This window comes from Pseudorca crassidens, chromosome 7, assembly GCF_039906515.1.
Source record: "Pseudorca crassidens isolate mPseCra1 chromosome 7, mPseCra1.hap1, whole genome shotgun sequence".
Lineage (NCBI taxonomy): Eukaryota > Metazoa > Chordata > Mammalia > Artiodactyla > Delphinidae > Pseudorca > Pseudorca crassidens.
This window is the reverse complement of record NC_090302.1, coordinates 110,074,434-110,218,612: the sequence shown is the minus strand read 5'-3', so window position 1 is coordinate 110,218,612 and position 144,179 is coordinate 110,074,434. Positions and strand designations below refer to the sequence as shown.

The 144,179-nt window shown below is 44.7% G+C and overlaps 1 protein-coding gene across 7 annotated transcripts; it reads left to right on the top strand.

The window, feature by feature from the left end:
* Nucleotides 1–25,135: 25,135 nt before the first annotated feature.
* Nucleotides 25,136–142,385, top strand: GALNT7 (polypeptide N-acetylgalactosaminyltransferase 7). Of its 7 annotated transcripts, none has more exons than XR_010945208.1 (14): nucleotides 25,509–25,714; nucleotides 82,102–82,562; nucleotides 115,947–116,113; nucleotides 120,212–120,342; nucleotides 120,589–120,668; nucleotides 122,882–123,064; nucleotides 126,094–126,211; nucleotides 127,565–127,687; nucleotides 131,198–131,416; nucleotides 135,020–135,118; nucleotides 135,780–135,908; nucleotides 136,102–136,264; nucleotides 136,361–139,530; nucleotides 139,969–140,106. XR_010945208.1 is itself a non-coding variant. In XM_067745363.1 (13 exons), the coding sequence occupies exons 2-13, from the start codon at nucleotides 25,709–25,711 to the stop codon at nucleotides 140,104–140,106; spliced, it is 1,854 nt and encodes a 617-aa protein (XP_067601464.1). In that variant the 5' UTR covers nucleotides 25,136–25,285; nucleotides 25,621–25,708; the 3' UTR covers nucleotides 140,107–142,385. The 7 variants fall into 7 exon arrangements, 4 of the variants coding, with proteins under 4 accessions (XP_067601464.1, XP_067601461.1, XP_067601462.1 ...); XR_010945207.1 differs by having other exon boundaries at nucleotides 136,358–139,530; XM_067745363.1 differs by lacking the exons at nucleotides 136,102–136,264; nucleotides 136,361–139,530 and adding an exon at nucleotides 25,136–25,285 and having other exon boundaries at nucleotides 25,621–25,714; nucleotides 139,969–142,385.
* The last annotated feature ends 1,794 nt before the right edge of the window (nucleotides 142,386–144,179 follow it).

Below are 144,179 nucleotides of genomic sequence, written 5' to 3'. Positions count from 1 at the left end.
CTGAGAAAACTGTAATTCAAAAATGAGTCACGTACCACAGTGTTCATTGCAGCTCTATTTACAATAGCTCGGAGAAGGAAACAACCTAAGTGCCCATCAACGGATGAATGGATAAAGAAGATGTGGCACATATATACAATGGAATATTACTCATCCATAAAAAGAAACGAAATTGAGCTATTTGTAATGAGGTGGATAGACCTAGAGTCTGTCATACAGAGTGAAGTAAGTCAGAAAGAGAAAGACAAATACTGTATGCTAACACATATATATGGAATTTAAGAAAAAAAATGTCATGAAGAACCTAGAGGTGAGACAGGAATAAAGACACAGACCTTCTAGAGAATGGACTTGAGGATATGCGGGGGGAAGGGTAAGCTGTGACAAAGCGAGAGAGAGGCATGGACATATATACACTACCAAACGTAAGGTAGATAGCTAGTGGGAAGCAGCCGCATAGCACAGGGAGATCAGCTCGGTGCTTTGTGACCGCCTGGAGGGGTGGGATAGGGAGGGTGGGAGGGAGGGAGCCGCAAGAGGGAAGAGATATGGGAACATATGTGTATGTATAACTGATTCACTTTGTTATAAAGCAGAAACTAACACACCATTGTAAAGCAATTATACTCCAATAAAGATGTAAAAAAATAAATAAAAATAAATTAAAAAATAAACAAATGGGACCTAATTAAACTTAAAAGCTTTTGCACAGCAAAGGAGACCATAAACAAACAAAGCAAACAAAGCAACTGAAGAAGGATTATCTCCAAAATATACAAGCAGCTCATACAGCTCAATATCAAAAACACAAACAACCCAATCAAAAAATGGGCAGAAGACCTAGATAGACATTTCTCCAAAGAAGACATACAGATAGCCAACAAACACATGAAAATATGCTCAGCATCACTAATCAGAGAAATATAAATCAAAACTGCAATGAGGTAACACCTCACAAGGGTTAGAATGGCCATCATCAAAAAATCTACAAACAATAAATGCTGGAGAGGGTGTGGAGAAAAGCGAACCCTCCTGCACTGTTGGTGGGAATGTAAATTGATGCAGCTACTATGGAAAACAGTATGGAGGTTCCTTAAAAAACTAAAGATAGAACTACCATATGACACAGCAATCCCACTACTGGGCATATACCCAGAGAAAACCATAGTTCAGAAAAACACATGAACCCCAATGTTTATAGCAGCACTGTTTACAATAGCCAGGACATGGAAGCAACCTAAATGGCCATTGACAGAGGAATGGATAAAGAAGATGTGGTATACATATACAATGGAATATTACTCAGCCATAAAAAGGAATGAAATTGGGTCATTTGTAGAGACATGGATGGATCTAGAGAGTGTCATACAGAGTGAAGTCAGAAAGAGAAAAGCAAATATATATTATTGCATACATGTGGAATCTAGAAAAATGGCACAGATGATCTTAGTTGCAAAGAAGAAATAGAGACACAGACGCAGAGAAGAAATGTATGGATACCAAGGGGGAAAGGGGTGGGGTGGAAGCAATTGGGAGACTGGGATTGACACAGATACATTATTGATACAATGTGTAAAATGGACAACTGATGGGAACATGCTGTATAGCACAGGGAACTCACCTAGTGCACTGTGGTAACCTAAATGGGAGGGAAGTCCAAAAGCGAGCGGATATCTGTATATGTATGATATCTGATACATTTTGTTGTGCAGTGGAGGCTAACACAGTATTATAAAGCAACCATACTCCAATAAAAATTAATTAAAAAAGAGTAGTCAGTAATTGCTGATGAAAGCTTTGTAACTTCTGCATCGCATAACAGGATTGAATTGGGAGGAACAAAAGTGGGGCCCCATGCTCCTTTGTATTCTGAGAGAGCTTACAGGAACTGCAGGTAGAATCTGAGTCTGTTATTCTCCCAATTTAGCAAACGCAATGCAAGACCCAACCTGATAAAAATTAACGAGATGATTTGACAAACTGAATCTTTAGACAACTAGAAAGTATTATCTATTACTGATAGGTATGGTGTTGTGTCTCTGAGATTATAGGATGTTTAGACGTTCCAAAACTGAGTTAGTTGGAGAAGATTTACCTGTATTTACATTCAGTATTGCCAGAAAGTCTCCATAAATTATCCATTTTCTAAATATTTGTTTATTTATTTGTTTTTTTATTTCTGGCTGCACTGGGTCTCCGTTGCTGTGCACGGGCTTTCTCTAGTTGTGGCGAGTGGGGCTACTCTTCGTTGCGGTGCACAGGCTTCTCACTGCGGTGGCTTCTCTTGTTGCGGAGCAGGGATGCTAGGTGTGCAGGCTTCAGTAGTTGTGGCACAGAGGTTCAGTAGTTGTGGCACAGAGGTCCTAGAGCACAGGCTCAGTAGTTGTGGCGTGCGGGCTCAGTTGCTCCGTGGCATGTGGGATCTTCCTGGACCAGGGCTCGAACCCATGTCCCCTGCATTGGCAGGCGGATTCTTACCCACTGCACCACCAGGGAAGCCCCTACATTGTTTACTATAAAATTTTTATAATGTTTTGAAGGCTCGGGTTAGAAATACTTATCTGTTGGCAGCATAAACCGAATCTAATGTTTTGTTCAACTTATTTATTACCTACCCCCTTAGTTTTGATGTAATTTACAAAGATACTAAAGTACAAAAAGAAAACAATAATTGAGAAAATTCAGGATATAAGAAAAATATGAATGAGAAAATTAAGGCTATGACAGGCCATCAAAACCAAGAATCACACATACAAAAAAAGTGATCTTGGAGCCAGATCTCTGACTCTGTATTACTACGATTTGCACCAGAATTGTCAAAATAATGAAGCTTATTAAGTCACATTATTCTCCCTAAAAATTCTTCTTCATAATATAATACTTAAGAGAAAGAGAGAGAGAGAGAGAGAGAAGTTCACAGTGTACTCAAATTTTCTAATCTTTTCCTTCGCGATTTGCGGTTTTTGTATTTTAATGAAGAAATTCTTCCAAGGTCCTAAGGATAATCTCTCCATCTGCTTCCAAAATGCTTAAGGTTCTGCCTTTCACACATAAGCCCTTGATTCACTCGGATTTCTGTTTTTGTTTTTAACATTGTGAAACAGAGATTCACTTTCATTCTTTTTCTACATGGAAAAATCAATTATCCCCAGTCATTCTCATTGAGGGAAAATGAGTGGGAAAGTAAAACGAACACTGTGACCAGATTGAGACAATTCAGTACCAATATCTGGATTCCAACCTCAGTGAAGCACGGAGAACGCTGGTGCTGTAACCCTGGCAGAGACACAGGCTGCTCAGAATGATCGCCTTGACTCAAAACTTGGGGTTTTAGTCTTTCCAGCACCCTCACACATAATAAAGCTTCTTTATTTGGAGCTTCGCTAGTTCAGAACTGTTAGCATTCAGTTACTCTGTTGAAGTATAACTCTACCAAGAATAATGACAGAGATTGCAAACAATCTTAGGAGTATAAAGGGGGATGTTCACAAGAAAGAAAACTATCTTCAAGGACTTCAAAAGAACTTGTTTATTTAGAATGTTATGCTTAAATATATGTTTAAGTCAGTCCACCTCATAGGAACTTCTACTAAGCAATCATCATGTTTTTACACATTGATAGAAAGAAATAATAGTTTTTAGGCTAATTTGAAGTAGCTTTTTTCCCAGAGTCATATCATGTTTTTAAATAGAAGCAAATAAACTGCAATACTGTTTAATGAGTTTAATAAAATGGAAAATAATCCTTTAGTTACACTGGTAATCACATGTTTTACTCAAAGGAATTAATTTTGAGGAAGACAAGATGAAACAGAAGTGTCAAAACTGTCAAATCGTGTCCTTTACTAATCATGGACCCATATTAGTTTTATTGATTTTATTTTATGTGCTTTGTGGTTGAATTATCTAATGTGTAACAAATTACCCCAAAACTTGTCAGAGTAGCACAAAGCAACAAACATTCGTTGTCTCGCACGGTTCCTGAGATTTAGGACTCTGGATGGTACGCTTGGGTACTGGCTCAACTGCCACTTGAACTGCCTTCCAAGCTCACTTACCTGTTCATTGTTAGGCCTGGGTTCTTGCTGGCTTTGGGTCTCAGTTCCTCGTCACAGGGGCCCCTCCAGAGCTGCCTGAGTGTCCTCTCGCGAGACGACCTACTTCCCCATAACGAGGGAGCCAAAAGAGGAGTGTGAGCTAAATCCCGAGGACCTGCCATCCCTCCTGCTGTTCTAGGGCCACACAGACCAACCCTGCTACAAAGTAAGAGGGGATTACATGGTGGGGGGTGAACTAGGAGGCGGGAAAGATTGGAAGCCATTCTGGTGGCTTTGCTGTTACACTGTGTTATTTTAAAAAAGAATATAGAGGGCTTCCCTGGTAGCGCAGTGGTTGAGAGTCCGTCTGCCGATGCAGGGGACACGGGTTCGTGCCCCGGTCCGGGAAGATCCCACATGCCGCAGAGCGGCTGGGCCCGCGAGCCACGGCCGCTGAGCCTGTGCTCCGCAACGGGAGAGGCCACAACAGTGAGAGGCCCGTGTACCGGAAAAAAAAAAAAAAAGTACACACAAGAGTGGCATTTATAGGGACTTCCCTGGGCTACTGGTTAGGATTCTGGGCTTTCACTGCAGTGGCCCAGGTTCAACCCCTAGTCGGGAAAGATGCTGCAAGGCACGTGGTATGGCAAAAAAAAAAAAAAAAAAAAAATCTCTGAGGAAAAGAGTGTCATTTATATATACTTCTGGGTATTCTATTATGCTTCTTACATGCTTTGGGGTCTTCTATTTCAATCCATTGGTCTATTGTGCCAACAATTTATGAAAAACAGAAAATAATTTTAACAACTTGGGAAAGGAATGCAGGATAATGAAGCTACATAATCATAGGGGAAATGTGGAGGGGACATGTGAACAATTGGTTCCCAAGGGGAAGGCAGCAGCTACATGTCTGGGGAAGGTGACACAGACATGTAGACCTTAGAAGAAAAAAACGGATGATCGCCAAGGTATTCAACTGTAGCTGAACCTTAATATATTGGCTTAGTAACTTTTTGTTTATGTTGTGTGGGTTTTTTTTTTTTTTTTTTTTAGTATTTATATATTTGGCTGTGCCGGGTCTTAGTTGCGGCACGCGGGATCTAGTTCCCTGACCGGGGATCCAACCTGGACCCCCGAGCAGTGAAAGCGTGGAGTCCTAACCGCAGAACCACCAGGGAAGTCCCCTGTCTGTGGTTCTGATTTTGCTATTTTCATGTCCACACAGAGCAATGTGGCATGAGCGGCCAACTGTAACTCAAGGATACTTGCTTTCTTATTCTCCTGGCCACCATCTCGCTTTACACCTGTGTTATTTATCGTGTAATAACTTCTATGACAACCCCAAGCTTCGGGGGTGTAATGCAGTGGAGGCTAAGTTCTTCCTTGGTCACAGTCCAGTACGAGGGCAGTAGGAAGAAGCGGGGGACTCTTCCACACATGCCCTCAGAGGGACTCTTCCAGCCCGTTGACCTTGTCTTCCCCTGAATTCTGTTCATCTGACGACGGGCAGAGGAAAAGACAGAACTTGGAGGACTGTGTACGCTGATGATCAGGGGCCAGGCCTGCAAGTGGTGTACGTAATTTCCACTGGCCAGAACGCAGTCACGTGACCCCTGTACGAGGGTCTGGGAAATGCACTAAGGCTGTGCTTCCGGAAGAACCGGGAGGAGTTTGGGGAACACACAGTGGTCCTTGCGTAGCATCCCTACTGCCCTCCTGGGGGATGAGGCTGTGCGCTCTGCTGAAACCCCGCCTGCAAAACTCTAGCATTCAGTCCTTCAATCTTTCATTTTCTTGTACTTTATGCTTTGAAACAGTTATTCTTCGAATTTGTAGAAATGAGAAGGAACTTTACTACCCAATGAGTTTTTTTGTTTTTTTTAAATTTAATTTATTTATTTTTGCTGTGTTGGGTCTTCGTTTCTGTGCGAGGGCTTTCTCTACTTGTGGCAAGAGGGGGCCACTCTTCATCTCGGTGCGCAGACCTCTCACTATCGCGGCCTCTCCTGTTGCGGAGCACAGGCTCCAAACGCGCAGGCTCAGTAGTTGTGGCTCACGGGCCTAGTTGCTCTGCGGCATGTGGGATCCTCCCAGACCAGGGCTCGAACCCGTGTCCCCTGCATTAGCAGGCAGACTCCCAACCACTGCGCCACCAGGGAAGCCCCCCAATGAGTTTTTTAAAATTCGTATTGGAGTATAGTTGCTATACAATGTTGTGTTAGTTTCTGCTGTACAGTAAAGTGAATCAGCTAAATGTATACATCTATCCCCTCTTTTTTGGATTTCCTTCCCATTGAGGTCACCACAGAGCACTGAGTAGAGCTCCCTGTGCTATACAGTAGGTTCTCATTAGTTATCTATTTTATACATAGTAGTGTATATGTCAATCCCAATCTCCCAATTCCTCCCACCCCCTCTCCCCCCTTGGTTTGAGCTGGGTGGTAGACGGTAGGTCTAAATGAAGACGGGGGACTAGTCTGGAGCTGCTGCACATGGTTGGGTGAGGTTGTGCTGCTCTGAAACCACAGGGTTCATACTGCAGGGGATCAGTAAATGCAGGTTGATGGAAACTCTAAGTGGTAAAGTTCCTCTTTTAACTCACTGATGCTAAAGCATGAGAATGCAGATTTTAAATGATGGACAGTTGTTTTAAATGCCTGCTTGTATGCAGGTGTGAATTCTTATTCCCAGCACCTTCTCTCTGTGCAATCAACATTTTTAAAAACCTTTGAAGTAAAACAATCTGCATTTTAAAATTTCCATATATAATACAATGAATTCAATAAACGGTCACTTGAGACAAGAAAAGAGAAAGGTAATGAAAAATTCTGATTTCTAATGCTGAGATTTCAAAATTAAAGAAGAAAAATAAAATTTAAAACCTCAGATGCAACAGATTTAAACTATTGATATTTTCTCCCTTGATTGATTTGCTTTTCTTATTAAGCATTAAATGACTCATGAAATCAGACATCATCATATACTCCTTTGCAATCATTTTTTTAACTGACCTATTTCTAGGCAAGAGACACAGTTCAAGTCGCTTGGTAGACTTCACAAGAGGAACTGGTGATTGAAATTTTATTTAATGTTGAATTAAAGCATTGTAATAATTTATTTGCTCTTGCTAACACATCTGATTTAAGATTTTCTCAATCCTTAGCTTAAGCAATTGAGGATTTTCCTTAGATTGCATTCACGGATTATTAACCTCCTGTTTTCTCAAGTTTGGTTAAAAATAATTCTAGGGCTTCTCTGGTGGCACAGTGGTTGAGAGTCCGCCTGCCGATGCAGAGGACATGGGTTCGTGCCCCGGTCCGGGAAGATCCCACATGCCATGGAGCGGCTGGGCCCGTGAGCCATGGCCGCTGAGCCTGCGCGTCCAGAGCCTGTGCTCCGCAACGGGAGAGGCCACAGCAGTGAGAGGCCCCCATACCGCAAAATAAAATAAAATAAAATAAAAAATAATAATTCTAATTTGTTGCACAATTCTAGTTCTAGTTTACTTTTTTCTGTGCTCCCAGATTTCTGCTCCCCAAATTTTTTGTTTCAATTTTTTTCTTTTCTTATCATACATTATCCGTAAAGAGCTTCACGGGTAGCAATGCTCATTAGCATCCCCTTCCTTCCTTCCTTCTTCCTTCCTTCCTTCCTCCCTCCCTCCCTCCTTCCCTCTCTCTCTTTCCTTTCCTTTCCTTTCCTTTCCTTTCTTTCCTTTTGAACATAAGGCATCAACTAGAGTGAATCATGGCAGTGAAACTCTTGATAAGTTCATGATGTCAGCCATTATGGCATAACACTGAATGACAGGTACCCAGAAAAAGAGTGTTTTCACACAATTCTAATAGTAAAAAGGGATATTTGGAAATCGTTATAAAATAGAACGTTAAATTTTTAATTAGAGGTAGTAGTGAGAAGAACGGCCAAGCAAAAGAAACACTTTCTAAAACCATTAATCATTCCATTTGGATTTCCCAGGCTGTGAGCTCCATAAGAGCAGGACATTGTGTCCTCAGTCTGGCACAGTCACTCAACATGTGTTGCATGAATGTATCAGTGAAATCATATGTGAACGGTGAGGCTTGTTACATACCCTCAAACCTTTCAAATACAACCAGAATCCTTTCCATGTTGAGATATGAAAATTTGTGCATAGTGTGTTAGAAGAAAGTTATACAAATGCTTTTAATACTGTGAATAGTTTGTCTTTTTTAAAAAAGAAAGCAAACTGGACAGTCATAAATATTTCCAGGGCCTAGTCCACTGGTTGATGTTCTTTGATCCGTGCTGATGGAAAACTGTCAAATCACATTGAAAATGTCTCCTTGTGATGAAAACAGTTTCATTTCTTGAGTCAATTTGCTACCTGCTCCTTTTTTTTTTTTTTTTTTTTTTTGCGGTACGCGGGCCTCTCACTGTTGTGGCCTCTCCCGTTGCGGAGCACAGGCTCCGGACGTGCAGGCTCAGCGGCCATGGCTCATGGGCCCAGCCGCTCCGCGGCACGTGGGATCCTCCCGGACCGGGGCACGAACCCACGTCCCCTGCATCGGCAGGCGGACTCTCAACCACTGCGCCACCAGGGAAGCCCTGCACTCATATTTTTAAGCAAAAAGTAATTTGGTGGCATAAAATTGAAATTTGTTCTTAATATTTAAAAAAAAATAAAACTCCCAAATTCTCTTACTCTCGGAGGTAATCCCGAGATCAACTTGGTTCTTTGTTAAAATGTTAAGCAGTCTGCCTAATAGCTGTTTGCAGACGGGCCCAGCTGTTGCATTTTGTTTTGTCCTGTCTTTCCATCAGATTGCTGTCAGTGAGGTGCTCATAAGCACTGCTCTGAATGTAATGGGTAAGCAGACACCAGGACATAGTTACTTGCTCCTTGAGTCTGAATGGCGCCTAGTACAGGTATCACATGCCCTAGAATGCAGCAGCTATTTAGCAGACAGAAATTGTCTGAACTGAAGAAGAGCGCTGGTTTCTCTTCCTTCAATCTTTTAGGAAATTAAATATTTGTGCATTCTTAACATTATCTGGTAATGGGAGGCGAGGGACTCTAAGCTGAACCATGTGGACTCCAGGCTCTCTGTTGCTCTCAATCCACACCCACTGTGGTCTGGTTTCCTCCCTTTCCTGTTGTCCTTAAGATTATTTCTAAAATCCTTGGTTTAGCCATCGCGCTCCGTGGATCACTCACACCAGCCGTAAGACCGCTTTCTGTTCTCTTATCTCCCTCAGCCACCTCCTTGGCTGGGTAACACCTACTCCTGCATCAGTCTGCTCTTCAAGGAGCCCCTCTGTGATCCACCAGATTTAGGTAGCATGAGGCGCCCCCGTTGCATCGTGTACTGAATCTGAAGTGGGTCTCATCATAACACACCTTACATAACTTACTGTCCACCTTCCTTCTGGGCCTCTAAGCTCTGTGAAAGCAGGGGATTTTCCCGGCTCATCCAGCACTGTGTCTCCAGTGCCCATGCTCAGTTTACGAACACTTAATTAAATTGAGCAAATGATTCATGTCTTCAACTTGATATAGGAGTTTCCACCGAGTAAAGGAAACCTTAGACTGGGAGTTTGTAGAAATGGGTTCAAATCTTATTCGCAGCACGGTGTGTTCTAAGGCCAGTTTCTTTGACCTTGGTCCCCCCTTCCAACAAAGCAAGTAAAAGAGCTTAGGGGCTTCCCTGGTGGCACAGTGGTTGAGAGTCCGCCTGCCGATGCAGGGGACGCGGGTTCGTGCCCCGGTCCGGGAAGATCCCACATGCCGCGGAGCGGCTGGGCCCGTGAGCCATGGCCGCTGAGCCTGCGCGTCTGGAGCCTGTGCTCCGCAACGGGAGAGGCCACAACAGTGAGAGGCCCGCGTACCGCAAAAAAAAAAAAAAAAGAAAGCTTAATTTAGGTTGCCCCATCACAGTTTGTGAAGCTGAGACACTCTTGCACTATGATAAACTCAGCAGAGGTACTTTGGTCCCCTGAAGATGACGGTTACGCATGCAACGTGGCTGTAAAGGCCAGCAATTAAACAACAGTCCTCCCATCGGGGCAGGGTAAGGGCTGTCCTCGAGGCACAGCAGGGACTGTCCTGTAGCTCTGCCTCTGGGGCCGCACAGCCCGGACTCCTCCAGCTACTGACCAGAGGGGGTATCTGTCTGCTGTTTCCCCAGAGTCCACGCAAGACAGAATCGTTTCTATTATTTTATTTGTGAACTCTACCCATTAGTGCTCGGTGCCAGGACAACCGCAATGTACCTTTGTGGGTCTCTGTGATTCCCATTTAAAGCCTAATGAGGTCAGTCAAAAGTGAGGCCAAATTCACCACTGATTATCATTTGTATCCAACTTCCAAAAAGAGGAGAACAGGCTGTTTAAATCATACCCTAAGAACAGGAAAGATCAGGGTAACTGGAGTGGTGGATAGTAGGGGTTAGGGCTCAAGCAGGTGACACATGGCGTAAATGGGACATTGACTACAGGCCCTCGATCAGGCGTGTTTCATCCCTCTGTTTTCTTGCTCTTTCTCTTGGAGATGTAAGAATATTTCTTTTCAGACGTCAAAAGAAAAGACAAAAGACCTCCTAGTTCCTGACCTGTATAGGTCAATGCAGAAGAACTGGTGTTTCTTCTTAGGTTTCCTCCTTTCCAATTACTCACGTCTTGGTTCAATAATTAAAATACACCCGCTGGATGAATCACGTGGTGGGACCATATATGTAATGGAATCTCAGCCACACTCCACTGGTAAGAATAACAAACAGTTCAGCCAACGTGTCTGGTCCTCGGGACTCAGGAAAAGGCTTGTTCTCAAAGTCTGTGCCCCAAAATGAGCGTGAGTGTTCATCAGTCAGCTCCTGTCCTCCGAGACCCTCCAGTCTCTGTAGATGGGATCTGTGCTGAAGATTTTTGTTTTCTTTTTAAAATGCAGGAAAAGAAAATCTTGTCGGTTTTTTACCATAACCCACCTAATGTGACCTATTAAGTCATCCCCTTGGCTGTGGGTCTCCGTTTTCTTTCACTGACTTCACCCTGTTTTCCTGGTTCCCACCTCTTTCTTAACACTTGGTTTTTAAAAAGTGAAAAACTTAATCACCACAAAGCCAGGAACAACCGAGAAACCACAGCCTTAATTTTTAGACAACACATAAATCATCCCGGAAAAGGTCTCTATCCTAAGGATTTCCCCAGATGTACATTCTACAATTCCCTCTGTATTTTTAGTTCAAGAGTCACAAAACCCAACGTTTGTATTCTTTGTCATTCAAAAAAGAAATTTGCACCCAAAGTGTGAAATTAATGGCCAGCTTTTGCTGTTGCTGTCATTTATCATCTCTGGGAGCAGGATTACGATCTTGAGAAACAGTAGCTACCTCTCTATTTTACTCATGTGAGCTACGTGCAAACCAAAGAATTCTGGTCTTTAAAAAATGTTCCAGGGCTTCCCTGGTGGCGCAGTGGTTGAGAGTCCGCCTGCCGATGCAGGGAACACAGGTTTGTGCCCTGGTCTGGGAAGATCCCACATGCTGTGGAGCGGCTGGGTCCGTGAGCCACAACTACTGAGCCTGTGCCTCTGGAGCCTGTGCTCCGCAACGGGAGAGGCCACAACAGTGAGAGGCCCGCGTACCGCAAAAAAAAAAAAAAAAAAGTTCCATATATTAACTGACTTATTTTGTTTTGCCTTAGAAACATTCTGCATCGTATCAGTGGGATTCCATTAATGGGATGGGTGTGGGGAAGATGGAGTATTCATCGTTTAAAAAAAAATTGTTAAAAAAGTAAGTTAACTTATTTATAGTACCTATTAAACGTTCACTTTATGTTCACCTATACATGAACATAAATCACAAAATTAGAGCATAATTCATAAAACTAGATATTCTGTCAGGTGGGCAAAACCTGTATTGTTCATGGAAGCTTGAACCTAAACATTATAGAAGCTTGAACCTAAAACATTAAGTAGATAAATATGACATATAATAGGTCAGTTATTTCTAAAGTGTAGTAAAGTTGGGGTTAAAAGGGATGATTAAGTAGAATGTGAATTTTTAAAATTTTGATAATTATGCATTAATTTTAATAAGTGTTGAAAAATTAATAACACAGTCCTGTGATTTTACTAGTATCATTGTTTAGTACAAAGCTAAACTTAACTTTATAAAAGTATGTAATTTGAATGGAAAATATTAAGCAATAATATGTATACTACTCTAGGTATGACTAAAAATGGCATAAACAGTACCAAGATGAATAAAGTTCAGGTAACACAGGTAACTCGCTAGTATTGGTACCACATCTACTATATGACTTAAGTGTTACAAAACTGAAATCAGATTATCATAGAAAGTGTGGTGATTTGGCTCACCTGTTACCACATTTACATGGCATCATTAGGGAAATAACAGTTCCTTAACATTTAGTTCTTAGGCTTTTTCCATTTAATTACTCTATTCAGTCAATGAATATGGTGAATCTTTGAAAACGTATTAAGCATCTACTATGTACAAGGCCTCTGATGGGTAATTTCCAGGAATATAGAAATCTTTTAAAGACACACCACTTTCTTTCTTTAAAAATTTTTTGATAAGGTTTATTTTGAAAAGTAACACTTTCATAATCAATAATTTAGATAAGAAAGAGGAATATTGAGAAGATTCCCAACAATCCCACTATTTAGACAGAGATCAAAATGTTAGTGGGTTATTTACTTATAGGCTTTTTTAAATGAAAATATTTATTTTATTAACGAGTTAGAACCAGAATGCACTTACTTTTTTTTTTTTTTTTTGCGGTACGCGGGCCTCTCACTGTTGCGGCCTCTCCCATTGCGGAGCACAGGCTCCAGACACGCAGGCTCAGCAGCCAAGGCTCATGGGCCCAGCCGCTCCACGGCATGTGGGATCTTCCCGGACCGGGGCACGAACCTGTGTCCCCTGCATCGGCAGGCGGACTCTCAACCACTGCGCCACCAGGGAAGCCCTGCACTTACTTTTGTATCATATTTTCCCCCACTCACTGTTTCCATTTTCCCATGCTACTAAATATTTCCTAAAACATGATTTGAAGGACCAAATACAACATTTAACTATTCACCTACCAGTACATGTGGCTGAGTTCTAGCCAATAAAAGTTATCAGAAGGAATGTTCACCGCTCCAGGCCTGGCTCTTAAAACACATCACAGGGGATCCTGTACCTGCTCTTTTTTTCCCTAAACTGCCAGCTAGATGCAAAGAATCCAGTGGAGGGCTTGGGTTCCTCAGGGGATGGGAGATCCACTGAATGGGAAAAGCCTGGATCCCTAACGGGCTGGGAGGGGCGGAGTCCCTTCCCTCCCCCCAACCTGCAAAGAGGATGGGACTGTGATGTGATACATTTTCATTGTATGAAGCCCCTGAAGTTGTGGGGTTTGTCATAGCAGTAAGTCTACCCTCATTCATTGATGTTCTTCCTCAAAGTCTTAAAATCTTCCAAACTCCTGTTCACTGGTTTGGAAGCACCTTTTCTATGGGCCTTATTTTGACTTTTTCAGTTTGCTTAATCTCAGCTGAAGTCATTTATCTCGTCGTCAACTGGATGCGCGAATGTACTTTATTTCACTTACTGCCACTTCTCCAACCTAAGCAGAACAGGTCGCTGCGCATGATTTTGCCCTAGAAGACAAATGTTCTACCAAGAACTTATTTAAGAAGGTCCTGCAGGATCTTCTCCTTCTCCACCATCCATCTCGTTTTCTAACACTCTGTACCAAAAAGTTCACGGAACCTACAATCTTTAGGATGTACTTAGCATAAGTATGCTTCAGTATCTCATTTGAGGCCATTATACTTCCAGGACACAATGTAAGGTGAACCACTAGAGGTTTTTGCTCCAGGGGTGATATCGTTGAACTTATATTTTAGAAAAATAATAGTAGTGGTAGGTCGAATGGTTTTAAGAAATAGGAGATTAAACGATGGGAACATGGTAAAGAAACTGCAAAGAAATGTGAATCATAGCAGTGGGAAGAGATGCAAAAGGAAACATCAGTGATGGGGTGGTCCTGACTTGTTAATGATGAAATCTGGAAGGAAAAGTGGAAGAAACTATGAAAGATGTCTTAGAAATTTCTTTTCTAAGTGTCAATGGCTAAATCAGGAGCCTAGGAAGAATAGACGATTTGGTGGGAAAATAAATGAATTCCACTTAACGGAAATGAAACCTTGTGAATGGGTCAATCCTCACAAAGATTCGAAACTGAGGAAAAGAAAAAGAACTAGAACTGAATTCTAAACAATGCTGTCTTTTTACATAGCAGAATTTGTGATGAGACTGACAGTGAGTGGCCCGAGAGACAGGAAAACAACCAAGGGCCCAGAAGCCAAGGGATGAAACATTTCAGTAACAGTTCTACTGTACTGTTTAACCCGTCCATTAACTTAGTATTTTTTTATTTCTTGAAATTAGGTCTTTTCTCAATTTTACTCATATTTTCAGAGCTCTCTTTTCACTTCTTGAAGTGTATTAAATGTGATTATATTCTGTGTCTGGTAATTCTAACTGCTAAGTTTTGCAGGCAGCCTATTTTGTAGAATATTATTTCCCGCCCAGGGCTTTAGGAGTTCAGTGATTTTCAACTGTGAGTGACTCATCTTCTTAGGGACACAGGAACAGGACATTTTTCAAAGCCTGAGGTGAAGAGAGTTCTTTCAAAAAGGATTCACATTTGCAGTTCAGATGCCTTGTGACACCATTAGTCTGGGATCACTTTAAGTTCTTGGTCTGAGGTTTTCCTAGGCATCCAGGTTGTGTGAATTCTGACTGCAAACCAGGGTCAGGGCCGCATTATGATGACTAGTTTCCTAGTTGGATGGTGTAGGGTATGTGTAGAGGGACGTTTCTCTTCAGGGTGAGGGGAATGTGTTCACTCAGTTCTCTCTCACCTTGGGGATGGAACCCTTCAGGGATCCTAGTTTTTGAGGTCCTATTAGGCTTTCCACTTTGGGATGGACCCTGAATTTGTTTTCTGTTCCTAAATCCTTGAACTCAGGATGTAAAAGATACTCAGGCACCCTAGGTTTGGCCAAAGCTCCAAGGCAAAAGCCAGCTTCCATACTCAGCTTACCTGTCTGTTCAGTCTTTTACCCTAGGATTTATTTTCTTGTTACCCATGCATGGACGCATTTAGAAAGATTGCAGAGGTATTTCACCTGGCACTTCCAGTTGTTTTCATCAGCTCAGTTGGCCCCGCACCTAAACTGCCACTGTTACTTGGGAGATTCTATCTCCAAGTACAGGTAGTTCCACTTGAGAATACACTGTACACATGAAAATCTAAACCAAATTGCCGAGTAATCACTTACACAGTTTCTTTAAATAACGTGTGCTGCCAGAGCCTTTAAAGAGTTTGTTTTACAGGTTATTAATTTAACTACTTACAAAGAGCCTGGAAGCAGCACAACTTCAGTGATTTGGAACCATAATAGTTGAAGAGTAATCAAAATATACCCATATTCTGACCTATTCTAACCACCTCCACGGTCAGAACCCTCGTCCAGGCTACCATGAGCCCCTGTCTGGATTATGAAAATAGCCTCCTAACTGGTCCTTGCTTTTATCGTTGTTCCTTTCCTTAACAAACCCAGAAGCCAGAGGCTGTGGTCCTACTTGGATGTGAGTTACATCGGGCCACCCCACCCACACTTTCTCAGCCAAAGCTCTCCTCCCGTCCTTGCTTTTCCTAAAACAAGCAGGAATGTTCTTGCCTCAGGGCCTTTGTATCTGCTGCCCTTTCAGCCTGAAGCCACCTCCGTTCAGGTAGCCATTCGCCCTGTTCCCTCAGCCCTTCAGGTCTTGTCCAGATATTATCCCCTCAATGCGACTGTCTCAGACTCTTTAAAATTGAAACCTTCCCTCACTCCCATCCGCATTCCAAATCCCACTTCCCTCCTTGATTTCTTTCCACAGTGTTTGTCTTCTACTACACCACCTAAGTAAATGAGTTATTCTTGTAAGCTCTTAGGATAATTCTTGGCACATAAGTGATATACCAGCATCGATAACGATACATGATCATTTACGTACCTTGTTTATTGTCTGACTCCATGACCACAAGGATTTCTGCTCCTCTAGTTTCCTGCTGTTTCCCATGATTTAAAACAATGGCTAGCACACGATACGTGCTCCAAACACTGCTGAATAAATAGAAATATCTATAAATATACAATAAAAGATCATAACAAGGGATTGTTAAAAATCTTTTTACATAGTTTGAGAAATAGAAGCCATCCCATAAGACCAAGACCTCAAAGACCATTCTCCAAAAAAAAAAAAAGGAATTAAATTTCAAAACTCTTTGCAATATGCCAAAAGGTACATTTATCTAAACGACAGTATTTTTTTATGCAAAAAAGATCTATTTCGCATTGCCTTGACCAATAGCTCTAAGAATACCATACTTCACTAAGTCTCGATTTGCATACAGGTACCACAATAACACCCATGCATATCATATGCCCTCACAAGTGAAAAGTCACAAACCAAAGTTTTAAATGACAGTGTTTTGAGCTCCCGTGAAGATCACCACTCTGGGCCCACGTCTCCCAGGTGTGGCCCTCCAAGTCGTCATTAACATAGAGCCACGTGTTCAAATAAAGAGAAAATGTACTGTTCATCCTTCAGTCTAAAAAGATGAAATTTCTGGGCATCAGCCAGGTGGAGAATGACGTCGTTGGAAAACATAAGGCTTAGAATGACCAGATATCTACTCCCAGGCCAGCCTCTAATTCCTGGATCATTTAGGATAATCTCCCTGCGTATACCCAGCATACACCTCAGTTTCATTAGTATGCAACTTTGCTTATCTCCTTTGAAGCATCAGAAAAGGCTTCTAGGCATAGTCAATTACTAAAAATAACCCAATCTTATTATAACTAGTCAAAACCATTCAGAAGATGGTGCAAAGCGCTTCTTTGTCGTTCCCATCATGTGCCTTTTGGGCTGCAGGCTGCCTTGGCCAAGCAGGACAATGTTCCTTCGTCCTTGGCCCCTTTCTTCCGCTCCACACCGCTTCACCTCCCTGCAGAGAGCCTGCTCATCCAGCTACACCTATTGTGGTCCGGCCAGAGAGATTTGGCAAAATGCGTCACCTAGAATCTCACATTCTTTAATATGGGAACCTGATACCTTCAAGAGAAACCAGCCTCTGTTTTGCTAATACAGTTGGCAGTCTGCTGACAGTGGGTTCTAGGTCCTGAAAATATGTGGAAAAAAGAAAATTCCAGAAAATTTCAAAAATCGAAACTTGAGGGGCTTCCCTGGTGGCGCAGTGGTTGAGAGTCCGCCTGCCGATGCAGGGGACACGGGTTCGTGCCCCGGTCCGGGAAGATCCCACATGCCGCGGAGCGGCTGGGCCCGTGAGCCATGGCCGCTGAGCCTGCGCGTCCGGAGCCTGTGCTCCGCAACGGGAGAGGCCACAGCAGTGAGGGGCCCGCGTACTGCAAAAACAAAACACACACAAAAAAAGCAAAACTTGAATTTGTCACACTAATGGGAACTATTTAAATAGCATTTACATTGTACTTAACAACTATTTACATAGTATTTACATTGTATTAGGTATTATAAGCAACCTAGAGATGATTTAAAGTATAAAGAAAGATACGCATAGGTTATATGTGAATATATATCATTTTACACAAGGGACTTGAGCATCCTCGGATTTTGGTCCGAGGGGTCCTGGAACCAATCCCCCTCAGATAACGAGGGACAACTGTACTGATAATCTCTCGGAGCATAACTTTGATGCAACAGAGGTGGAACAGAAAGAAGCTCTTTCAGTAAGAGGCACCAAGAACCCACCTATCTTACATAAAATGAGAGTTGGCTAGACTCTCATTTCTAATTTCCCTTCAAGTATTAAAATTTCATGAAATTAGAGTATGAAATTCACTAAAGAAAGACTCAAGTTCTCAGCAGAGTGTGGTTAAATGACATAAAAAAGTCTTCAAAACTGAAATTTGTCAAGGTATTACTCTAAGTCCTATGACAGTTTGTGCATATAAACTTCCACATCAGTGGGCAGATAGGTAGTTTCAGTTTATTATCTAGGAATTACAGCACTCATTTTGGTCAGATAAAAATGTAGAACGGTGCACCCTCCTTCCCCAGGGCAAAGCCACCTACTTCTAAAATACTTTTGCAAAACATTTAGATATTATCGCCTTTTAAGATCTATTGATTCAAAATGATTAAAGCATGGGGAAGAAAAGTACCTGAACCTCTATACACATTATCAAGTCGTACAAAGACACTGAAACGCTTAAAGATTAGGGAAAACTGAGATAAAGAATTTTATAGCTGAGGTGAAGTGGGGAGAGTGACTAGCTTCGGTTTCTAAGATTTTTATTTTTTAGTGACAGAAGTACCTGATATAATTTTTATTAGCTATAAAAAAGATTGGGTTATTTTTAGTAATGGACTATGCCTAGAAGCCTTTTCAGACAACTCAAAAGACAAACAACAGAATTGCATACAAAGCAACTGAGGTATAGACTGCAGAGAGCTTATGCGGAGAGATTACCCTAAATGATCTGAGAATCAGAGGCTGAACAGGAAGTAGATACCTGGTAATTCCAAATCTTTTATTTTCCAACTATGCCATACTGCATTTTGCTAATGCCTGGAAAGTTCACCATTTTTTTAATTTGCATTTTTTAAATTAATTTTTATCGGAGTGTCGTTGCTTTACAATGTTGTATTAGTTTCTGCTGTACAACAAAGTGAATCAGCCATATGTATACATCTATCCCCTCTTATTTGGATTTCCTTCCCATTTAGGTCACCACAGAGCACTGAGTAGCGTTCCCTGTGCTATATAGTAGGTTCTCATTAGTTATGTATTTTATACATAGTAGTGTGATTATGTCAGTGCCAATCTCCCAATTCATGACCCACGCCCCGGCATTGTCTGTTCTTTACGTCCGTGTCTCTATTTCTGCTTTGCAAATAAGTTCATCTGTATAATTTTTCTAGATTCCACACTGGAAAGTTCATCTTTTCTTCAGTTATCTTCTAACAAGTGAGCAAAGAACAAGAACATTTTCTCTTCCTGTACATGTATGCAGTATATCTTCTATCACACAATGTTTCCAAACTTGCTTAAAACATAAGAGTGAGCATGTGAAACACAGCACATGTCAACTATGCTTTCACTCCTTCTCCCCCAACACAGCAGGTCCTGTGTGCTAGGCACTGTGAACGTCTGGGAAGATGACACCAAATGAGGACATGGCCTGATGGGGCTGACAGACCGCTGAGTAAGCAATGACAAAGCTGAGCCCTACATGCCATGACCAAGCATGAACAGGGGGCTCGGACAGCATAGGGTAGGGCTGGGGTCTGAAGAGACGGAGGAATCTGGAGGAACTGATGTATAAACTGATTCTGAAGGATGATGGGAGTTTGGTGGGAGGTAGTTGGTGCTGAAACTAAGAGAGTGTTCGGGTAAGGGAATAACCTGTGTGAAGGCCTAGAAGGGAGAGAGAACTTGGCCCATTCCAGAAACGGAGAGAAGGTCAACATAGCTGCAGTTTAGCTTGGAAAAGAGGACTCATGGCCCAGCTGAGCCTGTGGAGGTAGTAGAGGCTGGCTCGCAAAGGTCTTTGGAATAAATTGAGAGGTTGGGGCTTAATTCTGAGACCAATGGGAAGTTGCTGAAGGGGTTCCAAATAAGACTGTTAGGAGACAGAATGTGGTTCAGTCGCCGCTTAAATAAATGGTCAAGTCAGAAGAGCACTTCTGAAATATGGGAGTCTGAAAACACTACAGACTCCTGGAGAGGTAGTGTTCTACAGCGTTCAATCTAAAAGAGCTTTTTTTTTTTTAAAATAAATTTATTTATTTATATTTGGCTGCGTTGGGTCTTCGTTGCTGCTTGTGGGCTTTCTCTAGTTGCGGCGCGCGGGCTTTCTCTAGTTGCGGCGTGCGGGGCTTTCTCTAGTTGCAGCGAGCAGGGGCTACTCTTCATTGTGGTGTGCGGGCTACTCACTGCAGTGGCTTCTCTTGTTGCAGAGCACAGGCTCTAGGCGTGCGGGCTTCAGTAGTTGTGGCGCGAGGGCTTCAGTAGTGTGGCACGCAGGCTTCAGTAGTTGTGGTGCACGGGCTCAGTAGTTGTGGCTCGTGGGCTCTAGAGCACAGACTCAGTAGTTGTTAAAAGGGTTTTAAAATAAGCATTTCTGCCTTCACAACAGTGTAGGAGACCATTAACCTCATCAAATGGAAGCCCTAGTGACAACAGTCTTTATTCTAGATGAGCACAACTCAGGAATTATCTCTTTAAGTTTATTACAGAAATAGTAATACATGCCAGAAAAAAAAAAAAGTAGAGAGGCAGAATTTGACTTGGTTGTATTCTACACAAGAGTGTAAATTTAAAAGTTTCAACCATCTATTAATATCACAGGACAATCAGAATTTCAGAATTGGAAGGGGTGTTCAAGATTCTTTGGCCCAACACCTTCGTTTTAGAGTTGAAGACACAGAGTATTTCTTTGCAAGATAATCAGAAATGAGCAATTATTTAAGATCTGAATTCTTTTTGAAAGACTTCAGCATATCATAATGGTAAGCGAAATACTACAAATAATAAATGGAATAACGAGTATTCTGATTTCCAGTGTTGTTCTTAAGCCTCCAAAGACCCTGACCTCCTAGGATTCAAAGGCTTGTGTGGCTCCCTTCCACACGGCACCAGACCACAGCTTCTGGACCCCTGTCTCTCTCTCTTTCTCTCCCTCCCTCCCTCTCCCAGATCTTTCCCTGCAGGAAGCCAGCTGCCTTGTCCTGAGCAGCTCTGTGACAAGGAACTGAAGTGTCCCTCAGTAGCCCGTGAGGCCTGCCTGTTGGCCTTGGGAGTGAACTTGGAAGCAGGTTCCTCCAGGCCCACCTGAGAGCCTGGCAACAACCTCAGGAGAGACCCTGGGCCAGAGCCACCTAGCTGGGCCACTCCTGGATTCCCGACCCTCAGAACTACATGAAACAGTAAAAATTTGTTGCTTTAAAATGCTACATTTGGGGGTAATTTGTTATGCAGTAAGAGATAACTAATAAACACTGTCCAAAATTAATATATTCTTAACAAACTTAAGAATATATTCTTAAGTAAAAAAAAATATTTTTTAAAGTATATTTTTTATACTTAAAAAATTTTAAATAACAATTATTTTCTAAACAATGTAATACTTTTTTTTTTTTTTTTTTGTCCGCGTGGCTTTCAGAATCTTAGTTCCCTGACCAGGGATCGAACCTGGGCCCCAGGCAGTGAAAGCACCGAGTCCTAACCACTGGACCACCAGGGAATTCCCTATAATACATTCTTAACTTAAAAATACTATCACGGATGTTCTTCTTTGAAAAGAGGTGATCAAACGGTTTACAGAATAGGCACTAGGATATTTAACCAGTAATTTATAGGTCACTGAGACTAATTTAACCTGAGCTCTTAACAATCACACATAGTTAAAATTGAACTTTGGTTGCTAATAGTACTTGCCCATGGCTATGTGTTCCCATTTCAATACAATTTAATTCTTTCCTTCCTTTCTTCCTTTTTTGGAAACCTCAGTAGACACAATGATCTGAATTTAAATTAAAATCATCACTTCCTTCTTAGTCCTGAGTAACCCTAGTAGGATTCAAAGTAAGGGGAAATAACAGTCTACCAGCTGATGGTGATAACCACGATAGCTAAAATAATCACCTTTCTAATTAAATAAAACCCACAAAGTTTTATCCTTGGAAGGAGAAGCTCCAGGTAAGGAGGACCAGTAGTTGATATAGTCCTGGCGTTTCTTCTAAGTTTCATCTTCTGTTTATATTCTCAATCCAATTATTCATTATTTCACCAAAAAATATTTATTGAACCCTTTCTACAAATGGGATACAAGGATGAACTGGACAGACAAGGCTCCGTCCTCACATACCTTATGTAATTATCAGGGAGGGACAGGTAGAGCACCCAGCAGGGTACCGGTCCCAGTGTGTTGGTGGGGAGGGCCCTGGGGGATGTGAGGGATTCGGGAGGAAGCATGGGAAAGCTTTTGTGTCACTTCAGGCAAAAAGAATCCCCCGCCCGGAAGCAAAGGGAGTTCAAGACACACTTAGCAACTCAGATATTCAGCTTGGCTGCAGGATAAAGAAGGAAGGAAGGAGTTGTTAGACCCCCGGAGCGGGCATCTCACCTCTAAACAGCAGCCCCGGCAAGGGCGCAGCTCCTCATGGTGGGTTCCCCTCGGACAGAGCAGACAGGGGAAGAATTTAAAAGCAACGAATCTTGAGGTCCTGACCTTTTGCATCCTAAGAACATTTATATTCCGGGCCCAGAAGGCTAGCCCAGCTTGGCAAGGAGCATGGACGCAGCCACACGAATTCTGAGACTAGAAATCTAATCTCTAAAAATCTGATTTCTCTAGAAATCTAGTCTGCTTTGAATCCCAGCTTGAGAACAATGGTGACGTCAGCCCCACTCACGTGGCGTAAAGATTAAATGCAGTAACACGTGTGAAGCATCCTGCAAACACCAGGCCTTCAAAAGAATTATCTTTCCCCCATTACTGTGGAGCCCCCAGCTGAAGACACCATGTCACCACCTGCCACATGACACATGAGCCACCATAACCTGACAGAGGACAAGGCTGTCTTGGCCGTCCCATGTCCCTCCAATTAAGTTCTGGTCTCAACCCTCTTTCCCGGCGAACCCCGGGTTAGACAAACCAGAAGTATTCCCCTACAACAATCCCTGTCATATGGTAACTGTAGTATTCATTAAGAAAAAACGAATTGCACCCAGACACACTGAGACTTGCCCCATTACTCTATCTGTACTTTATATTTGCATATGTACTTGACCTCCATTATTCCTTTTGATGATATTGTGAGGTGAGTATTGCAATCACTGTCCGGCAGACAAGAGCCCAAGGTGCAGAGAGGTTAAGTGACTGACCATGAACTAAGCTTTGGATGCATGTAGCTCCTCATTTTCTAAAGCGTTGGGTCAACTCTGCTGAGGCTGCCTCCTTGCAAATGCTGCAACAGGCTTGTATTTTATACTTTGAGTTTCTTTTAAACATTGCTAGGGGCTTCCCTGGTGACGCGGTGGTTGAGAGTCTGCCTGCAGATGCAGGGGACACGGGTTCGTGCCCTGGTCCGGGAAGATCCCACATGCCGCGGAGCGGCTGGGCCCGTGAGCCATGGCCGCTGAGCCTGCGCGTCCGGAGCCTGTGCTCCACAATGGGAGAGGCCTGCGTACCGCAAAAAAAAAAAAAAAAAAAAAACATTGCTAGGACTCAGAGGAGCCTGGGCTTTTACAACCATATACCCACTGGTCAATTTCTAATTTTGTGTCCTTTCACACGTATTTTAAGTTCTCTGTGCAAAACTTAAAGAGGGTGGCAGGGTCATCTCTGAATACCATTTCTGCCCAAGAATCCTTCTGATTGCCTGAGGGAGTGATAAGGACCACTTTCAATTTGCACACCTGCCCGACTATGCCCATAAGAGTAAAAATAAAGCTTCCTATTTTCTTAATAATCAAAAGCTGTCTCCTCTGACTGCGCAAATGAGAGCACAAACAGAAGGTTTCATTACTCCTGGAAGACTTCGGCTGCTGACTTCAAATGGAATTATTCCCTCATGTGATAGGAGTAAGATCCCTTGAAGGTCACCTCCTCCAAGCCCAGTCTCTGTCTAAGGACGTCTGCTTTGCAAAGGAGCCCTCCCCACTGTGAACAGCCCAAGTTGGGTCCACAAATGATCTTGTTCCTGCTTTCCACAGTTATTTAAATAAACCTTTCCCCAAGCACCCCTTCCTTTCACTGTTTCTCTGAAGGTGGTGCACAGATGAGCTGGGTCAGAATCACCTGGGTACAGGTGATGCCTGGGTCCCCACATGGACCTGAATTGACTCAGGAGTGGGGCAGTAACTTTCTACATTACCCAGCCGGTTCATACTTTATCAATCAAATTAAAGTCCAGGTCTTTTTCATCAAAAAAAAAAAAAAAAAGGTCTTCAGCAGTCTCCCTCGTCCTATATGAAAAGCAACTGGTTTTGATTTAAGTAGTTGATAAAAATGCTGAGTCAGACAGTGACTTGTATTCAACCCATGACAGCCCTCCAGGTGCTGTATGTATTGGGCTTACATGCATTACTCTGCACAATTATCCAGCCAAGAACAGACCTGACCATATTGTCAGCCATTCTACATTTCCCCCTATTGTTCACTGCAAATATTTCGTGGGAATTCTGAAATGATTGGCATCTACAGAAATCCCCAATATACTAGGTAGTGTAACCCAAACCATGAAGCACATGGAGTTGGTCTGGTACAATTCTTTATCTATCCTGAATGACATTCTCTATTTCATTCTAGAAATTTAAATAACCGGGTTTCACTTGTTTTAAAGTACCTGCAGATAGGAGACAATATTAAGGAAGAAGGATCAACTTTTACCATCCTAAAACTTAAGAGAAGATATTAAACATTCTGTTCAACTTGAATTAGGCAGATATGGGGTCACACTGATAACATAATCACGTGCATCTGGCAATAGAGGCGACTGACATCTTTGTTGGGAGATATGGGCACAAAAATTATTTCCTCCGGCCAGGGCATCTGGCTAAACATTTGTCAATACCCTTTCCCATGTAATGTAGGTCTCAGGCTTCTGAAAGGCTTTTGAAAAACAGAAATCAAGGAACCTCCATCAAGCGGCAAAAATCGGGTCTGAAGGAGGCGACGAGGGTGGAGTATTTTTTTTTTTGAGTATTGTTTTACAAACCCCGAAATCCTCGGTCCTAGGAATAGAAACTTAGCCCTTGAACAAGGTTGGTATTGCTTATTCCCACTAGGTTGTTTTTCTTCTAATTAGCTCTGAGACAGCGACGTACTACCCTCTTTCCAAGTAGAGCTCCTGGGGTCCGGTGATATTTGCACATCACACCTGGGCCTTTCGGATACAAATCCGGCTCCTTAAGGAGCCGTGTGAAGAAGCGAGCACAATCAATAAGGAAATATCCTCCCAGCTATAAATCAGCCACGTGGAGCTGCGGCAACTGCCGCCGCGACTTCCTGGTTTCCTTCCCGCCCGCCCCGCGGCGGGGGCCGGGGGCCCGGCGTTAAGGCCGGAGTTACAGCCCGAAAGGACAATAAAAGTTGGGGACCCGGGCAGCTTTTAGGGCTGAGCGGTGGGGCCGAGGCTGAGGACAGACCTGGGGAGAGTGTAAGTTAATCGCATGGTAGCAGGACCTGGGGGGGGTCGGGTGGACAGCGGCGGGGAAGGGGCTGCGGACCGGCCGGGGGCCGCCCAGCGAGGGCGTGGGGGCGGGAGCGGCCGGGGGAGGGAGGGGAGAGCGGGGGTGGGGCGGCCCGCCAGGCGAGGGGAGTTCCGGATCGGAGGCGGGGAGGGCGGCCGCCGGGCGGCGGGGGCGGGAGGAGGAGGCGGCGAGCGCGGAGGGGGAAGGAGGGAGGGGAGAGCGGTGGCGGCGGCTGCGCCCGGCTGTGCGCCTCTCGCCGCCGGAGGAAGATGAGGCTGAAGATCGGGCTCCTCTTACGCAGTTTGCTGGTGGTGGGCAGCTTCCTGGTGCTGGTGGTCCTCTGGTCCTCCCTATCCCCGCGGCCGGACGAGCCGAGCCCGCTGAGCAGGATGAGGGTGAGTGACCCGCCCGCCCCCTCCGGCGGCGGAGAGCTGCAACTTGTTTTGTTCGCGCGCCTGGCGGGAGCGGGGTCGGCGGGTCGAGCGCGGGCTCCGCAGGTGGCGCGACGGGCGGGTGGGGGCCCCGAACCCCGCGTCCGGTCCCAGCCCCCACCGCACCTCCCCGCGCCACCCCGCCCCGCGCTGCGGGGGGGGCTCGGTGGCCGCCCTCCGCACCTGGAACGCGGGCTGGAGGAGAGAAGGGCCGGGCCAGGACCGCCGCGGCAGCAGCCGGGGACGCGGGGCTGGTCCGGACTGCGGCCTGTGGCGCGCGCATGCCTGACGGAGGCGAGGGGCCGCGGCCGCCGCCACCGCCGGTGCGGACCAGGCCCCTGGGTCTGGCTGCCCCCGCGCGTCCGGGGCGCCCCCCTCCTCCCGGTCTCCGGCGCCCCCGGCTGCCAGCCCGGGTGGGAACGCGCGGCCCCGCCTCCGGCTCCGCGGAGAGCGCCGCCCCCTCGGCTTCGGCGCCGAGACTGGCGATGCGCGGCCGAGGCCTCGCCCAGGACCGGCTTCCCTCCGCCTCCCGCTCCCTCGCTCCCCCCCTCCCCTCCTGGCGGCCGCTCTCGCCCGCCTGCGGACCACCGCCCCGGAGCCCCCTCCATCGGCCGCCCCGTCGGGCCGGAGCCCGCCTCTCCTCCCCTCTTCCCTCCCCCGGTTGCGGCCGGGCCGCGGGGCCGCCAAACTAACTTGTGCGGTCGACGCCCGCGCCGAGGGCTCCTCCGGACGCGCTGTCCGCCGCCCGACTCTCCCGGTCTGTGGGGCTCCGTCGGCGCCCCGGGACGTGGGTGACCTGGGCCCCGGGCTGCGGCCCCGCTGACCCGGCCGCGCCCCCGGCCCGACCTGCCCGCCTTTATGGCCGCGCCCCTCCTTCCCCTGGGACGCGGGAGCCGGGGGCTCGGGGGCTGGGCAGCTGTGCTGCTTCCAGCGCCTTGTGCAAACAGCGTCTGCATTGCATCCGAGGGGTCGCCTTTATTAACTTTCCTTTTGGAAAGTTAGCGTCTGGAAGTAGAGGGAGAAGGCGTTCTTTCAACACTAAGAATCGTAGGAAGAGATTCCCTTATCTGCTCCTGCCCCTGTGATGAGGGAAGGTTTACGCTTGAGATTTACTCTTAAGTTTTAGTGTGTATTTGAAGACACAACGGCACTGGAATCTCTTTATAACGTCTGGGGTGGATTCCCGTCTAAGTCATCTAAGTTAATGGTAATAAAAAGTACCCAGTTTTCCTTTTGAATGTGTTTGTGGTTTTAAGTCCCTCAGCTCTCATGGAGTGATGGTGACCTCTTTATGATTTTGCTTCAAAATGACTTATTGAGAAAGGACGACTGAATATTGCAGTTGTTTGAAAGCATTTGTGATCAAATGGCCTTTATACTGAGAGCTAATAAAGACATAAAGATGCTATTTCCTGGGGGAAGAAATTGAGGAAAGAGTGACAGAACTAGCCATATTCAGAATGTTCTGCAGTTCAGATAACAAGTCTTCTAAAGGGGTGATGGAGCGTCAGCCCCGATGCCTATTTCCTCTGAAATATTATATTAGTGCTGGTACAAGTACTGAGCCACGAGCTCATTTAATAGCTGTAGGAGGTGGTTATAACTTGATTTTTGGTCCAACTTATTGGATAAAGTTTGTCGGTGGGTCCAGGGTAATTTCTGTCATTTGCCAAAGACTGAAGCTAGCTTTTTAAGACTTTCAAACAATTTAAGAAGAATGCTTTATGTATGTGGAGAGCCAGACCCTTTTATTAAGTTTGTGGGTAAATATTAACTAAGCAAGTTAAGGTATAGCTTATAAATCATAAAAGCATAAATAAGGGACTATTTCCTCCCTTTAATAAAAGCTAACCTAAATGTTTCTGAAATACAGCAGTAGAAGGACATCTCCTTTCGGGAAAATTCTGACTCTGATTATGATTACACATACTCCACTCACTGTGAAACACCTGCCTCTCCTTAACACTAATCCATGTATAGGGCTTTTTTGGATTCTGATAAATGGCCTGAGATAGTCTAGGACAATCCCATTTACCAAATACAGGTTATGCTTCTATTCTAGCAAGCTGGTCCTGGTGGGTCCACCCTGTGCAGGTTTTTGCCTCATACTTTCAGTGTTCCAGGCACAAAAGTCTGCCGTAGCCTGGTGCTTTTTTTTCCCTGGACTACTTCCTCCTTTAGATCTGCCCAGCAAAATGCGTCACCTGTGGTCAAGACAAGAGGAACACATTTATTTTCGCTTTCCCATCTCCGGGCCTCTTGCTGTTTCTCTGATGTGAATGATGTGAAAAGTGATCTTACCGTTCAAATTGTACTCTGTTGTATACGATTTGATTTATTCAACAAACATTTTTGAGTACCTCCCATGTCCTGGTGCTAGTTGTTAAGAAAGTACTCCTTGCTCCTAAACTCATGGATCTTGTAGGCTAGTGGGTCAAAAATCACATTAATCAAGATTTCACAAATCTGTAAATAAAAATTGTGCCACCACATGCTATGAAAAAAAAAAACCCATAGGGGGTAAGAAAATGGAGGAACTTGGTCATATAAAGCCTTACCTGAAGAAATGGCTTTTGAGTTGAAATCTGCAGATTTGAAATCTGTTGATCTGGGTATGAGAGGGGGACACCCCTGAGAGGGAGAAGTATGTGCAAAGGTCCTGAGGTAGGAGGTAGCATGGTGAGCTGAGGCAGTGGAAGAAGGCCAGCGTAATCACAAGATGGAGGGCGAGGGTTCAGAGAGACCATGCCAGGAATCAGGTCTTTAGAGCAGCCATTAACTCCAAGGATGGAGCTCGTTGAAGGATTTTTAAATAGGGGAGAGGTGGGCTGAGATTTGTGCTTTGAAAAGACCACTCTAGCTGAATTGGTTTAGAGCAGATAGGAATCCTGTTGGAGGTTATAATAGCCCAGGTGAAACGTGATGTTGATGGCATTGGCAGGGTGACGGTGGAAGGAGAGAAAAGTCAGTTGATTCAAGAGCTATTAAACGAAGATGCAGAGGCACCAGGACTAGGTGTCTGCATGTGGGAGTGAAGGAGAAGGAAGGTGTCCAGAGGCACCCGATAGGCGGTAGAAGGATGACAGATTGTTTATTACATGGAAGGTTCTGAAGACAAAATCCATACGTTCTGATGTTATGTTTTATGGTTATAATGGGAAGGCTTATCATCTTAGGCTTTGTCCTCTGAATATTTTAAGGTCAGCATTTATTAAAACCATCTGTTTAGCACTTGCAAAGTGTAGACAGTACCTTTAATTAATAAATTATAGTATTTCCCAGACCATTCTTCCGGGTTTCGGCACTGAGTGTTTAACGTTGAATCATTAGTCTCTGAAAATACAGGTCTGGAATGGAGATGTTGAAAGACCTTCAGTGGCTCTTTAACAGCAAATTCAGTACTCGTGAGAAGCTGCATGTAAACCGGCAGCTCTCTGTATGTGCAAATGTTACTTGACTCAAACTATTAATGCCACTTAGGCACAGAGCATCCATTGCTAGATGGAGAGGTTTTATGGGATAAGCTAAGACCAGTGGGAAGGAACATTGCTTAATGAGGCTGTGACTGAATTGATCACCCAGTCAGTCAGGTTCTACCTTAACAAAGCCTTTTAGCTCAGCGATGATCCGCTGCAACCAGAAAAGCTCTGCCCTTGACCATGAGATTTCTGTTTCAAATGGAAGCTTGTTTATTAGGGATGGAGCTATCACTTAGAAGAAATGTAGTGTCTTAAGAGGTCACTGTTGTTTCAGTTCCCCAAGTGAAATGCCCTGGGATTAGCTTTCATTTCATTTTGCTGTCCTCCCCCACCCTTGCAGTTAAAAACTCCCTGATTACCAAGTCTAAGAAATTTAGGCTCCATAGGCCTCCTGAAATTAAGGCTGAGTTTTGCATACACGTGCGTTCCTCTGGGCGGCTGAGAATCAGAAGCTTTCAGGTTTCTTAAAGGTACCTGCGAAGCACTGAGTCCTTGGGAGGCAGAATGCCTGTTTCCTGCCCATGGAATTTCTCCCTCGTCTTCCATGGTGCTGAAGCACTCATTACACCCTGGAAATGCAAACATTCCCGAGAATTGCTGTATCTGCCATTCTGTGGAAGTGTTTCCCGTCCAGTGCTGGAAGGTCAGGCATCAATCCTGTTACTACCACCCCCCTTCCCCCACTGAGAATACCAAGACAGTCTCAAGGAAAAGTCCCTGTTCTTAAAGGGATCACATCCTAGTTGAAAAAAAGGATGCAGCACCCACATGGCCTGGGCTCCTTCTCCATCCTTACTCTGGTAGCTGGGTAAGGAAGCCTCGCTATGGGAACTGTCGCAGGACGTTTCCTTAGCGGGTGGTGAAGGCTTAGAATAGCCATTCGGGGAGTGTACAATTATTAGTAAAAAAAAAAAAAAAGAATGGAAACTGTTGAGCTGTTGAATCTGGGTAACTATTTTGTGATGGGGTCGGCTGCGTGGAATGGGAGATAAGGTGTGGGCTTCGATTTGTTAATAGTGAATTAGAGGCAGGGAGAAAGAAAGGAATGCATCGTGAATGAACATCACAATTCTGAGCTTGGGCCATTTGTAAACAGAATATTTGTAACTTCTAACTTGATTTGTTAAAAAAAAGGTTGGTCAGGAAGATTTGAACAGCTGGTGACTATTGGAACATGGTTGCGATTATTCAGCTCCAACCTCGACTGTTGCCTTTGTTCATCTTTTAGATTCTAATTTTCATCCCTGAAGAATGAATGTACAATCTGACAGAAGAAGAAAAGCAGTGAAATCCAGAATTTAAAATTTCTAGAGTAGAACGGACACAGCCTGAGGCTATGAAAGGAATGATTTTATGGTTGGAGTTCGTGTGGTGGAAGAGGGAAGGGTGAGAAGGTAGAATATGTGTTAACCACGTGGACAGAATTCTGTGAGAACTGGGAGAGGTGTTTGTACTGTAAACATGGCTGTCATTCACTCAACAGACATTTCGAATATCCCTTGAGTGTTTACTAAGCACCATCCGTGGCTCCAGGCCTCGGAGAGGCTATGCTGGAGAGGAAGTAGAAAGCTTTGGCGGAAGGAAGATGCTACTCAGGTCATGACCTACTAACCACACAGAAGGTGTTGGTCCATAAGAGCAGTCATTCTCTTTCCACTCAGGAATCAGGCCTTGTTACCACACCTCCCAGCCTCCAGCCTTCCACCTGCTCTAAACAGTGAATTGAGGAAACTGGAGGTACTGGGCTGGCGCCGGGGATGCAGGGGTGTTGAGGACACGGGCTCCATTTCCTCTCACACGCGAGGGTGTCACCGCCACCCAGAGGTTCCTCCCCAGCTGCAGGAGGTGGATGCTTGGAGGCCAGAGCCCGGCATTCAGCTCCCCTGGAGCGTCGGTGGGGTTCCGACAGGGTTCCAGACGGTAGGAATGTGGTGAGACCAGAGGGAAGGCCGACAAGTGGTGGAACTGGAGGTTGGAAAAGTAAGTTGAGGCCCTGTTTTGAAGGTATTGAATGGCAGGCTGAGGAACTGGGTTGGGGCTTTACTGATTCAGCAGTAAGAGCAGCTTTTTGGAAGCTTTTGAAATGGAGTTGGGGCGTGGTGACGTTCAGCTGCTGATTCCCTGAGTCAAGGATTCAAACACCTGTTGTCTGTGAAGTACCATCTACTGCTCTAGACATTGGAGGTACTATAAAGTAGTAAAAAAAAACGCTGTCATAACAGATCACATCTGTGAGTCCTCTGTGCCAGGTCAGCATTCTGCGTGTGTGGTGTTAATTGTAGCAATAACCCTCCCATGCAGTCTGATGTAATCCTCACTGAGTTACAGAGCCTTGAACCCTGCCCAAGGTCATTTACACAGTCTCAGCACAGTCCTGACTTCTGCTGTGCCCTCTGACCTCCCGCAGATTTTAACAACACAGATGAGCTCCTGTGGACACCATTGAAGGGGCCCGCAGAGACGCTGGCGAGGTCATCTCACACGGAGAGAAGCAAGTGAGGCGCTGATGAGCGGAGGGGAAGGGCCCAGGACCCCGCGGGGGAGGCGGGGAAGGTGATGGCTGAGCTGAGTCCCGGATGTAGCTCTCAGGAAAGAGCCTCTCCAGCCGAGGGGACAGGCGGGGCTGCCCTGAGGGTGGAGGAGGCAGGAATGCATGAGAAGTAGATAGAAGGCCAGCGAGGTGGTGGTGGGAGCTGGGTTCGTCGATGCTCTGGGCTGGGTGATGAATTACGTGGTTATCGCACCAGGCATTGTCCTAGATAAACAACACGAGTAATTACTTTTCTGCCTCAGGTCTGTGGGCCAGACGCACGAATAACAGTTGCAGAGGGTGAGAGGAGGATCCTACTAGCTACTGGGTCCCCGGGTCACAGGGAAAGCAGCATCCGGCCACGGGGTGGGGTGCAGTCAGAGCGGTCCCCGGGAGGGCAGGTCGGACGGTGAGCGCGGGGACAGGGCCTGGGCACGCAGAAGCAGGCAAGATCGCGGCAGACCCTGGGGAATGGTGGCTAGAAGAGTGGGTCGGGGCCCGGAGGGGTGGAAGAGAGCTTGGCGAGAGAAACGGAGTCTGAGCCCTGAAACACTGAGTACTGTGAATGGTTCCGGCTGGCTCCGAGGAGTGATCTGGGAGCGGTGCCTAGGCCAGATTTCCGTGAGGAGAGAAATGTCCCTGTAGCTCATGCTGAGCCTAAACCGGGAGGGGACCAAGGAAATGAATATGTGGGAAGAGAGATGATGATGATGACAGTAGAGTTAGCGGTTTGGCTGGTTGGAGGAGGGGCTGTGCTGGTGGAACGGGCAGGGAGGATGCTGATGCCTCAGAAGGAACAGAACCGACTGAAGCGGCAGTTCTCAACCTTGAGCAGGAATCAGAGTCGCCCAGAGAGTGTCTTAAAACCCGGGTCATCTGGCGTCCTGCCCGCACTTTCTGATTCAGGAGGTCTGGGGTGGGGCAGAGAATTTGCGCTGCTAACTGTTCCCAGGTGATGCTGCTGCTGGCCCAGGGACCAGACTTGGCGAAGTGCTGGTCTAGAGCACAAGTAGAGTTGGGGGTCCGTAAGACAGAACATTTGTGCGGTTTGGGCATAAAGTGCTTACAGGCCACAGGTCAGTGGTGTGGAGGTGTCTGCTGGGTAGATGGAGCCCAGAACGGGCATCAGAGCTGGATGCAAAGTGTGAGCTCCTGGGTAGGAGCCCAGCTCCAGTCTGGGGCCTGGGTACTGGAGTGGTAGCTTAGGGCGTGGACGGAGGAGAAAAACGTGGGCATGAAAGAGGAACGGGGGAAATGCCGGGAGCAGGAAAGATGAAAGAGGGCTCAGGGCAGAAGTCAGATGACTTGGAGAGTCTTGCCCGACCACCAGCAATTCCAAGTGCCACAGCATTTGACAAGAACTGACGAGAATGAAGGATGTAGCGAGCGGCCGTGGAAGCAGGAACACCTGCCCGCTGCGCCACCCCCGGCACCTGGGGTAGAGGAGGGCCTGCAGCGCATCTCGGTAAATGCGATGCCCAGGAACATTGGCTCAGGTAAAAAAAGAAGTTCAAGTGGTGAACACTCATCTTCCCTAGGGGAAAACTACAAATCGAGAAAGGGTTTTACTAGAGAGCCGTGAGTACCGAAGAGGACTTCCCCCACATTTGGGGTTATCTCTGTTCTGCCTTAATTAGGCCACTCACCCCCACCTCGTGTGTGTATAGAGACACAGGTGTCCATATGTTTTAAGCTGAACCACAGTCATGTAATTTTGATAATGTAGACTATATATACACATTGTATTAAAATATGATAATACATATTAGGCATTTGGGCATGCTTTTAGTCTGAAATCCAGGTAACTTGGAAAGCTGTGATTAGAACAACATTTTAATATTTGAAGTTGGGAAAGGAATTTTATCCTGAGAATATTAGGCAATTTTTAGTTTGTAATAATACATTAATTTGGCTGATGTGTAACTAAATGAAGAAACAATAGCAAAACTGTAGGCTCAGCATTTCAGTGATGTTGGTTTTTTGAAATGAGGTCTACGGTTTAATTCTGGTTCAGTGCTATGATCCTAAAAGCAACCCTGAGACAAGTTGAACTGCACTTACCCAGGGCTTCGGTCTTTTTTGGAGAGGGGAGAAGTAACTTGCAGTTGCTTCATTTTTTTTTTTTTTTTTTTATTTTTTTTTTATTTTTTTTATTTTTTTTTGCAGTTGCTTCATTTGGTAAAAATCCTGAATATTTTCAAAATGAGAAATGTTCTCATTTTTGCTCCATTATAAATTCCCTTCTGGGCTCCCCGGCCTTTGTAGCGTTTTAAAGTGTGGCTCCCGAGAAGCATTTAAACATGCCAGTAGGGATGCCTGATCCAGCTCACTGAGTGTAAGAACGGCTACAGTGAAACTTGAGGAAAACCTTAACTTTGCATTATCTAATTAGGTTTGTAGAATTGCTGTAGAACAGCCTGGTTTCCGAAGTTTAGAAGGTACAATTAGCTGCAGTATTATATCAATACCAACAAGCCTGCTAAGAGGCTTCCATGCCAAGCAATTGGAATATGTTATTACCAAGGATGTTTTAAACTGGATGAATTAAAATTAAATCACATACTATTGGGAGCAGTTCTGTATGAGAATAGAATAGCAGAGATGACCTCATCTCTTTTTTTTCCCCATCCTTAATCTTTTATTGAGTCCCTGGGTTTAAGAATACATTTGGGCCTCAGGAGGATGCTGCTCTCCTCAGTAGTAAGCTACATGTTCAGTGATTATCCGGCTTAATTTTAGCATCTGTAGTTCTTATCTTTATAAACTATTTTATAAGGTGCTTTAAGATTGAGGTATTCACTGGTAATGTGTACACCTTATAAAAAGAGTTGATATTTAAAGAGTAAGTATGTCTTAAAGAAATATTAAGTGAGACATTGCCAAAACTTTTTTGTCACTCTTATGAGATGGTGGGTGTGCCAGCGTTTTTATTTATGAGATTGTCTGTAATTACCCTTTGACTCTTGATTTTCCCTTTTGATAAAAATACCAGAAGAAGGAGAAAACCCTGTGAGAAGACGCTCTGATGAGTGTGAGCAAGGCTTGCAGGTAGCTTCACAAGCGTGTGAATGTCTGACTCTTCCAGCTGGAACCCTTCATTGCGAACCAGCCCAGCTACTGAGTCCAGCTACTGAAGTGAAACAGTAGACTCAGGTTCTTAGTGCAGGATAAGATACACTTGTGAACAGTTTTACAGAATTTTAAGAATTACACTTGTTGAGAAGTGATATCGTAACATGAACGCAATATCTTTATGCTTCTGTGAGAACTTTTTTGATAAATTCTTTAGAAAGGCTAAACAGAAAAAAAAAAAATAGAATAAGTTACAATAGTATGTTAACAAAGTCCCTGGTCATGCTATTTGAATGTGCTCTAGAGGTTCTTTACTTGTCAGCACTTACTATAGTACTTCAAATAATTTTATTCTGCTGAATTTAAAGTAAATATTTCATATACATATTATTAACGTCTCTTATTGGAAAAATAGTTCCCTTATAACCCCAGCAGAAACCAAAGTGATCCATATACTTAAGTGAGTCATGTGAGCCTCATTTTGCCAGAATGTATCAAAGATACCTGGATAAAGATGTCCAGATACAGAAAATCAGAAGGGAGATTCTGCTGCTACTCAGATTTATAAATGGTTCATTAGGCACTTGTATAAACGTTTCAAAAATGACTTAGGAAAGTGGGGTTAAGTCAATTAAGATATTTTTGTTTGCTTGATTGTTTAATGCTGCTAAGAAAAATACGTTTGTGATGGGAAATATTTGCCTAGAAAAATTTACCCTGCAGTATATTATACTGGACTGGAGTTGTTGGTCAGCAATGGCCCGTGTACCTGAGAAATCAAAGGTTGACTTTATACAGCCGTTTGAAAACTTGTCTTAGACATTTTCTACTATTCTTAGGTATAGGTTTTAATTCTGCTCACTTGGGGTGATTTAAATCCAGCCCCTTTCTCCCAATATTTCATCATGCAATTTAATATTTTACCATGCAATTCTTATTAGACAATTTGATCATCATACTTCTTAATATTTAACTAATCTGACAGAATTAGCCTTTTAGTCTCTAGTACAGCAAGGTGTCCCATGTAAGTCTTAGTATTTGTTACCTTGACAATGTGTAGGATTTTACATCCTTTCTTTTAAAAGAAAGTGTTTTAAACCCCCTATTCAAAAATCTGCTAACTCTTGCCAGAGTGTTTAAAATGAATTAAAAAATCCATTAGAGTTTTTGGCAAATAAGCTCTCAATTATACAGAACAAATGAGTACAAAGTGCTTTTTAGAGTAATGGAATGGAAATGACTGAAATCTCATTAAGTTACACTTGCAGATTTTTCTACTCTGGTAGAGGGTTTAGTTTTTTAAGCTAAAAGATCACTGTCAAGATTGGAAGTTTTGATCACTTAAAATATATAATTACATTTTAGCATTTAAGCAAAGGATTGATAGAATGGGGAAATATAGGCATGCAGTTTCATTAACTTGCTCTGCGTGATGGACTCGGGGAAATTCGAAGTCCAGTATTTACAAAAGAATCCTGTGGGGGACTTCCCTGGTGGCGCAGTGGTTAAGAATCTGCCTGCTAATGCAGGGGACACAGGTTCAAGCCCTGGTCCGGGAAGATGCCACATGCTGCGGAGCAAGTAAGCCCGTGTGCCACAACTACTGAGCCTGCGCTCTAGAGCCTGTGAGCCACAACAACTGAGCCCATGCACTGCAACTACTGAAACCCACGTGCTCTAGGGCCCATGTGCTGCAACTACTGAGCCCGCGTGCCGCAACTATTGAGCCCGCGTGCTGCAACTACTGAAGCCTACACACCTAGAGCCCGTGCTCCGCAATGAGAGAAGCCACCGCAATGAAAAGCCCACGCACCGCAAGGATGAGTAGCCCCCGCTCGCCGCAACTAGAGAAAGCCTGCACACAGCAACGAAGACCCAGTGCATCCAAACAAAATAAAAGTTAAATTAAAAAAAAAAAAGTTTACACGAGAGTGTTTCCATTGTGGTGGCCAATTAAAATAAATTTGCTTACAGTCCAGGGAGATCTTAGTGGGTAGTCAAGAGAAAAATACTTTTAGCAAATAGTTTTCTAAAATTCTCTATTCTAAAAATGTGCTAAAAGAGGATGATTTCCAAGTACCTTGGTGTTTTAAAGGAATACATTTTCTGTGTGAAATTGAGATAACTCTTACGCTTCTTTTTGTAATTAGCATTTAGACTCCAAACCATGGCACATATAACTTCTATTTTAAAATAAATGTAGAGCACACGTAAGCACAGTTGTTAACCTCGAAAACTTTGAAGAGCGACATCAAACCTGCAAAGATGATAGAGCCCCAAATGCCAGGCTTTTCCCAGGTTCTGCTTGCTTCCCAGCTTGAGTAAAGAGGCACTGGCGTGGCCTGAAGTATGTGTCAGAGGACGTGTGTTCTACACGGGTATTCTCAGATTCTCTCTCCAGCGTCCCCTTTGAAATCTGAGGAAGGCTTTAATGAACGTGGTTTCATTTTCCTTTCCATGAGTTACTGCCGCAGGAAGAGTGCCAGCCTGTACCTGTGACTGAATGGAAGAAAATTGCAGCCAGAGTCTAATAAATAGTTTCACAGTGTACAGTCCTGTTTCCTAAGAGGCAGTTGTCATCCTTGATCTCTGCTCAGTTAACTGGTAACACTAAGAGAAAAGTAGACGCTAAAATCTTTGTTCTGTGTTGGCAAAAATCACTTCCTGAAGATAAAGTGAGTGGCTTGTAACCTGTGTTCTGATTTGCATCTCCTTCTTTAACTTAAATAACAGGTACTTGTGTTTGAAAGCAAACATCTCTGTGTAGTGATTTATGGCTTAGAAGGATAGATACAATGCAGAAAGAGTAGCCAAAAGGAAATAGTCGTGACAGTTAAGGAAGAGATGATTTTTAATATTACAGAAAAGCAAACTTAAGGTAACAGCAAAGGTAATATATTTGTATTTGTTCAGCATTTTTGTTTCCTAGTGAATTGCCATACCTTTTCTACAGTTTTTTCAGTTCTTCATGAAAATTGAAATCTGTTCAACTACTTTTTCCTCCCTTGGGACAGGGGATTTCCTTCTCTGGTTATGAGACGTTTATGGAGTGGTTGGTCTGTGTCTTTGGGTCCCAGTGGGTGCCAAATGTGAGAATAATTCCTTCAGGGTTAAAAACGTCAGTCATATATTTTATTGACCACTGAGTAGCTAGAAAAATCCAGCCTGCCATTTGGGCACCCAGCATGTTGCCTCTGAATGGTGAGGCCAGCAGCTTACTCAGAATTTTTTTTAACACACAGAGGTTGCATTTTCTGAAAATACCCAATTCTTTTAAATTAAAGATAACTGAACCTTCACAGTCGTCTGTTCTACCCGTAACTCTTGTGATGAGTCAGTGCTAATGATAAAATAAAATTTCCTTTTTAAAATTACAGACAGAGAAATGAACCTTTTCTCTCTCTCTTTTTAACCTTTTTGCTCTTTCTGTTACTGCTGTGCATCCTCTCCCCACAACTCTTACATGCCTCACTTTTTTTTTTAACAAGATGCTCTAAGAAGCTGTTTCATCTTGTGAACTATTGACTTGGAATGGAAGTAACATTAGAGATTTGCTTTTCTTGTAGGAGATTCCTTTCTGCCAAAGGACTGCAGATTTTCCTTGGTTGGCATGGGCTTAAAATTTTAAATCGCCTCATATATGCAGTGACGAAATTCGAATCAAATTTAAATTACTAAGTGGAGCGTGCAACGTTACTTGCTAACATTTTTGAAAAAAAATTTTTAAACCATGCTATTGGTACTTTGACATGTTAATACCCTGCAAGTGGAAGTTTCAATCGACTTCTCTCCATTCCCACCATCTCTCATCAGGTGACAAATTATCCACTTGTCAGAGTCTTTAGGTGGTAAAAAAAAAAAAAAAAATCAGAAAATGTGCAGTGCCATATTAGGTCGGGTCCCTGATTTGTTTCTCGTGCCTTCCATTTAGATGTATATTTGATTCACTTGCTTCCTAAATCCATGGGACAGTGCTGCTACTCATAGCTGTTTTTATTTAGGATATCACAGGTGTACGTTTAAAAACATATTTGTAGGGCTTCCCTAGTGGCGCAGTGGTTGAGAGTCCGCCTGCCGATGCAGGGGACGCGGGTTCGTGCCCCGGTCCGGGAGGATTCCACGTGCCGCGGAGCGGCTGGGCCCGTGAGCCATGGCCGCTGAGCCTGCGCGTCCGGAGCCTGTGCTCCGCAACGGGAGAGGCCACAACAGTCAGAGGCCCGCGTACCGCAAAAAAAAAAAAAAAAATTTGTAATAGTGACTGACACCCAGAAAAGTAAAACAACAAACAAAACCAGCAGGCTTTGACTGGTTTGTGGTGAAGCAGAAAGCCAGAGAAATCTGCATTCCGATCTGCTCACCACCACTCGGAATCCCCTTTGCCCGCCCAGAGAATGTCGAGTGTGTTCAGGGAGTGGACGGCGGGTCCATCGGGGGCCCCTGGGGTGTTGAAAGGACCCATCTCCTAGATGCCAGACTTACTGCTGCAGCGAAGGTTAGTGAGTATCAGAAAGAAAGGTGGGAAAACTCAGTTTGGGGAGGGAAAGCTAGCGTTATTTGGGATTTATACGACTACAGTTTCTTCTCTGAGAGACTTCGCTGAGGTTCTAAGGATACTGGGCCTACATCTGGATGATTTACAAGGCTTTGTAAATGCTTCCTGTCCCGGGCGTTGTAAGGAATTAAAATGTATTGGATATTTGGCCCAAGCGGAAGAGACCTGAAGCCCAGGAATACTCGGCTTAGAATTTCGCCGTGTAGGCCCGTCACCAGGAGGTAGTGGAGGTCACGTCTGTGCTGTGGGGAAGTTTATTTCCTGGTGCAGCCTCAGAGCCTACCCAACTCCTGATCGTAACGTTTCTGTCGTGTAAACTGTGTGCCAGGCAAGTAAGGACAAGCCCTGTTTAGGGTCCAGACATTCGGTAGCCTCGTGGTTTTGAAATAATCTGATACTTCACTGGTGGTTTCTTCTGACTCTGTCACTGAGATTATGAAAAACCCAAATCAGTGCAGAATTAATGAGAAAAGATTCCTAGGGAAGGCGCACTGAAGTGGATTACAGCATTCCTTCCAGGGCTTGGGGCAGGGCAGAGAGTGTGAACCGGGAGAGGTGGGAAGACGCGCCACGGAAAGGGGAGGCGTTCTGTTGAGGCTCAGGGTCCTGGGGGGAGGGGAAGGATGGGGCCCTCACCCTACGTCCGTGTTGATAACTATGGCTGTTAATCCCCTCGAATACTGAGTATCCTGGGGGAATTCTGCTGATGATTAATTTACCTCCTGGCTCGTAGAGCAGGAAGCTGTGCCAAACAAGCTGGAGATTAAAAGCGAAAGCTGACATCAAGCCGTCAGTCACATGGTAAAAGTGGCACGTGGACCCTGGGTTGAAGGTGGTCTTGGCCTGGGGACGGCTTCTCCCAGCCTCCTTACCCTCTTCCGGGAAGTAGACCCAGGATCTGCCCCAGCGCTGCCCTTGGGCTTCCGTCAGGCCTCCCGTGTCGGAGCCCCCGGGGCCGGGTTAACCTGCAGTGTCGCACATCTTGTTTTCTCTTTCTTCCGTCCCTTCCTCCTCCTCCTTGGAAGAGCATAATAATTCCTGTGTCGTTGCGAGAGTTGCTTAAAAGAATGATAATACTTACGTTATGCAAATTTGTTATGAATTCCTTATTTTGAATTATTAGTGAAAAGGGGATGAGTATCCTAGACTGTAGACTTCTGCCTTAAAAGTTATGCCCTTTGGTGAACTCATATTCTAAAATGGGGAGAGAGGAAAAGGCTATCATTTATTTATTTACTTGTGAGTCACACTTTTCTCCTGAAGGAAATGCATGTTCACATACCCACATTTTCACCGTAAGCAGCTTCGCTGTAGGCTTCTTTGCCACATAACAAGTGGCCGTCAGGCAGTTTTACCTTGAATGATAAAATAACTGCTTGGCAGTTTTTGGTTTGATGGTTTGGTTTCAACTGGTCGAAATGTGGTAGCAGTTCTTCCCGTTAGGACCACATTGGTGGCCTTAAGCCGACAATTTGCCCTGAGAGATGATTTCTTAGTTTGATGCACACCACGGTTGCCATGAGATACAACCAGTTATTTGAGCAGTATTGCCATGGTCTACACACATTTTTAATATACTCAAATATTTTGTACTTCACAGTGAAGTCTTTTTAATTTAGTTATTCATTTGTCACGTTTCACTGTCTTTTTTCATGCCCCTCTTGGTTTTTTTTTGGTATTTTTGTTTTTTGTTATTTTATGTTCTACTGCAAAATAGCCAATTCGTTATGAGGCAAAAATGTTTGCGGCAAAAGTACCTAGAACCATACGTTCACTGTAGAAAATATAAAAATGTGAAAGAAAATAGGAAACTAAAAATCACCTGTACTCCATCTTACTCAAAGCTAATTATTATGATCTGTCTGGTGTATTCCTTGCTCAAATTTAAGCATTTATAGACAAAGACCTTATATGTACTACTTTGTGGATTGCCTTTTTTATTTTACTGTAGAAATATTTTAATTTATATATTGTTTCTAAGATATATACTGTTTTGTAAGGTAATCTTTTAGCACTTGGTCATTTTAGTGTGGAGGTGATTTAAGGAAAGAGGACATGAGGGAAATATGCTGGAAATTGCAGACCCTACACTGTCGTGTGCATCACATTTGCAAAGTTGTTTTTCCACCTGCCCCTTCCAAAAAAGAAAAAAGGCATCGATATGATTCTGAGTTGTGTTGGATGGTTTATAAAAGTTGCTGTTTAAACTCATTTTGGGTGCGTCCTGGCTAAGCCAGCGGTTAAATGGAGCTGGACGAGCAGCTGGTCTGTGCAGGACGCTCATCCCACTGTCTCTCATACTCTTCCCCAGCACCGTCCACACTAGTTTTGAGTTGTGGCTGCTAAACACTCTGAGCTTTTAAACCTCTGCTTAGTGAATGAGTAGTAAGAAATCTAAGTCACTGCCCTGGGGTTAATTATGAGGCTCAGTAAAGACGTTGTTAGCTTTACTAACCCTGATCCTATTGTCTCTGAGCTGTGAAGACTCATTTTTCTTTTTACTGATTCAGCTCTGCCACTTCTGGATTTTTCTCAAATACTCTTCTCTATATTAGGAACGTTTAAAAATGAGAATTATGCCCTTTTAATCCTTGCATAGTTGGACTACGCCTTTCACTGTGCAGTGATAAGGCTTTTCTTTTCTATGACCTTGAATCTTATTTTAAGCACACACATACATATTGTTTATTTATTTGTGTGTGTGTGTGTGTGTGTGTGTGTGTGTGTGTATATATAAAATAATAGGTCAGCACTGTCTCTCCTCACCCAGAATTCTAGTCTGAAAATGGATTGGTGAGCATCAAATACTAATCAGGCACTTTTATTGAATTCTTACTATGCTCCCCTCTAGGCTTGTCCACATTCTCAATTTAATCTTCTGACATATTACAGATGAGGAAAGTTGTGACTTAGAGAAATTAAACGCCTTGCCCGAGGTCACTGGCCTCGTAAGTAGTGGAACCAGAGTTCAAACCCAGCCCACCCTCTCCGGTGGGATCCAGTACCACCCAGTGGCACTTCCTGAACTGTGTACTGTGAACCAAGATGTACTAGCAGGAGTTACTTCCAAGATTTCTTGGGCCAATAAGGCTGAGAACTGTTTCATGTTATATCAGCCCCTTAGAGGCTCACAGTGTACATTGGATTGTTAAAAGCTCTGAAGAGTCCCATAGGAAGTAAACTTAGAGATTTCATCTCGTCTTTCACAAAGGGACCTGGTCACTGACTCAGTCTCTAGAGAATGCTGGCATCCGGAGAGTACAGGCTGCTGGAGCTGGATCAAAGTGACAGAGCTCCCGGGGGACCAGAGGGCCAGTGCTCTTCCTCCAGGGAGGACCCCTCTTCCAGGGAGCACTCGGCACCCGGACTTGCCCCTGTGTTGCTTTCCAGCGGGACACAACTCCCTGATCTTGCTGCATTATTCATCCAGCATGACTTCAGTTCTGTTGTAAATTCTCATACACAGCACGTATTTCACAATTACAGAAAAATCCTACCGATCAGTTCAAAGAGGTTTCTTAGAACAGCCATGCTTGGCCGTCACCGACGTCTTGCCCCATTGCCTGAGCAGCCCGATGAGTCTAAGTATTTATATTTAAGAATATCTTTTATCCTGGGAATCCCAGCATAAGTGGTTCTTTGACTTGGGTTGTGAGACAAATCGTTTTAAGTATAACCCATATTAGATTGCTATTCATGTGGAATTAGATGTCCAGTGTATAAATTATGTTTCAGCTACTGGAAACTCATTTCATATCATGAAAATATCAAACCATGTCCCCTAAACCAAATAAACTGCTTTTACAGACATTTTACAGGCACAGAAAATCAAAGATGCATCATATTTGTTTTGTGGATAAATTTTTCTGCACAGGCAAGGTTGAGCGAAGCTTCTAATTTTAAAGTATGAGTCTAATAAGGTTCACACTGAAAGTACTACCTTTTCTTTTGGAAACTGCCTGCAGTAATCATAGATAGTCTTCCTGTGCTCCAGGGAACTTCTGTGTACAAAATTACCATCATCTGTCTTGAGCGTGTTCACTGCGTATTCAGTGTGCATAATGCCTCTGGATGGCTTTGAGACAGAGGACTCCTGCCACCATCCCAGCCTTCCCTGGGGAAATGGGGGAGGCAGATCAGAGGTTCAGGTGTCACTGGGCCCCCCTGGTTCCACGTGAATGTGAAGACATGGCAATTAGATATTTGGGGTCTGTATCAAAATACAGATTTGACTGCTGTAACAGAAATCTAAAAATTTAGGGGTTCTCCTCCTACATAAATACCCAGACTGACCAGCCATCCTCCGCGGTCCTGCGTGACATCATCGGGATCTGTGCCCCTTCTGCCTTGTTGCTCTGTCATTCCCTCGTGGTCTAGAATGCATCCCTGCGGTGGGAAGGATGGAAGCAGAAAGGGGTTGCCGCTCCATCTGTAGTATCACCTTCAGCTACATTCCACTGGCCTAATATCCTCACTCTGAGGGATGTTGGAAATGTATCTTTATTCTGGGTGGCCACATGCATGGATAGAGCTCCAAGGTTAGGAGGTGGTTAATTCTGAGAGGGAAGAGGAGAAAGGAAATTGGAAGTAGTGGTCTTTGCCACAGAGTAATAGCATGTAAGCTTTTTAAGGATAAAGTTGTAAATCAGGGGTCAAAAGCCCCTTGTCACTCAACCTTTGGCTTCTACCTAACTTCCCCTTCCCTGGAAAGATCACCTTGGTTTTGGTAGCTGCTGTATGTTTGATCTTCTTACCCAAACGTAAAATCTGTGACTTTTTGTATCACTTGATTAACTGTTGGTTCTGAGACTCTCAGGCTTGTCTGCTAAGCTCACATCAATAGGAGAAAGTTTGAAGTTCCTCTTATGCACCTGTAATCACCAAGCGGCACTTTTAACATAGTGTTATCACATTGAATTACTGTGGTAATTAATTTATCACATTAAAATCCTGTTCTTTTGTTTGTTAGATTGTTAATACATTAAATGGTTTCTTGGTCTCTTTTTTCTGCTAACTGGATCAGTCCCCCCTCCCTGCATCGGGAGGGACACTTTATCCACTGTCAGAAACGTGGGGAGGATGAAAGGGGGAGTGGGAGTATCAGAATTTAGCAGCTCACAGGAGGGGAGGGCCCAGCTAGTTGGGGATCAGATCTCAGGGGTGGCCTGGTGAGGGCCCTGGCCTGTTGTATCTCTAGAACGTCATGAGGCTGTTTTGGGGGTCAGGGCTGGGTGGGATAAATGCTGGAATCTGGAACCACACCAGCTGCTGTGGCGAAGGGCTTTTACTCGGAGAGCAAGCAAAGTAGGGATCTCTTGTGCCAGCCTTCCTGCCGCCCTGGAGCGCTTCCTGTTGCCAAGGCCTAAAGGGAGAAGAGTTTGTAGAGGTCCTGATGCCAGGGTGGAATAGAGAAGGGAGGGTTGGGGCCGAGAAGACAGTGGTTTAATGACCAGCACGGTACTTCCTGGATATAAAGTCTCCCTTTGGGACCTTCCTCCTGGAAGGGTTTGGGCCAAACAGCGCCGAGAGAGAAATCAGGGAGTAGGTCTGGACTGGCCCCGAGGTGGATCTGACTTCCCAGTGAGACAAGAATAGGCTTTCTTTTCCAGATGCCCTACCTGCATGCACAGGTCTCGCGCTGTCTCACACCTGGACCCCCGGTGTGTTCACGTGAGAGAGCTCACCTCCATCCTCACAGCCTCAGAGTTAAGGACGCAGCTTGGATTTTCCTCTTTCCTTTCGAAACCTGTTATGAAGCTACTATTTATACATCTCCTTGAGTCTTTCTTGAGTTTATTTCCAGGGTCTGTGGCTCACTTAAAAACGACTTAAACTTTGTCGGTGTCTTGCATTTTGCTGGGCCTTGAAACAAAGATGATGAGGCTGCACGCTCCGTCCCCAGGGGGGTAACAGCCTAGTTTGTGGAACAAGGTGAATGTGCAGAAACGAATATTACACATTCAGTATTAAAATAGAATGAACTGTGCCTGGAAAGTGGAAACGAGAGGCTCATGGAGGAGAGTTGACTTTGGGGCTCATCCGCAGAGGTGGGACTTGGGCCGGGGGGGTGGGGAGGGGGAAGGGCATCAGGCAGAGACTCGGACGTGGGGGGAGAAGGAAGTAGTTACGAAGGTGGCATGTGCCCTGTACGTACTTTATGTTACGGAGAAGCGTTACTCAGTTGTCCTAAAAACATCCTCATTTCGGCTTCAAGGGGATCTTCGTGTTTCAGAATTTTGAATTTGACAGGCCTCCTCCCTCCCACCCTGTCCGTTAAGATTTTCTGTCCTTCAGCCATATTCTTGCTGAGATGTTCACTTTTATAAGCAAAAGAGTCCTATTATTTTTTCCTTATCTTCAAGCTGAAGCTATCTCGTCCCATTTTCATATTAGTTTCCCGCCCCTCCCCCAGAACAGTTTCTAGTTTCTGTATGTGGGACCTGTCTTGAGGGGTATCAGAATCGCCAGACACTGAAAGCTGCCCCGGCTGCCATGCCTCGGGGGGAGGGGGCACTTCTATAGGGGCAGGTGAGCTCCTGTGTTGTCGTCATTGCCTTGAAAGGCAACAGAATTAAATTGTAGTGGCGGCGGGGGGGGGGGGAAATCAAAGGGCATCTGCCTAAACCTTTCTCCCTCCGTGCTCCTCTTTGTGACGGTGTTGAATGTTATACTCTGCATAACATTCTGTTTCTAAGGGACCTGAAACCACATCCTGGTCTCTGTCCCTGTCCATGGTTTGGAAGGCGTAGCCCTGTCCCACGGACACAGCTGATGGGAACAGAGGTATGTAAGCTCGATCACTTACAGTCTTGGTCCTGGGACCTTTGAGTCACGTGGCATTGTCCACAAGAGGTGGTCTGTAGACACAGCACCACAGTCAGCTCCTTAAACATCAAACATACAGGGCAGAGTTTGGGGAGGAAAACCTGGAAGTCTTTCTGAGGAAACCAGTCATCAGAGAAAGGAATAGGGTGGACTTTCTCCCCAGAAGCAGAGGTGAAGGATGTTACAGAGAAGGACAGGCACAGGAGACAATTCTACTTCTGCCTGAGAACCTTCTGATTTCCCCGAGACCTACCTGTTCTTCCTGCAGATTCGGTTCTGTGACATTTGCCTGCATCCTTATAATAAATGCTGTCTTGCTTAAGCTAACTTAAATGGGCTTCTGTAACTTATACACAAATTATACACAAAGAGTAACATGGCGCCCCGTACAGAAATAACCTTCTGCCTCAAGCCAAATGAATTACTGTCATGGCAATCATATATATAAAGCAGAGAAGGTTTCTGGGCAGGGCTCTCAAATCCCAGGCAGGAAGTTGCTTCTCAGCCCTCATGTCTTCTGTCGCTGCCTCTGTCTTTTTCTCTCCCCAGACCTGACCTTTGGGTCTGAGGTGTGGCCATCAAGGAAGATGAAGCGTGTTTTTGTACAAGAGTATAATCTGTTTTTCTATCATTTTTTAAGATGTCTGTCTGGCTTTCTGTTGATCTTTTTTCACAAAGAATCATTAACTGATGTATAGTATGACTGTATAGAATATGAAATTTGTAGAGATTTCTATTTACATGAATGATAACCCAGAAGCCAACAAAGTAGAAAAAAGGAATTTACCTCCCAAATCGTTGGCATTTAGTTAATAGTGCTCATGAGTAGTGCATTTGCTTTAACTATAATCTCAAAAATTAAATTTTTTTTTTCTGGTTAAGAAAAAGTGTCATATTTACTTGGTTTCTAAAGAACATGCACTTAATGAATTGGGACTAAATCTGTCATTTACTGGGGAGGTGTCCGAGTGGCTTATAAAATCAGATGATTGTACCAAAGCTGTAGACTATTAAGTTTTAAAGACGAGGCTAAACACGTTCAGTTGTCGACAGTATTCATCATTTATTGCTGTATTTACTCTGAGTTTTTGGCTAATATGTAAGTTTTGTTCACAGGCTATGTAGTCACGGAATTCTATAGCGAAAGCAGTTAGACTTAGTTTCCAGCTTTCTTATTCGTAAATGGATTTAAGGTCTTTTTGATAGTCTAGGAACCAATTAAATATTTTTTTAACGGTTCAACTGATTGCTTCATGACTTTATTATTTATTTTACTGTATTTGTTTAGGGTACAGAGTATTAAAAGCCTTAAGAGCTAATAGAAGGTTAAGGAAGCTAATGATGTAAGCTAATTGGAGTCCTTATTGTCAGATTTAATATTATAACTTTTCTTTTTTTTAGAAGACGTTGGGGGTAGGAGTTTATTAATTAATTAATTTATTTTTGCTGTGTTGGGTCTTCGTTTCTGTGTGGGGGCTTTCTCTAGTTGTGGCAGGCGGGGCCCACTCTTCATCGTGGTGCGCGGGCCTCTCACTATCACAGCCTCTCTTGTTGCGGAGCACAGGCTCCAGACGCGCAGGCTCAGTAGTTGTGGCTCACCGGCCTAGTTGCTCCGCGGCATGTGGGATCTTACCAGACCAGGGCTCAAACCTGTGTCCCCTGCATTGACAGGCAGATTCTTAATCACTGTGCCACCAGGGAAGCGCCTAATATAACTTTTTAATACACAGTATTTATAGAGACATGTTTTGTACACGCCTTGAGTTTAGTTCACTTATCAAGTTGGAAAGTCTGTCTTACTACCCAGGGTTGGTAAATACCATACTGCAATTTTTAGAAAATATTTGGAAAGTTTGGGGAACTTTTTGTTCTCAGTACTTTCATAATCACAGTAATCGTCTGTGGCTTTGAGTGTAAATTTAAGGATTCATTATGGTTAGAAACAAGGGAGAGATGATGTTTGCTGACAATAAAATGAAACTAATACTAGGTTTTGAATCTAAGCACTTTTTTGGAGGTAGTTTCATGTGAGCCTTAGATTAGGATTTTATCTTATAAAAGATAAATGTAATCTGGCTTTTAGCCATGGGTGCGTCCAGACCCAATCTTGACAATGTCCTCTCTATCTTTTGTTGCTGCTGAAGAGACCAGTGAAAGGTTGTGTGAAACTGAGAACTTCCGACTTAGATTTCCTCAGCTAAATTTCAGCCCAGAATCAGTGGTTAAGGTGCAGGTGCTAATTTTCAGTGCCCATTTAATACTAAAAACTCAATTCATTCATAAGATTCGGTTTCACATACACATGAAGTATTTATAAAGCCCTTTCTTTAATTTCAAGACCAAAATACAAAATGTGCCTCCGGGATTTGGAATTATGTGTTGGGCTTGATGAAGTGTCATTAAACAAGTCTGCCATACCTCTTATACTTTATTTTTACTTGTTCAGCCTCTTCCCTAAGTATTTGTGACCAACTTTAGTTATTTCTTAAAGGGCATTTAAAACCGTCTGTCAGACGGGCAAGCAGAACAGTCTTCCACGGATTGAAGGGGGTCTGAGTGACCAGCTCAAGTTCTAGGCTAACCTTGCAGTGAGTTTTGTATTTGGACCAGTTCTCTGGATCTAATGCAATTCCATTCACTCCAGAATTTAAATTTACATGCTTGAGTCGGTTCTCCTTCTTAGGATCATTCTGCAGAGGAACAAAAGTAGCATAGAGTACCCCTCACTTCCCAGGGCCTCCAGCATCTATGAGTGTAAGCCAGAAACATATTTTCTTCTCTAGGGACACTGGGTCTGAAGGTAAATGGTTTCTCAGTGTAGGAGCAGAGTTGTCCTTACCCTGATGAATCTCTGGACAGTCTGATCGCCATTACGAAGTTTGTTCCATTCCGTGCTTACTATGAGTGTGGTTAGTGAGGTGGGGAAGGGGACTTCGGCTTGAGTACACAGATGTGTGGTTTCTTGGACAGTAGACAGACACGAGATCTGGTGTGGAGTTCAAAGAAGCTTTCAAAAATGTCATGTGGTGTTTAATAATGTCATATGGAAAAAATACATATCACCATGTGGCTTCTATTGACATTTTAATTTAAACCTGAAAACTAAAATGTGCCTCTTATTGATGTTATACATTCAAAAGTGTAGCTGCCTTCAAGTTATATGGAAATTAATAATAACCCTAACTGCTCACTTTACTTGCTTTCAGATATGAATGAGATACTTACAGTTATTTGATAGTTCCCTAATTAATAAGAAAAAAATTAACCTTTGCACAATGCATGACATTAAGTTATATATAATTACATTGCAGTTTCCTAGTTCATATTTTAATAATGGAGGGAGTCTGGAGTTGGAATGTATTTAACTAAGGCATTTGATGTATTCCACAAGATCTAAAAAGAGCTTGGAGTTTGGAGCAGGCCTAGGCACTATTAGTTGGTAATATGAAGATTGTTGTTTGGTTGTCATGAAAGCAAATTAATTTAGCAATTAGGGTGCTGTAGTGTAATAAACCTAACCTCAGAGCTGTTTCCATATTTGGACTTTGCTTTTTGAACATTATCTTCATTTCTATTGTTTAAATATCAGGTCGGTGCATATCCAAGTTGGGTTCTTTGCCCAACATCCAGAGGTAGAGGTAAATTTGAGAGGTATGTGTATTTCAGAGAAAGTGAAATTTTTAGATTCTCTTTTATTTATTTTTTTGCAGGGAAACAGAAGGAACTATATCATTTGAGATTGTCAAGATATGGGTAGTAGGGATCTGATTCCACGACTTCCTTCTTTTTATAAGTTCTGTAAAGTAACCCCAGAGTCTCAGATTCTTATCACTGAAATCATATTCCTGTCTTAAACACAACAATTCTGCTATGCAGGATTTCTGTAACCTGAGCTTTTATAAATTTATACTGCATCTGGAGCCTATCATAACATGCTCTCTTAGAACAGGAAAGAAATTTCATGCATATAGCAAGAGAAGGCGTAGGGATGGCTTTGATAAACCCTGGAGCAGCTTCTATGAAAAAAGTAATTCATTTCCTAATCAACTTAATTCCAAAACGTGAAAAAGACCTTTCTCTTTCTTTCTGAAATCTTATCCTTTAAAGGGATAGAAAATGGTACTACTTGTCAGCAGAGATATTCCTATTTTGTTTCGAGCTTAGATGCCATAGTACCTAATGTGATCGAATATTAAAAAAAAAAAGTCTCGCCACCGTTCCTTCTCGTCCGGGGATTAATTGTGCCATCACAGTATCCACACACATGGGGGTGGTGGGAGCTGGGCTGTCCTCCACCTCTGGGGCATCCTGGCCACCACACCTCACCAGGCACCCTGCGCCCAGACCCAGGAGCGTGGGGACGTGCAGGCCGAGTGGAGGGAGGATGGGAGACAGAGGGAGGGGCAGGGCTTTGGAGCCGCAGGTTCTGCCTGGGAGCCCTCAGCCACCCTCCCGGTTGCCAGGTAATTGGGGCAAATTGCATAACCTTTCAGAGCCTCGCCCTCCTGATCTGTGAGATGGGGATCCTACCACCCTCAGCAGGCTGCCCAGAGGGTTAACCGTCACCTGATGCACGGTTACCCCTTACGATTCCTGCTTGGGGGAAGGAAGCCCAGGACTCTGCATGTGAGGGAGGAAAGGGGCACAGTAAGGCGTGGTCTCCAGGAATAAACCCTAATTTCCATACCAACAGGGGCCAGGTGACAAGACCTGTGATGGAAGTAGCATGTTGTAGTGCTTGAGGCCAGAGCCAGGCTGCCTGAGTTCAAATGCCAGCTCTGCCGCTTACTTGCTTTAGAACTTCGGGCAAGTTGTTGGACCTCAGTGACTGAATATTCGGGACCCCGGTAGTGCCTCTTTCTGGGGATTGTTAGTATACGCAAGGTTCTTAGGACACTGCCTGGAACGTAGGGATCACCTGCTAAAATAGATGCTGCTGCTGACGATGGTGTGATAGTCCTATCCCGTTCATCAGCGTGGCCATTGTCCGCGCCATCAGAAGGTGATGGCGGCACCATGGTCATCTTCATCAGAGGCTCCACCTGGTGCCTTGCACGGCCCAGGTGCCCGATGCCCTTCAGCCCTGGAAATAGTTATTTCCATTTTTTTAGTACAGAGATTCTATAATTCTGAAATTCTATATTATAGAGTGTGTTGAATGTTGCTCTTTATTTCACTGAGACAAAAGTAATGTTCTCAATGAGAGAGGGATTAGAATAGCATTTCTCAAATATCGCTTTTGAACCTCAGCTTAAAATAGAGAGATGTATCACAAAAAGCTTAAGAGGAAGAGAGAATATTTATGGGAACAGCAACTGTGTGCCAGGATTACACTAGGTGTTTCCATAGAGCATTTAATTCTCACGATAAACCTTCAAGATCTGTGATATTATCCATCTCAAATAAATTTGTTCAGATTAAGTATGTTGCCTAATGGCTTTGTAAATTATTGTTTTGACTTTGTTTTAATGTCTTTAAAGTTCAGAGCCAAATTATTTTACTTACTTTTAGCAACTGTATAATACCTTTTAGAATGAAGTTTGCGCTTTACCTTTTTTCCCCTTGATTTTACTGCCTTCATTTCTCTTTTCTGCCTGAGATTTTAAAACTTTTTATTTTCTTTATTTTTAATTTGGCCGTGCTGCACGGCACATGGGATCTTAGTTCCCCAACCAAGGATCGAACCCAGGCCCTGGCAGTGGAAGCGCTGAGTCCTAAGCACTGGACTGCCAGCGAACCCCCTCTGCCTGATATTTTAAAAATTGTATTTTTCTGGTATATCTTTAGGTAGACCGCCTCATATCCTTTTCAGTGAAAAGTAGGATTATTAAATTGACTTATTCACTAATTACAAATTTGGCCAAAGTCACATAGGTAGGATATGGAAGAGCCTGATATTAATATGATTAATTGCAAAATACTTGCCATTCTCAATGCACTTTGCTGCCTTGTGGAATCCAAAGAAAAATAAAGAAAAATCCTTAAGTGCTTTGAATGCATTCACAGCTATTGTAGGACTAGGATACAATCTATTTTGAGCAAAGAGAACTGGGTTAAATTCTCTCTCTATATTGAGCCAAGCTGGGAAGTCATTTTCAGTCTATGGGATTCAGTTCAACATTGCACTAAGTTAATGGAAATGCCTGCTCCCATTCAGAGCAGACGACCAACCGATGGTATCAGAGAGGAAATCTTAGGAAGAGCACCCTTTTCCTGGTAACTGCAGACTGTGTGCTACAGCCTTCCATGTGGGTTGTCCTGCAGGGCGCAGGAATGCTCCAGCCAGGCTGTCGAGACCCCGCAAACATCTTTTCATCAACTCCCACTCTGATGCTGTTTTGCTACTTTACCTAACAGGAAGGAAGAGAACTGCCCGATCTCTATCTCTTAGCGTTTTTTTTTTTTTCTTTATTGAAGTATTTTACTTCCAAGTTGTTGTTGTTTTGTTTTGTTTTGTTTTAATTTTTATTGGAGCATAGCTGCTTTACAATGTTGTGTTAGTTCTACTGTACAGCAAAGTGAATCAGCTATATGTATACATATATCCCCTCTTTTTTTGAGTTTTGAGAAGAGTGACAGTCTGCCTGAGTTTATACTTCTAAAGGGAGAAAGAGAGGAGAGAGTCTAAGAGGAAACAGAGCAGATCCTGTCGTGGTGAATTGTTAGGAAGTCTAATTCTCAAGTTCATAATATCCATTGATTTTTCTTCTCTCTGATGATTATCGCTGTTCCGTAGCAACCTTGATAATTGTATGATACCAGTTGTCTTTATTTTGCCAAAGGGCAACAACTCTTCCTTGTTTCTGAGAACCTGAGAAGCAGACGCTCTTTAAGGCTTTTTCCTGGTCTGTCCCCAGTGTGAGGCGTGGGGCTGGCGCTGAGCGGGCCTTGCAGACGTTCTCCAAAAGGCAAGCACAGGTGGGTGGGTGCATCCCTGTGCCAGACGTTACACAAGGCACACCCACCGCACCTACTTCTCCCCGAGCTTGGTGGGCTGCCGAGGAAGGAAAGCCTAGTGTGGGCCTGCACTTCCCGAGGGGCTGGGCCGCCCGCTTTGTGTCCCCCTCCTTCCTGCCCTTCTGCCCCTGGGGACTGAGCCTCCTCTCCTCTGTGGTCTGCACAGACTGGCGTCCATCTCCCCACGGCCCGTGCAGCCCTCTCGCATCAGCCCCCTGCCTTCCAGAGAGATGCCCTGCCCTCTGCCTTTCTCTTCCCGGTTACGGTTTCCTCCTGGTACCTTGTCTTTGGTTTAAGTGGGTTCTCAGGAGGTGGAAAGGCGAATGTGTCCAGCCTTGCCATCTCAAGCCAAACCTTACTGTGGCTTTGGGTGGATAGGATTTCACATTTTTTTCTGTAATCAGACCTACAGATGATTCCTTTTGACTGCTACCCCTCTGGTACCACGTTTAGAAACTTCTTCCGTTTAAGATCATGTTTTCTTTCAGTGCTTCCATGAATTCTTTCTTACATTTAAATCTTAGTTATTAATTTCCTTATTTATTAACTTATTAAAAATAAGTTATTAAGAACTTATTTTTGTGGGTGGAATAGTTTAGAGATCTACTCTTTGCCCAAATGGTTCACTAGTTGCTCCAGTATCATTTATTAAATACTCCAAAGTTTTGACATACCACCTTTATTAAATACGAAATTCTTACATACATTTGAGTCTATGTCAGAACTTCGTTTCATTGATCTGTCTCTTGTCTACGCTGGTGCCAAACCTTTAGTTGTTGTGATTTCAGAGTTCATCTTAATATCTACGGGGCAAGCTTCTCCCCACCCAGCAGCATCATTGTTCTTCACAAACCCTCTGAGCTGGGGCTGCCTTCCCTCTTCTCTTCTGTAGAATAAACGTTTGCGGCGTCGCACCTTTTGAGCGGGGTTGCCACAGGTCAGCCCATCTCTCAGCTCTTCTGGGTACCTTCCCAGGGGCAGGAGGGAGAGTGGGACTTCTGTGTCACACGCATCCCCTCTCCACCCAGGTTTTGTTCTCACTCACTCCCAGGACTAGGATTGAAAAACCCTAATCCTTTCCGATTCTGTGAACGTTTTTGCGTAGTTACTTGGAGCCAAAAGGAAAATGGTCCCTTAGGCGGACTCGGCACTGCAGGCGTTCCCACCCTCGGCCCGGCGGTCCTTTGTCGCATCCCACCGCCGTCCCATCTCTGGCAGCCTTGTCCTCCTTCGCCACTGTGCCCCCGGGAGGGTGCAGGCAGCCTGAGGCCCCTCGGGTTGGGTGCCTTTCCCACCCCAACCCAACCGCCCATCCTTGGCTTCCCTCCCGGGGCGCAGCACAGAAGTTCCTGACCTTGTGTGCCTCTGTGCTCAGGCAGAGCCAGGCACCTAGTGATTCAAGAAGTACTTATTTAATTACACTTGCACAGAAACACCACAGCGTAAACATGCCTCATTCCAGCCAGAGGAATGACTGCTTGCTTCCTGGCAGGAAGGATGCCAGGAAACCTCTGCTTTGGCGTCTCAGTGGGCTTAGCACCTGTGTACGAGGAGGTGGAATTTCAGCATTCAGAGATTACGTTCATTGACGGTTTCGTGAACACACTTAGAGCAAAGTGAAACGTGGTCACCCCTGCACAAATCTCTATCAGAAGACAAGGAGAGCAGGAAATCACTTTTACTTTCTTTTTCCTCTTACATCTGCTGTATTAGTCCCATCCTTCTTTTTGATTCTTCAAAAACCTAAAATGTTAAAGATGAACCGGTTTCTATGGAAGATACTTGACCGAAACTCTATTCTGGTACTGTCCACCAGAAAAATACATGCAGGTCTCATATATAATGTAGAATTTCTAGCAGCCACAGTAAAAAGTTTTAACCCAGGTGAAATTAATGTTAACATAATTAACTCAGTATATCCAAAGTTATGTCTCAGCATGTAGTCAACATAAAAAAAATATTGAGCTTCTTTACTTTCTCCATTGCCTTTGAAATCTGGTGTGTAATTTATACTTAGAGCACGTCTCACTTTGGACCAGCCGCGTTTCGTGTGCTCAGTAGCCACATGTGAGGTCATCTTCTAAATTTTGAATTATCTTACTTTGTCCTTCTTTTGAAAGTAACTGTTTCTAGGAGTTCTTAACTAGGGGTGCCTCTAGAACCACCTGGAAACTTTCTCAAAATGTGCCTTCCTGTCTGTACTCTCATTGGGATCTGGTATGGTAAAAAACTGTGTGTGAGCCTGGGCATGTGTGTTTTGAAAAAAGGTACATAGGCAATTCTGACAAGCACCTTTAATTAAAAACCACTGAGCTAGCCCAGTTTCTTCATTTTACCTATGACTAAACACATCCAGCATGACCAGCTTTCCCAGGGAGAGTAAGGGTACACACCTGAGTCTTCCAGTAACAAACCTGGCATCCTTGCTGTACCATGCTTCTTGCTATTGCCAACATACATGTAAGGAAGGGTACTAATCCTGTACGTAGATCTTTAGTAACAACAGAGGGACTGGCAGCAAAGGGGACCTTCAGATTATTCTTTTGGTTGCCAGGAAATTAAACGTACAATACCATAGTGGTATGTGTTCCAGTGCACATGCGCGCACACGTGCACGCGCACACGCACACACACACACTGTCTGTGCTCTTGTTAATGGAAGTTTCATTGTGATGGACGTGACTGGGTGGAGTTTATATGACCTTCCATTCTCTTGATGTCTTTTAGACATTAGCATTAGTCTATAGCATCGTGGCTTGCTGTTTTGAAACTGCTTTTAAAAATCTGTATCAAAATTGCCGTCAGTCTATCGAAATTATTTTAATGCATTTCTAGTCATCATGACCTAATATAAAAATTCTTTAGCCTCTCAGTTTTCAAAGTGTGGAAAACACATTCAGCTCGAGTTTTCCAGGTTAAATTTCCGTATCTTGAAATGAGTGACAGAACTGCCAGCTACCAGCAGAGACCGTATGGTTGCCTGCTCTGTGATTTTATGGAATTCTCTACCAGGCGTGAGTCACTGGCTTTCTTCTCTTTCTTTCACACAGAACTGACAAGGGCAGCCCATGTACTCCACGGATAGATAATAAATCTCAGGTCATCCAAAGGTAATGCCAGGATTATTTTAGATGAGTTGAAGATGAGGGAGCAAGCTGTTTGCTAAAAAGCAAAATCAGTGTTAAAATAACACTAATTCTGTATGACGTAACTAAACCTAAAGGATTACCTGACAGTTTTATTTAAGGCAAGTGAGTTTAATAATTAACTATTTTCCTAGTTCTTTAATCGACATCCTTATTAAAAATCAGTATAAGTCTGTCTGCAGAAATTGCAAGTAATTAACAAGGCCTATGAAATAAAATAATGGTATTCTTAGTGCCCTGCAAGTTCCAGAGTGTTTAAGCAGCCTTTTAACAGTAATCAGGATGGTTATATGGCTCCCAGTTGAAAGAGTCTTGAGTCTAGATTATCCAGACTATCTTCGTAAAAAAAGACTTTTTAAAGAGAGCTTTTGGGTTCACGGTAAAATTGAGAGGAAGGCACAGAGTTTTCTAGTAGACCCCCAGCACCCCCCACCCCACGCACAGCCGCCCCCGCCATCGGCATCCCCACCAGGCGGTACCTCTGCTGTATCCGATGAACCTACCCCAACAGGTCATCACCCCCCAAGTCCGTAGTTCCCCTTGGGGTTCACTCTTGGTGTCGTACGTTCTGCAGGTTTGCACAAATGCATAATGAATGTCTCCATTGTTACGGTATCACGGGGTTGTTTTCACCGCCCTGAGAGTCCTCTCTGCTCCCGCTTGTTCAGCCCCTCAGCCCCCTGCCTGGCAACCACTGATCGTTTTACTGTCTCCATAGTTTTGCCTGTAACTTTTTTTTTTTAAATTAATTTATTTTATTTTTGGCTGCGTTGGGTCTTCGTTGCTGCGCTCGGGCTTTCTCTAGTTCCGGCGACCGGGGGCTGCTCTTCGTTGCGGTGCACGGGCTTCTCATTGCAGTGGCTTCTCTTGTTGTGGAGCACGGGCTCCAGGTGCACGGGCTTCAGTAGTTGTGGCACGTGGGCTCACTAGCTGTGGCTCGCGGGCTCTAGAGCACAGGCTCAGTAGTTGTGGCTCATGGGCTTAGTTGCTCCGGGGCATGTGGGATCTTCCCAGACCGGGGATCGAACCCATGTCCTCTGCATGGGCAGGCGGGTTCTTAATCACTGCGCCACCAGGGAAGCCCTGCCTGTAACTCTTTACAAGTGAAAAATTCAGACTGAGTCCCGAAGACATCAAGGGATTAACTCCATGTCGCCCAGGGACTCCTCGTCTGCCCCCGTCTTCTGACGCACCTCCCTTTTTCATGGGCTATGGTGGCCTTCTGTTGTTGGAATGCCGTAGTGATGAAGATGTGCTGATTCGCTCTAACGAAATGATTAAAAACATCGTGAGATCTGACTACTGGACTCAACACAAAATAGAGTAAAGATGAGCAGTGTGGCTTCAGTGTTTCAGAGTGCCATCTGTATGTCCTTCTGTCTGCCTGTCTTTCTGTCTGTCTACTACTGGGCATTAAAGAGAGATTATTTCTTCAGGAGTACATTTCTTATGACTGAGTACAATAGCCAAATTTTAAAAATACCTTTTATGGAAAATACTAAGACCTGGGACCACAACCCTGTTTTCCCTTTTAACATACTTGATCACTTCAGGAAAAATTCCACTTTGGCAAGTGAATGTAATATAATAAATAATGCACTGGGTTATATATGGGTAGAGTATGGGTTGCTCTTAATTGGCTTCTAATATATTAAATATCTGAGAAAAATGTACATGTTTGTTAATAATTTTAAGTTGACCAAACGATAACCAGAAGACTCCTTATTTGGAATGCTCTGATGTGTTTTTAGTATTCAAGATGCTTCATCTAAATAAGAAGAAATATGATTTCTCTTTTTACATTCTCCACCTATCTGGCGGCATTTTTCTTTTTATGCTGGACAGTGTTTTTATTGCACAAGTAAAACTGCTACACCTGATCCTAAACTCCGTGTGCTGTTTGGGTGCCCCGAGTGAGGGACTGCTCCCCGTAAACTAGGGGTTTGTTAACCAGTGCCATTTAAGAATGTTAAGGAGAAGTGGGCTGAAAGCCAGCAAGAAAAAGCTACGGCGATGTTTGCAAAACTGATCAGACGGTGTTACAATTGAGCTGTGATGGACAAATAGGAATAATCACCGTTGTCTGAGAAGTATCTCGGCTTGATATTTTTATCACACACTATACTTTGCCATCAAATAAAGGAGTCTATTTGCACACATCCTTAAACTATAATCTGATAGCTGTATGGTGATTATTTCTTAGTAATTTTTGAAGGTCTGCCAACCAAAAAACTTGTAATAAAACTCAGTCTTATGATATTAAAGATTAAATTAAAACATACAACTGTCCCGATAAATAGTAAAGCACTGACGTGCATGCAGCACACCAAATCTGGTTGTTTTTATCAACTTTAGTTTTAAAAAGTCTTTCGTCTCCTTGAATGAATTACACGAACAGCCTTTCCTATTATTATTAAGAAGAATTCTTCATAATTCTTTATAGCAAGTTTGATTTTAGACTAAGGTTTTTAGGTAGGCTTAAATGGATTCTTCCACTACGCGTTTCTGAGATGTTGACCCCTGTGCTTTGCTAATGTTCTGTATTTCACTTCATAAAGTTAACACAGGGGCTTTTCTACCGCTCCAGGCAAATTTGGTAAACCTCAAACAATCTCTGGTTCGCAGAAAAGATCAGGATGCCTCTGAAAATAACATGCAACCCAACGTTGTTTATATTTTTTTGCAAGACACAGCTAAGATGCAATCATTAGACTGTCTCCTTTAACCTTGATGTTTTAAAAGAAGTTCAAGTGTTGTTCCTTTAAACAATAAAGTTCAGTTCACAAGACAGGGTAAGTACAAAGCTCTTGAAAACTCCAGAAGAGTCCACATCATGATAAGTATCACAGCCTTTGGATTTTGATAAGCTGAGAAGCTTTATGCTGAGAAGTCATTAACTTGTGTTTTGACCCAGATCACCGTGTAAAGGGGGCAGTGGCTTCAGGCTTCTTATCTCTAAGCATCTTGCCCCTGGGACACAGAGTGTGCTCCAGGGGAGAGAGCAGGATCTCAGCTTGAGGGAGAGGAGTCTGCAGGGGACTGAGGGCCCTGAGAAAACAACCAGATTGTAAGAAACCTTCAAAGGGAAAAGGAACAGGCAGACACTGACGCTCCCTAAGGCAGAGGAAAACGCCGGTTACTACACACGTTTTGTGTGCTCTCCATAGAGCGTTTCCTTGCTCCCAAACTCGCAGCTCTGTGGACTTTTTTCATTCTGTTCTTCCAGCCCCGGTAGTTGTCCAGCATTTTACAGAATGCTACTCCACACCTCTGCCATACCAGAGGCCACACCGGCACATCCTGGCCCTCAGCCTGAGGCCGTACTTCGGGAACACTCACTGCCTCGGTCGTGGCCGCGTGCCAGTGCCCGGAGCCAAGCTGTAGTTTGGACGCTGCACCTGTTCCCTCTGTAACCAAATCGTCACTGCCTGCCGGCTTCTCCTCACCCCCAGACTCAGCTCCTTGAAGGCAGATGCTGTGACCCTGGTCTCTGTTCTCTGCTGGGAACACGGTGGACCCACGAAGAAAGTTAGTTGAAGCTGCAAATCCAGCTGTCCAAGAGGTTCTGAGTTAGCCCCCTCAAATTTCTGTTCCTCTCTTTTTAATCCACTTCAGTCCTAGGGGGACTGGTTAGGTAAGGATCAGAGCTGCTAGCTGGGCGGGGGCCCATCGCTCACCCCAACACCTGAGGACGTCCTGGGCATGGGGCGTCCCTTCCAGGAGCATTCTAACAGTCCCTGGGGCACTCGACCCCTGGACTCCTAGTGAAAGTTCTAGAGTTGGTCCAAGGGCTGGGATTACAGCTCCAGCAGCAGTGATATTGGTGTTTTTCTCTAGCTGTAGAAACTAATTTTATATTTAAAATGACAAGCAAAACAAACAAACCCCCCAAAATAAAATAAAATAAAGCCCGTGTGTGAATCTGTTTCTCTGGACGATCTTACAAAGGCATAAAATTAAAACATGCCAGAGTCTTCGTTGTACGAGAAGGATAGAAGTACATGAAAATGAAGTTGATACGAAAAATTCAGTAAGTAAGGTCCTTTAATTATAGAAAATTTAATGGTCCTTTAGGTTTAGCTATCGTTGATAGGGTCTCAAGACTTCTCCAGGCATGGGATACTGTAAAACTACCTTTTTGAATTAACTAAGGAGCTCATTTCTGGTAAATGAAATGTTAGAATTATAGAACCATATAAAAACCACAATTCTCTTTGTCAGTTGTTTTTGAAACTGTTATTTCGACTGCATCTTCACAAACATTCAGATCCTTGAAACTGGCTTTAATGATTACTGAGAATGATGTCCGTATGTTGTTTCCATGTCAGATGGTTCAGTAGGTTAACTCTTCCCTCCATTAATATTTTTTCAGCCACTGATTTACGTTAGCAAACACTTTCTTCATACAAAGTGCCAGGGTAAACTTAAATCTTGTAGCTGATCAACAATTCCAAGTCAGTACAATCTAAATGCACGAAATGTTTTATACCTCCTCCTTTCGTCAAAATATATCGTCTTTATTTCATGTGGCAATAGTCCATTAATTTGCCCTACTTAGAACTAGTAAATATCTGACATCTTTAAGAATGTAAGGTTGAAGTGAAAAGCATGTTTTACTTCGTGCATTTTAAAACAGTTTTCCACAAAAGAAAAAGCAAATCAAAATTTCTCTGTGCAGCCTTCTTATTTGAATTGGATTTAATATCTGCTTCACCCAGGGCTCCCCTGGTGGCGCAGTGGTTGAGAATCTGCCTGCTAATGCAGGGGACACAGGTTCGAGCCCTGGTCTGGGAAGGTCCCACATGCCGCGGGGCAGCTGGGCCCGTGAGCCACAACTACTGAGCCTGCGCGTTTCGAGCCTGTGCTCTGCAACAAGAGAGGCCGCGATAGTGAGAGGCCCGCGCACCGCGATGAAGAGTGGACCCCGCTTGCCACAACTAGAGATAGCCCTCGCACAGAAACGAAGACCCAACACAGCAAAAATAAATAAATTAATTAATATCTGCTTCACCCAGAGACTTGAGGGTCAGAGTTATCTACATTTCTTCGCCCTAATTGATAGGAGGTGGTGGTTTAGCTGTTTGTATTTTTCCTTAAACCTTCATACCCATATTTATCCATATGTTGTACTTAATGACACACAGTGAGGGTGGAATTTAATATGCCTCGTACTTCTGTGCAGATCTGGGGAGGCACGGGTATTCTGCAGCCTGACTTCACTCAGACACTCTTTAAGGACTGGGCTGATCAACTTGCCACCTTGCTTATGGAAGACAGTCCCTACTAATAGGTGCTCCATCTTAAGGGAAAAAATACTAAGGGTGCCAACAGTTGTTTATAAAATACCATCGTAAAGCCATCAGACTCCAGAGAGCTGGCTGATAAAATTTCATAATAACCTTAATTTCTCTGACTGAGTCAATTCATTAAATTTTCTCCTGGCTTCTGGAGACAAGTTAGGAAAACATTAAATTCCTATCCCTTATGCTATCCGTTGAGCTTGGCAGAGTTTCTTAAAAAGTTTAAATGATAGTAAAGATAGATGGTTTATCCTCAAATCTTAGCATAGATGTTTTCTGTAGATTAGAAGTCATTTCATTTGTGAATGAAAAATGGCTTCTGATAGTTTTTAAAGAATGAATCTTATTCAGCTGCTGCAGGCTTAGAAGAGATTGTTGGAATTTGGGGTTGGGTGAGTAGTTTTATTCCAAGTACTTCTCTAATTGAATAAATATGAGAAGTTTTTCTGAAAGCTAAAAAGCTTTATCTTAAAGTAAATTTGAGAGGATTTTTTAAATTATGGAGAAGTATAATTACAGAATTATAGTATCACATTTACCTAAAATTCTCTGTGAATATTTTGTTTCCTTTGCTATAGAAACAACACCCAGCAATAGCCGTCGTGAAGGGTGTGTGTGTGCGTGCGTGCGAGTGTGCGTGCATGCACACACACATGCATGCATGTTTTTTTAGTGGAGGGCTGTTTGAAGGAAATTCTGTAAGGTACTCTAAAGAGCAATTCTGGCCATTTTCTCAGCCACTTAGATTTCCTGTTTCCTTTTATTTTGAGCATTACTGTTCACATTGTGTTGGTTGTAGGATGGATAATATACAGTGCAAATAGTAGTAAAATTTATGCTCAGAGTCAATTGTAAATATTAAAATGGTTTTAGTAGGGAGTGAAAAGCGTATGTGTTCTAAATTTTGGCAGTTGCCCAATGCCCTGATCCCTCCATCCCTCCCTCCCTCCCTCCCTCCATCCCTCCCTCCCTCCCTCCCTCCATCCCTCCCTCCCTCCCTCCCTCCATCCCTCCCTCCATCCCTCCACTCGTATTCATTCATTTAATTCGTGAGTTCATATTGATACTTCCAATTTAAATTTAACAAACTTTTTGAACATTTTTATGTCTTATTTTGAAAATCTTGCTTCTTACTAATATATTTGCTTCCTTCCTTCATATATACATGTTTAAAATTACAATGTCAATATTACTACTAAGAAATCAACCCCGAGGTTGAAGATTTCTTTGCAGTTCTTTCTGTACCTGAGGAGTTTTAGAAAATACAAGTTTCTATACCCCCAGATTTTTTGAATCAGAGTCTTGGGGGGATATTAGTGTTAGCTGGTAGGTTTGTATTTTACAAGTAAATCCGTGCTCTCCTGCCCTGGTCAGTCTTGGGATTTCTGGAATGTGGGAGATCTGTTTGCTTTGGGTAATATTTCCCCCCCTTTTTATTCCTCCTGAGCCATTTTTATAATTGGATTACTGTATAATGTAATTGCTGGATAATTGGCACAGAGAGAGAAATGTAAAGACATGGGAAAGGGATTGCCTGGGAAACATAAGAAAGGTCAGGAATTTGGTGGGAGTTGTGTAGGGAGCTTAGGAGCAACTGCCTTGAACAGTAACTTTCCATATTTTTCAGAACTTGTTCTCTATGGCCTCTTCCCTACAGTTCTTTAGAGGTCTTTAAGCAGTAATCCATCTTGAGGAACATTTTAATATTTACTTAATAACAGCCTAACGTTTACTGCATATGCGGTGTTGCCCGGCCCTCAGTGTTTCTGTGCATTACCTCACGCCCTCCTTGCAGTGACCCTGTAGTTGCTTGCTATTATTCCAACTTTATAGGGGAGGAAACTGACTTAAATGCTGTGGTCTCTGCTTACTGAATGGCTTCTTCAGGAAAATACCAGGTTTATCTTCTTGGAGGTTGGGTTCTTCAGGAAGCGGGCTCTGAGCTGGGATCGGTGCAGGGCTCTGTTACCGGGGCTCTGGGGGTAGCCGCTTTGGGAGGGAGGGGCTGGCCCAGCTGCACCAGGGGGTTCTAGCAGTCCTGGCCCTCACACACACGGAGCCCCGGATCACAGGTGTCCATGCCATGGAGAGAGGGAGGCTGGGCCTGGGACCTCTGCCTGGATGGTCACTCTGGGCCGCCTCGTCCCGCAAGGAGCCTTGGCCTTGGGTGAGGCAGTCTTGTGGTCGCCGCAGCAGCAGGGGTTCCCAAGGAGGTCTGGCTGCCAGGACCATCCTGCGCCCGGCCACCTGCAGCTGGGGTCAGGGATCCTGGGGGTTCTCACAGCGCCTACCACATCGCTAGTAAATTTGCTGTGGTTTCTCCAAAACAAACCATTCTGGACAAAGACTTTGTTTTTTCTGTGACTATCCGTTTCTTATTTTTCCTATTGAAGATGTATGTTAAAAGAAGTCAAAAAAGATTGCTCTTGTGTCACTCATCATAACCCTAAAGGCTTTCTTTTAACCCAATTTTATCAGCCTTGAACCCTTGCCTTGTAGGATACTGGCCGGGCCAAGTGTTTGCGTGCAGACAGCCTGTTACTGTTGTTTGCAAACCTCAGGTGTTTAGCTTCTCTAATCCAGTCCGCAAAAGTTTGTTCCCTCTATAACCATGCTTGAAAGTTTCTTGAAGAAGTCAGTGCCAGAGACAGTCTTATGCTGACGCAAGTTAGGGACCCCGGAATTCCGGACTCCTCTCTCATCCTTCATCCTGTGTCTTCCGATGAAGAAAGTGACTCGCTTTCGCTTCACAGAGACCCCCTTCCAGCTTTTCGCTTGGGCTGAAATAGGGTGTCGCTGACCCCCTGGTGTTTCTCTCCCTGATTTGGGGGACTCAGTGCTCTCAGCAAAGGACAGGCCTGATGGTTTCCTTTGAATTAGGTCAGGCTGCGTGTTGTAAGTTCACTTGCTTTGAGGCTATGTCTGTCTTTGTTTTAATTGGAGGATCTTCTTTTTTGAATTTTTTTAACATCTTTATTGGAGTATAATTGCTTTACAATGGTGTGTTAGTTTCTGCTTTATAACAAAGTGAATCAGCTATACATATATCCCTATATCCCTTCCCTCTTGCGTCTCCCTCCCACCCTCCCTATCCCACCCCTCTAGGTGGTCACTAAGCACAGAGCTGATCTCCCTGTGCTATGCGGCTGCTTCCCACTAGCTATCTGTTTTACGTTTAGTAGTGTATATATGTCCATGCCACTCTCTCACTTCGTCCCAGCTTACCCTTCCCCCTCCTCATGTCCTCAAGTCCATTCTCTACATCTGCATCTTTATTCCTGCCCTGCCCCTAGGTTCATCAGTACCAGTTTTTTAGATTCCATATGTATGTGTTAGCATACGGTATTTGTTTTTCTCTCTCCGACTTACTTCACTTTGTATGACAGACTCTAGATCCATCCACCTCATTACAAATAACTCAGTTTCGTTCCTTTTTATGGCCGAGTAATATTCCATTGTATAAATGTGCCACATTTTCTTTATCCATTCATCTGTCGATGGACACTTAGGTTGCTTCCATGTCCTGGCTATTGCAAAAAGTGCTGCAATGAACATTATGGTACATGACTCTTTCTGAATTACGGTTTTCTCAGGGTATATGCCCAGTAGTGGGATTGCTGGGTCATTTGGTAGTTCTATTCTTACTTTTTTAAGGAACCTCCATACTGTTCTCCATAGTGGCTGCATCAATTCACATTCCCACCAACAGTGCAGGAGTGTTCCCTTTTCTATTGGAGGATCTTGAAGTACATACTTAGAGTATGTTTGTTCTAGAGTTTTAAAAACTTAATCTTATTTCTCAGTACACAAAATTTTGACACCCAGCAACATAATTTCTTAGCTTTATAATATTCTCTAAACTGGAAATGAAGTGTCTTAAAATTATATGTATGTCATATACTTTAGTATGCGGTTAAAAGACAATATAATAAAAAATGACATCAAAATTAATGTAAAATCCAACTACTTTTAATTCCTTATTTCTAATTTATCATGTGTGTCTACTGCTTTGGAGAGAAAGTAAGATAAAGACTCTTAACTTCTTTAATTTTTTTAATTTAAATTTTTAAATTTAACTCCCCTTTAAAGAAGTATCTTAAGATGATGTAACTGGGAGCAGGTATAAGTAGGAGAGATCAGTAGAGAACAAAGTGTAGTGAAGTATTTATTTGTTCTTATTTTTAAAAAAAGCATCTTCACATTAAGTGCTGTGCAGTACAGGACATGGGCTGCCACCTCATGACTGTCTCATTTTAGAAGATATGACATAATTCTCTCCTTTACTTTTAAGTGATTGATAATTGATGATTGACCGATTAATAATTGAGTTCACCACATTCTGGTTTTTGTGCTTTTTTAAAACATTTGCTAAAGCTGAGTTTTTTTGTTTTTGTTTTAATGCTGCCTAAAGTCTGGTCGTGTCCTCAGATGAAGAATATTCCTAGCTGTGCCCTGTGTGTGAACTTTGAGCTTAATCCTTCTGTGGTTATAAGTATTATTTCTCTGAGCCTTCTCTCAGCTCTGCTTGTTGTGTATTCTCTCTCTGTTTTATCACTAAATCATGTATGGCAACCTCTTTGGCAATCAACAAACTTTAGAGCTTACTGTGATATACAGCCTCCTTATAGGAAAAAAATCTCAAGTTATTATATGAACTGTTTTCTAATGAGGCAGTTTTTGTCAGTAAATAATTTTTAAAAAAAGTTTGAAAGGAAGCTTAACAATTTTTAAAAACTTTATGCTAACATATGTTCAATATAGGAACTAAGGAAAACCAAGGCATAAGAAATATATCATCTACAATCTCACCACCAGAGGCAACTACTACTTTTAACTTTCTTTCCTTCTAGTCATTTCTATGCTTTTCTTTTTGTAAAAAGAGATCATATGGTGTAAGCAGTATGCATAATCAATGTATGTCTCCTACTTTTAAAAAACTAACATTATATCATAAGGATTTTCCACAAGAATTATTTTTCTTAAACATTTTTATAGTTAAGTACTGTTCAGTTGTGTAAGTGCAGCATTCATTTTCTTGACTAGTCTTCATTATAGACATTCTGTTTGTTTCTAGTATATTTGCTAGTATATGTTGCACTGAACATTTATGCATAATATCCTTTCTGTAATTAGAGTTGTGCCCCTAGAATACATCCCACTTCCGAAATTTTGTAGTCAGAAGGAGGGAATGTTTTTAAGGATTTTGATACATACAGCTTAGATGGTTCTACACAAAGGTCTACCAAAGTCACACTGTTTGTACTTTTTTTTTTTTTTTTTTCGGTACGTGGCCCTCTCACTGCCGTGGCCTCTCCCGCTGCGGAGCACAGGCTCCGGACGCACAGGCTCAGCGGCCATGGCTCACGGGCCCAGCTGCTCCTCGGCATGTGGGATCCTCCCGGACCAGGGCACGAACCTGCGCCCCCTGCATCGGCAGATGGACTCCCAACCACTGCACCACCAGGGAAGCCCATGTTTGTACTTCTTTTTTTTTTTCTCTCTCTCCTGAGGAGAGGGTGCGAGATCTTTGTGACCCTAAAAAGTTTAAGAACCACTGATGTATGTTTATAAAAAGAGATTTTATGTTTCTCAGGTTCATCACTGCCTTTTAGCTTTCTAGAAGGCTAGCAACACACATTGCCCAAAGTAGATGTGCAAGAAATTTGGTGAAAATAGGGTCTTGGTGAGACCTCCATGTGATCGAAACCAAGTCTCTGTTTCAGGAAAACAGGAGTAAGGTGACTAGGGCAGTGGAAATGCTGTAACTCTTTCTCAGTGTCAATTTGAAAACCTTATTGTATTGACTTCGTATTTGTCAGTGGCAGACAAATAGAAGATTTCTGAAAACCATTCTGTGTTTCTGTGAAATCAGAATAGGTCCTGTGTGCCACAGTGACCAACTGACAATAATTTATATTTTTCTCTGTAGAAATAAAGTCACATGAGATGAGTATATATTCCATTTGGTTACAGCCTGATAGTCACCTAGGCTAGTGGGCCCCATCACAAGTTACTACTACTTTTTGAAGTATTAATTGGATTTCTAGAAGATTACTTCTATGAAAACAGCCCTGTCTGAACTATTTATTACTAATCCTAGTTAATAGCGTTGTATTGGTTTGAAACTAAAGGAAATATTTTTTGTGTGGCCGTGCTGCGTGGCCTGCGGGATCTTAGTTCCCCGACCAGGAATGGAACTCGCACCCTTAGCAGTGAAAGCCTGGAGTCCTGACCCCTGGACTGCTGGGGAAGTCTGGACGTTTTTGCTGAAATGAATTTACTGAAATTGACAGTGATTCTAAGGGCTGTATTTTACTTTTTGCATTTCAAAAATCTTGATATTTATCAATTTATATAGTTAAAAGGTATGAAAAACTTGTGGCTGCCTCCCTCCCGGGAGAGAGTAAGGTGGTCCAGAACGTGGGCTCTGGCATCAGAGACCCTGGGTCTGTGTCCCGCCCCTGCCACCCCCAGAGTGTGTGGCTTTCAGCAAGCCCCTCAGACCCTGTGCCTTGGTTTTCTCATCTGCTCCGAGGGTGATGGCGAGGATGGCAGGAGACGGGCTCGTTTCGTCACAGGGCCCTGCCCCCTCCTCACCCTGTGGTCATCTTTGTGGTCATCACCTTGGAAATCAGCTTTCAATAAAGCACTTGGGTGAGAAATTGGTTTACCACTGTGGGTTCTTTTTAATTCCTTTTTTTCACTCTAAACCTCTGGAGGCTCTGTGTGAACTTTGCTGCCTTGGGCTGTGCTTTGTCTGACACTTGGCTGCTGTCTTCCTCTCCTACCTGCTTTCCTTCATTCGTAGATACCAAGATAAATGTCTTGCTCACCTTCGAAGTACCAAGTAAAGGAAGGAAATTTCCTTCTTTTAACCTGAATGACTTAGGGCCATCAGAAGATTTTGGCAAATAAAACCCAAAGTATCTGGAGAGACTTGACTGTCCCAAGTACCACGCAGATTAATTTGCCAGCATTCTTCCGTTCCCTTCGTCGCGAAGGGCTGTCAGACTTGGTGGCGCTCGCGTGTGACCGGCCGAGGCTGGCTGGGGTGTGTCAGAGCAGCGTCCCTGACGGACCGGCTTCTCCCCGTGGTGACGAGGTGCTTCCCCTTCCTCACCAGCAGCTGTGGCCCTGCTTCCCACAGAGCCGAGAAGTCGCTCAAATGGCTTGTGCGGTGTCCTAGAAAGATGCACTGGGTACCTACCGTCTGCACACGGGTAACCATCCCCCCCCCCCCCCCGCTCTTTGTGCTGGAGCCACGTGAGTCCCTGGGGGGCTCTGCAGGACTCTCCCCTCCTCTCTCGACCTCTCGTCCTGCATAAGCCCTCCTTCGCAGGGAGCCTTCCCTAACCTCCCCGGCTAGACCAGCCCTCACGTGGCACCTCACCTGTGTGATGACTTGATTGCCTGTCTCCCCCTGGACGGAGGGCTCCCCAGTAGCAGGGGTGCGTTTGCACCGCTGTGTCCCCGCGGCCGGGAGAGTAGGGGCTCAGCACGTACTCGACAGCCCGTCAGCCGGACGCTTCAGAGGAATGTGTAGGGCAGAACACGAGGACCACAGGGTGCCCCTAGCACTGGGATGACGAAACAGTGGGCTCTCTGCATCTGCGCGTGGAGAGGAGATACCATGGGAGCCCCGAGGCCTCGGGACCCAGGCTCCTGGGCCTCGGCTGGTGTCACCGTGTGTCCTGAAGCCAGTGAGTGGGTCCTGCTGCAGAGCTGAGCCACCCCTCAGGCCTTGGGGTTCTCGTTAGTTTAACAACACGCCTAGTTTTGGGCCCTGTTGATGACTCCTTTCTTGAAATTCTCTCCTGCATAGCTTTTCCCAGCATTTTATTTCTAAACTGGTTTCTTACTACTCTGAAAACATCTGGCCCCCTCTCCGCATTCATCTGCTCCATCAGAGTCCTCGCTCCAGATTTCAGCTCTGCGCCGGCCTGCTCCCCGCAAGGCGCCCGCGCTCCACAGGATGCTGTCAGAACCTCTTGGCCTTTAAGAGGCACCGCCAGCATCTCTCCTGCCACCTCCCCACTGGTCCTCTCCACTCCTTACACCAGGCCATTTGCATTCACTGAAGAGTCCCTGTGTTTTTTATGCTTTGGTGCCTTTGCCTCGGTCTAGAAAGGCTGCCAGGCCCCACTCTTCCTCCCATCTCGCAATCCTTCCCACCGCTTCTGGGATGGGGAGTGTTTGCAAACCCAGGTCATGCTGCTTCCGGCTTCCCTTCCCCTGCGAAGAAGCCTGGGCCGCCTTCTAACACGTCAGAGAGCGCCTGGTGGGTAGCAGACCTATAATAAATACTTGGATAACTAGAAGGACAGTTCTTTTACCTTTCTTTTTTTTTTTTTTTTTTTAGTTCTTTTACCTTTTAATGACACATATAAATATTAACCTGAATGCCAAATACCGCTCATGATAAACTAGAGGATCCCTGGATAAGCATTCCCTCTTGAGAGCAGGCCTGTTGTAGATGAAAGGTAAAAGGTCAGAAAGTTTATTACATGAATAACCCTGATCTACTCTGAGGGTATTTTTCTTTCTCACATAGTTACAATTCCTTGTCACCCCTCCCAAAATGGATTTCTTGTCCACAGGGTAGTAAATGTTACGTGGTAGTACATGTAGTAAATGTTACTCCACGCTTTAAAATGATACATCTGCCCTGAAAATCTTGAGGTATTTTCTTTCCTGAGGTGATTTTATTTTCAGATTTGCAAGAGAAGATTATTTTATACCAATCACAGTGTATGTGTGGTAAAGCCCCACATTGCCGTGCTGTTTTATGAGCTGTTTTATATGCTTTTATGCTGTTTTTGTGTTCGGGGCAAAGCAAGGAAGCCCTGGAGGAAAGGCTGTTTGATGCATTTCCCTCTGCAAAGTAGCAGCACTTCACGTGGGAGTGCTGTGTTCATTCTAGAACTTCTCCCCTGGAGAGGTAATAGGACATTGCTTTCTCAGCTTTCAAAAGGGTATTACAGTAGTTCTCTCTTGACACAGATACCACGTTTGACCTCGTTCTGCTCTCCCCTAGTAAAATGTTTTCCTTAACATCCTAAGAATTATTGATGATCCTCTTGGTGACATAATTTCCAAGAAAGTTTTCAGGAAGATTTGGAAATCATTAGTGCTTTCACTGGGATCACCAGATGTGAAGGAGAATTAAGAGTTAAACTGTTTGGCGTTGACTGGTATTAGATTATGAAGTGTATTGTTATATTGGAAACAAGAATCAAAGGATAGGATTAAATAAGCATGTGCCTGGATTTAAAAAAGAAAAAAGAAGTTTTAACAGCATGGTCCCCAGGGACGGATGTAGCGCTCGCTCTTCTAAAATATTTTAAAGGTGATCTGGAAAAGAGAGTGGAGCACGTGTCAGCTCTTCTAGGTAAGAAAGTGGAGTTGATTGGCCCAGGCTGAGAGAAGGTCCCAAAGTATGTGGGTGGGCAGGTGGGCAGAGGAGGGCCAGGCGGGGCCTCATCTTCTGCCAGTTCAGCTCTCAGTGGGTCCTCCGGTCTCCACCTGACAGAACGCTGTGATGGTTCCTTCACAGGGTCTGTTCAGCAGGGTTCATTTCTCGCATCTTATCCTACTAAGCTGTTCGGCTTTTAAATGTGTGTTACCACTCTCCATCATCACATACATAATATATATGCATACATAACTTATTCATGTGTTTAAAAATCTTCACAGATTTTAATCTACCATCTTTCTTTCTCTCTTTGCTTTGCTTTCATCTTTTTCTCCTCACTCTTTCCCCAATACTTTTCTTATTTTTAGACAGGTCATTTTGTAGGAATAATGTGGTAGGATATTTATTATGAAATGTTGACAATTTAAAAAGAAATTTTAGAATGAAAATACCACTTAGGAACTTTCTTTTTAAAGTTCAGTAATTGCTTAGCTCCCAAACACAGAGTTACCCACTATATCCTTTTATGATTTCTAAGAGGTATTATAATCCACCTTTCATTACCTGTGGGAGATGGGGCTTTTAAGTGACATTGATGTGCCTCGTTCTTACAGCCCTGTCTCGACATCTGTGCTGTTACCACTGAAATGATGGCATAAACTTTGGCAAATATAGCTTCGTCACCTTTTGAAATCTACTACAAAATGCTTTATTGATTTTGGTTTTTTGTTTGTTTTGGCCGCGCCGTGCGGGATCTTAGTTCCCCAACCAGGGATCAAACCCATGCCCCCTGCATTGGGAGCACAGAGTCTTAAACATTGGACCACGTAGGAAGTCCCGATTTATTGATCAATTGTTTAGTACCTATGTTTGATTCTTAAAATTCAGTTCGAATCAGCTAGAGATTTAATACTAAATATTCACAATAATAAATATTGTTTTAAACCTGTAAAGTAGGTATATGACTCCGTTAATGAGCTAAGGCATGAAAAATAAAAGTTATTTGGATTTCGTCAAGGTGTTCACATTGCATGTTTCATAGACCTCTTGGTTAGTTGTCTATGATAATAACTTTGATCTGGGCCATTAAACAGTCTCAGAAATAAAAGTCTTTTGTTTTTTTTTTTTTCGGTACGGGGACCTCTCACTGCTGTGGCCTCTCCCGCTGCGGAGCACAGGCTCCAGACGCGCAGGCTCAGCGGCCATGGCTCACGGGCCCAGCGGCTCCGCGGCATGTGGGACCCTCCCGGACCGGGGCACGAACCCGTGTCCCCTGCATCGGCAGGCGGACTCTCAACCGCTGCGCCCCCAGGGAAGCCCGAAATAAAAGTTTTTTGTAAAAGGATAACCAGTTTGTTATTTTCCTATTTGTAGACATTAACCTATATTTTGGTCCTTTATCTGCCCATTTCTTCTTTTAATGTATTCCCTCTTGAGTACTATCTGGTCGTTTTCTGACCTGATTTAGAATCTCTAGCTTATTTCTGTTTTAAAAACAAGGACCAAATTTAGCAGGAGACCATTGGCAAGATAAATTGGACTAGAGGCTCAGACTAACACCAGCAGGTTTACTTTGTTGTGTTTAAATGAAGTACTCATTTTCCATGAAATAACAAATTTCACTTGCAGACATGATTTATTCAGATCTGAAGAAGAGAAACTAAAAAAAGGATTATTCAAATTTTAGATTTGTAGGGAAAGTAATGTTTTCAGTTATCTCATTTGGATTCTCAAAATGCTAACTTAAACCAAGTCCAGCAGTGGCATAAGACAGTGGATTCAAAGCCAGTTTATATTCCAGCAGATAAACAGGTGATGTGACCCCCCCCCAGCTAGATGTTCCCCATTTGCTCAGTCCATGAAGAAGCACGCATTGAGTACCTACTGTCTACACACAGATAACCGTCCTCCGAGAGCCCTCGTCTGACTGGGGAGAAACATGTGAACAGATCCTAAGGCAATTTGGGAAGAACAGTGTTAGAAATATTCGGGACCTGGGAGAATGGGGGCCCGGGGGGCGTTCAGACCTGCTGGCTTGAACAGCTGGTGCTTAATGATAATTTCACATTTACAAAATAGAACATTAGAGATTATAGTGTTAATGCAGAGAAGGATCTTGTGTGAAATCTCCCTTTTTCCAGTTGTAATTTGAATTTATATGTTGAAAATGGAAAGTTTTTATTACTAAGGAATTTACCCTGATTTGCAGTTTACCCTGATACCTTTTAAAAAATGCAGTGCATTGACATGGTTATTAAAAAGTAAATTTTATCATAATTTTAACCAATTTGATCACTTATTTTAGTTTTGTTAAACTAAGTTTTGTTTTAAAGTGTACCATATGCTTCTGAGGAAACGTGATGGATTTTGTTACCCACGTTTACTAATATCACTGTCAACCGCTTTTAAACTATACCTAATCACTGGAGTAATCTAGAGTTGAAAGAGATCAAACTTAAAAATTAGAATTTTTTTAATATTTCAGAAGTCTTTCTTTTTAGTATTGCCTCTCATCTGTGAAACAGTTTAAATAAATGTATGTCCTATAACGAAATTCTTACTTGTCCATTAAGTTTGGGTTCTGGTGAGATAAAGGTAATATTTCTAGTTAAAGAGTGATGTTCCTAAACCCTGAATGAAGAGGTGCGCCCACAAACACAAGAAGAAAAGTGTACCCACATACAGTGTCCAATGGTATGAGTGATGTTAAATATTAGAAACGTACTGAAGTATTTACTTGAACCAGAGAAAACGATGGAAATTGGACACCGGCTAATTTATAACTTGGGATACTGTCAGTGCATAATTATTATCCAAAGGTGGAACATAATGAAACTGACGTGGCAATGTTTTTATACATAGTGGTGGGGAGAAAGCTACTTAACTCTTGTTTTGTTTCTTGGATAATGTTAAAGGCTGGAAGGGGTCAGTGTTTCCCACTCTCAGCATCCAGATTTCATCATTGACCTGGAGGAAAAGCCTTGAGTGGATTAGAAACAGCTGGGATGAAGTGCCTGCCTTTGCCTTCTGCTTAAAAAGGGAACCTGCAGCCTCCAGAGGGAGTGGACTAAAGGATGCTAGACAGCATCAACTGAGAGCCGGCTCCAGGCATCAGAAAATGTAGCTAATTTTAGATAACCTTCACGGGGCTGTCTTCAATAGCTCACATAGTTGGTTGCCCCAAAATAGTTGATACTTTTCTACTGACTGTGTAGTATTTTACATACAAACTGAAAGTTTCTCATTATACAAGTCAGGCAGATCGCAAATTTGTCTTCAGAAAATCATTGTGCCAGTGCAGATGGACACTTCTTTTAAGAATACCATGTGATATGCACAAAAATACAAATCTACAGATCTCGACTAGCCGCACAACCATGAGATTTATCAGGAGGCACTTTTACAACGGAAATCTCCCTTTATTAACATGAGTAAATGTTCAAAAATGTCATAGAGCCACTTTTTAGGAGGACACCTATATTTTTAAATATTTTTTTTCATTTATTTATTTTTTTGGCTACATGGGGTCTTAATTATGACAGGCGGGCTGGGGGGGGTCTTCGTTGCAGCATGCAGGATCTTTAATTGCAGCGCGCGGGTTCTTCATTGAGGTGCGTGGGCTTCTCTCCAGTTGTGGCCTGCGGTTCTCTCTCTGTAGTTGTGTCACGCGGGCTCCAGGGCACGTGAGCTCTTCGTTGCGGCACCACGCGGGCTCTCTAGTTTTGGTGCGCAGGCTCGGTATTTGTGGTGTGCGGGCTTAGTTGCCCTGTGGCATGTGGGATCTTAGTTCCCCGACCAGGGATCCAACCCACGTCCCCCTGCATTGGAAGGTGGATTCTTCACCACTGGACCACCAGGAAGTCCAGAGGACACCTATTAATTTACAAACTACAGGACAGATCTGTATTATATACTGCATATCATATACTGCTCATTTGACTAAGGAGGAGTGGCATTTAATTGACTCTGAACCTGGTAGGTGGTTAAAGTGCAGCACTGCCTTTCCCATTGGTGACTGGCTGCCAATGTTAGCAGCTCCGATGTAACAGGAGCTCCAGACAGTCCAGGGATGCACTGTCCCTAGAGTAAGTCTCGGTCCCCCTGGCTTACTGTGTAGTGGCCTGTGACTGGTGGTTACCTGCCCAGGTCTAGCCTGTGGTGTTAGGGCTGCTGACCTGAGTTCCTCTTGGTGGAGCAGTTACTGTGATGTCAGCTGTGCTGCCTTCTCCGTGCTGTTCCCTTTTGGTTTATATCCTGGCCTGGTGCTTGGCATCCCTACTGAGTCAGTCCGTTTCTTAGGGCAGATAGTCATTCTGTCGGAATGTAATGCTTTTTCTCACTGATAAGCCAGACCCTCCTCCAGTTCCAGTTCTGCCGTAACTGCTAACAGAGACATTGCCATTGGTCTTCAAATGTACTTGAATAGGGTCCTTTTCCATAAGGGAGGACATCCTACGTATTCAAGGATTGGTGAGTCCTCTGTTTCATCTTGAGTGTATCCATTTCAAGCCCTGATGAAGCAGACAGATTACTTGACACTCCCCTCCACCCCACCCACCATGCCCCAGAAGGGCCACCGACGCCCAGGGCAGTGCGGTCAACTCTCAGGCCTCTGAAAGGAGCCAGAGTGGGTGGTCTTCCTGAGCACAGGATGTCAGCAGGGGCTGGGCCAGCTCAGAATCCAGCCGTAGTAACCAGAGAGAAACCGGGTGCTGAGGCTGGAGCACCCCACCCATGCCTACATCCTGCCGCACGCTGGGGAGAGTCTGGGGACACCCCGCCCACAGGCTCACCCCGTTTCTTCTGAACTTCGTTGACTCTTCTCATCCCTCCCTCCCTGCTGTCTTCTGCTCCTCCTAGGTGAGTGAGTGCAGCTGGAGAAGGGATGCAGATCGGATTTTTCTAATTTATCAAGAGGGTCTTTAAACTGTAGAATTCAATTTGACCTGTTATGTTGTAAACTCTGTGGCTCAGGCAGAATGACAGCCAAATCGCGAGCAGTTGTTAGTGGCGGCCACGTCCCAAAGCAGAGCTGATTTCTCAAGAGATCTGGTGGCTGCAGAAGCTCCTCATTATGAGCTTAGCTTTCTAGGCTCACCTCGAATTTCAGATCCAAGGCTGTGTTACTTTCCTTTGCTCTAAATTCCTTTGTATTCATATCATTTCTACCGAGGCATGACCATCCTGGAAAGATATCGTGCGTAAGGGCGATTTGGGGTCAAGGGGGAGCTTGGTGAATTGTAAGATGGAAAGTGAGTAGTCTGACCTGATTCCTGTTAACCCCGTATTTCCATCTGGTGATTCGTGATTCTGTTTTTCAGTACATTTCCACCTTTACAAACATACTGATCTTAGAAGATTATCTCCCAATTCTGTTTTCCATTTCCAATCATCAATAGTGATCCATTGATTTTGACTGTTAAGGAAATCAGCTCGTGCTTATGAAGGTATCTGAACACCAGCAAATCACAAAGGCAACTGCTGACTCTCATTCCCTCCCAGGCAGAAGGAGCCTGTAGTTCTCCCTCTCCGGGGAGTTGAGTGTTGTACTACTTTACAGTCATCCTTTGAATCATGTAACATGACGATTTGACGTGATTATTCTTAATTGACTTGGGGTTAGGCAGACAATTCTCGTATTTGGTTTTGCCTTCAGATTTAATGACATGGAGGCTTTGAGAAGTGAGCAAATTCAATTTTTCTGGTGTCTGTTATACAGCGTTATTAAGAATACAGCACTGTGCACAGAATATAAAGTTAGGTCCTCCTCTCTTCAGAGAATATAAAGTATCGCTAGGAAGCTTCTGTCTGATCAAGCCCCTCTTTGCCTGTCCGTGTTCTCCCTTTCCCTCTCAGACTCTCTCTCATAAGTCAGGCAGATATTGTAGGATTCATGCATTTATTCAGTAAATACTTAGGATTGCGTGCGTTGGGGTACAGTGGTGCATCCCATGGACGTGGTCCCTCCCCTTCCACGGAACTTCCAGTCTAGTGCAGGGATTGGGGGCAAATCCATCCCCATTAGCCTGTCTTTGTAAACAAGGTTTTGTGGGAACACAGCTGTACCCATTCGGTTACGTACTGTCTGGCTGCTCTGGGCACTATAATGGCATCTTGAGTAACTGCGGCAGAGACCCTGAGGTCTAAAAAGCCTGGAGTGTTTCCTGCTCCTGCCCCAGGGGGTGAGGTGGAGAGATGAGTGCAGGCTGGAGCCGGAAAAGCTCTGGGAAGAGTGTCTGCTCTCCTGAGGGAAGGGGGCCGGCGTGGAGCCTGGAAGCAGGGGAAGGGACGTGTTCATACTTGAATTTCAGGGAAGTCACACCGGCTGCTGTGCAGAACAGTAATGACGAGAGACAGCGAGTGCACGCGTTGGAGGGAGAAGCACTAATGCCTGGGGTTCAGGCGCACGGGCTCTGCCCGGATGCACGTTCCAGCCTTGCCTTGTACTGATCTCGACATTAGGTCACTTCTCTTTTGGCTCTTCCGTCTGTGCAATGGGGGTGGTAATCACAGAACCTAACTCTTGGCGTTGAATAGGTTAATATGCGTGAAGCACTTAGAACACAGTGTTTGCAGTCGTCACTGTTCTTCCTGTTCTAGTCATCCTGTTAAGAGGGCAGAGTGGCCTTGGCAGTGTTGGCAGAAAAATTAATCAATCTACGAAAGAAATGGAAAAAATTTTTTGAGCCAAATTTGAGGATTATAACCCAGGAAGAGCATCTCAGAAAGCTCTGAGAACTGTTCTGCCTGTTAGGAGTCCGGGCACAGGTATATAAGTTTTTTGAGACAGAGGGCGCTACGTCCAATGCCGTATCATTGACAGTTTACATGATCCAGATCTAAGTGGCATCGTGGTGGGTCACGTGAGCCCTTACAAGCTCAAGACGGAAGGTTGTCTTTTAAGCAGTTGTCTTGTTGATGCTGGGAGAAAGTCGCTCCTGATGGCCGAGCAGGTGTTTCTGCCGATGGGGGGTTGGGTTGATGTATAATGCAGACACACAGTGCACAGTGGGGGAGAGAGGAGGCCAAGGGGCAGAGAAGAACTTCTGTGTTGAAATTTTTCTTGTCTTGCCGTAGAATACGAATCTTATTTCACGGCAGTGAGGGTATGGAGAAAGTGGCCGGGCTCAGGAGCTACACAAGGCAGTAGGGTTGACAGGAGTCAGGGATTGGTAGGCCGTCAGAACAAGCGGCTGGGGATGCAACGTAGGACTGGTGTTTGATCGGTCGAGTGGGCAGCGGCTCCCGTCCCCGAGGTGGGGAGGACAGTAATGGAAACGGGTGTGTGACGTGGGGTGAATGGGAAGTTCATTCTGGGGTCTTTTCAGTTTAGGTGCCAGTTTGATTCAAGCAGAAATGTTGAGGAAGCAGTTGACTGTGGGCCCGGAGATGAGAAGTGAGATGTGGGCTGAGGAAACGGGGGTAGGAAAGATCAAATGAACCTGCACCTCGCTCGGGAGAGGAGACGCCAGAGTGAGTAGGAGTGACAGGCAGGCCCCTAACAGATCTACAGAGAACACCAAGAAGCAAAGGTTAGGGGACTCCCGGGTGGTCCAGTGGTTGGGACTCTGAGCTCTCACTGCTGAGGGCCTGGGTTCGGTCCCTGGTCTGGAAACAAGATCGCACGAGCCTGGCGGCCAAAAAGAGTCAAAGGTTACACAAAGGGAAGATCGAAACAATTTTTGGAGGAAGATGAGCACGAAGTTCGAATCCATTAAACGTTCTCTTGTTGAGGTGGGGGAGTCTGAGAAACGTTCAAGTTTGCGAGTCTCACATCAGACCCCACGCACCTAAACCACAGCACGTCTCTCACAATTCGGGTACCTGATTTCACGTGCTCTCATGTTGCGCATTCTTCCAGTAAGCCGTTTTCCCCCAGTGGAATGTTAGGCACTACAGAGGATGCTCTGTTGACCTTCAGTGACCTGTTCAGTGTACTTTTCTGTCCCTTTTCCCCTCCCCTCATTCTTTACCTACCCCGTTACTGGTTCACTGGAGCCTTGATGTGGAAAGTTGAAGTGGGGGGACCATGTCTTCCTCCTTTTTTGTGGGGTACTTTGTTCAACATCAACGACTTGAGTCCAGTATCTGAGAGTTTTATAATGACCTCTCTATTTTAATTTGTTTATTACAACACTGTGGTTGTATAGTATAATTTTGGAAAGAGCCAGGAGATAAGTGGAGAAAAGGACACTTTCCCATCACCGGAATCACCCCCAGCTTCCGCGCCTGCCTCTTTGTGACAGAGGCGTGCTTGGCTTCCTCTCCTCAGGATGGGTTAATTCCCACCAGAGCCCTCAGTGCTTCAGGACACGGATCTTGGGCAAGGCTGCTTCTTGCCTCCAGACTAGCCCTACTCTGACCCTTAGAGCTCACAGGTTAGGCTTCAGCTACGTCCCTACTACTTGACTCAGGTGTGCGGTGGTCAGAAACCTGATCCAGAAGCCTTATCCACCTGTACCTGGACAGGCATCACATTAGATGGTTAGGCGAAGTGCTGCATCTTATGTTGTTTTGTGCTACAGGAGGAAAATCGTGGAGAAGCTTTGAAATGGACCAAAAAGATTATGGGGTGCATTATCTAACTCGGCTTTCTATGTTATCTCACCCTTTCATTATCTCTGAGCTGTTTTACCGTCCTGTAAATGAGAGAAATCTGCTAGTAATGCACAGACGTCTTGTCCATTGAAATGGCAGTCATGTACTGTGGAATGCAGTCGGTTACTGCTCTCTGGATATTGACCAGTTTTACCAGTTTTGGCTCTATTTGTAAATTCTTTGCAGTATTCTTGATATTTATGTATTTGTTCTTTGGATTCACCTTTGAACTGGTTGTAACGTCTTACGGTTCCTTTTAAAATTAATCGGTCAATTAAAATCTGTGTCCCACGTTCAGAAAAAAATTCTTGTCATACACACACATGTGTGTTCATATCTGCATGTAATATCTCTAGGAAGATTCACAAGGAAGTGCTGGCTGTGAGCACCTCTGCGGAAGGGAAGGTAGGAAAACTTGCCTTTCACTGTATGCCCTTTGCGAGCCTTTGAATTTTGTATCACATGCTTATAGTGTTACCTAAACAAAGAGATAAACTTGTTAAATTCCTTTTTGAACTCTCTCAAGTCAATCCTTAGCTAGGCGTTACCAAAACTTCATCATCGACTAAATTCACATTTGAATTAGCTGACTTTCCAAAGAGACCGTTGTCTCTAGATAAACTACTGGTAGACGGCAACCTGCATATCAGCATCACACCTGGAGCCTTACTTCTGTACTCTTTAAAGTTTTTAACTTCATTTTTCAAGACAGCTCTAACACTGTAGAAACATGTCAGTGGGAGGGGGGTACTAATTCTTTCATGAATCTCTTAAGGAACCAGGGGATCTTGGCGTGAGGTGGGTGGCAGACCAGCCGGCCGTCTGCGGTTCCGGTTCTGACCTCTTCACCTCGCTGCAGCCCAGCTGCACACATTCTCTATCGACCTCTGCTGGTTATAGCTGGAGGTGCTCCCTTTAAGCCAGAGGAGCGCAATCCTGATGTATATTGAAATCACCTGGGGAGCTTTTAAAATTCTGATGCCCCAACCAATTAAATCACAGTGTCTGAGGGGTGGGACGCAGACGTCAGTATACTTAAAGCCACGGAGGTGATGCTGACGTTGAGAAACAAGGCTCTGTGCATGGATTCAGGAAAAACTTCACATGTGACACCCCAGAAGCAAAAGCACTCAGAATTTCTTTTTTTTTTTAATGTTTGTTTATTTATGTATTTATTTTTGGCTGCGTTGGGTCTTTGTTGCTGTGCGTGGGCTTTCTCTAGTTTCAGCGAGCGGGGGTGGGGGGGGCCCCCGCTCTTTGTTGCCGTGCGCAGACTTCTCATTGTGGTGGCTTCTGTTGTTGCGGAGCACGGGCTCTAGGCGCGCGGACTTCAGTAGTTGTGGCCCGCGGGCTCAGTAGTTGCGGCACACGGGCTTCAGTAGTTGTGGCTCGCAGGCTCTGGAGCGCAGGCTCAGTAGTCATGGCATGTGGGCTCAGTAGTTGTGGCACACAGGCTTCGTTGCTCCCTGGCATGTGGGATCTTCCCGGGCCAGGGCTCGAACCCGTGTCCCCTGCATTGGCAGGCGGACTCTCAACCACTGCGCCACCAGGGACACCGTGCACTCAGGACTTCTGACGGGAAGATATGTGCAGGGGGTGAGGAAAGGGAGACACCCCTCCCAGAATACCTGTACACACAGCGTCTGTGTTTCCTTGGGACGCTTCTGGAACGTGGCCAACTTAGGTACTGGGTGTGGTTTAAAAGCCCCAGCTGACTCAGTTACAGTCACTAGGGCTTTTTTTGTTTTTGTTTTTTGTTTTAATATAGTTTGGAACTCAGCTAAACTTTCACTGAGCAGGAAATACCTAATGGGGGCTGTTGAGTGCAAATCCCAGCCCTGTTCCTCTGGCATTTGGAGCACGAAGCCAGCCTCGGGGTGGGCGATGCCTAACAGCACGGCCACCATGTGGCTGTGTGACCGACAAAACATCATATTCCTCGTACACCAGATAACTGGGAAAACCACACTGTACAACAGGACCTGTTAAGTGCCTCCTTTAGTCACAGGTCCTAGAACCTCCTTGCTCTGACCTGTGACAGTATGCTTTGGGACTTCCCTGGCGGTCCAGTGGTTAAGACTCCGTGGTTCCAACTGCAAGGGCCATGGGTTCGATCCCTGGTGGGGGAACTAAGATCCAACATGCTGCACAGCGTAGCCAAAAAAATAGGGAAAAAGAAAGAAAACAGCAATATGCTTTATTAAGGGGTCTTTGATAGAGTCGTGTTTATAAGGGGAGAAGTAAAAAAATGCATCCACCTCTTTGTCTTGGAACGGTTAGGCAAGGAAATAGTCTCTTCTTGGCTCCCCCTGGGAAAGGTACCTTCTAATGGGGGCCCTGATTCATGGCCTGCTTCTGTTTCATATTTCAGACCATTTGATTGTTGCCTCAGCTATTTTGAAAACATGAAAATTGGTGTCATAAACTCTGTTGTGGTTGCCTTCATGTACTCACTGTATATCCCCCTCCCTTTTGTGTAGGAAGACAGAGCTGTTAATAACCCCATGCCTGACCGAGGGGGCAATGGACTAGCTCCTGGGGATGACAGATTCAAACCCGTGGTGCCCTGGCCTCATGTTGAAGGAGTAGAAGTGGACTTAGAGTCTATTAGAAGAAAAAACAAGGCCAAACATGAACAAGAGCGCCATGCTGGAGGAGATAACCAGAAAGACATAATGCAGAGGCAGTATCTCACATTTAAGCCTCAGACTTTCACGTACCGTGATCCTGTGCTCCGCCCAGGGGTCCTCGGTAACTTTGAACCCAAAGAGCCCGAGCCTCACGGAGTGGTTGGTGGCCCTGGAGAGAAAGCCAAGCCGTTGGTTTTGGGACCAGAATTCAAACATGCAGTTCAAGCCAGCATTAAAGAGTTTGGATTTAACATGGTGGCGAGTGACATGATCTCCCTGGACCGCAGCGTCAGTGACTTACGACAAGAAGAGTAAGCACAACCCCTCCCCTTTCTGACCTGGGCGCGCGTTTCCATAGATACCTAGACTTACTTAGATGGTTAGAGTGCCAAACATATTTTGTGCCTTCACTGAAAGGGAATAAGAGGGTCTTTGGTCCACGAAGTGGCCAGAAGGGGGAGATCTCCCCATTTGTGTTGTTTTACTGAGGGTGTGGCATATAAAATTCTGGGGTCTCCTCTACCACTGCTGCTCAAAGTGTTGTCCCCGGACGGGCACCGGTCTGAACTTTCTGTTCCCAGTCCACAGAGAGAAAACGAGCTTGTACCAGGCTGTGAAGTAACTCTTGATAGGAGGTGCTTTAAGTTCACCTGACAATGTGCAAATAACAGAGCTGTCTCTCTCTGTGTGTTGTTTCTCCTTCTGGACAAAGCTCCTTGTCTTGCTGTGGGACGGTAAACAGGAATGCTTCTCGGGATGCCTCTGGAACTAACTGGTTGTTTGCCCTCTTCCCGTTCTTACCCTCAGCACTGAAACTGGGAACGGAAGCTCCCGAGTATGTACTGTATAAAAGGCGCCTTCAGACAGATGAAACCGTAGCCCTCATGTTCAAGTGCTTTTCCTGTAGTGTGATTTAAAACAAAGGGTTTCCAACTCTTGACTTTTGATAGTGGTGATTATTGAATGAACTCAAAGCTTTTTCTCTTTCAGTTTATTCACTAACTGATTCTACTCAGAGGGTCTAAGCAGCTTCCATTAGCTTCCGTGGTGTGGATGCAAGTTTAATTCACTGCTACTACAAAACTTTCCAGATGTATTCCCTGTGATGCGTGGTTAACACAGTCCTCGTTTTAAGAAGTGGACACAGCAGGCGCACGCACACACACACGGTCCCCACAGCAGCATCCTTTATGACCCTGCAGTCAAATTCCGGACCTACCAGAGGGCTACTCCAGAGACTTTGGACCTTCCTATATTGATATGATAGGAGTGAGAGGGGGGTGCATGAAATATGCAGAGAAGAAAGAAAGAGAAGCAGTAGAGAACCAGGGTGGTGAGGGACATAACCTCTAGTACAGAGAAGAATTGGAGCATCTCGGGGGACTGTGAAGGGAGAGTGTGGGAGCAGTTATTCCTGATCGATGCAGAGATTTGCCTGGTCGCAGATTTGCCATATTTAGAAAGAAAAAAAAATAGCAGATGCTCAGTCAAATTTACTTTCAGTTAAACAATGGAAAATGTTTAGTATAAGTATGTCCCAAGTAGTGTTTGGAATATACTTATACATTAAAAATACTTGTGGTTTATCTGAAAGCCAAATTAACCGTGCATCCTGTATTTTATCTGGCAGCCCCCCTAGGCAGGGGCTGAGGTCGTTGTTATAGAGCGAGAATTGCCGTGCATGGACACTTCAGGACCCCACACGGGATCTGCAGTCCTCCCTGGAGTGCATCCCAGTTACCCGAGACAGTCTCAGACCGTGCGTCTGTCACGGGGGGGGTTCTCGGAGGACCTCTTGATGGCCTTCTCCTTACCATTATGGGGAAGGAAAGGAAGGGGAGAGTCTAACACTGACTTCCTGCTACAGGCCAGGACTTCCTGCAAGTGATCTTATTTGATTCTCACAAGCAAACTGTGAGAGAGTTGCCACGTGTGAATGTGAAGTCTGAGGCTTAGCGCTGTGACTTCTCTGTATCTGCCCAGAGAAATGGCAGAGCTGTGGTCCTACCCCAGGTGGCCCGGTTAGAAAGGACTTCTCCCTGCTCTGCCCCATCCTTTCGTGGACAGTGTGGACCAGGGCAGGGTGGCCATCCTAGGGTGAGCTCAGTGTGGAAATGGAGATTTTAGCACATGAATTAAATATAAAAGATACACAAGTAAAACACCAGTTTGAAAATCAGTTTAAAATCTAGCTCACTCTTCGGTATAAGAAATGTGCTAAGATGTAGGATATCAATAGAAAACCAACAAGGACATACTGTAGAGCACAGGGAACTATACTCAGTATCTTGAAATAACCTATAATGGAAGAGAATCTGAAAAAGAATAGATATATTCATATGTATATATATATGTACATATGTGAGTGAATCACTTTGCTGTACACCTGAAACATTGTAAATCAACTATAATTTTAAAAAAGGAAGAAAGAAGCATGCCAAGAAGATCAAAGGCATACATGCATACACGGCAGGGCAGCGCCCAGGACTAGCGTGGTTCTCGGTGGCTCCCCCTCCTGCGCCCCTCACATCCCTTCTGTCCCCCAGGCCTCTTCTTCCTGCCACCACGCTCCGTCTCCAGTCCACCCTTCCACCTCCCCTGTCACCAGCCACGGCCACGCCACTGTCATCTCTCCTAGAACCCCGCCAGCGCCTCCTGCCTGTTCACACCTAGCCCGGGTAACATCATTCTTTGCCTTCCCAGAGCACCTAGAATAAAACGTTCTGGGCCTGCCCACCTCGCTCTGGCCGTGCGTCTTCTCCCGCGGGAGGGCGTTTGCACGTCCCCCCCCCCCCCGAGCTCCCTCACCTCTGTGGGCTTTTTCCTTCCTCTGTGGCCCCTTCCCAACCCTCAGGTTCCGTCAGACTCTCTGGCCTGCTTTATTTTCCATTACTCCTCTCTGGCCGTTTCATTCCTAGTATCTCTCAAATTTTATAATTAGACATTGGTTAATTTAGCTATTGACTGTCTTTCTTACTAGATGATAAGGTCCCGAGAGCAAGGAATTTGTCTGTTTTCTTCACCAGCTACTTCCAGTAAGTGACACCCAGGAGCTTGGCCGTGTCCAGTGGTGAACATCTGTTGAGAGAGTGAATGAATGAGTGAGTGAATGAAGGAGTGAATGAAGGAGTCCGCTGGGATCAGACCTTGGCTCCATTACCAGACGCGAGATCTCAGACCAGCTCCTTACCCTCCCTATCAGTTACCTGATCCATCACGTGGGTCTACCCATGCCTACCCCCTGGATTGGCATTGGGATTAAAGGACATAATAGACTAAAAGTCGTACCACACGCCTGGGGGTTAGAAACTTAAGTATTAGTGGCTGTTTCTTTCTTAATTGCTGTGGCACTTTCTTCAGGTCACAGTTTGTCTACCCTTGAATGTTTCTGTAACTATGCAGCTTTGAGGTCCTCTGTTGCTTTTTGGAAAGTGTGGATTCCCCCCACACCGCCGTGTCTGCATCATCTTGCATCTCCTCGCACCTCCCTTGATGGCAAAGCCTGCGTCCCCTTTGATGATTTCAGACATGCCAGGCGCCTCTGAAGCTCCCATCTCCCTGGGTCTTGCTCTCCTACAGTCGTCTTTCTTCCTGCCTTTCGCTGTCTTTCCTAACTGCATTGCCCCCCAACCCGTCACCTTCCTTCTTTTCTTCTTTCCTCTAATGTTCCTTCCTTCCTCCTGCCATGCCTTTCCATAGGCTGATCATTTCTTTGTTCTTTTCTCTGGCATAACTGGAGCAGCGCTTAGAAATAAGATTATTGCATGTTCCTGCAAGGATTGTGTCCCCAGTCAGATAAAAGGACCGAGGCTATCTTAGCAGATGATCCTAAACCCCTTTCTAAAATTCTGTGTTAGTGAGAAAACTTTTGTTTATACTCAAAATGTGCAAACATACTCCCAGAAGATTTTTTAACTCAATCCAGATTATTTTTTAAATTTGATTCTTTCTCACCCTTTTTTAAAAAATGGGATAGGCTTCTTTCCTGTTTGAACACTGTAAAATTCAGTGTAGACTCGTAAATAATTTCTAAGTTGAGTTATTCATAATTTAGAACGTGGTCAATCTTAAGAGTTTTCGCCAAAATAAAAAGGTCAACAGCAAATACAGCACTGCTAATTTTCACGTAGTATCTGATGTGCATATTAGCACTTTTCTGCTCTACCGGCAAAGTGAAAGCATCCCACGGGCCCACCTCACACACACGCCCTTCCTCACACTCGGTCCCCCCGGAAAGCGTACTGCACAGGGCTTGAATCTCCGCAGCTGTGGGATCTAGGCCTGATTAGCCTGCTCTCTTGCCTCTGTCACGCATAATGAGCCACCTGCCACGCTTGGAAACCCAGCTTCGAGCTGTTTGTCCAGTTACAACATCTGCCCCTGGTTCACTCGCTCGTTCTTGTGGCCGTTCCCTCCGGCTTTTCGGATGAAAAGCAGGACAGAACTGCCCAGCTGCCAGTGTGACTCAGGCTCACGTCTGTTGCAGCTTTGAATCACATCCCCGGGCTGAGTCACTTACTGGCTGTTGATCGCTCATTAGGAGGGTGAGTAACAGTGTTTGGAGGGAACGGGAGGCCTCCTTCTTTTCTAAAGGCTTGAGCCAAGAATGACCTCACCTGCCTTCACGCTTGTGTTCTATAAAAAAACATACATGATTTTCTGCACAGCTCAGCGGAGATGGAGTCTCTCCAATAAACGAGGCACTGTGCTAGCCCGTCAGGGATGCAGCAATAAGAAAGTACAGTCCCTGCCTTCAAGGGGCTCGCCATCTATCCCTGGGGAGAAGGGAAAGGTTACCGCGACGTAAAGAGCCTGAGGGAAGGAGAGGGGGGCCGCGCTGAGTTATAGGGAAGTCAGGAAAGGATTTACGGGGTGAGCACTAGGGACGGGCCCGTCGATGAGGAGGTTTCCCAGGAGGAGGTTACAGGTGTAGAGGGCAGGACGGTAGGCGTGGACCGGGAGGAAGTCCGGTGCCGTGGCTTACGTGGATGGGGCAGTGAGTGCAGAGACATAGAGACACAGCTGGTAGGACAGAGAGGGTGGCGTTTGCAGGCCCCCAGTGCCGCTCTTCACAGTCTGCACTGAATGCGGTGCAGGGAAGACCCACTGAAGGGGTACCGAGAGAACTTGAGGAGTGTCAGGCTGCTGGGGTGTCCGGAGCGGGTGGGGGCCTGACCTGGTAGATGGTCCGTAGTATCACAGTAGGAACCTGAGTGAAGGCCCCAGAACCAGACTAAGGAGACTCAGGGGGAGAACAAGAGTTAGAACAGGAGGTGCCGGCAGCTGACGGAGGGGAAGGAGGAATCAGACATCGGTACAAGGCTTTGAAGCTCAGAAACAGGGAGAAGGCCACCACTGACCAAGGAGGGGGCAGGATCAGAACAAGCTGCTCTGCACAGAGCACCTGTGCCCCAGACCTGGGCCTCGGGCGAGTGCCCCTCCCCCGTGCTGAGCCCCGCAGGGGGCCGAGCCCACTTGTGGGAAGTGCTGTTTGCGGTTACGTTAGGTTTTCTTCTAATAAAGCGTAGGATTTTATTTCCTTTACTGTGAACTAACGGCGGATGCAAATATGTGGAAATTATTCTTGCCCTTTCTCTGCCCAAGAAGGCAGACAAGCAGGGGTATCTAATCCAAGCTATTTTGTTTCAAACAAATGAATTAATAAGTATCTTGACTTGTTGAACAAATTCATCTGCTTCTACTGTTTAACCTTTCCTCCTGCCTGCACTCCTGTTGCATTTCTATTTTGTAGAAAGCTATCTCAGTTGCATTGACAGAGCGAAATAATAGATGTTAAAGTGCTTCAAAAACTCTAAGAGCTATGCAAATGTTAATATGATTGTTAATAACTTTGTTAAGCTTGTCTGTGAGAAACTGAGGTGGTTTTTTAAAGATACTATACACTGACATTCCTGCCTTATACACTAGGTAATTCTCTTCTTACCTGATACCAGAATACTGATATTTAATTCTATTTAAGGTAGTTATGGTCGTGAGCTTTTTTCATTCTCCGTCTGTGTTAAGGGCTTTCTTTGATACCTTTGTGTAGAATATAGTAATATAATTTATCAAATAGTTGGTATTTTCAAAATAGGCTATAGGGTTCTTTTCTAATTTCAGTTCCTATACATTGTGACCCATGGGTTTCCATTAACACTGACTAAATGTAAGGAGCCGCTCGTAAGAGGTTAAAACAAATTATTAGAATTGTCTGTGCATCATGGACACACATGTGTATGTGGATCACGTATGTGCACATGCACTTCAGTGCTGCGTCCTAGTTTCTGTCAGCACAGTGAGCGCTGGTTCTGTACGACGCCATGCAAACGACACGGGTCGCGACCGTTGGCGTGCACCCCTTCCCTCTCTCGGACTTTACCCAAAGCACGTCTCATTTTCCAGGCTGCAGTTGGGCAGCAGTAGAGCTAATCTGCAGGAAGCACATTTGACATTGGTTTCAGGTGACCCGCAGTGGACATGGCTGCTGCTTTTACATCCAACAAGTGTTGCTTTCTAACTGGCCTGAAAGTTTTTACTCTTGGGAGCCACTTTTTTGTGAGTTCAGAGGTTTTCCACGTGAACTTTAAGCATAAATTGTGTTCTGATACTTAGTTTCTTTCTCTTCTAAACATACGCGTCTGAAACCACACACACACACACAACACACACACACACCACACACACACAACCACACACACACGCCACACACACACACCACACACACCACACACACACGCCACACATACACACCACACACACACCACACACACACACGCCACATACACACACACCACACACACACACACACCACACACACAGACCACACACACACCACACACACACACCACACACACACACACCACACACACCACACACACACCACACACACACCACACACACACACCACACACACACACACAGACACACACACACTCTGCACTTTGGGATTTTCTCAATGATGGGGGCACAGCCGATTTTTGTTCCAGGTCCTGGCTGACCACAGGAGCCGTATTTAGCCAAATGGGAGTTACTGGAGCTATTGGGGTGACTTAGGTCACCCCCAGTTCACACAGCAGTTTAGAGGGTTGCCTCCAGAAACTGGACATGGAGGTCATCTGCTGCTCCGGGCCACCGTTAGCAGGGTACCAGCAGCCTCGAACCCCCCTCCTCAGCAGCCTGCAGGGGTGGCTCCCGTCCCCAGGGGGGACGTTTCTGTACTGCTGAGACCCCATGTGATCACTGAGGTCTCTCCCATGAACATAGCTTCATCTCCCCACACACCCCACCCACCACGTTACAAAAGGACAGGGTTTGCCTGGTAAAAGTGTAACCCCGGGTGCTTGACTTGTTTTCGCACAGCTCTCCACCCCCAACCGGGAGTTTACAGTAAGTCCCTGGAGGCTAGCTGTGTGCATGGAGGCACTGCGAGGTACCTGGTTACATCCCACCCCAGTGACAGAGTCAGGGAGACCTTGACTCTTTCTTTCTCTCCAGGGTGAGTTTCCCACCCATCCAGAGCTCTGACATGGAGATGAAGAGGGGGAGGGGTTTGGTACCCTTTCCTACTAGAGCATCTGAGATTTGGAGCTGACGGTCATTTCAGAGTGTTTGGTCATTATCCTCTGCTAAAAAGTCATCAGTCGCTTAGCAGGGAGCGTCTGAACTGCCACAGTGCCCAGTGGACGTCAGGCATGGGCCCTTCCACCCGGAGGCTGGCACGACCCCTGGTGCTTCGGCCACCAGACCGTCAGATTCAGCCTGGTCCCTCACTGTGTCCCCTGTGCGTAGGGCCCTCGGGTGTTTGGTAAACAGGGAAGTGGTCCTGGGGGTCCTCCATTTCCTCCTGCGTGGTGATGTTTGGAGGTGGGCCGGCAAGGTGTCCCACAGTTAAAGTGACCGCCAGGACAGTGTATTTATGAAGATCCGGAGAAGAAAGTCTTTCTCTCTAGCGCCAGGAACGGGGTGAGGTCCTCAGGACACCGGCGCTGCACTGTGCTGGGCGGCGTGGACCCTAGGGGTCCCCGAGAAGCCAAGCAGAACATGATGGAGGAGAAAGGCTGCCCTGGACCACCTTTTAGTTCTGGTATCACTGCCCTGCGCTAGAAGATAATATCTCCCAGGACCTGCACAAGGAGAAGATGAGCCCCCCGGGCTTCAAGGCTGCGCGGATGCAAGGGATGAGCTGTGATGAAACTGCACGTTGGTAGCGATTTTAACTGATTGACTTTGGTTTCTTTAGGGCCCTGGTACCCATGCGCCCTGGGTTTCCAGTGGTCTGGTCCTAGCCCTGTTGTTCCTTTAAGTCCTCTTTCTTCCTTCCTTCCTCCATTCCTTCCTCCCTTCCTTTGTTTTCTTCTTTTTTCTTTCTCTTTCTTTCTGCATGATTTTACAAAACAGAAGGACTTCCAGGGGAAAAAATGTGTATGGCATTGGAGCAGAAGTGCCCCTGTTGCAGTGAGTCAAAGCCAAACACCCAGCGAGGTGCTGCCCACACTTAAGAGGCATCATCTACCTGAAGCTGGCTATTTTTAGGCCACGCATAAACCAACCGTTTGTTCTGGAAGCACAGTACCAGCAACCACCAGCTGGGCCCGGGGCGAGTACGTAGGCATTTTTACTGATCAGGCTCCAGGAGAGAAGGCCAGCCATGCGAGTGGGTGTAGGTGAGGTGGAACCAGTCAGGCAGGGGCTGTCCAGAGAGCAAGAGAACAGCTGTCGTGGGGGCCTGCCGTGCAGGGGGGCAGTTCTGACAGCTCCCCCTCCGGGCGGGGAAGGTCCCTGGGGAGAGCTGTGAGGTGGGTCAGCAGCACTGTTTCCTCTCAAGCAGGGCCTGGGGGAGGAGCAACAGGAATAACTTGTATGACTCCCTGGGTACACTTGTCAGTAAGTCCATCACCTTTGCTCACTTGAAGCCAAATATGTTAAAAATGCACTTAGTATCACAAATAGAATTGCTCTTTTGTCATCCTTGCAACATACAAGAGGAACAAGTTATTACATGAGTTAAAATGATATAAAAACACAGTTCACATTCAGTAATATCTTTAGTTCATCACTGGGAAATGGCCACGGTTTTGCGTTCCTCTTCATGGAATCCCAGGGGAGCGTCCACTGTCCCAAACGTAGCCAATGTGGAGGAGACTCATTTTTTAATAACCCAGTAACTCGCTGTAGAATGAGCACTGCCGTTTCAATCAGAAGCAAAACACCCGCACGTACTGCAGAAAGGCAAGTCCCAGCGAGCAAACCAGAGCCGGGAAAAAGGGCTCCGGAGACAGATCTGAGCGCCTGAGCTCCAGGTTCCTAAGACCCTGGGGATACGCCACGGTCCCCGCAGACGCAGGAGGTTGGGGGTGGGGGGTCTCCCGCGAAAGACGGGACCGCCCCGCGCTTGCGTCGCGTCTCGCGAGGCAGGCGCTCCCCCCAGCGGCGGACGCGCTCGGTGCAGGCCTGCTGGGGCTTCTCCTGGGAGAGCGGGGAGCAGCAGGACGGGGCTCCGGGAAGCCCGCGAACTCCTTCCTGCCGGCTGTCCCTCCGGGCCGTGTGAACGCCGGCTGAGTGGGGAAGTAGCATCGGGTGCTCTTATTCAAGGCACACCGCGAAGGGTCTGTCCTGAGCAGAGGCTGAAGCCACCTCGGTTGGGGTCTGGCTGCCTGTGGCACCGTGGCGCAGCTTCGGCTGGGGCCGAGCGCGGGCTGGGACGGTGCCGTGACCGCGGGACTCCAGGCTCCAGCCCCGGGGCGCTCATTTACACTTGTTCAAGCGGTGGGGATGTTTCTCGGTCGCCTTACCTGAGGTCCAAGCCTGTCTTTTACTCCCAGATGAGGAGCTGTCGCCGCGATGCCGCTTCTTCGTTCCGTACTTCTCCGTTGCAGCGGCTGGTGGAGAAAGGGGTGCTCAGTTAGTGCCCGTGGGGGTCAACAGCACCCTTGTCCACTTGTGGAGCGCCTGCTGTATGTCTGGCAGTGAGCTCCGTTCTCTGACACGCTGTCTCCCATCCTCATAACTGTGCGGAAACAGCGTTATTAATATTATTTTTTCTCTGTATTTGTAGAGGATGGAACTGAGTCTCAGAAGCAGATAACTTGAAGGTCACATTAACTAGAAGATTGGGGTGGCGGGATCCCAGTTCGGGCTTCCACACCGCTTTGCCTTGTTAGTGACGCTAAACCAGTGGCCCGGGGCAGCAGGGTCGGGGGTGGAGGTGGATATTACAGTATATACATCACATTAACTGTTTGAAAGAGGAGAACAGAAAGTTAGAAAAAGGTAAAAGGCAGAGGCCTTATATGTCATTACTGCAGGATCCTTTCCTGCTTCTAAGCCGGGTTTTCTCCGTCGGCACTACTGATGGTCTCTGTCAGGCGGACTGTCCTGTGCCTTGTAGGATGTTCAGCCTCATCTCTGGACTGTGCCCACCCAACCGATGCCTGTGGCACACACCGCCCCTCCCTGCCTTTAACTGTGACAGCCCAGAGTGTCTCCAGACTGTGCCACATGGCCCTGTAGGGCAGAATCCCCCCTGGTTAATAATCCCTACTGCTCTAAGGGGCCAGTCAAGGTAACGTTGGCCAGAGGTGCCAAGCAGGGGTGGAGGGTGTGTAACACAGTGGAAAGAACAGAGATGGGACTTAGAACATTGTGGGGACAGCAGGCACAGATCGGTTGAACCGCCAGATAAATGAAGGTAAAATGAAGTTAGGTATTAGCAGTGAGGGTTTTGTGATGGGTTCTCAGGCTACATCATGGCAGAACATCTGAACATTATCAGTGGTGTTTCAGTAATCATTCCTGGATACATGGGTCTCTTTCTCTCTCTCTCTCTCTCTCTCTCTCTCTTAATATGACAAACACTGGGGGTTGGAATGGAGATAGCTGCCCGTCATCCCACTGTAAAAAGGCCCTATCCTGCCCTTTACCTCGTCCACCTTTCAGTCAGTGGGGGCCACTGATGACACTTTCAGAATTTGGTGCATATTTCTCTGAGCTTTATTCTAAGTTATTCAACCCATTCCCTTGAATTATCCCTTATTTCCATTCCCTTTCCTTCTAATCGGGAGAATTACTAATACTTGCGAGTGAAATTATTCCAAGTAACGAGAAAAATATTGATGATGCTTATATTCTTGACCTCTGAAGATAATTTTGTACCATACTTATCTGGGTCATTGTAGGAATTGATATTTTAGTTACATATCAGCAAGTATCGGAATGAATTATGTGAAAGTAGAACATGTAACAGTCCACCTGTTTTAACAGCTTGGCCTGTTCATAGCCTATAGACCAGCAATTCTTCACCTTCTTGGTCAGGCCCCCTTTACCTGCTTAAAAATTATCGATAGCCCCAGATTATTAAGGTTTTTTTATATGGACTATCTCTATCACAATTTACCATACTGAAATTAAAACAGAAGTTTTAAATTCAAATAATAATAAGAAAAAGCTATTACATGTTAACATATTTTATGAAAAATAACTAAATTTTCCAAAAAAAAAAGTCTGATAAGAGTAGAATTGCCCTGGATTTTTTCCAGTGCCTTGAATGTCTGGTTTGTAGAAGACTGCTGAATTCTGCGTTCAGTCTGTGCCCATATGCTGTCTTGGATGAAGAAAATCTGGCCTTGCACAGACTTGTAATTGGAAAAAGGAGTGCTTTCAATCTAATCTCCTTTTCAGATAGTTGTAGATATTCTTCGTTGATACTACACCAAAACACAAGTGGTAGCTTTTTTAAAGTAATTGCCACGTAGAATCTGAATCCCTCCGAAGACCCTTCCCTACCCTGTTGTTAGTCAGTCTCGCCCTTAGACGGGCCTTCTGCTCTTACATGACGTTGTAGCATCACGTGTTGGCCATCTGGAAAATACTGGTTTCCTGAGCAATGCAGATCTTCCAAATACTGACAGTTTCATTGTACTGTAAGCACAACAAAGCCCCACGTGTTAATGTCATCATCGATCTCATCAGAAAAGTCTTCAACTCCTGGGATGCTGTCATAATTCCAAGAGCCTAAGTTTTGCTTGAATGTTCAAGTTTTATCATCGGCAGCGAATGATGTCAGTTGTTTTCCTTGAAGTGACAGGCTCCCTTCATCTGTGTTTGAGGAAATGCCAGATCCCCAAGCCTGGCTGGCCTCGGTTTGTCTGCATGTCCCTTCAAGTGCAGCAGCGTTCTGTGAGGGACTCGGTGGGTTCGGGAGCTCAGGCGCATGGTGTTCATCCTCGAGATGACCGCCGTCCTCGGTGGGAACAGAAACCCTTTCTGCACGCCTCCCACCTGTCTCACAGGACGTTGAAGCATGTGCTCAGGGCTGAGATTGAGTAAAAATTATAAACCCTCCCCAAGGAAGACTCACTCCTTCATCCAGGACATGCAGTGTAAGCAGCACTGGCTTTAACGCTGGCTGTGGCAGGGTGAGGGGCATCACCATCACAGGAACCTGCTGGTGCCATTACCTTGCTTTGCCTTAAGGCACCAGCGATTTTATCCACCTTTGCTTTTGTGCCATCAGATTAAAGATCAACATAGTAAAAAGGTACTAAGGTCTTAATATTATCATGAAAATATCTTGACCTAACCGAAAAGTGTCTTGGGGCCTCAGGGATCTGTGGACCGTACTTTGTGAACCACTGTTACAGATTTTTAGAATCAACTAGATGAATAGTAAAAATAATGAGACTTCAAAAAAAAATTGTCGGGCTTCCCTGGTGGCGCAGTGGTTGAGAGTCCGCCTGCCGATGCAGGGGACACGGGTTCGTGCCCCGGTCCGGGAAGATCCCACATGCCGCGGAGCGGCTGGGCCCGTGAGCCATGGCTGCTGAGCCTGCGCGTCCGGAGCCTGTCCTCCGCAACGGGAGAGGCCATAACAGTGAGAGGCCCGCGTAGCGCAAAAAAAAAAAAAAATTGTCGTCTTCAGTCTTCTAGTTTTATCATTGACGAATACAGTGACATTTTATAAAGTTCAAGGAGATCTTTCCTACCTGATTCGTTGGTAATTTCACCAGATTCTAGGGTTATCAATGATTTAGATCATTAAATCCTTAATCCAAAATTTAATTGAACTCTATTTTAATTAACTGATAAATAAGAACTTGATTTTATATTACAGAAGTGCTAGAACATCTACAAAAGGGTAGGTGGCCTGACAGTATGAATGAGATCCTATCTCTAATTACATGGGACTAAGGGATAAAGTAATAGCCAAAAAAAAAGAAAGAAAAAAGACCAGCTTTACTATTCTTGGGACAGCAGTGTTTTCAAATGGTATGATGCGATCAGCCCCCAAATTTGGAGTAGTTTACCGTCATCGTAATAATTTAAATGATTCAGAAAAGGAACTCATGGGAGAAAACAGGGATTCAGACCCCAAGGTTCAAAGTTCAACAGTTTATTAGTTGGATACTTTATTAAATCAATATTTTGTATTGATCACAATTTCAGGAATTCATAGCACAGTGCACACGAGTTGTCTATGTTTTCTAAATTCTACAGATAATATAAATTATCATATAATTGTATCATATAAATGTATCATAAAATGAGGTCAGTAGTATTAACATGATGAAAACGTTTGGTCAGACATGATTCAGGTGACCTAAGTTAGCTTCTAAACTGCTCACTCATTGGTTGGGGACATCTATAAAGCTAGTCCATGCAACACCTTCCCCCTAAGCAAATTACCAGACAGAAAATGGTGCTTTATCATCTGCAGTTTTTATATAGACAAAAAAAATTAAGTTTTGGAGTTAAAATTAGTCTTGGGACCAATTTTTTTTTTTTTTTTTTTTTTTTTTTTTTTTTTTTTACTGTATGCGGGCCTCTCACTGTTGTGGCCTCTCCTGTTGCAGAGCACAGCCTCCGGACACGCAGGCTCAGCGGCCATGGCTCATGAGCCTAGCCGCTCCGCGGCATGTGGGATCTTCCCAGACCGGGGCACGAACCCGTGTCCCCTGCATCGGCAGGCGGACTCTCAACCACTGCGCCACCAGGGAAGCCTGGGACCAAGTTTTTAATGAGGGAACTATAGCAACCTGAGGACTTGCCATGCATTGATTATTTTCACCCCCTCTTGCATTTAAACAAAAGTCTTCTATATAATACCTGAGTAGTCAGAAGGCACTTATTATTTCTATTCTAATGATTGCAAAACTTTGAGCAGGTATACAATGGAATCAGAAGAATGCACTCAAAGCCATAGTAACTAAGACTAAGACGTGAGTGGTTATGATACAGGACAAAATGTCATCGATAAGACAAAGCAGACCCTGCGGGACGACCGAATTGTCTTCTTTGTCCCATCAGTATCCACTATGAAGTGTAACACGCGGATGACACAGCTCTGTCCTGACAGGGCGGGAGTTCTCTGAGGACACACCGCCCCACAGTCCTCTCTGAGTCTCGTTTCCTCATCTGTAAAGAGAGGGGGTGGTCAGTGTTTTTAGTTCATTTCCTGCACAGAGTCGGCAGAAGCCTCTCTGCCGACGGCTTTCTAGGGAGCACCTCTGTGCTCTGGTTCTCGCATCTCCTTGAAACCACCCCCCGGCTCCTCCGTCTGGTTTGGAAACCACTGAACTAGGCGTCCACCAAGGTCTTTTCCGTTTTCAAAGTACTTTTTTCTACGTTTCTACATCCTCCCCTGGGTCTTCCTCACGTTCCTCTAGATGCAGAGCCAAGTAGAACCAGCCAGCAAGCAGCTGGTGTGCAGCTGTTATCACTCCAGCTGAGCCGAGTGTGGGTACCGCCTCTTTCTGCCCCCGGGGGCCCTGAGGCCCTACCAGGTGTGACAGCTCTTCCTGGAAAGTCACAAAAGATGCAGAATCCAGGCAGAGGCACGTGCTGCATCGTTTCCAGCCCTGCAGCAACATGACACTGTCCTGCCCTGGCGGGGAGACCTCAGGCCGGCCGGCAGGTGAGGTCCTCAGGGTGAGCCAGGACCCCAGGCTCACCCTTCTTTGGTTTCCACAGAAGGAGGAAGGGGACCAGGACAGATGAACCAGGAGGCAGTCAGCCATTCCGTGTCACCAAGACCAACCCTGCCAGCATCTCCAGGACAGGATCCTGTTGGGAGAGCTGCCCCTGTTACCCTTCCTGCGTGCCAGCCCCGGGGGTGGAGGAAGCCCATTTTGCCGCATCGACCAAGGAAGGGGTCCCCTCTTTCCCCTTCCAGAGGCAGCTACTGTTTGGTGAATATTTGTCATGTTCTTTCCGCACGCAAAGTGCATACGTATATTCATGGTTTTTAGAGCATGAAAGACTTGCTTTATGTTCTGAAAGCTCATCACTCCCTGCGCTTCCTCGTGTGGCTTATGCTGGAGCCTCAGCAGCCTCTTCCCCGTGATGACACGGTTAGCAAACCAGCAGTCACAGTGGATGGGAACCAGGGCCCGAGATCCCACTTTCGCGATCACATGGCAGCTTTCACAGGGAATGGCGCGGGCACCTTAGGAACCGTGCTCGTCATCTGTGGAATATTCCATTGACTCAGAATTCTAGAGCCAAAGGGGGCCGGAGAGGTCACTGTTCCTTCATTTCGTGGACAGGGAACTGGAAATCCAGAGCAGGCACGTCTCCAGGATGACCCAGCCACAGGAGGCGTGCTGTCTCCCCGGGCCTCTCTCCACACGTGTAGAAGGCCAGGGAGGTCTGCTCATCAGAGTCGTGTAAGCATGTTATCTGTGCTCTGTGTTTATGAAGCGTCTTTGCAGTAATAAAATGTTCTACTTAGGAACAAAAGGGGAGTATCCTTTTATTTATTTATTTCACATCCTTATTGGAGTATAATTGCTTTACGATGGTGTGTTAGTTTCTGCTGTACAACGGAGTGAATCAGCTATACACGTACATACATCCCCATATCCCCTCCCTCTTGCGTCTCCCTCCCTCCCACCCTCCCTATCCCACCCCTCTAGGTGGACACAAAGCACCGAGCTGATCTCCCTGTGCTATGCGGCTGCTTCCCACTAGCTATCTATCTTACGTTTGGTAGTGTATATATATCCATGCCACTCTCTCACTTCGTCCCAGCTTCCCCTTCCCCGCCCCGTGTCAAGTCCATTCTCTACGTCTGCGAAAAAGGGGAGTATCTTATCAATTGCAAAGTGACTCTCTTTAACTGTAGGCACTGAAAATCCTGACTCATTGTAGCAAGGGCCTCTGCTTGTATCTAAGTTGGAAGAAGCCGTTCTAGGGAGAGCAGAGGGCCAGGTGGGTGTGGTCCCCGAGCAGAGGGTCAGTGTTAAGGGATCTGGCAGACCCACCAATGTCGTGCAACCCTGTCACCTGAGTGCTGAGGAGATGCTGCGAAGGAGCTTTTCCCTAAATTGTCTGTAGACCTCCCGGATGGCGCATCTCCATGGCCGAGGGGTGTCGGAGCTGGCAGCCCCCCACCCAGTGGGCTCTGCAGTGGCCCTGCCCTGGAGTGGCTGGGGCAGCGGGCTGGGCCTGAGCCCAAGGAGAAGGGGCCGCGGGTGCCTGGGAGCCCCAGGCCCACGGATGCAGAGAGGCGGGGACCTCACACAGAGCTGAGAGGGGTCAGAAGAGCCTCTTCTGGCAAATGTGGGTGATAGCACTTGGCTCATAAAATTATTGTGAGCATTAAATGTGATAAAGAACGTCAAAGGCATGTGACACAGTCGGTAACGTGAGCCCCACTTGTCGGAGGTCACCCCCGCCTGGTGTGGCAGAGTCCCTACAAAAGCTCTTGCTCTGCGAGGGTCTCGCATCGCACGAGGTGTGTGTTCAGCCTCATCCTTAGGGCGCGTCACCCTCACTGTCACATAAGAGGTAGATCTGTTTTCCAAGTTAACCCTGTATTTCTTCTGACTCTAAGCTTCTTTGGAACCTATACTGTCATGTAAGCAAGAGACCACGTTGTCCTTTAAAAGGGTAGGTTTGCCAGTGAAACAGGCTCATTTCTCTGTTCCTACCGCTGCGAAGTGCTGAAAATCTCTCCATCTCTCTCTCTCTCTCTCTCTCTCTCTCTGTGTGTCTTTCTCTCCCTCTTTTCTTGTTCTCTCAATCTCTTTTTCTCTTCTTTTGACAGCTTCCTGCAGTTTTCAAGGCACATTTTTATACAAAGCTTCCCTGAATATCTTACAGAATGTTCCCAGCTTACCGTGACTTTTTATGACCCTACTGGTTAAAGTTTTATTCTCTGGTCTAATAAATGTTTTCGAAGCATAAATTTAATTTTAATGGAGAGAATGTAATTCAGTCTCTACCTCTTACACCCTGCAGGTTGTTTTGACAGCCAGAAGCGTTTGCCCGTAAATAGAAATCCACCCCCCCCCCCCATGCTTCCCCTTTGTAGTGGGCAGTCCAGAGTGACAGGCTTCATAGCTGGCCACTGACATGTAGCTTCTGTGCGTGTGCATTTTGATGGGCAGTCAGTTCTCATCATTCATGGTGGTGATGCTCATAAAGCCGCTGTGGACACAGGGTCAGGGATACAGAAGCGTCACTGCCGGAGGAAACACGGGGATAGGTGCTCACACGCCTCTAGCACCTTTGCATCACTGATCTGTGCATCACCTTGTTTTGTGTGTGTTTCTATTTAAAGGCACCTTATTTAGTGTGCTGTTGCATCGTAACATTGGATCCAAGGCCAGCAGCCCTAGGACTCATGACTGCAGGAAGCCTGTCTGACACACACGCTTTCTCTATCAGGCTCAGCACAACCTCACACACATAGGAGCCCCACACAGCACTGCAGCCCAAACTCGGGGGCCACGTGAAACAGCGAAATCAGCAACCAAAAGCACAAAATAAGAAATAAGTAGACTAGGGCTTCCCTGGTGGCGCAGTGGTTGAGAATCTGCCTGCCAGTGCAGGGGACACGGGTTCGAGCCCTGGTCTGGGAAGATCCCACGTGCCGCGGAGCAACTAGGCCCGTGAGCCACAACTACTGAGCCTGCGCGTCTGGAGCCTGTGCTCTGCAACAAGAGAGGCCGCGACAGTGAAAGGCCCGCGCACCGCGATGAAGAGTGGCCCCTGCTCGCCGCAACTAGAGAAAGCCCTCCCACAGAAACGAAGACCCAACACAGCCAGAAATAAATTAATTTTTTAAAAAAAGAAAGAAAGAAGTAGACTAAACAGGCGCTGTAAAGGACATGTTTACAGTACCAGAGTAAGAGCGTCGTCCTGTGCCCACCTGTTCACATTTCCCTGCCCTGCACGTGTCGTCAAATGACCACAAAAATGTCCCAAGTACTGATTTTGAGTTACAAGTACGTTTTAGAGAGTAAGCAAATTAACAGACAGAACCCACGAATAATAAGGAGCCACTGTGTTTTTGTATATTTGAGTACAGAGTGCAGGTTAATCACAGAAATATTTAGTATAGAGTTAATGGACAAAGCGCCCAATATCCCATTAGAGTAAATGCAAATCTTTGTAACACTGAAAAATAGTAAATCTAATAGACCAAATATTTTTACTTGTTAATTTACGCCGGAAGGAAAATCTGACAATGGCTTTTAGAAATGTCAAGACCAAAGAGCATAGACTATTAAGATTTTCCATTCAAAGAACAGAAATAAACTGGCCTGGTTGTGATTCAGTGTACCCCCCCCCCCATTCATCTTTCTTTTCTTCCTCCCACCCCTCCTTTCCCGCCCCTCCCCCCATACCTCCTTTACTCTTCTTGCTAAAGAGGCTTAGGAAGGAGCTGGAATCATGCCAGGATGGGCTCACAGAGGCTGCTGCAGTCAGCGCAGGGGCCATGAACCAGGAGGTATGCTGCACTGTTCAGAATATTTATTAGATTTAGTGCTGAAATAGTCTCTGTTGATGAGCAGACCTAACCTGAGTTTCTCAGGTACCGGTGACCGTGTAAAAGTGGTAGTATCTTACTCTCAGGCCCCAATGCATCACTCACCCACGTGGTTAGATGCTGTATTGAGTGTTTAATTTCCTAGTAACTAGTCTAGACTTTTTACCAGGAACATATATTAATTTCAAGATTTTGTCTCCCCTCTTCCTCTAGAGAAGTGATTGAAATTCTTTCCAGTAGCACATGAACAAAGACCATCCCACCTGACTCTTACTTCAGCCTTCATTTCAGAGGAGCACAACACAGTCTAATGGGCCATGGCCATGAAGTCAGCTGTCATAACGCAGGAAGAGGGATGGACAGCTTTTGAGAAGGGAATGTTGCAGGCTTGGTGCTGGGAAGGTTTCACATACCAGCGGGATCCAATAAAACCGCAGGTATCGCCCCCAGCTGATTGTGGGCAAGTTATTTTTTTTTCAAATAATTTTTTAAAATATTTATTTATTTATTCATTTTGGCTACGCCGGGGCTTAGTTGTGGCATGCGGGATCTAGTTCCCCAGCCAGGGATCGAACCCAGGCACCCTGCATTGGGAGTGAGGACTCTTACCCACTGGACCACCAGGGAAGTCCCGTGGGCAAATTATTTACAAAAGTCCTGTGCAGAAAAGAGCAAGATAACGTACATGTGTGCATATTTCTAGAACCGGAAAATACAAAATGGTAATGAAATGTACTTTGAAGTATAGCCACTAGTTTTTTGGGTTTTTTTTTTTTGCGGTACGCGGACCTCTCACTGTTGTGGCCTCTCCCGTTGCGGAGCACAGGCTCCGGACGCGCAGGCTCAGCGGCCATGGCTCACGGGCCCAGCCGCTCCGCGGTATGTGAGATCTTCCCGGACCGGGGCACGAACCCTTGTCCCCTGCATCGGCAGGCGGACTCTCAACCACTGAGCCACCAGGGAAGCCCTAGCCTCTAGTTTTTAACAATTCTGCAGAGGTACAGGAAAGTACTGCTATTGGCAGTATGTAAGGCTCTGGATCCTTTCATGGAGAGATCTTTAAAATTAAAGTGGGAATACTTAGGAGGCAAATACAGTCAAACTTGTTTCCTTTCAACTGTGACGGTAACCCTTATGGTTGTCTGTGCTCGCCAAAAGAAAGACTTAACAGACTGGCATCAGCTTCAGAAAACAAGACTTTACATAGCCACAGAGTTCAATTAAATTGCTCCTCTGAGGTCTTGAGTTTAGCAGCTTAGGGGAAAAAAATGCCCTTTTTTTAAATGACAGTGTTTTATGAATAGAAATTGCAGGGGGAAAATGGTTTCTGCATCCTACTGTCTTAGGAAATGAGGAAGCTGCAGAAACGGCTTCCTCGCTCACGAAGGCCTTAGTATAAAAGGTCATTGTGGGGTTCGGTGCTATGAAGCTCATCTCCGGTCAGCAGACACCGGGCAAGCACGGTGGGCACATGGCCAGGCCTGTCAGAGGGGCTCAGAGTGCGGGAACTGGGGGTGGGCGTATGTGTTAATAAACCAGTGATGTCCACTTAGGTATTGAGAGGAATTTAAAAGGCAAACCTTTTTACCCCTGAGCAACATAATTGAACACATTTCAATTGCTGCAAAATGTATATAATTTTTAAAAACTGCTTCAGAATATTTCGGATTGATTTCTGAGACTTTGGGTGGATTTTGAAGAAGTATAATTTTTCTTCCACATGAAATACTTCACATCTAAAATGCTGATAATTAAACATACTTATTCAGGGATGCTGGAAACACTATCCTGGCACTTTGAAGGAGCTGACTTTACTGTTCCGATTTATAAACCTCCACGAGCTGGCAGCCGGACCCCACACAAGATTTCTAACCACCCCCCCTGAGCTCTCACATCTCTGTGTGTGTGCGTCCCGTTCCCCCCCTGGGTGGGGTGTCTGCTCTGGGGACAGCCATCCTCCTGCACCCCGTTCTGTGTCGCCCCCCTGCTCTACCAGTGTAACAGGGTGATGGGATTCGATGGCATAATTAACCAGCTGGTATCAGGAGGGAAAAATGGCAGCAGTGAAACACAGGCACCTGCAGTCTAATTTGCAAATCTGTCCAATAGCCTACTATTGAATCAAAATGCAAATGGGTATAAATAGTAGTGTTTCTATAAAATGTGCCCCCTGCTGCTTAGAAAAGATGCAGTGGGGCAAAGCCGCCCACTGGGTGAATGCCGGGGGAAACGGGGAACTCCAGGTCTGGGAAGCCTTCATGGGATGGTTTTAGTTAGAGAAGAGGTACCAGGACGGACCTCTTGCCCAGGGGTTAGATGCTTGTGAAGCTTTCGAAGCTACCAAGTGATGTTCTGTTCACTTGTAGTTGTCTTAAGTAGCAATTTTATTCCTAAATATTCTGAAAGAGGGAAGTATATATATTGAACAGAAAACTTAGAAGAGGAAAATAAAAATCACCTCGCAGCCAGGCAGGAGTTTTTACACAGATGCGCCGTGCAGGGAGGGCCACATTCCTTCACCGGTCCCCTGCTTGCTGTGATGACCGAGCTACTGGCTCGGTGTTTGTGCCACACAAGGATTATTCAGCAGGACTGATCCCCGTGGACCAGCCAGAACAAAGGATTAGTAACCCTTTCCTCGTGCCTGGTGCTGCTTCCTTGATTCTTCTCACCGTGCAACACACCCCTGGTCCCCACTGCTCTGTCAGCTGCCACCCCACACAGATCAGATTCGTGTTGCCGTTTTCCTTTTTCCTTTCTTTTTGGGTCATCGTCTCCCTTGTGTGTGGCCCATCTGTACACCTATTAGAAACCCAGGGCCTCTGAGGAGAAAAGTTAACAAATTGATGAGTCACCTCACTTGTGATCTCACAGCTGTTCAGTCCTTGAGTTCCTTTGGCAGTGTTTAATGAGCTACAGTGTTTTCCAGAGTGGTGGTTTGAGACTTGCTGGCATCTGTCTGCCTTCTTCGGGGTGAGAATGAACATTCCCTGTCACTCACTTACCTTCACAATAACATCCCGTCTCTGAGCATAACCCTTTTGATAACTAACTTCAGCTTACTTCTGGCTATGCATTAAGTTCCGGAAAATTACAGTGAAGCAAAGATGGAAGAGAGAAGATAATTCAATTAATATAGGAAAAGAAGGATACTGCTTTAATGATTTCTAGAAACACTATTACCCACTTCCTCTTCCACAATATTTATTAAACATCACATATGTATCCATTATACCACGTGCTAAACCGGCAACATGTCTTTTTAATACCTTTATGAAGGTAAATCGCTAAACATACTGCATATATTCTTAGAGCCCCAGAAATTGCCTGTTCTGCTAACTGTTGTACATTATGTACTCTTTTCCACATCTGTATTCAGAGTTTTATAGTTCAGTCTTCAAAAAAATGATCTAGTGTATTTATATCCTCATTTTGCTGTAGGAACATTAGTATCAGTGTTTAAGACCTTCCATAAATAAATGTTCTTTGGCCTGTATTGATAACTCCTTTAATACCTAACAGTGCTCTGGTGGGGAAATTATTTGCTCAGTCCAGCCTAAAGTCACCATGCTGCCCTGTAAGTTTACATCTTTTTTTCCGTCATTACCAGGGTCAGAATCTGCCTTTGGAAATACGGGTCCTGCACATGGTCAAGGTGACTTCCTTGTTGAAATCAGAGCACATGGAGAAGGCATGTAATCACTCACTGAGGGATGAAACACGGAATAGGAGATGATTCAGTAAACATTTTTTTCCCACATCTTTATTGGAGTATAATTGCTTTACAATAGTGTGTTAGTTTCTGCTTTATAACAAAGTGAATCAGCTATACATATACATATATCCCCATATCCCCTCCCTCTTGAGCCTCCCTTCCACCCTCCCTATCCCACCCCTCTAGGTGGTCACAAAGCCCTGAGCTGATCTTCCTGGGCTATGCGGCTGCTTCCCACTAGCCATCTATTTTACGTTTGGTAGTGTATATATGTCAGTGCCACTCTCTCACTTCGTCCCAGCTTCCCCTTCCCCCTCCCCGTGTCCTCAAGTCCATTCTCTATGTCTATGTCTTAATTCCTGTCCTGCCCCTTGGTTCATCAGTACTGCTTTTTTAGATTCCATGTATATGTGTTAGCATATGGTATTTGTTTTTATCTTTCTGACTTACTTCACTCTGCATGACAGATTCTAGGTCCATCCACCTCACTACAAATACTCAGTAAACATTTTAAGGAATGTTTGCAAAGTGTGATCTCCAAATCAGTGTTGAACTTAAATTCCCAACTTGGTCTCCACGCAACTGTTACACTGACTTGTGTTTTGGTACAGTGCCGTTGGTCTCCACTGACAGCCTCCAGGAAGACAGCCCAGGGAGGCTCATCACTGCGTTTACCATAACGAGGCCCCCTGGAAAAAACATCCCAGCTGGTCTTCGCGCCAAGAATATTGCACTCTTTCCGAACAACCGGTTTGTTAAACACAGTCCTGACCAGGTTTCCCTGCTAGAAAATTCAAGCCAAATTGTGGCCCATCCATTCGAAGTATGGGGCGGGGGTGGGGTGCGAGGCCACCTTGCTGCCCAGCTCAGGGGGTGCCGCCTGAGTGTCTTCTCTGTGAAGGGTGTCCCAGGACTGTACACACAGGACCCCTTGGCCCTCACATATGCACTTTTAAAATCTTGTTTTTGCTTCCTCTTTTTTCTTCTTGTTCTTTCTTTATCCATCTTTTCCCCCTCCTGTTTTAGAGTTTTGTAATATTGTTGTATTCTGTGTGTCTTTGTAAGCTGCTTGAAGTCCTTTGTGGAATAAGGTGCAGCATAAATTAACGTCAGAAAGAGAAAAACAAATACTGTATGCCAACGCATATATATGGAATCTAAAAAAAACAATGGTACTGACGAACCTAGTTGCAGGGCAGGAATAAAGAGGTAGACATAGAGAATGGACTTGATGACATGGGGTGGGAGGGTGAAGCTGGGGCGAAGTAAGAGTAGCATCGACATATATACACTACCGAATGTAAAATAGATGGCTAGTGGGAAGCAGCCGCATAGCACAGGGAGACCAGCTCGGGGCTTTCTGACCCCTAGAGGGGTGGGATAGGGAGGGTGGGAGGGGAGCTCAAGAGGGAGGGGATATGAGGACATGTGTATGTATATGGCTGATTCACTTTGTTGTGCAACAGAAACTAACAGGGTATTGTGAAGCAATTATACTCCAATATGAAGTTCTATTAAAAAATAAAATAAAATAAAAATAAGTTACAGATGCAAACCTGTATGGGTTCATGCCCCTGGCGTCGTTTACATCCATGCCACAGCACCCAGACCCTTATTCCTGGTAGCGGTGGTCGTCTCAGCTTAGATATATTGGTGTCTAAGCTGGTGTTTCTGTAAAATCAGAATATGGCGTGAAAGCGCGTGTGTGACATGAGAGTCCAATATAGCTGGAAGCATTCGGCTTCCACTGTGAAATATTCTTTTTCTTTTCCCAGGGAGTTTTGGAGAAATGTACAAGAACATATGTCCAGTACTAGGATTCCCTGCCAGATTTTTTCCCTAAATTGTGGTTTGACATTTCAGATCATTAAGTGGACACATCTGTCCGAATTTGTTTTCCTTTTCAAAAAAAAAAGATCATTTGAAGACAGCTACCCAGCAACAGAGTCAGCATTCTTAGTTTGCCCTGATGCAGTTGGCATTCTCAGCCCTGGGATCAGGCACAAATCACTCTGCAGAGCTGAGTGCAGCCGTCTGTTCATGGCTGTATATCCCCTGGGTGTTGAGCAAAAATAAGGAATTCATTTTCCTGTTTGTTTGGGTTTTTTTTTTTTTTTGGTACGCGGGCCTCTCACTGTTGTGGCCTCTCCCGTTGCGGAGCACAGGCTCCGGACGTGCAGGCTCAGCGGCCATGGCTCACGGGCCCAGCCGCTCCGCGGCACGTGGGATCTTCCCGGACCGGGGCACGAACCCGTGTCCCCTGCATCGGCAGGCGGACTCTCAACCACTGCGCCACCAGGGAAACCCTCCTGTTTGTTTTTAAGTATATATTGGTGAGTAATTCTTGGTAAATCTGTGGTTTAGGGGAAAGAATCTTAAAGGCTTCGTTTCTAAATCTTGCCTCTGTCACTAGCTGTGACTTTGAGCAAATCAGGTGGTCTAGCGGGGCCTCCCGCAGGACTATTCAGGTATGATCGTGTATGTACCGTACAAGCTAGTAGAACTTCATTTCTTCAGCCCGGGATGAAATGGGATCACAGTAACTAATACGAAAAATACCACTTATTTGGCTCAAACATTATCCGCTGTGCTAGAATTTGAGGTCCCTCAAATTCTTCCCAGCCAGCTCTGGAGTCAGCTGTTGAATTCCCTGGGAACGAATCTTCCCGGACTCCTTCATGCAGGGGGCTTCCTGTTGCTGCCTACCAGCCAGTGCTCCCCAAACCCTTGGCCCGAGGTCCCTGGTGCCACTCTCATCCCCACCACAGGGACAGAGTCTCCCCGTGGAGCCACTCTGGCACCTGCCATCTGTGAAGTACCCATCTTCGTGGAGAGCATGCCCTTCACACTTGCTTGGCTTGTCAGGACACTAAATAAGCCAGAGCATCGGTGGGGCGGCAGAGATGGAGCTGTTCTCGAAGCCGTCGTCCAAGGCTCCCGCCCCAGGGTTTTTGTACACGGTGCACGGTTGCTGCAGAGGCCAACAACCATGTAACCTTAACCTTAGGAAGCCGCTGGCTGTTTGGAGCTGTGAATTCCAACTGTGCTGTGACTGTCTGATGGTCACTGACAGCTGAGCTGTCATGGGTAAGGACGGGACGGCTGTCCCCCACTACTTGTGGGGATGCCAGGAAACTGCCTACCCGAGGAGGCTAGGGGAAAATGGAAATAGGACAGATACAAGCTTTTCAGAGAGCCCGGGGCCACAGGAGGCCACCAGCGATCTGGGCAGATAACGGTCCTGCTGCTTGTTCTGTGAATTACGCAAAGCAGTGGTTTTTGTAGCTTCCTGCCTTAGGAATCAGCCTTGATGAGCTAGAGAATTTCTGGTCCAAGTCATTCTGCTCTGCTAAGAATTTCCCCTTCTTCTCCAACACATTGGTCACTTGGACATGAAATAAACCTGAGCCCCTCACGTCTCTGCCCCGGAAGATGAAGTTGAGATGCAGCTACCCGGTTGGAACCAGGGCACTTGCTTAAAAGCTTGCACACGTGGCCAGCATGTGGTTTTTAGTTTAGATTGAGCTGATTGGGAGTGTGGACCTGATGGAGATTACAGGCGTGATGAGCTAAAGCCACCCATTGTCCCTGCCTTCATACCGTTCTGGTTTCTTGCCTCCCAACTGTGGCACCATATGGAGCATGCCAGAGGAAGCATGGCAGACACTGTGCTTCCTCAGTTACTGAGTTTCATCCTGAAAAACTTTTGCATAACCAACCATTAATCCTGTGTTCATTGATTTTGACTTTCAACCCCAATGGAGCACAAGTTAGAGATTTATTATTCTCCTTTTCATTAATATCTAATTCATTAATGAAGAAAATGTGTGGTATTCTATGATATAGTACAACATTGTGAAGAGTATTCCTAGAAAAATTTTTGAAATCAAATCAACCAATATGTATGGAATATTAACATAATATATGAAAACACTGTTCCAGCTATGAGCAGAACTTGTGGTGATGAGCTGACATTTTCATCTTGGAGGAAGAATGGGTTCTGTTAGTACAGACTTAATTTTGACCTTCAAGGGAAGACTGACTGATAAGAAGGATTGATAAGAACATTGGGGAAAAATAACTAGACCATCCTAGAGTTTCTAATAATCAAGGAAAGGGATACAAGCTCTTCAAGGCATAGAGGTAGAGTTTTGAGAAAATGATTAAATAATAATAATAATTTTTCCTGCTTCAATTTTATGTGCCCAGTCAAAAGAAAGAATATATTATCAAGAAGGGAATAGTCTACCTGGGGGTGAGAACAGGGGACCCAAAGAAGAGACGTGGTCATTGTACCCACAGCTATCCATGGGAGAGGTGGCCTGAGTCTGAATTTAGTCTGTTCAGCAATCCCTATTGTGGAAGAGCATGCATGGAGATTTCAAACCCAGCAAGATGGGGCTTCCCTGGTGGCGCAGTGGTTGAGAGTCCGCCTGCCGATGCAGGGGACACGGGTTCGAGCCCTGGTCTGGGAGGATCCCACGTGCTGCGGAGCAACTGGGCCCGTGAGCCACAACTACTGAGCCTGCGCGTCTGGAGCCTGTGCTCCGCAACAGGAGAGGCCGAGACAGTGAGAGGCCCGCGCACCGCGATGAAGAGGGGCCCCCGCTCGCCGCAACTAGAGAAAGCCCTCGCATAGAAACGAAGACCCAACACAGCCAAAAATAAATAAATAAATTTTTAAAAAAACAACAAAAAAACCCCAGCAAGATGATCAGATCTCAGGCTTGCCAAGCAACCTTCCGACTGTAACCAGTTTTTCATAGTCTGCTGAATTAAATATTATTTATTGATAAAGCTTAAATACATAAAGGCTTTATATCAAACTAAAGAAGTTAAAAAAACCTAGCTGGGACACAGAAAATGGAAGGAAATTGTTAATAGGCATGGCATTTTCGGTTATGAAATCTATTTTTGACTTTTTAAGTTATAGAAAAGTCACTATGAAAATTCGTCATTCCTGTCTTCTGATACAAGCACCTGACACCACATAGGTGCCATGGAAATATTATGTAAAAATTACTTTTAAGAAAAACTCTGCAGGATAAACAAGGTCCCACTGTATAGCACAGGGAACCATAGTCAATATCCTGTGATAAACCGTAATGGAAAAGAATATGAAAAAGAATGTGTATATATATGTATAACTGAATCACTTTGCTGTACACCTGAAACTAACACAGCATTGTGAATCAGCTATAAGTATGTGCGGCCAGAGAGTTCTGCAATAACTAGCACGGAGCGCGATGCCCTTGGTGCCGAGGGTCTTTAAGCTTTCTTGGAAAATGAAGCGCCAGAAAGGAGAAACTACTCAGAAGTCTGTAACAGAACCCATCCATTGCAAGGTGGCATCATGTTTCCGTTGGCCCTCCTTCTTGGAGCTTATTACAGATTTTATGCCAGTAAAGTGAGAGAAATGCTGCAGAATGGAGGTCTGACCTCAACACAGGGTGCTTCTCTCAGGACTGAGTCTTCTGGTCCAGGCTCTGCAGTGTCATCGGCACTTGCTTGCGCGCTCTCCCAGCGCAAATGCCCGCCTGCAGTGCACGTCCCCCTCCGGCTGCTCCCGTGCCCGGGGGGCGACAGGAGGGTGGCGCCTTCGAGGTGTTGGCAGCAGTTTGGCCAGTACCCGCCATCCCTGCCACCCACTCCTGGCTCCCAGGTGTACTGACCTTGCTCACCTGCTGCACCCCAGCCTGTGGGCCCCTCCCCACGCCTGCCCCGCTGTGGGCGCTCATCTCCCCTCCGGCTCTCATGGGCATCCTCTGAGCCCGCGGGCCAGGCTCCGGCTTAAGCCGTCCACCCCGTCGCTTCCCTGCACGTCGCCTTACTCCTTACGTGGTGGCTCCTGGCAGCCCTGGTTCTTAACTCTGTTGCTGACAGCAGGTGGAAAACGTCTACGCTCTCTGGCTCCATCGAGAGCCAAGGACACTGCACAGAAGAGGTGGGAAGGGACTGCTTAGCTCCCCCTGCCCGCATACCCACATCATCTCTACCCCATGCTGCAGCCTCCCCAATGGGCCTCTCCCCTAAGGTTCAGAAAGGGAGGCCAGGCTTGAGCCCCTCCTTCCATCTGCTTTTATTCTGGTCTATCAACTATCTGCTCTGTTTTGGTCTTCCTCCAGATTTTCCCCCTCTCCTGCTAGAAGAGCCTCTGTCTCCACCTGCCGTATGGACTGACTGATTCTTGACAGTACCTCAAAATAGTTGGACCGTAGGGTGGAGAGTGGACATTACGCAGAGGAGAAAACACATCTAGAGGCATTTCAAAAATACCCTTAGAGCAATTCAATAATATTTATCGAGCAACTGCCCTGTGTTAGATGGTGGTGAGCAAAGCAGATGAAGTTCCTGTCCTTAATGGGCTTACAGTCTTGAGCCTTTTGTAGGAAGCATTCCAGGCAAGGGCGAGTGTAGAGATTTATGCATAAGGATGATCATTGTCACAGTGTGGAGCCAACGGAAATGTCCATAAGGAAAAGGTCACATGAATTATGGAACAGCCAGGAGTTCCCTGGTGGCCTAGTGGTTAGGATTCTGGGCTTTCACTGCCAAGGCCCCGGTTCAGCCCCTGGTTGGGGGACTGAGATCCCGCAAGCCACGTGGTACAGCCAAAAACATTTATTAATTTAAAAAAATGATGGAACAGCCATACTTCGCAATGTTGTGCAATAGTTACAAAGAATTAGATAACAGGATAAAGCTATACATACTCACATGAAAGAAGAATCTATACATACTCATCTGAATATATCTAGACATATCTAGACATACATTTATATGTCTGCATGAGCATAAAATGTCTAAACACAACAACTAGTGACAATGATTTCCTCTAGGAGGTGAGATTTGTTGGGGAGAGGGAAGGGGGCAGCTTTTACCTTTACTTTATATGCTTCTATATTGTTTGGATTTTATACAACAAAGTGTGTATTGCTTTTGTAATTTTTTTCAATTTAAAAAAAATTTTTATACAAATTTTAAAGGTAACTTCATCTGTGGTAATTACAAAATATTGGCTATATTCCCCATGTTGTACAATACATCCTTGAGCCTATTTATCTTATACCCAACAATTTGTACCTCCCTGCCCCCAATATTGCCCCTCACCCGCACTGGTACCCACTAGTTTGTTCTCTATGAGTGTTCTTCTTTGTGTTATATACACATAGTTTGTTGTATTTTGTGGATTCCACATATAAGTCATATCATATGGTATTTGTCTTTCTCTGACTTATTTCACTTAGCATAATGCTTTCCAAGTCCATCCATGTTGCTGCAAATTTCATTCTTTTTTATGGCTCAGTAGTATTCCATTGTATGTATGTATGTGTATGGTATATGTGTGTGTGTGTGTGTGTGTGTATATATATATATATATACATATATATATATATACATATATATATATATATATATACTGCTTCTTCTTTAATCATTCACCTGTTGATGGACACTTAGGTTTCTTCCATATGTTGGCAACTGTAAGTAATGCTGCTATGAACTTAGGAGTGCATGTATCTTTTCAAATTAGTGTTTTTGGTTTTTTCAGATATATACCCAGGAGTGGAATTGCTGGGTTGTATGGTAGTTCTGTTTTCAGGTTTTTGAGAATCTCCATACAGTTTTCCACAGTGGCTGCACCAATTTACATTCCCACCGACAGGGTACAGGGGTTCCCTTTTGTCCACATCCTCGCCAACATTTGTTATTTATGTTCTTTTTGATGATAGCCATCCTGACAGGTGTGAGGTGACATCATGGTTTTGATTTGCATTTCCCTCATGATTAGTGATGTTGAGCATCTTTTCATGTGCCTGTTGGCCATCTGCATTTCCTCTTTGGAAGAATCTCTATTCAGTTCTTCTGCCCATTTTTGAATTGGGTTGTTTGTTTTTCTTGATGTTGAGTTATATGAACTGTTTATATATGTTGGATATTAACCCCTTATCAGTCATATCATTTGCAAATATTTTCTCTCGTTCAGTAGGTTGTCTTTTCATGTTGTCAATGGTTTCCTTTGCTGTGCAAAAGCTTTTAAGTTTAATTAGGTCTCATTTGTTTATTTTTGCTTTTATTTCCCTTACTTTAAGAGATGGACTCAAAAAAAATATTGCTTTTGTTTGGTAATTTTTAAGACAAAGAAAATAGGAAAAATATATACCAAGAGTTGTAGTTACTGGCACATAACCTAGTTTACATCTTTGGAGTTATTTCCAAACCGTACAGAGGTGAGGGAAGATGGAGAAATTGGGAACACACTCTCTTCCAGCTCTTGTCGCCTTGTCCTGTAGGAATGCAAGGTAGCACGTCCAGACCTTCCGATGGACGGTCTGCCCAAGCATCCCTGGGACAGGAAGGTGTCCGCTGTGGGCCCCCTCTCGTCTTCACTTTCCTCCTTCCTCCTCTCCTTCATTCCCTCTGTTTCCAACAGTCCTCATCTGGCTCATTTCTCCAAGCTGTCATCTTTTGCCTTAGAAATCAGCAAGTTCCAAATCTCCTTCCATGACTTAAATATCTTCACCAATTCTGGTGTCTGTTGTAAACCAAAATCTGTGTCTTTCCCATCCAGTTCTGCTTCTTTAGGCCCAGTGGTTAGACTCAGGGAAGAAAATTATTGCCTGAATCTCCATCAGAGCGTTTGCTTGTTTTTGCAGTTTCCGGGAGGGAGATCATTTGTCCCTACCCTTCCAAAATTAGACATACCTGCCCAGGTTAGTTTCTCTCCAGAAACACTCATCACATCTTCTTTCAAAATCTGCATCCCTCCACTACTGTATTTTTCAACTTGGTACTCTGAAAGAGCACGTGGCCCCTCCCAACCTTGAAAAGCCCTCTTTGTTGCCGAAGGCTACCATGCCCCCACCCCCTTCCCCATTCCTGGGGTATCTCCAGGCCACAAAGGGCAGGGAAGAGGGGGAGGGGAGAGAGCTCCCATCACATAATAATAAGCTCGATGAGTGCCTTGTATTGACATTATATTCAATTATATTCAATGTCAGTATCAGTTCTTAGACCTTAGACCTTAGATCAATTCTTAGCCATTCATAGATAGGTATAGCTAGTGTTTTTTCTTTTTCTTTCATTTTACTTTTAACAAGATTTCTTATAAACCCAAGATAGCCTAGGTTTATGTCCTGGCTTCCTTACTCTCTAGCTGAGTGATCTTAGGCAGTCATTTATCCCTGACCTCAGTCCCCTCATCTGTAAAATGGGAACATTAATAGTACTAACCTCATTGTGATGTTGGGAGGTTAGATAAGTTAATAAAAGTAAAGCACAGAGAATAGTGCCTGACACATAATAAGTATGCTGGTATTTGTAATTATACTGCAAATGCCCTTTTGTAACTTTTCCTCTTCAGTTTTTTTCATATTTTAATTCTACCTTCCAAAGGTATAGATCTTCCGTCTATTCATTTTTTATCTGAATCACATGCACACAATTCATTGTGTGCTATTATCTTTTCCTCCTCACTTCTTTGGTGTCAGTACTTTTTAAATCATCCTTCTGGTCTCACTCTCACCTCATGGCTCCCGGACGCCTTCCTGCCCACCTGTCTTGAGGTTGAATTAGGGCCACCTGTCAAAGCACCATGGTTTCCCCACTGTCACACGCAGAGAAAGTGCAGACATTTGCTCTGTGTCTCGCGGTGGGCTTCATAAGGGCAGAGACTGTGTCTGCTCCTTGATGCTGAGCTAGTGCCTAGCTCAGAACGTAGCAGGTACTTACTACTCCTTTAACAAGAAAATGCAGATGTAAGAAATAAGATTTGATGGATTCCAGACTCAGTCTGTATTTCTATAAAAGCAACCTCTAAGAACACAGACAATTGAGAACTACGTTGAAATGGAAATAAATACCCAGAGAAAACATTGTTTGCATCTCTGTTGGGCCAGGTCCTATTTTAGATAATGGTGGTATAGGTTATCAAGCTGATAATGTTAATTGCTGCTTTAATGGTTTTAAATTTAATCTTGGGAACAAGCTTTTTTACTCCTCCATGAAAAGCTTTGGGATTAAAAAAAAAATCTTTCTTTTCCACTTACCAAGGAGAAGGTAATAGGCACCAGATGCTAGTTCTGAAAGCTAACTCCTGCAGAAAGAACACGGGTCTCAGATTGTTCTCATTCGTCTGCCGTGTTCTTACTGTCTTGTTCTTCTCCCATAACCAAACAGAAAAAAGTGGGTGTGTGTGTGTACATACACACATATATGTGTATACACATATGCTTGTATATGTATAATATACACACAACTGTACCTCGTTATCCACCGGGAGATAGGTTCCAGGACCCCTTCGGATACCAAAATCCATCCGTGGATACTCAAGTCCCTTATATAAAATGGCATGGTATTTACATATAACCTATACACACCACCCTCCTGTATACTTTCAATCAATTATTTGTAATACCTAATACAAGGTAGGCACTATGTAAATAGTTGCCATGGAAAATTCAAATTTTGCTTTTTGGAACTTTCGGGAATTTTTTTCCAATATTTTTGATCCACAGTTGGTTGAATCTTAAGATGCAGAACCAGCAGATATGGAGGGCCGACCGTGTAGGGGGGCAGGGGGGTTCTTTCCAACTAGAAAAAGGTTTCTGGCAACTTTATCCCTGCTACAGTTATTTGAAGTAATTTTGCGTAAAACACTTAAAGACCCTTCTTTAGTCAATCTGATAACTCTAAACACTATTAGAACTTTGTTTATTCATCCAACAGTTAATTTTGGAATGTCTCTCGTATGCTGCACTTCAGCCCATTTCATGTTTTTCTGAATGTTTTAGCCATATTAGAACAGGACAGCTTTCAAACACAGTTATACAGTGGTTTATTCACAGCAAGTAAAATAAATCCCTTGCACCAGAAGCTCAAGTTTTAAAGCAGAAAATAAACTGAGGTTGAAGTCATGGAAAACAAACCTTAATACCATCCCCAGCTGAGAAGCATAAATTCACAAATTAGTTCTCTTTGTCACAATAAGTGCCGGTTGGTGAAGAAGTAGCTTGAATATGAGTAACTTCATCTCATACCAGCTTCTCTCTTCTACCTTGGGTTTCTGTTAAAATATAAGATGTATTTCATTCACTTACCTTAGTTAAGTCCATAATATTTAATCCAATCGGAAGACGTAGTCATAGTAAGTTTGGAACCAAACATTGCAGATTACCTCTGAATAAATATGATGAAATGTTCCTTTTGTAGATGCAAGTATTGGCATTATGATGAAAACCTGCTCACGGCCAGCATTGTCATCGTCTTCCATAACGAAGGGTGGTCCACCCTCATGAGAACAGTTCACAGCGTAATTAAAAGGACTCCAAGGAAATACTTAGCAGAAATCGTGTTAATTGACGATTTCAGTAACAAAGGTAATGGCTATGGAATCGGCATTTTGTCTATAAAATAATTATAAGCAATTGCAAAAAGGTGATCTCAAAATAGTCTTCAGAAATTAATAATTAACATCTATTATCAACAAGTTGGCACTATGCTAAGCATTGTATGTGAATTATTTTGTTTAGTTCTGACAGTAAGCCTTGTGATACATATCGTTCATCCTCATTTTGCACTTGAGGCTCAGAGATGTTAAGTAACTTGCCAGCAGTGACAGAGATAGTAATTAACAGCTGCATCCAAATCTATAGGCTCGTAAGTCTGTGTATTTAACCGCGGTCTTATACTATACCAATTCTTTGGGCATTGGGTTTTATAAAAATTTAATCGTAGAGGTAATTTATTGAATGACTGAAAAAATGCAATGGCAGGTATATTGCAGTGCCACCCAAAGCTCCGTCCACATCTATATACTGAAACCTATATACCTGTTTAATAGCTTGTATTTTGCATTTCAGTGTATTTTGAATTTGACCAGAAACCATGGACTATTTTTATTTATAAAAGAAAGTAGCTACTAAAGCTTATTTTGTTCTAGATTTGATTTAAGATAATTGAATAGAAGGAAATTGTGTTTTATTTTTTTACTCTCTTTATGGAGCAAGCTCTAACACGTTTAGGGAGACATCGGTTAGTCTTGGTTCAACTTGGCTAGAGAGAGATGGAGCAGTGATTTTCCAGATAAGTGGGGTTTTTTAAGTTAAAATATTTTTCTTCAAATAGATCCATTATTGTAAGCTGAATATATCTCCTTAATGATGTAAATATCAAAAGATAGATAATGCTATAGCTCAGAGCCCAAAGCAGCATGTAATTATGCTGCTAAAACCCTGGGCAGTTATTTATTCTTCTTTGCTTGTCATAAAACTGAGTTGAAACCTTTGAAAACTGACCAAAGAGCACAGACAAGTCAATGACAACAGGATATCTGCTTTTTGGCAAATGAGTTTTGCAGAGAGGTTTTGTGTATAAGTAGTGATGCCACTGGATATAATGTTAGAAAAGAAGTCAGAACATAGGCAGCATGAAAATACCATTCAAAATGGCTTTACAAAAGCTTCCTCCAAAACTTAATTTAGAACTCTTGCAGTCTGGATAAACCTCTGCTGTTTTTGCAAGGACACAAGCAGAATCTTGATCTTGTATACATATATTAGCATGGAGAGAAACAGAAATATGACCTACCACTTTCTTCAACTAATCATTTTTAATTACAGCAGGGAATGTATAACTTTAGATTTTCAGTCATCAAATGCCTTTAGCTTAGACATCTTGGTTGCAATTTTCTACAACGGGATCATTTTCACTAAGAATACTATTCCTGTCTCAAATAAATATTTGAAAATATGTTTTTAAGTGATATTGTTGGTGCCAACAATGTTTTAGATTTAGCAAAACTTAAGTCTACAAAAACAGCTTGGAGAAATCCCATGTCTATGATTGTACTGATTTTAAGAACCACTATGTTATTAATACAAGTTAAAAAGCTCAGAATAGTCTTTAAAAAAAAAAAAAAGTGAAGATACACCAAAAGGTGTTTCCCATTCTAAAATCTTGCTTTCTTGCTTGGCCCGAGGAAAGAACAAAATTGGGGGCTTAAGTGTTTTGTCCAGTTTAATTTTTTTGTGATCAGTGCTTCTGTTGTTACAAATCTCTAACAGCCTCTTGTAACACATTTTAAAAGCAATTACATATAGGGTCTGCTTAGCTTAACAGCGTCGGGAGGGTCGTTGATTGGGGCTGCCCTTGGACAGAAGTACAGAAGGTCTTTAATTACTCTTCCCAATTTCAAAACACCGTTGAATATCTGTCAGTCCTATCCTCAGTAAAACTATACAGCATTTGGTAAATCTGCCTTAGGTGAAAACTTGGATTGTTTTCTTTCCCCAATATATTCAGTAATTAAAACTCTGAGTTATAATTTTTCTTTTAAAGACAAAATACTTAACTAATTTATATAAAACCTCACAAAAGAGCTGGCTGCTCAGAACCCTCGGGTTTCTGGAAGTTACAGTGTCCTCAAAACGTAGGGGTCTGGGGCCTTTGAACAGAGAACACTCCTCTCCACCTGTGCACTGGGCAAAGGGCTACACGGATAACGTGTCCTCCTCGCAGCACTCAGGGAAGGAAGCTGCGGGAGCACATCATTTCCGCCTGCTTCTCATTGGCCACAGCAAGTCAGGTGGCCCAGCGTGCAGTCCGGGCTGGGGCTGGGGAGGATTGATCATCCCCCAGCAGGGGCCGTGTTCCTTCGGGGCACTGATCTGCCCACTGTAGTGAGACCCAAGGGCAGCGAAGGTCATCTTAACTAGAATCTAAATTTAAAGAGCACACCATCAACTCATTTCTGGCCGTAACAATTTATTTTACATATATTTAGATCACATATCCGAAAAAGTACCTAATGCAAGTCAGAAGGGGCTTTAGAAAAAAAAAAAAACTTAGGACTGTACAGAACTAAAAAAAAATAGGAAGGTAAGAGCTTTTCTTAAAAAAAAACAACAGCAACAAAAAAAAACTTATATTGAAAGGAAAATTACCAAGACTTTCTGGGGAAACATTGTAATTCAGCATGAGAATTTTATTTATAATTCTCATTAAAACTGGACACCAAAGTAGAGAATGGAAAATTTTTTCTTCTCAATTTTGAATACCCATGTGTGAATATCTTGCTAATTATAAGCTCCTTAAAAACGAATAAAGTATTAAATGTACAGCCTGATTTGCCCATTTAACCACGGGCTCATCACTAAATGCAGCTGTTTTGGGGGTTGTTTTTGTATTCATGGGCCAAAATTTTAAACAACTTAAAAATAATTTTTGTGTCTTCAAGAAACATCTTTTAAGGATCCAGGAATTAGTTGTGGCTGTGATGAGTCAGTTTCATTGGCTCATAGTAATACAAACAAAAACTGTTCTCTTGCAACTAGGAAGCCAAGATGGAAAGTTTGGCAAATGTATCTTGTTTTTATAACACAAAAATTTCTCTACCAAACTGCAAACATATATGTGTGTGTGTGTGTGTGTACATATAATACAGGCATATGTGTGGAAATGATATATGTATTTATTATATTAATATGTAAAGATTTATTTATAAATATATACATACACACACATATATATACAGACACTTGATGCTTAAAATACAGAGAAAATGGGATCTTTTATTGTTACTTGCCAACTGGATGGGAACTATATTCATCACCACACCAAGACTACTCCCTTCAACACTGATTGTAGTAGAAAGATGGCTCAGAAACAAATATTAACCTGTACCCTGTGTGGATCCCAAAGGCCATGTCATGTTATTTATAGGCAGTACATCTTCAGAAATCCTGAACCACTGCTTCTTCCAAAAGCAAAAATACTATTGTGCCTGAAAGCTTCTAGATATGATATTAACATTTGATTTTTTTCAGTTTTCATGTCAGTTGGCATAGTCATCGTTTATTTAATGTTTAGAGAGAGGTTTGATAATTCTCAGGCTAGCTAGTTCTCCGTAGGTATATTAAGCTCAAATTTTAACTCGAGTAATACACTTCACCTTACCTCCCTATGCATTTAACATTCAGTATGGTCTGTGTAAAATTACTGAGTACTCAAAGGACCTGTTTGCCTATCCTCATTTCTTGAGAAAAATAATAGTTTAAGTGGGGACTTCCCTGGTGGCGCAGTGGTTAAGAATCCGCCTGCCAATGCAGGAGACATGGGTTCAAGCCCTGGTCCAGGAAGATCCCACATGCCGCGGAGCAACTAAGCCCGTGCACCACAACTACTGAACCTGCACTCCAGAGCCCACGAACCACAACTGCTGAGCATGTGCGCCACAACTACTGAAGCCCTCGCGCCTATAGCCCGTGCTCCGCAACAAGAGAAGCCACCGCAATTAGAAGCCCGCGCACCACAATGAAGAGTAGCCCCCGCTCAACACAGCTAGAGAAAGCCCGTGCACAGCAATGAAGACCCAACACAGCCAAAAATAAATTAATTAGTTAATTTTTAAAAATAGCTTAAGTGGTTTATTAGCCATAACTATAATTTATAATGTTGACTGAATTTTTTATTCATAGAACACTTAAAAGAAAAACTGGATGACTATATTAAGCTGTGGAATGGCCTAGTCAAGGTATTTCGAAATGAGAGAAGAGAAGGTTTAATTCAGGCACGAAGTATCGGTGCCCAGAAGGCTAAACTTGGACAGGTGGGACACATTTGATATCTATTATGTCAACATTTTGGATTTGGTAACTAAAAGATCATCTACATTTTTAAGTACCCATTTAATTTTTAATTTTTTAAAATTGAAAATGCTACCTTAAACACATAACTTAAATATCAAAATTGACTCTAATGCCAGTTTATATTAGCATCTAATTTTAAATTGTACGTGATATACGTCGTGCTGTATATGAGTTTTCTTTCACCCTGCCTCTTTTTTTTTTTCCAGGTTTTGATATACCTCGATGCCCACTGTGAGGTGGCAGTTAACTGGTATGCACCACTCGTAGCTCCCATATCAAAGGACAGGTAACATTGCCTTGCTTCTTTTCTTTCCTGGTTGAAAAGTAAACCTCATCCTAGGACAAATAATGTTCCCATTCTTCTGATTCCAGTTCCATTCAGTGCATCAAGTTGTATGTTGAGTTTTCTTTTTTAGCTAGTTGTTTCCCTGGGTGGATCTAGGTGGCTACTTGGGGCTGATTCACATGCGGGCAGTTAGACATTTGGGATGAGCCTAGGGCATCTCACTCGGAATCATCTTCCTCTGGCTACAAAAGCTTTGCTCTAAGAGCAATATTAATTGTTCCCGCACACTGTGGTAACATTCTAAAGGCTTGAAGCAGCATGCTTTGGAATTCTGCCTATGGGTGGTTTTATGCCCTTTGAAGTGATTATTTTACACAGTAAGGGCCAGCTCTTACCTGTGGCAAGGCCTTGGGTTCCCATAGGACCTTTCAAGTTTAGAAGTAGACAGCTATCCTGTGGAAATGTGGTAATCACCAATTTACAGAAGGTCTGAAACAGTAGATGGGCAGCAGCAGTTTTTGAGTTCCCAAAGCCTTCCTTGCTTTTAGTCCAGAATCCTGACTATTTCAGAATCTAGAAGAAATAAGACATGTCCCTGTGGCAATGGCCTGAGACAGAGGGAGAACTTTTGGAGGATTTTATCATCAGAGCATCTATCAGACACGATTTTCACGTGCTGTCTGATTTAATCCTCACAGCAGCCCTGCAAGATAGATGTTACTACCTCCTTTGTACTAAAGAGGTTGCTGAGGCTAACAGAAATTAATTAGTTTGCCCCAGATCAGACAGCTTATAAACTACCCAACTGAGATCTCTCTGGGACACCTTCCACCACATACTTAGAAATCTGAGAATCATAAGGAGAGATAACAAGCCTTCACCTCTCCTGGTGAAAGCTGGCTGTCCTCGGGGTGGTGAGGGGAGGTCATACCACAGGGACCCTCCACTCGCCCATGGGAGTCCAGTGTCTGAAGGGAATAAAGTACCTTTCCCCTGTATCGAAATTCTAAGCCCCATTAATTTTCCCCTTCTCATTGGTTTCTAAACATCTAAAAAGCACCTTAACGTGGCTGTCAAAAACTATAATCTCCATTTTAGGATATGCATTTTAAAATTCTTTCTGATAAAATGAACGTTGGAACAAGCAGGATACCGGTTATCTTTGTAGAGCTGGCTCTACACCTGATTGGTCATATAGTTCTAGCATTTTCATGAAGCCCACATAAAAGGTATAATATTTTTTTGCTCCAAATTCTCAGGCCACTATTTATGTTCTTCAGCAGGTTTTGAGGGATTTTTCTTTCCTTGTTTTTTTAAAAAGCCAGAATACAATACAGTACTTTTTTTTTTACAATAAAAGAAAAGTTTTTTTCCCAATAAAAGAAGTAGGAAAAGAAGATCAAGTAAATGTACAAAAACAGATTTTCACAGTCACTGCTTCCAAAGAAGTAGGAAGCAGCAAAGAGTTGGGAGCACTGCTGAACGTGTCGCAGGTATTATCTTTCTACACACACACTCATGTTTAATGGAGGGGTAAGGAGGGAAAATAACAGGCAGGGAAATCTGGTAAATAATGGGAAGTTACCAAGAGGGTGTTGCCTGTAGGACCACAGTGAAAATGAGGAAATCCTATTTAAGTTCAAGTTCATGGCTCTTCGTTCATGACATGTGTCTGTGAGCCCAGGGACATCTCCTCTCTCCTTCCCTTAAGAAAACAGCCTCCTTGACTTTTCAAAGCATTCATTCATTTCCCATTAGATATGAAAATCCCCTAGTGGGGGAGAAAAAAAAGCAAACCCACAGTAACAAGAGATAATCTAGTTAGGCATGCTCAACTAGTCAGTTTTGGGTTCTTAAATGCTTTTTCATTTTCTGTAAATGTTTCAGAACCACATGCACTGTGCCTCTGATAGATTACATAGATGGGAATGATTATTCCATTGAGCCACAGCAAGGTGGGGATGAAGATGGTTTTGCCAGAGGGGCCTGGGACTGGAGTTTGCTATGGAAGCGTATTCCTCTAAGCCACAAGGAAAAGGCCAAAAGAAAACATAAAACTGAACCTTATCGGTAAAGATTACTACTTCCTTTTCTTATGTGGAACGTTTACCTAAGTACTTTTCTTTTTTTCCTTCCCCATGTACTCGTGTAAACATGTGGGTCCCTACACGCCCTTGCATTTCATCTTCGCTGCCATCATCAACACAATACAGAACCACTTGCACTGTGCCGATTATAGATGTCATAAATGGCAACACTTATGAAATTGTACCCCAAGGGGGTGGTGACGAAGATGGGTATGCCCGAGGAGCATGGGATTGGAGTATGCTCTGGAAACGGGTGCCTCTGACCCCTCAAGAGAAGAGAATGAGAAAGACAAAAACTGAACCATATCGGTAATCACTAAATCACTTACCTGTTTCTCTTTTCTCCAGTTGCTGCTAACCTATTAACCTCTTGCCAAGCTAAAAAAAAAAAAAGAAACTTGTTATTAAAACTGTAGATGCTGTCTCAGATTCTGAAAGGCTTTCTTTCTTTGTGCTGTTTCAGAGGTTTAAACTCACACTTGCTTCTTTGTGGTTGCTTTTTCCTTAAAAGCAAACTCCGTTTGGGGGTGAGCACGCTTTATGGCATTAGTTCCAAATACAGGTGAAAAAAAGAAGATCTTTGCCATCATGTCCTAGTAGACTAGACATGAAATTTTGTTCGTTTGATGATTATGTCATTCTGTAAGTTTAAGATGCTCACATTGCTTACGATCCAAGTTTTATATCCACTTTGATGCTTTGCAGGTAGTGTTGACAATGAAAGACAGTAACGAGTTTTTTTTTCTTCCTTTGGTTTTATATGCTAACTCTTAAATACTAATTTCATCCCAGTTAAATCTGATGAATAAAAATACATGACTTTGGGAAATGTTACATAGAATCCTTTATTACTTCATTTTCAGAAGAGCACTTGATTTAAAAGGAAATTTCATTCCAAAATCTTCCTTTTTCTCCCTTCTTGTGGCTCTTCAAATAGAACAACTTGTGCTACTCTCTCTTTGGTCTTTTCACTGGAACATTTTACCATCTTTCAAAAGAGTGGCCCCAAATTAAATGTTTGCATAAATGCTAATGTAGGCTTCTAAATGTGTCTGATTTTATTTTTCTGATCTTATGGTTCTGCTTTTGGTCTCTCTCTTACTGTTACGCTACTGATGATGTTCAAACTCAGTTTGGGGAAGGTGTCTCCAATGTCATGCAAAAAGCTGGTGGGATTTGGGCATGTCATGATACCAGGATACTGAAATGGCAAACATAAGGAAATTATACAACTTTCAGCTTTATTTGACATTTTCCAAATTTCTCTTTGAAGTTCTTTTTCAAAAATTGTCCAGGAATCTACTGCTTACCCACTTACCCTGACTCACAAATAATTCTGGGAGGAAAAACATAAGGGCTAATAACTATAGTTCTATTTCTACCAATCCCATGGGCTAGGAAAGAAAATTTTTTAAATGTGGTAGAAAAATTTAAGGAAGGTTTCTCTTTACGTTACTCCCTGGTTTTCATGCTAAGATACATTTTCAAATATGTACTGAGATAAGTGGGAATATATTTAAAGATCAAAAAGGCATAGTTATAATAGAGTAATGTTAAATGACAGTTAAATAAATTTGGCATGAAAGTATAACTGAAAACGCAATAGGGCTGTTTCTCCTTCAAGAAGAAAAGCCTTATGAAAGAATGACTTTCCCCTGATGTGGCTTCCCTTTAATATCGAAAATATTTCTTGCTTCATTATCTTTTTAATTAATATATTTATTTATTTATTTTTGGCTTTGCTGGGTCTTCGTTGCTGTGCGCGGGCTTTCTCTAGTTGTGGCGAGCGGGGGCTACTCCTTGTTGCGGTGCACAGGCTTCTCATTGCAGCGGCTTCTCTTGTTGCAGAGCACGGGCTCCAGGTGCACGGGCTTCAGTAGTTGTGGCACGTGGGCTCAGTAGTTGTGGCGCACGGGCTTGGTTGCTCCGCGGCATGTGGGATCTTCCTGGACCCAGGGCTCAAACCCGTGTCCCCTGCACTGGCAGGTGGATTCTCAACCACCGCACCACCAGGGAAGCCCCGTGCTTCATTATTTATTTAATATTTAATGAATGCTTACTATGTGCCAGGTGCTATTTTCTGGGGATAAATTTTAAAGAGATGTGTTCCTTCGTGGCACTTAACATGTAGTGGGTGAGACAGAAATTAAACAGTTAACTGCACGAATAACTGGAGCAGCAAGTGTGACGAGTGGTGAGAAGAAAAGCTCGTGGAAAGTGTCTCAAAAGCCACGCTGAGGCCGAGCCCTGAGGGATGAGTCTGCCCTGTGGAGGAGGAGGGAGGACCGTTCAGGAGACTGCAGCATAGCCAGGGTCCTGGGACAGGAGGGGGTCGGGCAGAGCACGGAGGCATTGCCTGCTGCCTGCTGGGGCTTGGTGGGGCAGAAGAGAGCGGAGGACACAATCAGGGTTCCTGTGCCTGGTCTAGGATGGCAGCAGTGACGCTGGAAAGAAGTGGGTTCAAGATGTGTGTTGATGGTAGAATCAGTAGGAATTGGTGATAGACTGAATATCAGGTGTGCTGATGAAGAGGCTCTAATGGAGGGGTCTACCTAAGAATCGAGTGCAGTGATAATTCATTGTTGCCAGGGGAAGGGGGAACGGAGTGAAAATTATTCCTAACGGTACGGGGTGAAAATTATTCCCAACGGTGGGAGTGGCTTGCCCTAAAAAGCTATCAAGTCTTTTTTTCTCTTGTCTCTAAAAAGAACCCAATTCAAGGTCCCACTCAAGAAGGACCACAGATCACTCTTTGGCAGCCCTGCCTCCTGACACAGTAAATAGCTGTGTCTAATGCTCCTGTGTCATTTCTGTGCTATATTTGCAAACTCTGAATGAACCGTGGCTGTTCTACCATGATTTACACCCTTATTTGGCAAACCACTGAGCTATAAAATTAAAAAATGAGAGACTACTTCCATGGTGTATGGTTTCACTCATCCCAGAATGACTCATAAATCATTTCAGGAACATTTAGCAGACCACGGCTGTATGGCTCAGTATTTTTAGGAGTGAAAGAGAAAATTCTATTTTAACTAACTCTTAAGGCTTAATTTTTAAATAAACAAAGGAACCAAGGCGCCCTCTAATGGCGGAATGATGTAATGCTCTAATTTGTAACGAACTATAACAGGATTTCAGTTAGAAATTATAGTAAATTCATAAGGAATTATGAACAGATTGTTTCATGAAGGCTTTATAATTTCTTAATGTTTGGCCATCAGTTTTGTCTCTTCTATGCACTACTTATACTGTATTCCATAAAGGCTTGTTATCTGTTGTTGAAGGGGTATTGGGGGTTTGTCTTTAAAAGTTATTTCAGCGTTTCTTTTTCTTAGGTCCCCAGCCATGGCTGGAGGATTATTCGCCATTGAACGAGACTTCTTCTTCGAGCTGGGTCTCTACGATCCAGGCCTCCAGATTTGGGGTGGTGAAAACTTTGAGATCTCATACAAGGTAACATTTCATTGAAACAAATGCAGTTTTCTAAGCAGTTATGGATTCTTGTGACTTTCAGATAAGGCTGGTTTCTTTGGGGGAAAAAAGAACAAAAAACCTGTTTAATGCATTTCTCTAAATTATAAGGAAAGACTAACAAAAATATTTGCCTTTTGGGAAAAATAAGGCAAAAATGCAAGCTCCAAACTTACTACATACATACTTGGCTCAGCTAAAAACGGAAGCCAGCGAGCTTCAGAAGTAAAAATACCTCCTCTCCTTCCCCTCCCGCCCCACCCGCAAAGGCTTTTCCGTACCTCGGAGCCTTTTGTGATAGGAGCCCTTGCGGGAATCAGCAGGTGTGGGGTTCCGTTTGACCATCCACTGCTGAAGCTCAGGACAGAGGTAGACCCCAACAGTGATCGTGTGTCCTCACACTGACCCTGGAGCTGCCTTCCTGCAGTACCCACCCACCCGTGCCCCCCGCCACTTCCCGAAAGAAAGAAGTATTTTCCAGTGTGAGCTGAACACATAGGCGTTACCTCTTGTCTTAAATGTCCGGTGCTCAGCACTTTGAGGGACAGAAGAGGAGGAGCTCGGTCCTCGCTGTCAATGAACTTACAGCCGATGAGAGGTGAGAGTTCTGCTTAAATTCGTAGTACGATCAGAAGGTAGACCGACGTTCAGGTGGTGTGATTCAGAGGCCGCAGCATGCTGGAGGATGTTTTCGAGGCAGAACGAGGAAGACGGGCCGAGCTAAGGTGGGGGTAGAACGGGGAAAGGCGCAGGGCGGGCATGGGGCCCACCGTCTGGCAGAAGCTGACAGTGTGAATCCGACGGGCATCCAGGAAGATGGCGTGGGCAGGGGCGCCAGGTCCACAGTGAGGAGAGCCTTCAGTGCTGAGCTGAGAGACTGTGGCTTAATCTGACAGGCAGTGGAGACCCATGGGAGAGACTAAGCCCGGGAGAGCACGACCCAGAGCTGCCCTTCAGCAGCCTAATCTCCTGCTATAAATAAGGGAGCCTGAGTAGAGGCAAGCGGAGGCGAAGGAGCCGCCGGTTAGGCGGTTATGGTAACAATCCCCCAGGTGGGAGGAGGTGTGTTAGCGCCGGGAGAGATGAAGTGCGCGTTAGGACGCAGGAGTCTGCGTGGCTCTGCAGGGGCTCAGGACGGGCCCCTGGGTGCCCTGTGCGCCTGCGTTCCCCAGCGGCCTCTTTGTTAGTATGTGAGCTTGAGAAACAAGAAGTTATCGTAGGATCTGTTTAGCTGGTGAATTCCCCGTAGACCCTTGTCTAATTTAGATTTTAGGTTTACGTTTACAGGACAGATTGGGCGTTTGAGACAGCTGCCACGTGTGTCTTTCCTGACAGATCTGGCAGTGCGGTGGCAAGTTACTGTTTGTCCCTTGTTCCCGTGTCGGGCACATCTACCGTCTTGAGGGCTGGCAGGGGAACCCTCCACCTGTCTATGTCGGGTCTTCTCCTACCCTAAAGGTGAGTCTTTCGGTTAAAACTGGGAAGGCTAGGGAGCTAACACGCATGTGCCACGTGGCCACGGAATGTCAGCTCGCTGGCCAGGCGACATCTTTGAAGCAGTCACGCTGTTTCTCTCACTTTTCACTTAGACTAGGCTTATTCATGAAACTTCTTATTGTTTTCTAGGATTATTCCTTGTATCCCACTCTGATTAGAATTCCATTATTGAATGGTATTGAATGTTCTCCGTCAAGATATCTCAGATTTTAGAACTCCACTCAATATTCTGTAATGACCTATATGGGAAAAGAATCTAAAAGAAAGAGTGGAAATATATGTATAACTGATGAACTTTGCTGTACACCTGAAAGTAGTACAACATTGTAAACCAACTATACTTCAGTAAAAATCTTTTTTTAAAAAATGATAACTCAGGGCTTCCCTGGTGGCGCAGTGGTTGAGAGTCCGCCTGCCGATGCAGGGGAGACGGGTTCGTGCCCCGGTCCGGGAAGATCCCACGTGCCGCGGAGCAACTGCGCCCGTGAGCCATGGCCACTGAGCCTGTGCGTCCGGAGCCTGTTGCTCCGCAACAGGAGAGGCCACAACAGTGAGAGGCCCGCGTACGCAAAAAAAAAAAAATGATAACTCAAATTTTTAAAACCTGACACCGTGTAGGAAAGTCGTTGAAAGGGAAATACCAAGGTCTCTTAGTCACACGTGAGTGAAACACTATTTTTGTTTGGTTTTGGAAAAGTAAAGTAATTATAATAGAAGTTTGTGTAGTAAACAAAATCACATTTTTCAACAGTGCTTGCAAAAGGTGAATGAATAACTTTTGTCCCTCAAACCAGGGACAGACCAGGAGAGCTTCACACAGAGGCCACAGCCCCAATGCTGGCAGGACGATGGCCTCTCTCTTTGATGGGACAACTTAGAAGCCCTTTGTTTGGGCGGCTTTGATAGACTCTAAGAGCGTATGACTGTGGTGTCTTTCATTTTCTGGAGCCCTTAACCAAGTCAAAAGCAGAAGGAAGTCTATTTTTGGCTACGGATGCAACTCAGGACCGTTCCCCAAAGCGAATAGATAACAGAAGCAGAGACTAGGCTTTAAGAACCAACACAGCCCTCTAACCGACCAAAGTTTTTTAGAAGTGGCCAAACGGAGCCCCACTAGGACAGGGGACGAGATTTAAATCTCCGCAGTAAGACAGAGATAGCAGCCAGTTAACACTGGGCCCGACGGCGTTGCAGGAAGACAGCCGCCCTTGGAACCCGCCCCACAACCACGAAGAACTGATGGAAAGTCAGGTCAGTTCAGGAAGGCCGGTGCTACAAGGAAATGGAAAAGAGACGAGAGGGAAACACTCAACACTGTCAGATTAACCAGCAAACGCAGCCTTCACCAGCGGCTTCTGTCCTCTGCTTCTGCGTGTCCCCTCCACCCTCCAGGGCTGTTTCTCCAGCCGGTGGTCTTCTCTGAGCTGCAGACCTTTGCGGTCAGCTGTCTTAGAGAACACCTCTCTCTCTCTCTCTTTTTTTGGTGGCAACGCGTGGCACGCAGGATCTTAGTTCCCTGACCAGGGATCGAACCCGAGCCCTTGGCAGCGAAAGTGCGGAGTCCTAACCACTGGACCTCCAGGGAAGTCCCTAGAACCCTCCTCTTAGATGGCCCTCAGATGTTTCAGACTTGGCCTCTTCAGAGCAGAGCTTTTAACTTTCCCTCAGAGGTGGCTCTCTACCCTCCGTCCCACCCCTCGGGCCACCTCCACTCCCTGCCCCGGTTATTCCCCTCAAATCTGAATCTGATGTCTGCTGCCTGCGAGGACCCTTCGGATGGCTGTCAGCTAATGGGTGACGTGCAAAGCCCTTGGAGACGATCAGTAGTATCACTAATAGCTCACACTTCGTGAGTGCTTTGTGTGTACAAATCTAAACACTTCGCACCGATTAACTTCTTAATTATCCTCATCTTAAAAGGAGGAAACCGAGGCAGCTTTTCTCTCAGTGAATCCTGCATTCCAGCTGTGGTGATAGACCTCTTTCAGGACGCCACATGCACCATGATCTATCATATATTTGCACTGCTCTTTGCCCCAGGTCCCAGTCCCTCCTGGCTGACCGCTCCTTCAGGACTGAGCCGTCGCCGCCTCTCCATCCCAAACAATTAAACGCTCCTCCTTTTTGTTGCCGTAACCTTATGCGTGTGCACTTAATTCTTCATGTTCACGACTACCTGGAAGACACGGACTGTGTCTAACTTTGAGTGGATTTGCAAGAATTCAAAATATTTAGCAATAATGTTGTGTTCTTTTAGGAGGCTGCCGCTTAAAACTTTTTGAGCCCACGGGCTTTTGCAGAAACATGCCCACGGCCAGGCGTGCACCCTTTTGATAGTTATCTTGTAGCCAAGAGAAAATTTAATCAGAACACTAGATGTTCCTGCTCTGCGGCCAGCAGGCCAAACCCAGCGTTCTTCAGTAAATAAAGTTGTGTTGGAACCCAGCTCTGCCGTTCGTTCGCATGTTCCCTGTGCTGCTTTCTCACTGTAGCAACAGAGGTGAGTAGTTGCAACAGAAACTGGATGGCCACCCAGCTGAAAAGACTGACTCCCGGGCCCTTTATAAAGTTTGCTGCCCCGTGATGTCCAAGCGCAAGGGCCTCGCTGGGTCTGTGCTGCGTCCATCGCATCGATTCACGCCTACGAGTGCTCACTCAGTGAAACAGTAGAAGTTAGATCCTTGTGAGTTCTCACACGTCAACTTACATGATTGTTCTTTAGTTGCTTTTCAAAATGCACCCCATGGGGAAAATATCCACTTAATTCTGGGCTACGGTGCAGTGGTTCAGATACAGCTGTTACAAGATGGGCAGAGCCACTTTCAGAAATGTGTTTGTTGTTTGTCCCAGTGGTTTCTGATGGGAGACCCCTCCCCCCGCACGTGCCAGCAGCATGGTCCTCAGAGAGGAGATTGTTCAGGGGTTGGGGGGTGCCCGGTGCCAGCCAGCCTCTCTCACCAACCCTCTGCGCTCAGCTCCATCAGCAGGAAAGAATGTATTATCTTAGGGCTTCCCTGGTGGCGCAGTTGTTGAGAGTCCGCCTGCCGATGCAGGGGACACGGGTTCGTGCCCCTGTCCGGGAGGATCCCACATGCCGCAGAGCGGCTGGGCCCGTCAGCCATGGCCGCTGAGCCTGCGCGTCCGGAGCCTGTGCTCTGCAACGGGAGAGGCCGCAGCAGTGAGAGGCCCGCGTACCGCAAAAAAAAAAAAAAAAAGAATGTATTATCTTAGAGTATGGGACCTTCGGCACAGTGACACCAGATTCTGTGTCCGTCACTCTGGTTGAACACGCGTGACAGTGACCTGTCAGAGTCACGAGCTCGCTTGCATTTGTAATTTGTAATTAAGTATCGGGTCCTACTGAAACCAATTTGTCGTATGTTGGTCATATTTCATATGTCGACGAGAGGCTGTTTATGACAGTACAAATATTTTTGGTTTTTATAATGACGCTAATTTTCTTTTTCCCAGAATTACGTCAGAGTTGTAGAGGTCTGGTGGGATGAGTATAAAGACTACTTCTATGCCAGTCGCCCTGAATCAAAGGCATTACCATATGGGGATATATCAGAGCTGAAGAAATTTCGAGAAGATCACAACTGCAAAAGTTTCAAATGGTTCATGGAAGAAATAGCTTATGATATCACCTCACACTACCCTCTGCCGCCCAAAAATGTCGACTGGGGAGAAGTGAGTATCAGCCGGGGGTCAGATCTCAAAGTGTGTGTGTATGGAGACTGAGCTTGGGAGAAAGCAGAGCGAGACGGGAATGTTGGAGGAGAGAGAAGAATTCTTGGGGGAAACTTTGGTGAAAAGCTGTTAACCTCCCAGCCTTTCCACTGGATAGTTCCCCTGCACTGACCTCCCGCCCCAAGTCCCTTCTGTCTGCTCTGCTCAGGACTCTGTCAGCTCCCTTCAGCTCCTGTCTTTCCCCACCCCTCGCCCGACTCCCTTCTCGGCGACCTCCTACCCACCCTACACTGCCCATGTGGAGATTGCCCACAGTGAAAAGCCTTTCTATGCTTCCCCACTCCATCCCGAGACTCAGGCCTGCCATCCTGTCCTAACTCGGAATCACCGTCTGTTAGGGCCCCGGGGCCCTGCTCACCGCCGTGTCCCAGTGACCTACGCGGAGGCCCCACGTGCAGTAGGCACCCAGACATTGAGGGTAACTGAAAACAGTGAAAACCAAAGGCCTTGATCTGTGTTGCTTTGTCTTTGTTTCTTCAAACTTGCCTCTATAGCCTCCTTTCTGAATGCACCCACTCTTGTGCCTTATCTGCTGCCCTGTAGGTGCATTAAACACCCCATGAACTTTCAAGCCCACAAGACCTTGCTTAGTTATGTTTTCAGCAAATAGCGGTTGAGTGCCGCTAGACAGAAAATGTGACAAGCAAGGACCTTCTCCTCAGGGAGTGTGCATGCCAGTGGGACAGAAAGAGAAACAGAAAACAGAGTGTAGTGACAGGTGGTGGAAAAGGCTGTGAAGGAAATAGACAGCTGCTGTTTGAGGGGACTCAGGGACCCGGTAAGGGAGGCTTCTCGGAGGAGGTGACGGTGGGTCTGAGATCTGAACGATGAGCAGCCAGCGAATCAGAGAGCTGGGAAAGGGTGCTCCGAGGAAGGATGCCGGTGTGCCTGCCAGCTGTGAGCCGGGAAGGCTCTGCGTGTTTGATAAGCAGAACAGAGGAGGTGAAATGAGGCGCAGGGGCGGATGGGGAGGGCAGCGGTCCTCCTGAGAGTGGGAGGCCACAGGAGGGCTTTAAACAGAAAGGTGATGGGATTCCATTTATGCTGTGTTTTCAGTCACAGTGGGGCCTAAGAGTGGAAGCAAGGATGCGGGTTAGGAAGCAGTGGGGTAGTTCCAGGGAGAAGTGATGGTGGCTGGGACTGGGTGGTGACAGTGGAGGTGGTGGGACGCAGGCCCCGTCAGGGTGCTTAGTTCATCTGGAGGAAGCGCCCTGACCGGCAGGGCAGTGGAGGGTGTGGGCCAGCAGGACAGCTGGTTTGGTTTTATTTGAGTATCGGGTTGGGTGGCCGCCAGGGTGGGGAGGTTGGCAGAGGGGGCGGCTGGGGAGGGACCCGGAGGGACCAGGGGGGCATGAAGAGCCCAGCAGACACCCCGCTGGGCCGTCCAGATCTCAGGCCCAGAAAGGAGGCCACATGTGCATCTAAAGACGTTTATTTGGATCCAACAGCAGGTAGATTGTTTCATGGGACAGAATGAGAAAAATACAGAGGAAAGAGGCCGGATCTGTCCCTAAGGAGCCCCAGCACTTAGCGCTTGCACTTGCCCTCTCTCTCACTCTCTCTCTCTCACTCTCTCTCCCTCCCCCTCCCTCTCCCTCCCTCCCTCTCTCTCTCTCTCTCTCTCTCTCTCTCTCTGTCTCTCTCTCTTTCTCTCTCTCTCTCCCCCCTCGCTCTCTCCCTCTCTCCCTCTCCCCCCCTCCCCCCACCCTCTCTCTCTCGCTTGCTCTTGCTCTCTCTGCACCTCTGTCTTAACTCCCAAGTAGACCAAAGCCCCTGGGAGTCGGGACCGCGATGTGCTTCTCTTTTGCTCTGAGGAACACCTCATTAGCACACGCCTTCTCCGTGGAAGGGATGAATTCTCTCCGTGAGCTTGCCCAGTAGAGGCTTCAGAGTCCACCCTGCACATGCTGAGGGCTCTCAGATGCCCCCCCCTTCAACCCAAATCTCTGTCCCAAAGCCCAGACTAGGGTGTGTGAGGCTGGACGCCCCCCCCCCCCACCCGCCAGCCAACCCCCGTGCTGATGCTTCAGGCCCCAAACTCCGGAGCTTTCTTTGACTGCTCTCCTCTCACACTCCACACCCAGTTCCAGAAACCGACCTTCCTCCCTCTGCTCTCAGCCACCACGTCTCCCACTGAGACGAGCCCTGTCTGCCCCCGCTTTGCTGTCAACATGGCCGCCGGGCCACGTCACTCCTCCAAGCCCCGCGAGGCGGCCCCGGGCACTCCTTGGTTGGGGGCAGAGCCCTTTCTGGGGGCCCCGCTGCCCCCGGCCTCCCCCGCTGCTACTCCCCGCCGCACTACAGCCCGGCTGGCCTCCCCGCTCATCCTCCTCCCGCAGACCTGCACCCGCCTGCTCTTCCCTCCCCCTGTATGCTTTCCCTGGGGAAGCAGAGGGAGCGTCTGCAGGCACGGCCAGGCCTTCTGTGCACCTCCTGCCCCCCGAGACACTCCCACCCGCCAACTTGCTCATCTGACTCTTCTCGGCTCTCACTTGTCACTTTCTAACGTGTCTGTTACGGTTTTGCTTATATTCGGCCTTCCCTCCTAGAGCGTAAGCTCCCTGGGGCGAGGATCCGATCCGTTCTGTGCACTGGCGCATCGGAGCCCTCAGCATGCCTGACACAGCACTCACGTAATAGTTGATGAATAAATAAAAGCGTGAGCCAATGAACAGATGGAATGTTCCATCCTCCCTTTACAGTCTCACCCTGAACACACGTTCGGTTTAACCCTCCCCACGCTGGCCCCTGCACCTCACAAGGCACTTCTGCACCCTCCCTGCAGCTTCCAGGGTGAACCCCTGCCCTGTCCTCTCCCGGGGCTGCCTCCAGCTCCGCCCACATCCTCTCTACAGACAGCAGAGCCTCCGACCCCGACTTGCTTCTCCTCTGAAGCTCTTACCTTCCTGGGTGCTCAGTCAGTGTTTGCCAACTGAAGGAATGAATAAAGCATTTTATCCAAATACAGTAGTAATTTATAATTGAGATATAAATCTATAATATTTCCAATAAGGAAAAAGTTGTGGGTTTTTTTGTTTTTGTTTTTGTTTTTTATACAAAATGTGCATTTCAAACATGGAAACGCGTGTTTGCTGCCCACCTGCGACATCCGTAGTCACAGAGGAGCCTCACTGCCCAGGCCCTGGAGGCTGCTGCCGGCAGTGGGAGCCTTACCTCCCAAGTTCACTCTGGCCTAGACACGGGGGCCAGTGTCTGTGACCGCCATGGTCAGCTCCCTTTGCTCTATTTCCTTCTCATTCACGTGAATGATCATGAATCTGAAATGGTACTAATGGTATCTTTGTATTTTTTTCTTCTGTGGTATTTTATCAAAATCTGGAGGCCAAGACCCTCAGTTGGAATGAGCTCATTCGTGTTGACTTCAAGACTTAAGTGATTTCAGAGATGACTGTAGCTCCGAGCTCCTCAAGGCCTGAGAGGACAGTAGGGACCCGGTTAACTCGAAGCTCTCTGAAGCCACGTGAGAGCTTATTAGAGTCTAAACTGTCGCCTTCCCTGTGGTTCTTCGTTCATTTTTTTTAGATCAGAGGCTTTGAAACTGTGTACTGCATTGACAGCATGGGGAAGACAAACGGAGGCTTTGTTGAGCTGGGCCCCTGCCACAGGATGGGCGGGAATCAGGTAAACAGCCGGGCTTTGCGATTAATTCCATCTGCACTGGAAGCAGCTGAGCTGACTGAGCCAGGGTTTAGCCTGGTTTTCCATTTGGTGATTGTGATTGTTTGGTAAAGTAAAACATCCTGTGAAAAACTGACAGTGCTAAAACGTTTACTTAAATGAGGGGATAAGAGCAATACTGGTTTTCATGTAAACAACCAGAATCTAGAATTTATGTCCGATGTAGGAGATTAGAATATATTCTTGCATGAGTGTGTAACTATGTAAGCCTAGCTCCCTAACAGTATCCACATCTTCCCCCCAGTAGGCTGGGATGCTGTTGCCAATCATGTATATTTCACTAGTATATTCTCTTACTACCTTATGTGAGTATTTTTCTTGTCTCTGATTTACATTGTGAAACATTATCAGGTCTGTTTCCACATTTTCATTTTCTTACATCGTTGGTACGAAATTCCTATGTTAGTGACCCATTCTGTATCTAAGAGGCTAAAGAACGTAATCCTTTAAGAGTTAGAAGGGGTCTTTACTACCATCAAAATGAATAATTCCTGTGTTTGGACTTACAGTTCTGAACACACAGAAACATGGTAGAGAAATAGCATAGCCATTGAGTTTAATTATAGGAGTTAAGTTTCTTTCTCTCTTTCTTTTTCTTTAATAGCTTTTCCGAATCAACGAAGCCAATCAACTCATGCAGTATGACCAGTGTTTGACGAAGGGTCCTGATGGATCCAAAATTATGATTACACACTGTAATCTGAATGAATTTAAGGAATGGCAGTACTTCAAGGTATTCTGTGTTTCAGTTCTGAAATACATGCAATTTCATTTTAATAACACCTACTGTGTGGAATTTAGACGTATAAACCTTAAAACCTGCATTCACACTGACTTGCATGTCCGTCTCACTCACTCATTTGTTTTCCTGAGCACTAGTGACTCACTGTTCCATACTGAAGCATCACTTTTATCCTCTGGTGTAGTATTGTCATGGACGGAGGCCACCTGGAGTCCATGCAGACCCACTGCTAACTTATCAACACAGGAAAACCAGTGTTCCCTGAGGCAGTCATCACCATTGTTCTAATATCAAAGTCGATCTTTTTAATCCAAAAGAGTCATTCATTAAAATTACCTATATAATGTGTAAGTATACCTATGTATGACACATAGAAAACGTTGCATTTATTTTTGCATTTTATTTTATTAACTTTTAAAATATTGCTGCCTGTTGTCCAGCAGGTGGGGATAGAGACGAACAAATAACATGTTGGATTCAAGGCCTTCAAAGCTTCTCATCATGGCTGCTTGCTAAATGCAACAGGATACGTGTTGCCTGTTGTTTGTTTTAAAGGTCATGTTTAGTTTTTTGTGTGTGTGTGTCTTTTGCGGTATGCGGGCCTCTCACTGCTGCGGCCTCTCCCGTTGCAGAGCACAGGCTCCGGACGCGCAGGCTCAGCGGCCATGGCTCACGGGCCCAGCCGCTCCGCGGCATGTGGGATCTTCCCGGACTGGGGCACGAACCTGTGTCCCCTGCATCAGCAGGCGGACTCTCAACCACTGCGCCACCAGGGAAGCCCCATGTTTAGTTTTTCACTTGAGTCTGTGGGAGCAGTTTTTCTGTTTCAGCTGTGAATATTCAGAGTTCTGTGCCAGGTTGAGGATTCCAACATAATAATGGTTTTCTGAATAATTTTCAAAGTCTAGACTTGGCTAAAATAAATCAATTTATTGTGAAACAAAAAGTTGGGGAGGCTGCCCCAGATTGAAGAAACTGGCAGCCCTGAACTTTCTTTACGCATCTTGTATTCGTTGTCACGTCCTCCCTGTCAGCAAATGCTTGTTTGCCACATAGTGATATGACCCAGCTGAATATTCCCAGTTATCATTGTGCATAGATAATTACTATGAAGTGGTAAGTATGTGTCAGTTGCTGATATTTTTCTTATAACAAGTTAGGAAGGAGAAGATTAACATAAACCCCAGAGAAGAGAACATTTATTTACACAAAGAAAGATGAATAATAGCAATGAAGGCTAGGGGTGAGTAAGGACAATATTAGTAAACTAGTAAAAGAAGGTTAGCAGATGCAAAACGACACAAGAAGCAGTGGATAAGAATGGAATGTACATATTTTAGATATTTTAAAGGGCAAAGCACTGAATATCCGTTTGTGCATCAGACATTACTAAATATTCACTGGGGCCCTTCAAAAAATATCTAAAGCCCATCATACTATAATGGCAGAGAAGGAAAAAAATGCAGAAGTAAAAATAAGCAAAATGCCATAGGACAGCAAAAGAGAGATTAATAGGAGGAGTTATTTCTGATGAGTTTCATGTAGGAAGTATCACTGCACCAGGTCTTGAGGTATAAAAAGGCTTTTCATGGAGAATAAATGAGAAAACGGGTGAGCAGAGGCGTGGCATCAAAGTGTAGAGAATTCTAGGAACTGCGTTTGCTCTGGTTCCCTAAGTTGTTCTCCATGGGAAAGAGCGTGGAACTTTGTTTTGTGGGCTTTAGGGAGTGACTGACATTAGTTAAGGATCACAGTGATAGGAAACAGTGGATACTTTTAGGAAAATAATTCTGGAAATATTGTCAAGTATGGACTGGTGAACAGGAGGCCAGCTCGGTCAGTGGTTCCCACTCTGCCCCGTCTCTGGACCCCCTTTACATCCTTACAAACCACTGACACGCTCCCCAGACAGATAGATGTGTTATAGAGGTTACAGCTAACGGTATTTCCTAAGTTGGGAATTAAACCTGAGAATTGTTGTATTTATGTATGTATTCACGTAAATGTAACAATCATAACCATATTACACGTTAATATAAATAATACTTTTATAATCCCCCAAAAAGTGAGAAGAGTGGCATTGTTTTATAGTTTCACAAATGCCTTTAATGTCTGGTTTAATAGATTCTTACTCTGCTTCTGCGTTTAGTTTGATGCGATATGTTGTTTTAGTTGCGTATTTGAGGAAAATCCGGCCTCACATAGACGTGCAGTTGGAAAATGAGGGGTAATTTAATAGCCTTTTCAGATAATTGAGGCTGTTCTTCTTCAGTGCTACACAAGTGCGTAAGTGGTAGTTTCTTAAAAGCTTTGCAATGTAGAATCTGAACTCCTATCAGTGAACATTTTGTTCTTTGTTGCGTTAAACCCACTGGTCTGTCTCACACTGGAGTGGATCTTTTGTAACATCACACATTCGCTGCTCATTTGGAAAACAGTGGCTCACTAAGTCATGTAAATCTTCCAAACGATGGCACATTTCATCATACAATGCCAAATAAATCACAAATATAACCACCGATTTCATCAGAAAAGTCTTTAAGTCTTGTGCAGCTGTCAAGTTCACGGTAATGGATACAAGTTTCCTACAACTCGAATTTTTGCTTGAAAACTCAAATTTTACCAATGGCAACAGATACTGTCAGCTTTATATTTTTTCCTTGAAGTGATGGGCTCACTTTATTTTCTGGAAGATGGCTACCCAGTCCCAAGTCTGCATAATTGTAATCTGCCTGCAGGTTGTCCTTTCAAGTCAGAATGACATCCCACGAGAGAAGGAGCTCGTTCAACCCTCGGGTCCCGACAACTGCTCATGTGCTGTCCACTCTTCCCATACTATCTCATAGGGTCAAGATTTAATAAAACTAATACGTGGACACCAGGGGGGAAAGGGTGGGGGGTGAACTGGGAGATTAGGATTGACATATATACACCGCTGAGTATGGAGGAGATATCTAGTGAGAGCCTGCCGTACAGCGCAGGGAACTCTACTCGGTGCTCTGTGGTGACCTGGATGGATGGGAGGGAAATCCGGAAGGGAGGGGATATGTGTAAACATATGTCTGATTCACTTCTCTGTGCAGTAGGAGCTAGCACAACACTGTGACGCGCAACTATACCCCAATTAAAAAAATAATAAATATTTTAAAAATTAATTAATTAAAAAAATTAAAAATAGGAGACGATCTACATCCCAGGGCCATTCATTATGAGGATTAAGTGAATTAATACACCTAGAGCATCTGGTATGCGTCTACCCGGCATAGAGCAAGTGCTCAATAAATGTTAAACGTTATTTTCATTAAAAAAAAAAAAAACTAATACGTTTTTACTGCTTTGTCAAGGGCGTTCTCAAGTGAAACTGGCTTTTTTTTCTTTTTTAATTGTGAGTGTTCGTCCATGGAGAACGTGACTGTGTGATTGATGCTACGGCCCCAGCACGTTCACCCAGCATGGCTTTTGCGCCATCAGTATAAATGTCCATACGATGAAGAAGGCAGATGGGGCTCTGTGTATTATTATGAAATCGTTTCAACCTTACAGACCCAATCTTAGCTAGTCTGACGACCACACTCTGAACAGCCCTGAGCTGTACTGAAGGAACCTCCAGCAGGTGACCAGGGCTCGACCAAGGCAAGGGCGGTGGGGAGGGGAAAGGATGCACGCCCAAGCCACTGCAGATGTCCGTCCTCAGCCAGCGACTTGGAGGAAAGAAGAAGGGAAATGCAGCCTGAGCTGTGCTGTCCTGAGCACGGGAAAGCTGGTATCGTCATTAGTAGGATAGGAGCTAGAGGAGCAGGTTTGGAGGGGAAGATGATGAATTTAAGTTTGTATGTATTGAATTGGAGGTACCAGCAGTACATCATGACTGAACAATAACAGGATGTGGAAGACTGACGATCAAGAGAAACACAGACTCTGGGGTGTGCCTGGTTCATGCCTGCCCAATTCGCTTGAATAGTCTTCTTACGAAAGCCAGGCTGTGACTTTGTCTAATGTCAGTGATATCACACAGTGCAAATGTAACACTGTGTTTCCCTGTGTCTTCCAGAACCTGCACAGACTGACTCACATTCCTTCCAGAAAGTGCTTGGATCGCTCGGAGGTCCTCCATCAAGTGTTCATCTCCGACTGTGACTCCAGCAAAATGACTCAAAAGTGGGAAATAAATAACATCCATAGTGTTTAGAAGGAATGAAAGAAACCAGTAACCTACCTACTGACACGTAAATTTATACAGGACTGAAAACCTCCTGAAACCTGCTGCAACTACAGCTCCAAACCCAGAGGCTCTTGAGGAGTCTGAGGACATTGATAAACTGTGATTTTACGATAACATTATCATCTGCAGTTACTGTTTACAAAACTGCTTTTACCTTAAACTTTGTAGATGTTTACATCTTTTTTTTGTTTTGTTTTAAGATGATGTTGGTAATCTGTGCATTTAGCTCTGTTTTATTTAGAACAGAGTAAAAAGCATTGTTGTCTTCTTTGGGATTACACTCAGGGGTCTGAAAGGCAGTTTGATTGTTGTTTTTTTTTTTTTTTTTTTTAACACACTTGAAAAAAGGTTGGAGTAACCAGATCGTCATATGTAACTTGGTGATTATCAACCTGTTGTATCTTTATTTAATTTTACATCTTTTTGAAGCACTGCCACAGGTTATTAGCCAAGGTGGCCTTCCTTCACAGTCATGCTGCTTTTTTGAAAGGTGAATTTCAACACATTTAGTGCCTCTTTTCATTTCTTGGTATATTTCAAGAGCTTTTGATGCAATTTGTAGGATATTAATGATGGAATTGTCACCTGTCTGAGGAATACTTTTACCACTCAGAACTGAATTAATGTGCTACCATTTGCTCTGAAATTGAACGTTGTATTGCTTGAAAAAAGAAATGACAAGATGGAACATCCAGAGCTATTCCGTAGGGTTTGAAGATTGTACGGCATTAACTCCCCTATTTGCTGGCATTCCCAGTGTCCTCTATCAGTACCAACTCCTAAGGCAGCAGGGGGTCTGCTAACTAGAGAAAAATGTCCCCTGACATTGGGGATTGACTTTTCCCCATTCCCTGTCACCATAGAAAACTATAGATAACTCTCAGTTTTGAAACCTTGAAGAGGGGGTAACAAAAACAACAAAACACCACTGTAAACACATCAAAGGTTTGTTCTGACCGAGGTGAGAATTTCCAAACCCTTGTTGGATTAAGCCTTACAAGACTACTGTGTGTTACAACGTAAGCTGTGCAATTTATGAAGCCAAGGGTGAGTAGACGTTTCATTTATATCTTCATGAAATTCCCTGCACAGTTTTTAAATTTTAAAAAAGCTATTTAAAACTATAGTTCATTAACAAATATGAATTCTGTTAGATTATGTTAGTTCCCTAGTGTTTCTTAATTTTTTTGAAAGCATATTTCTATTAGTATTTTTCCAGTGAAAAGAAGACTTGTTTGAATTTACACATTTATTAAGATAGTACCTACTAGAAGAAAACCAAATACTGCAAGTGGTCAATTGATTTTAATTGCTAAATAATCTTTTATTACCTACAAGGTTAAAATGCTATGTCGAATGCAAAACAAATTTTTTTAAAAGTGATGAGGTAGGGAATGGCAAGTAAACTAAGATTTTTGATCCTGTAATCATATCAATGAAAGGAATTCACAAACTACTACCAGAGGGAAATATATTTAATTAAAGCCTAAAAAAGAAAAGGGAAAAAACCCTACATTTGTTTAAAAGAAAAGCCTACAGATTTGTTTCTTCCAAGCCTAGCTCTTAAATTCGTAGAGTCAAAGTTCAACATCCTAAACAGAGTTTTATTTATAATTTTTGAATTGCCAATTTGTATTTTGCTACTGATCTCTGATCAACCATTTGAACTTTCATTCATCTCTAGGGATGTTTAAGAAGGAATACATTTATATGATTATATAACTGCAAAATAAATCAACTATAAATAAGAAACTAAGAGAATTGGTACTTTAATTACTTGCGTGTTTGCAAAAAGGCTCCATTTTCTTTGTTGAGTAGATTATAACCTTGTTAACTATGCATAGGCCTAAGAAAGGTGGCACATAAACTGTGCATGTAAATTTTAAATGGGTATTTTGTGCAATTCGTTAAGATACTCTATAAAAAATGATTCTATATATTGAAATCAGAAACCTTACCAAACACGAAAACACATCAGAAGCTGCTGCCATAATGACTTTTCTACTGTAGGCTGCTTTGGAAATAATTCCCGTATCCTTGCTTTGTAAGTTGATAATATCACTATGCATTTCTACACATTTTATAAATTTGATTTATGCAGATTTTGATACACTGTATGTTTCTGTAGAAATTGTATAAATATTCAAAATTTTATTAGGGATACATTTGAGAAGTTTATGTATATCTTATTTCTGGGTTGCTTGTTTTTTAGGTGAGAAAAAAATAAAATACTGTATTTTAATCCATGGGTTTTTTAGTACTTGCAATCATTTCTGTTATCTAAACACCACATGTTTGAAATAATTACTTGATTTTATTGTTTACAAGATACACTAATATAATAGTTAAAATATCATAGACCACAGTTATATGTTGAGTATGTGCTTGAGTGTTGGTTAGAATTCTGCTTAGAGTGTGTTTAGAGTACTCAGAGCTTACCTATCTAAGAAGGAAATATAAAGGCTTATTTTTGACTCTGGTTGCCTATGTATAGAAAATTTTTAAAAATCACTTACCAGGGCTTCCCTGGTGGCGCAGTGGTTGAGAGTCCACCTGCCGATGCAGGGGACGCGGGTTCGTGACCCGGTCCGGGAGGATCCCACATGCCACGGAGCGGCTGGGCCCGTGAGCCATGGCCGCTGAGCCTGCGCGTCCGGAGCCTGTGCTCCGCAACGGGAGAGGCCACAACAGTGAGAGGCCTGCGTACCGCAAAAACAAAAAAACAGACAAAAAATCACTTACCAATTACGAAAAACAACCCAGCAACGTATATTTTCCTTGGCAGTGTATTCTACTATATCATTGCCCTTTGAAAGCAAAAATTTAAGTCAAAATTCTTTACAACCTGATAGATCAAGTGAGTAGAAAGAAGGGAAGCCTACCAACATGAAGTGAGAACCGGGCTGTAGGACCTTATAGCAAAACCCACGACATCTCAGGAGAAGGTACTATGGCTGCCAGCTTTCCAGAGAGGGGCCATGTTGGTCTGGGAAGCTCGGCTGTTGTCATGGCTTCATTTCTCAGCTGCTGTGCCTGAGAAACGTGGAAAAGTGACAGAACACCAGACTGAAGTGAATGGGGGCTCATTTATCTCCTAAGAGATAGCCTTTCACAGGGATCTGGGAATATGTTTCATCATTTCTGGACAGACTGTAATTGGGGGAAAAAAGCCACTTAAAATTCAGTGGAGAACATGACAAGTACCTGACCTGAGCCAGAGGGCTAATAGGCCAGTAATTGGGTATATGAATATTAATCCATGAGAAAGCACTTTTAGAAGTACCGAGCACTATGAGAATGCATATTATTCATTAGAATCTGTTGCCAAAAAATGGACAAAAGTCAGAATGATTTGGGGGGGACCACTGTCCCTGGGAGTAGAGATTAACAGAAGGGCTGTTTCTGAACTAAATTCGATAATTCCTTTGCCAATCTCCTTTTTAAGATTTTGAGGACTTCCCCAGCGGTCCAGTGGTTAAGGCTCTGCGCTTCCAATGCAGGGGGTGTGGGTTCGATCCCTCGTTGGGAAACTAAGATCCCACATGCTGTGCGGTGCGGCCCCAAAAAAAAAACTTTTTTTAAAAAAAAATTTATTTTACTTTTGGCTGTGTTGGGTCTTCGTTTCTGTGCGAGGGCTTTCTCTAGTTGTGGCAAGCGGGGGCCACTCTTCATCGCGGTGTGCGGGCCTCTCACTATCGCGGCCTCTCTTGCGGAGCACAGGCTCCAGACGCACAGGCTCAGTAGTTGTGGCTCACGGGCCTAGTTGCTCCACGGCATGTGGGATCCTCCCAGACCAGGGCACGAACCCGTGTCCCCTGCATTAGCAGGCAGATTCTCAACCACTGTGCCACCAGGGAAGCCACCCCCCCAAAAAAAGCTTATTAAAAAAAAAAAAAGTTTGAAATGCCCATAACTGTGGTAGGTGGGTTTTGGTTTTGTAAGTGGATCAGGCCTTGGGCCCATGTCTGAGCAGAGGTGGCATAAGGGTGCCTTAATTTTCATAACAGAATGATATTACAATCTGCTCATCTGAATAGTAC

Excerpts from the sequence above, each read along its gene's own strand:
- GALNT7 (XM_067745360.1), top strand. The coding sequence starts at position 25,589 with ATGAGGCTGAAGATCGGGCTCCTCTTACGCAGTTTGCTGGTGGTGGGC. Across the intron at positions 82,563-115,946 it reads AGTGACTTACGACAAGAAGA|ATGCAAGTATTGGCATTATG; the intron begins GTAAGCACAACC and ends TTCCTTTTGTAG. Across the intron at positions 135,119-135,779 it reads ACAGGATGGGCGGGAATCAG|CTTTTCCGAATCAACGAAGC; the intron begins GTAAACAGCCGG and ends TTTCTTTAATAG.